At 43.5% G+C, this 121,896-nt stretch overlaps 2 protein-coding genes across 2 annotated transcripts; both read right to left on the bottom strand.

The window, feature by feature from the left end:
* Positions 1-860: 860 nt before the first annotated feature.
* On the bottom strand, positions 861-17,931 carry LRRN4 (leucine rich repeat neuronal 4). Its single transcript, XM_054998892.1, has 5 exons — positions 17,917-17,931; positions 10,661-11,381; positions 9,379-9,583; positions 5,528-5,665; positions 861-2,145 (listed from the first exon to the last, which is right to left on the bottom strand). The coding sequence occupies exons 2-5, from the start codon at positions 11,358-11,360 to the stop codon at positions 861-863; spliced, it is 2,328 nt and encodes a 775-aa protein (XP_054854867.1). The 5' UTR covers positions 11,361-11,381; positions 17,917-17,931.
* Positions 17,932-22,464: 4,533 nt separating this feature from the next.
* FERMT1 (FERM domain containing kindlin 1) lies at positions 22,465-68,292 on the bottom strand. Its single transcript, XM_054989018.1, has 14 exons — positions 68,097-68,292; positions 64,793-65,026; positions 56,034-56,174; positions 54,806-55,019; positions 51,786-51,888; positions 47,724-47,831; positions 43,925-44,053; positions 42,761-42,810; positions 39,577-39,701; positions 37,342-37,448; positions 35,454-35,675; positions 32,571-32,695; positions 30,050-30,191; positions 22,465-24,738 (listed from the first exon to the last, which is right to left on the bottom strand). Exons 1-14 carry the CDS (start codon positions 68,245-68,247, stop codon positions 24,565-24,567), a joined length of 2,025 nt encoding a protein of 674 aa, XP_054844993.1. The 5' UTR covers positions 68,248-68,292; the 3' UTR covers positions 22,465-24,564.
* Positions 68,293-121,896: the final 53,604 nt, after the last annotated feature.

Here is a 121,896-nt window from a genome sequence, read left to right as displayed (position 1 = left end):
TAGGGTTGTGGAACACCACCTGCTGGGTCAAAAGCCCCTCTAAAACCACCATTTCTTTTGCTGCCTTCTAGTACATGTGCATAGAGAGTGACAGCTACTGCTTCTCTTTGGACACATGTTTAGAGGAGCAGGATGGTGAAAGGAAGTTACTCAGCACTAGAGAGGATTCCTCTATGGCTCTGGCTTTTGACTAGTTCCTCACTACAGCATACTTTCTGGCTCTCAGCTTGCGATTCCTGACTCTGGCTCCCTTGATCTACTTCCCACAGTCCTATCCTTGACCCAATGAGATGATGACTTTGGCATCTCTTCCTGTCACGTGATTCCAATGTCACATGCTCGTAGCTCAGTGAGTCCCAGATCTGGAAATGTTAAGAGACCACTACCTTTTCGATCATGTTCTGGAGTGACACCTCAGCATGAGGCTGATGGAAAGGAAGATACTACTAGCCGCAACATTCACCTAGAAGAAGCTGATCTACTGCATAGTTTCACATTCCTTACTATGTTAAGGTTTAAAAACTAGAAGTAAAATTTATTTGGGGAGGGTTAAAAAGCATTGCTTTTTAAGTTTAAAAAGAAAAAAATCCCATATCCTACATCCCTCATGTATTTATCACACTTATAAAACACTAAAAAAATATGGAGAGGTAAAGAAAAATTTGAACCCAATAAGTTGAAGCCAAACCCAGGGTTGGATCCAAAAGTGCCCTTTCATGCACAGGAATCTTCTACAGATAGGGGAAGAGCGCTTTTTAATCCAACCCCTTCCCCCCATTTTTTTTTCATTTGAAAAACAGCAGAAGTCCATTAAAAAACAACTTTTAGCAACCATGATAACCCGATTCTGTTAATCTTTCCTATTTTGAGGAATTATCAAATGCGGGGTTTTTATAAGAAACTAGATGTGTGTTATACTGCTCAGCATAAGGTGCTTTGTGTTTCTTGCAGAGGCATCCCGACATGAGGATAGTAGCAATTAGCAGGAGTCCGCTTACCGCACTCAAGACGGCAAAGCTGGATTTGTAGTTGGACTTGGTAGTAAAGGCACCGCATGGTCCATCGTGCCCATTCCACCCTGTGGTCTGGCTTGACCCTGCTTTGTTGGAAGCAATTATGCATACCTGGTAGTTTGAACTAGGTCGGAGGTTGTACAAGGTGTACTCCCTGGCTGTGGGATAAATCTCTCCAGAAACGGTGTCATTATTCAAGCTCCCTTTAAGGCGGTAGGCAAGCTGGTAGAATCTCACATACGAACTTGGGGCACACCAGTGGATTTCTGCCGATGTGTCCCTTATTTCAGACACTTCACGGAGACTCGGTGGTTCTGGGATGGTGAAATCATCAGATATCCCTGGGCACAAGCAAGGAGACAACTCTTGGAGTTCTGAGCATGGCTTCTGGAGGTGTCTGCAAGGATCATAGGCACACGGGCCAATCGTCTGGACCTCGGATTCCTCTTGATGGTCTTCATAATCATAATGATCTACGTAATATATCGGAATGTTGGTGGATGCAGGGGTTGGAAGAGCGGGTGTCTTGGTGGGGCTTGGCAACAGTGGTTTGGTTGGAGCTGAACTTACTGTGTTTTGCGGGACAAACAAACCACTGGGGACGGGTGAAGAATCTGTTCTGATTGGTGCAGTTGTAGGACTGCTCAGAGAAGAGTAGTACAATGTTCCTTCTGGGCGGACAAGAGAATCTGCTGTTGTGGACTCATGACTCCTTGGAGACATTTCTGTTGTGTCCCCGACAGTCTGCCCAGTAGAAGTCTTTTCCTGAATTACTGAAGCAGAGGTCAGAGCTGCCATTGTAGGTGGACTATCCGTAATTTTAGACGCTGTTCCTTCTTTGTAGGCCAGCATGTCTGCCTGGGTTGAATCCTGCTTTGCTACGTCGCCCCAAGTCAACGTAATGCTCTGGGGGGCAACAGAACTGCTGTCCCATTCTTGGGGAAATGTAACAGCGTCTGGCAGTATTTTTGTGGTGAAACTAGAAGGTGTGCTGTAAAGTTTGCTTTGTGTGAGTTGCTGAGTTGAATCTGGGGTTTTTCTGGATTGGCACTCATCGTAGAGCTTTGACAGGGACATGGATCCAGATGCTACGTTGTCTTCTGGAGGCATGTAGCAAATAGTTTCCGATGGCCTAAGGTATAACAGCAGGGGTTGAGTTAGAAAAAGGAACCTTGGAGATAGAAATCAGATGGACATCACATAACTCAGATGGTGCATCTATGGCTTTTCTTGGCTATACATCCCAGCTAGACTACTGCAATGCACCCTGTGGGGCTGCCACATTTTATACTGGTTGAAGCTTCAGAATGGTCCTTAAGGCAGTCCCACATACATGCACATATGCCATCAAGTCACAACTGACTTACGGTGATCCAAGCAAGGGTCTTTCAAAGCAAGTGAGAAGCAAGAGGTGGTTTGCCAGTGCCTCCCCCTGCAAAGTCTTCCTTAGTGGTCCCTGATGCAAGTACTGACTCTGCTAAGCTTCCAAGATAGGACTATACCATGCCACCTTCCTTCCTTAAGATCTTGTTGGTCTAAGCTTTAGAAAGCTCACATCCTGAGGATCTTGGTGTAAGCTTCAGAGAGCTAACATCCAGAAGATCTTGTTGGTGTAAGCTTCAGAGAGCTCACATCCAGAAGATCTTGTTGGTGTAAGCTTCAGAGAGCACACATCCTGAAGATCTTGTTGGTGTAAGCTTCAGAGAGCTCACATCTTGAAGATCTTGTTGGTCTCTAAGGTGCCACTGGACTCAAATCCAGCTGTTCATCTATCAAGTCAAAAAAGGAAAAACAAAGTTGGGTATCATCAGCTCTGCTCTCCCAGTCACCAGACAACCACCTCTGGTGGCTTTATATAGATGTTGAATTGCATGGGAGACATGATACTTGCTGTGATGATGGAAGGAAACCTCCAACAACAGCAGTGACAAACCTCTGCATATCAGGGCTAGGAGGCAGGAGCAGGGGAGAGCCTTGGACTCTGTGGCCTGTTTGTTTTGTCCCCCAATGCAACGGATGCGCCACTGTGTGAAACAGGATGCTGGGCCAGATGGCCCATTGGTTCAGTCCAGCAGACTCCCCTTACGTTCTTATGATACTCCATAGCAGAGGTGGAGTGGTGGTTCAAAGTGCTGCCAAGTCACAGCCGACCTACAGTGACCCCATAGGATTTTCAAGGCAGGAGACAAATGGTTTGCCATTGCCTTCCTGGTGTTTCTTGTTGGTGTCTCATTGAAATACTTATCAGGGCTGACACTGCTCAGCTTTCAAGATCTGACGAGATCAGGCTAGCTTGGGCCATCCATGTCAGGGCACTCCATAGGACAGAAGCCACATGATTGAACAGCTGTTCCCCCAACCCCACCTACCGGTATCAGTTTGGCAGATGGGATCAGAATAACCAAAGCTCGGTACCTTTGAACCCTATCTGAGCAAGTCAAACCAGAAAGATACCAGGGCTTATGAAGGATCTAATACCCCTGAGAAGTCCAACAGTATCTACAGGAGGTATACTATTGTGTGCCAGAAATGCCATTCTGCTATTTGCACATTTTCATTATCTACACAAGAGAATCCCAAATGGGGACACTCTGAACTAAGCGGGGGAGAACTTCTACCTCCTAGAATTCAGTAAAAGAGTATCATACTTTAGCACAAAAAAAAAAAGTTTCAAAGAGACACTTGATGTTTGCCCCTCTGCCCAACAATGTCTTCCTTTCCAGACATGCAGGGGCTTGGCTTTAGCTCAAGTTCCAAGAGTTGTGCATTTTGCATAGCTGACTCTTTTGATATTTGAAGATCTCAGAAACAATCTCAGAAAGAAACAGGAAGCACCAAAGTGAAAAGGCACAACTCACATGCAGATTTGGCAGGACCAGTCTTGGTCACCATAAAACCTGGGAGTGGTTCGTTGATTGCATCAAGCAGTTGTCCCTCCTTAGAGGTTTATGCATACCCTACAACTTACTTTTCACTTCAATGATACCATCTGGCTGACGCATTCTGACGGAATCATTCAGGCTTTTGATTGGGGCCTGTTTTCATTGGTGGATCTGCATAGCAATGTAGCACACCTACTTTTGGAATGCTGAGCCCGCTGGGCATCTCTTTGGCTTGGATCCACCAGAGAACGGCCACATTCAAAAGGTGGTGGGGCGAGTCCCACTTCAGAGTGCAAACGGAGGCTCACGGAATGAAATATGCACTGTGCCCCACCCCACCCCCAAATCCCTATACACTGAAAACTAGGGCTGTATTCTGACATCATATGACACGAATATTAAGCGAAAGTTGTGCACAAACTAGGCTGGCTGCTGGAGATGCCCGGCTCATTCCATATTCCTGCTTCCTACCCTATTCTCATATGAAGGAGCCCTGGTTTAAAACAAAAACTCTGATTACCTGCGAGGTATGAACTTAGGCACATGGATTACTCCCCCAATCCAACCGGCATTCCAGGCTTTGAATTTGGTGTATGAGTGAAGAATAACTCCAGTGAATTCGCACACCTACACTTCTACAACATGGATAACTGGAGTGAGTTTATAAGTGGGATTCTCTACTCGGGAAGAGAGGAGCAAGTATGCCAACAAGGCCTATTTATGGACAATATCTGCTTATTGCTGGCTTAATGTGTCTGAATTCAGCTGAGATGGCAGGGGAAAGAGTTCCTGCCCAGCCTCTATTTCTTTCTGACCTGTCAGTTTTCTGCGTGGAGAAACACTGTCAGGTGAGCCCCCATCTGCAGTGGGAAGCGATACAGATACAGGATGACTTGGTTTAAGGAGAAAGAGCCCTGAGAGTTCTTCCTTCATCAGTATTTCAGTTAATTTGCAGCAACTTAAGCGGCATATCATTTTCATGAACGTCATAGTAGATGCCCAACCACGGCTGATGGACATGCCGCACTCACCCTGTGGTAAGTGGAAAAAGTGATAATGCTAGGAAAAGTTGAATGCAGTAGGAAAAGAGGAAGACCTAACATGAGATGCATTGACTCAATAAAGGAAGCCACGGCCTCCAGTTTGCAAGAACTGAGCAAGGCTGTTAAGGACAGGATGTTTTGGAGGTCATGAATTCATAGGGTCGCCATAAGTTAGCCCTCAAAAACTGAATCATGGACTTAGACATCGCCCGAATCTGGGGATTCTTTTTCCTTCTCTCTTTTGCAAGAACACATTGTCACATCTACCTGTATCCTACCGCTGCTGAGGAAAGTTTGGAGCCTTCCTTCATTCTAAGGTGCCTTCCTCCAAATTAAGTGGCTCTCTTTTTACGCTGGATTTAATTATTGACTGATAAGGATGTATTGTCATTGTTATGGTCTCTGACCACAAATAAATTCATTCATTCATTCAAGTGGCTCTCTTCCAACAGACTTTGCCTCAGACTTTGCTCCGTGGTAGGATACAGGCCATCAAAAACACCACCTAACCATATTGCAAACCAGCACTGAACAAGGAACCAGGGACTGGCGACAAGGAAATAGGTACCGTCTTGGTAACTCTCCTTACCTCTGCAGAACTATTCTTTTGGGCTCAGAGAGCAGCCAGGACATTTCACAATGGCACACCAGAGGGTTTCCATAGAGGCTGATGACCAGATTGTCCGATGAGCTAAGATTCCACGGATTTAAGGAGCTCAGGTTACAGCTAGAATAAGAGAAAGAAGGGAGATGTGAAGTTAACTAGTGTATGGTTTCTAGCTTTAACAGATTATTCTGCCCATTACATAGGGCTGGATCTTGCAGACCATTTCCACACGTTTAGGGAAGGAGGGAAGGGCTATTTTCACCAATTCTCCCCCTGTGCCCCCCCCCGCCCCCGGTCACAGAGCGGGAGGTGCCTTTCAGGCTCCGGTGGGAGGGGGAGGCAGAGATGGACATCTTTCAATCTGCTGATGGAATCTTTCAGTCAGCAGAGATTTGGGGTGGGGTTCATGCAATAACATATAGGTTTCTGCCAGCTCCATAGGCAAATTAAATGAGAAGCTGCCCCAATCTGAATCAGACCCTTGGTCTTACCATTAGCAGCTCTCCAGGGATCTCAGGGAAAAGGTCTTTTGTACTACCTGATCCTTTCAACTCAGTGGTGCTGGGGGATTGAACCTGGCACTTTTTGCATGCCAAGCAGATGCTCTGCCATTGAGCCACTGTCCTTCTCCTTGCAGGAGCTGTGTATGAATGCTGTATGAGAGGCTACCATTATAGATTAGATGGACAATAGAGAAGATCTAATTGGACAGTGTGCAAGTATTAAATCAATTTGACAAAACACACTTTGCTTTCATGTATTACATAATAGTCCCAGCTTACCAGGAAATAACAGACATTCTTAATTTCATTGCATTCTGTTAGGGTTTTAAGGTTCTATTATGTTCAGTAGGAATTTAAAGTTTTAATGTTATTTGATGTTTTAGTTATGTGTTGTAAACCTTTTTGTAGCATGGGGAAAGGCAGGATAGAAATGCTTTGATTTATATACCACCCTTCAGGACAACTTTACACCCACTCTGAGCGGTTTACAAAGTATGTTATTATCCCCACAACAATTACCCTGTGAGGTGGGTGGGGCTGAGAGAGCTCTGAGAGAGCTGTGACTGACCCAAGGTCACCCAGCTGGCTTCAAGCAGAGGAGAGAGGAATCAAACCCAATTCTCCAGATTAGAGTCCCGTCGCTCTTAATCACTACACCAAATCCTTGGGGCCATAACGGCATGCTGGTGAGAGTTCTGTGAATAAGCTCCCAAATGTGGGCCCCCCACTATTAAAAACCGGCCACATTTTGAATAAGGGCCACACCATGAGGAGGGGAGGTATTTAAACAGCCTGACAGGATCATTTTAAAACAGGAAATTTGTGATATAAAGCCCCCTCACCCTACAAATCTGCTCCAAATTGGGCCTTGCCAGCCTGCTTTTCATACAGAAAAAAATGCTTCAGAGCACGTACATATGAGTGCCATGTCTGTTTTGTACCCCAGCCTTCTCTTCTGCTGACATTGAAGGCTGAATATGACATGGCAGATCTGTGGCTGGATTGCCTGACATATTTATTAATATTAAAAACGAGTTCCCAGTTTTATTGGGGTCACGGGCACAGCAAGAAGAGGGTATGTACCTGTTTGTCCCAATACTGTTTACCCATTAGAACAGCTCCTCTGAGCAGCTATTAGTCCTGGTGTGGAAAAAGACAGATCCAATATGAGTGCCTGTCTTTTTAAAATTTCTCTTTTGGACCTAATGGCAGCGCAGAGGTGGGAATTTCTTCTGGGAAAAGTGTGTGAGGAAAAGCCTTTTTTTAAAAAGCCACTTTTGGTCCAAATCACACTCCTCCACTGAAGCTATTTGATATTAATAAATATGTCAAAAGTATGCCAGTCATATCTGCCAGACAACATACAGTTTAGTCCTGAACCATAAAGGGAGTCCATTCATTATTTAATAGAAAATAATTCCTTAAGGGTAGCAATGCATCTGACGAAGAGACCTGTGGTTCTTGAAAGCTTATGCTACAGTTAAGTTGCTTAGTCTTAAAGGTGATACGGGACTCTTCTATTTTGCTACTACAGACTAACACGGCTAACTCCTTTGGATCTAAGGAGTTTATCTCTTGCAGCAAAATTAAACAGGAATCCAGCATTTCCTTTAATACAACTTACTCTAGCAGGAATTTTCAGGGATCAGATCTCACTTCCATGGGAAATATATTCATGTTTCCAGTTAGGGTTGCCCCACTGCCTAAAGAAAAAAATGTCCTGTCCCTTTAATGAAAACTCGCCGTGATGTTAATTACCAGTTAATGTTATTTACTTCCATGCCATGAAAAGCTTCAGCTGCCCATTTGCACCCATCAAGACCGTGTTAAAGACACAGAACATATTTCTCCAGGCATACTTACAACCTCAAGCAACAGAAAGGGAGTAGATAGATGTTAAACTACCTTTCCTTTATAGTATCTCCAACCATTCTGTGGCTTGTAACCTTTATAAATATACCTCCTATGGATGTACATGGCAATGCACCTGAGGAAGTGAGCTCTGATTCATGGATGCGTATGCTGGAAAGTCGTTAAGGTGCAGTTTGAGATGAATGCTCTCATAACTGATAGTTATGGTACATAGAGCAGAACCACAAGTGACAAAAGGCACAGATCGGACACTTGTCTGCTTCCCTCAAGTTTTGATGGGAAATGTAGGCAGCTTGGTGGAATGTTGGACAAGTGACAGTTGAAAAGTCCATTGGACAGCAGTCAGAGAGCGAAGCTGCGAGACCAGGATGCCTACATTTCCCATCAAAACTTGAGGGAAGCTGACTAGTGTCCAACCTGTGCCTTTTGTCACTTGTGGTTCTGCTCATAGATGAATCATCCTTTATTAGGCTAATGGCTAAGACGACATTGATATTTCAATGGGAACTAAAGATAATAAAGGTTTCTGAGAGTTGGCATGTTCTTCTGAGGCTTTTTTCCTCAAAAAACAACAACGATGTACCTAGCAGAGTTGGTTGAAGGTGCAGCACCTTCAAGAAACAGGATGTCTCTGAAGTTGTGAGCCGTGGTTCTGCTGCCTTATTTCTATGTAGTACGTTTAAAAATTTTACTTTTATATTTACTTCATTTATACCCCACCTTTCTCACCAATGAAGACCCAAGGTGGCTTATATAACGTCGCCATATTATCCTCACAACAACCCTGTAAGGTAGGTTAGGCCGAGTGTCTGACTGGCCCAAGGTCACCCAGCAAGTTTACATGACCGAGGGGGGATTCAAATCTGTGTCCCCCAGATTCTCAGGGGCAGTCTTAGTCATTTTAGGGCCCTGGGCCAAAGTCTAGGGTTGGGCCCCAGAATCACTACCACCTTCCCCCAGGGGTGACCTTTGCTTCGTGTAAGGCAGGTCGGAGCTACCACTGCTGGAAGCTGACTGCTTGAGCCCCGATGAGGCAGGTGCAAGCAGCCACCAGAATCCAGTTGCCAAAGCCCTGGACAGGCAGACACAAACAGTGCTAGCCTGCTCTTTTTCTTCTTTCCCCCCATCTGAATGGGAAAAGGGGCTTTGAAAATCAGGAGCCCTTGTATGGAGTCCAGGTCAGTTGCCTTGGTTGACCATTGGCTAAAACTGCACCTGCAGATGCTCTTTTGACACTTTTAACCACTATACCACATCAGATCTTCTTCCAGGAAGCTCAGAGCAACATACACGATTCTCTGCTTCCCCATTTTATCCTCACAGCAACCCTGCGGCCTTTCCGCCTGAATCCTTACAACCTGCTTTTGTTTATGCTCATAAGAGAATTGGTGCACCACTGACAGCAGACCTTTTGATATAGATACAACCACGCTAATAAGCAAGCAGAGGAAAACTTACTTTTGGAACATGAGAAAAGCCACTTTGGGGGTCTGGCTGAAGGACTCCGTTTTCACCTGGCTGAGGACATAGGAATCTTGGCAGTTCAGTTCTTTCAGCTCTGGTGTGTACACAAAGACAGCCGCGTCGAGGCTTCGGAGGCGGCTCATTTTTGTCAGATGGAGGGATGTCAGTCTGGGCAGGTACCTGAGCCACTCTTGACGAACTATGGGAAAGAAGGAACGTTGAACAGACGTTGTGATATCCCAAAAGAGGAGACTTGAGAAGGGATTAACCTTAAGGAGTCATATGTACAACCTCTGCATCTCAGAGCCTTTTGGCAAGCAACTGGGCTATTGCCTGACAAAGCCAGCGGGTGTGCAAAATAACAATACTAATACTAAAAAAGGAACATATGAAACTTCTTTGTATTGTCAGATCACGGATCTTATGTAGCACAGCTTTGCTTACTCCATGTGCCTCTGTATAAAGCAAAAGCAATTTCTGTGGGGCTTTACATTTGTGCTACAACCCATACAAAGGTATTAAGTTTGGATACCTGCATCCAGGGCTTTTTTTCAGGGGGAACGGAGTTCCGGAACCTCTTGAAAATGGTCACATGGCTGGTGGCCCCGCCCCCTGATCTCCAGACAGAGGGGAGTTTAGATTGCCCTACGCGCCGCCAAGTGGCGCGGAGGGTAATCTCAACTCCTCTCTGTCTGGAGATCAGGGGGCGGGGCCACCAGCCATGTGACCATTTTCTCCAAGGGCAGCCCACTGAGTTCCGCCACCTCTTTTTCCAGAAAAAAAGCCCTGCCCACATCCTAGTGCAAGGGCTATAGATCTCAGACATCCACATTAAGTTTTGCATGGGATGTGGCTTGTGCAGAGTCCCACAGGGAAGCCATTTGTTTAATCTGGCCTCACATAAGATATGGTATGAACAAAAGCCCCACAGGCAAGGCCTCACCAGCTTCAAGTTTGTCTTCTGAAGTCCTGGTAGAAATCCCCAGTGATTAGGGTTGCCAGCCTCCAAGTAGTGGCTGGAGATCTCCTAAAATTACAACTGGTCTCCAGGCCACAGAGATCAGTTCACCTGGAGAAAATGGCTACTTTGGGGGGTGGACTCTATGGAATTATGCCATGCCAAGGTCCTTTTCCTCCACAAACCCCACTTTCTCCAGGTTTCACCCCCCAGATCTCCAGGAATTTCCCAACTTGGAGCTGGTGGCAACCCTACCAGTGACCCACCCCCTTCATTTGACTGTCCTTGGCTCTTCCCAACCCAAGTTTCAACACTTACTTCTCTCCAGGAAAGTTGCACTGAGGTCGAGTGTACGGAGAGAATTTCCCACCATCTCTGCAGTGTCTCCTTGCAACAGGCTCACTGCAAAGGCAGATTCCTGAATCCCACCGTTGCCACCTCGTCCCAGCGGAGTGGAAGAGAGATTCAGGAACTGCAGTTGAGGATAGCAGGAGAACGCGAAGGCTTGGATTTCTGCAATTGGATTCCCGGCAAGAGAGAGCTCCTTGAGGTCTCCCAAAGAGGAGGCATTGCAGGCTGGCACGGATGACAGCAAGTTGAAGCTCAGATCCAGGAACTGCAGTCTGCCCAGGCTTCCAGCTCCCCACGTCACTCGTTCGATCTTATTCTGTCTCAAGGAAAGGCTCTGCAGCTGAGGCAAGTAGGCCGCATCCTGGCCGTTGAATTCAGGCAAGAGGTTGCCGCTTAGATCCAGGTGTTCCAGAAGCTCAGGAAAGCATGAAGAGAAAGACGTCAGGTTTTTGTTTCTCAGGTGCAAGACAGTTGTTGACCTCTGATCACTCAGTTCCACACAGGATATGTTGCTGGAGAGGCTGCCGTTTTCCTCCTGAGGCTTCTGCTGCATGACCAACTGGAAAAGCGTATTCAGGTTTTCCTGAGTTGCAAGATACGTCTTCTCTGTGGGCCTGGCTGGCGTTTCCTTTACGAGCAGGAATAAGCAGGCCAGGAGGAAGAACATGGCTGCCCTTTGAAGTAGCTCCTAGTTCAACAAGAGGCCTGTTTTCAGAGAACAGAGGGAAAGCAAGACTGAATGCTGTGCTGCCCGCGTTCTCACAGCAAAAGAAAAATCTCACCCCCATGGTTCAAAGCATAACCAGACAAAGTCAGGACTGAATGGTCTCTGTGTGACCCCCCCTTCCCCTTCTGAAGGGAGAAGGCTGGAGTGGAGACCCCAGATGTGGAGACACCCTGGCTGTGAAACACCCCAGAAATTTGCTTGGCGCCTAATCATTTAAGCCCCAGGTGGAATCATGTTTTATTACCCTGGGGTTTTCACTAATAAATATAATGAACAGTGTCATGGTTTCATTTTTGTGTTGTTGGTTGGCCCTTGCTGATGGTTGGATTTCATTCTCTTGTATTTTGAAATCCCTGAATAATCTGGTCTCTGCATTTTAATGCTGGTTATTTGTACCTGCTGGGATATAGAGATTGTTATGTATGCTTTTAGTGTATTTTAGTAATTTCTCTTTTATAATTTTGGACCGCTCTTATGAAGAAATGGCAAACACATTAACTCAATAAAGAATCATTCAAAATATTGAAAGAAACAAAAAGCTCTCGCTGAAAGACCATTATTTTAAAACAATGTTTATACCCAGTTTTTCTCTCTGATGGGGACCCAAAGCTGTTTCCACTTTATCCTCACGACAGCCCAATGAAGAATGTTAGGCTGAGAGAGAGACAGAATGAGAATATCTCTGGCTAGGGTTGCCAGCCTCCAGGTAGTGGCTGGAGATCTGGAATTACAACTGGTCTCCAGGCCACAGAGATCAGTTCACCTGGAGAAAATGGCTACTTTGGGGGGTGGACTCCATGGAATTATGCCGTGCCAAGGTCCTTTCCCTCCTCAAACCCCACTTCTCCAGGTTTCTCCAGGTTTCACCCCCCAGATCTCCAGGAATTTCTCAATTTGGAGCTGGCAACCCTATCTCTGGCCCAAGTTAACCCAGTGCATTTCCGCAGCTGAAGTGGGGATTCAAACCTGGTTTTCCCTGACACTTTAACCACGCTTTATAAAAAGACCCCAAACTCAAACACAACCACCTGCTTGCCAACAGACAAATCACTCCTTCAATCTCCTATGTCAGACAGAAACAATGACCTCAAAGAATTGCTATGAGTACAAGAAAATGGTGACTGGGGGAAGGCGATAGACTGCACAACCAGCTGCAGCCCTCCTCCTGCTGAGCTCCAAGGGGCTTTTGTGCCCTGAGTGCTGTTTAGCACTGAGCTACTGTCTGTTACTCTACGACAAGACTAAGCACTGTTGGTGCTAATGGGTCCTGGCATGTGCTTTGCTTCCCCATGGAGCTCTTTAAGCCTGGTTCTGAGTTTCACTGTAATCCTTCGAGAATAGATCTCCTCTTCTCCCAAATAGCCAAATTCTGTAAATTTCTGTGGCATAGTGATTAGAGTGTCTGACTAGCATCTGGGAGACGCAGGTTCGAATCCCCGCTCTACCACAGAATTTTGATCTTGGGCCAGGCAGACTCAGCTTAACCTACCTCACATGACTGTTGTGAGGATAAAACGGAGGAAAGGAGAGCAATGTAATTCACCATTGGGCAGAAAGGCCGGGTATCAATGAAGTAAATAAAATAAATGCACACACTCCTTCCTCAAGGAATGGGGTGGGAGCGAGGTGGGAATTAAGGACAGATCAGCTTTTGACCTAGGTAGCTTCCCTCTACTAGAGTGAAGAAGTAACTAGAGGAGCTCAACCATGTCAGAGGTTAAGGCTCCAGCCACCTGCACCTGGCTTCTGCGTTGTTTTGCCACCCATTCACTCCAAAATGTTAGACATGCAATATCAACCCTCCTCGAGACCGCCTCTGTCATCACTCTCTTCAGCCCATTTGGATCAGTTTGTACTTACCCCCCGAGGTGCTACGGTCCAGGAGACGGGCCAAATCACTTGGCTTTATACAGTCCAGTGATTCAGAGCTGAAGCATGAACCCAGCTGTTCTCTTCCTTCTTGCCTCTCCCACCTGAGCCAGTTGGAAATGAAGGATTCCCCCCCAATGTCAGTTTGACCCAGTCTTTCTAGGGAAGGCTGTTCTCATCTCCGCTTCACACCCCTCCTTCTATGGCAGATAGGCAGATTTCACCCACTCCCCCCAACATATACATACAAATGTCTTGACAGTGCCTCCTGCATAGCAAGGAGGGCGGGGGGGGGGGGAACAGCCTCGCCTTTTTCTGTCTATTGGGGAAGGGAGGAGAGGTTTGCATTCTGTAAAGATGGAAGGTTAAAGGGGACTGCTTGTCTGCTGATAAGACAGCCTAAGTGATTTTTTTTTTAAAAAAAGACATGAGTGAAATCTCCCTCACAACTTGTCCTCTGGAAGTGTAAGAGGCAAAATACACACCCCCCCATATAAATCTCCACAAGGAAGGCTTGATCTTTGTTTTAATGAAAAGCTTTGGCAGAGAAGTAGCACTCTCTGTGTAAGAAAAAACAAACCTTGCCAGCTATGTTTCCTTGAAAAATTATACACACCTGTCCTGGGACTGATTTGTCTCTTTTTGCATCTGGTATGGTGGGGGAGCAGTTGGGGGGACAGTGGAAAATATGATGGGGGGGAAGGGATAAGAGCCCCTATATGCTGCTGCTATTGCACTCAAAATGAAGTGATTCCACTTTTGGCTTTCTTCCAAAGTCTAGAGGGCTTGCCCTGTTGGTCTACTGAAGGAAAATAAAACAGAAGTCCAGTAGCACCTTAAAGACTAACAAAATGCATATCAATAAATTTATACAAAGCTACTTTTCCTTAAGTGATGACATGATGAAATAAAAAAAGGAGCTACACAATTAAAAGAGTTTCTCTCCCATGTTTCTGTTTATATATTATATACTTTAGTTTTGGTTTTAACCAATTTTATGATGTATTTTTATATTGCTCTGTTTTTACTTGTTAGCCACCTTGGTGGAGGCCCTCATTGGGCAGAAGGGTGGGATATATATATCTTGTAATAAATATTCATATATTTAAATAAATCAATATCACCACTGGTTCTCACTGCCTTGCATTTTTATGTGACGTACTTTGGCTGTGGCAGGATGAAAGAGAAGAACTACTCCATCAAAACAATTCCCTCCTGAAGTTTTTTCCCCCTTTCTTCTTTATAGTATCAGAGGAGTTAACCGTGTTAATCTGTAGTTGCAAAATGGTAAAGAGGCCAGTAGCACCTTTAAGACTAACCATCTTTATTGTGGCATAAGCTTTCGAGAACCACAGCTCTCTTCGTCAGATGCGTCTGACGAAGAGAGCTGTGGTTCTCAAAAGCAATAAAGTTGGTTAGTCTTAAAGGTGCTATTGGACTCTACTTCTTTATAGCTTGCAATTGGTTGTTGAAAGAAAGAAAGATTTATATGAAGAACAACGTTGTTCAGATAGCATCATTCAAGGGGAACTGAGATGAGAGCTAGAATCTACGTGCCCGTCTACTAACATCATAATTGAGGCGGTGTTTCCCCCAGGACCTTAAAATGCATGCTCACCTTATCTTCAGACACTTCAAGCAAGCCTTGAGTCATTGCAGGCTTCAAAGAGATATAAAGCAGATTTCTTAATGGGGCTATTTGAAGCCATTGTAGGTTTTGTTCCCCTTTGCTGTAAACAGACCATCTTGTACTTTACATTGTGATTGCGGAATGGCTCTTTTTAAGCCCAAGAGCATCATTAAGTATTGCCCAATGAGTCTGGTGCAAAGGCTAGGTTCTACCTCTGAAAAGAGCCTGGGAAAACAAGGCCTGTGCTGGAAGAAGTTTCACACACAAGGCAACCCTAGAAAGGCACGCGTCAAGTTGCCATGCCTCATCAATGCTTGAATGAAGTCAGGTCAGGAGGACTGAAAACATGGCTTATACAGAGGTAGAAATTCAGTGACCTCTTAACAAGCTGGATACGTACTGTTGTTCATGTTGTTCTCTTGGTACTAGGGTTATCAATAGGCTTGCCAACGTCCAGGTGGCAGCTGGAGATCTCCTGGAATTTCAATGGATCTCCAGGCCACAGAGATCAGTTCCCCTGGAGAAAACGGCTGCTTTGGGGAGTGGACTCTATGGCATTATACCTTGCTGAGATCCCTCCCCCCTCCAAACCCCACCCTTTCCAGGCTCCACTCCCCGAATCTCCAGGAATTTCCTAACCAGGAACTGGCAACCCTCGTTACCAACCTCAGGGTGGGTCTTGGAGTTCTCCTGGAATTTCAATTATACCTCTGGTTTGCCTACTGGAGGTAGCTCTCTGGTCTTAAGCATGGAGGTGTCTTTCCCAATGCCTGCTGCTACCCAAGATTCGTCAATCAGAGATAGAAAGGTGTGATTTTAAGAAAATCGAATAAATTGTTATTTATTTATTATTATAAGCAACTGATATTGTTAAATACTCGATAGAACCTCAACACTTTGTGGTACCTCATCCCAACATTTTAATACTCACATGTTTTTAGTACCTACACACTCAGCCTCAACACAGCCATGTTTATTTTGTAATTTACACCTTTGATATAGTAAGCATTTACGGATTCTTCGGAATCTAAGAATCTCTGTATTTTCAGTGTTCCGTATGCATATGCCAGATGCATGTTGCTTTAATGGCAGGGAATTTTATGTATGAATCCATAGACAGCACATTACAGATAATTTTTTTTGACAAGTTACGACAACTTTTTTTTTAATGAAATTTTATTGGATGGGTTAACATACAATCAAATTAAAAGCAACTACATTTCTTTTCAGTTCCCATAAGTATATGTTCCCCACCCCCTCCCCTCCCCCTTTTCAATGTTGATTTCCAACAGCACTCCAACCCCCCGTTTTCTGATCATATTTCTACTCTATAATTATTAGTCTGTTACTACTGGTAAAGATCTAAAGTACATCTTATCTTATTTAATATACTTCAAAAGACCACAATTGTCCTTTAACATCCCATTTTCTTTCTAAGTACTTTCTCATTTTCTTCCAATCTTCAAAAAATCCCTTTGGATCTTGGTCTCTCAGTTTTCTCGTTAATTTGTCCATTTCAGCCATGTACAACAGTTTTGGTATCCATTCTTCAATTTCAGGTGTTTCTTCTCTCTTCCAGTATTGTGCATATAATATTCTTGCCGCTGTTATCATATAGTACAATAATATCCTATCATTTCTATTAACGTCTTCCAAATGTAAAGATAACAGCAACATTTCTGGATTTTTAACGACATTATACTGGAGTATTAAAGACATCTCGGCACATATTCTATCCCAAAATTCTCTAGCCTTGCCGCAAGTCCACCACATATGAAATAGGGAACCTTCATGCTCCTTACACTTCCAACACTTGTTAGACAGCTGTTTATTAGCTATGACTAATTTTTTCAGTGTTAAATACCATCTATATAACATTTTATAGCCATTCTCTTTAATACTGGTACATGTTGAAATTTTTAAGGTATTTTTCCACAATTGCTCCCATGCCTCCATCGTTATTTCATTATTACAATTTATCGCCCACTTTATCATTTGAACCTTGACTGCCTCGTCTTCTGTAAACCACTTTAATAACAGTTTATACATTTTAGAGATTGCTTTATTGTTATCCCCTAACAAAAGTTCTTCTAACTCTGAATTTTTAATTCTAAAACCTGTCTTCCTTTGATCTGAGTCAAATAAATCCTTAATCTGTCGATATTGTAGCCAGCCGTATTTGAATGGCAATTCCTCATTTGGTTTGAGTTTTAGCTCCTTATCTTCTGTTTCTGTTAAATCTTTAAAGGTAAGCCTTTCTTTTCCTTTGTATTCCATGTTCAGGAATACGACAACTTTTAACATCAATTGCAGTTGTATATACTAAGCTTCAGCCACCCAAGCAGGCCCTAAACAGGGGATTGTCTTTCTCCCAATGGGTAATTTTTCATGTTTCACAGAACTTGTAACAAAAGCAACTGTCTTTTAGTGCTTTCAAATAAATAACAGTCTAATCTGCAAAACAAACCGAAATATTTTAAGTGAATATAATTGGGTGACAGTCATCATAGCGATTTGCAATAACCAAATCAGGAAGACGGTTCACCTTATCAATAAAAAGTAATAATTCATGTTTTAAGATGATTAGTATGGCCCTAATGATAAGAGCAAAGAGCCAATTATAGCAGGGTCTCAGTTTTTTATTCTTTGGAAAATGTGGCTTTTCGTTTGAGCTTAGTCTCCAATGGTGTTTTGTAGCTTAAGCAAAAACATCTGTTTATGGGTAATACCTGGCCGACAGGCTATATGGGAACCCACTTTGGAGAAAGAGCTACGTATAACAAAATCAACAAGTTTAAGAGCAAGCTTCAAGCCCAGTAGCACCTTAAAGACAAAAAGATTTCCAGGGTATAAGCTTTTGAGAGTCTAAGTTCTCTTTTTCAGATACCTGTTGAAGGGAGCTTTGACTCTCAAAAGCTTATACCCTGGAAATCTTTTTATCTCTAAGGTGCTACTGGACTCAAATCTTGGTCTTCTGCTGCAGATCAACATAGCTACCCACCTAAAAATAAATCTCAGGGTCACATTACACCAATGAATCCCAAAAATATTTGGTGACTTCCCCCAATAATATTTATTTGATTTTTTAAAATACCGTTTCTCTTTGGCTAAAAACTCAAAGCAGTAATATGTCGCAGACAGAAGCATGCGTAACAAAAAAATCTGAGTGCATGGATTTGTGGGGAACATCATAGTGTGTAAGTGCTCAGCTAGGTGTTCAATTGTGTTCCCAGTTTGATGCTGGGATTCAGAAGAAAAAATGACTTCATACAGAGAGTGCTAAGATTACTACAATGAAAGATGATAATTGCTGCATGGAGGGTAGCAGTGGGGCCTAGATCATGCCTGGACGATCCACGCCCTATGCAAATCTCTCTCTCTTTACTGGAAACAACATTCAGCCTCTATGGATATTTGATTATAGCCCTGAAAGTATTTACAGTACTTCACCTGAAAAGTGTCAAAGAGAGACCCCAGCAAAGGAATTGCGAGTTTGGAATTCATATGCTGATTCAATGCTATTAGAGAGTCATTGTTCCACCTTATATGAACAGTATTCAAATTCATCCTATTTGACCATCCCTTTGAGAATAGTCTACACCCAAAGTAACACACTTATCTCTTGGAATGAGAAGGCTTGTGGCCTGGCTTTCTAATACCACCCCCCCCCCCCCCGCCCATACACCCTTTTTTCTGTTTGTTGTTTCATGTGCATTTATCTTTGACAATGCAATTTCAACCCTTCATGCATCTGATAATGCTTATGTTACACACACACAACCTGTCTTTAAGATACCACAGGACTCTTGTTATTTCAGCTGCAGCAGAATAACAGACTCGCCCACCCCTCTCAAATGTGTTTTTTAGTGTTGAGATTTCTGTGCTGTGAGATCCTAAGCTTGGTGAGTGGGCTGGAAGCAAGTGATCCTAAGATCTGGTTAGGGTTGCCAGCTCCAAGTTGGGAAATTCCTGGAGATCTGGGGGGCGAAACCTGGAGAAAGTGGGGTTTGGGGAGGGAAAGGATCTTGGCATGGCATAATTCCATACAGTCCACCCCCCAAAGTAGCCATTTTCTCCAGGTGAACTGCTATCTGTGGCCTGGAGACCAGTTATAATTCCAGGAGATCTCCAGCCACTACCTGGAGGCTGGCAACACTAGATCTGGTTATGATAAGGCCCTATCTCCATTTTCCCCACACTCTACTACAGTAAGATATATTTTACTTCTGGTTTATTCTCATTCAAAATGTACTATGAAAATGAACCAGCAACATCTTTATGCCACTTTGGGGAAGTGTAAGACAATCCCAGGTGTTCTGTAAAAAAAAAAAAAGCAAGAGTCCAGTAGCACCTATAAGATTAACAAAATTTGTGATAGGGTATAAGCTTTCGTGAGCCACAGCTCACTTCTTCAGGTGTTCTGGTAATGGAGTACCAAACCAGAAAACTGACAGTTACTTATTCCTACGGTACTTTCAATGTGCAAGCTATGCACTACTGAACTTAAGGGTATTTACATCTGAGTAAGTATGCACAGGATTGCACTCTCATTCTCTTATTGTCTGCTGGAGAATCACGAGTGAAACTGAATTGTGCAAAGGATTCCCAATCCAGATCGCAGCGTTTTCAAGGCAGCTGGTACCCCCGTGATCCAAACATTGGCCACAATCCAAAACTTAATTAGGTACGCTTAAGCCTGCTGAAGTCTGTGGCCTTAGGCATATCTGTCTATGGTGATCTATGTGTGTTGAAAGGAGGCCTTCTTTTACACGTCAGACAGGCACCTTAGGGAACTCTGAAGGGTGCAAAACTATCTTTCTTTGCTGTAGACTGGCTGTTCGGGGTGGAATGTTAGGACTGAAGGCTGAATTCCTTAATGACATTGGAAGATAAACAGCAGGAGGCATCCCAGGAGCCGACCGTACCAGGCTCTGAGTTACTTTCTGCCCACCCCCCCCCTCTCTCGCAAATGCCGAGGCGCCCCCTCCCCATGATTGCAAGGATTAAAATATCTTGCAAAGGATAATATTCTCTGCTACTAGTGATGCTTCAAGCCCCGGCGGAAACAGATCACCATGTGAGCAAAAGACTGGTTTGGAAGTGGTTAACATAAATAACAGTAAGACCAAAGGAAAAATAACATGGAGTCATTCCTTTGTTCCCCACGTCCAGAACACCAAAAAATGAGGAGGAAGGGGAGTTGGGACATCTGTAATGTTTATAATCTTTTAGCATTAGCTTTGCTGCAGAAGAAAGGAGACCCAGCTGTTCAAAACCTTTCAAAACAACAACAAACTGGATTCTCCAGAATTCCACGTTATGACGAACAACAAACTCATTGAGAGTGAGTTTGGTGTAGTGGTTAAAAGCGCGGGACTCTAATCTGGAGAGCCGGGTTTGATTCCCCACTCCTCCACTTGAAGCCAGCTGGGTGACCTTGGTCTAGTCACGGCTCTCTGGAGCTCTCTCAGCCCCACCCATCTCACAGGGTGTTTTGTTGTGGGGATAATAGTAACATACTTTGTAAACCGCTCTGAGTGGGCATTAAGGGCGGTATATAAATCGAATGTTATTATTATGTTGTTATTGTATATCTTTCATGCTGCTCCCTATAAAATGTCTGGCTGAGGAGAGGGAGGCTATCATATGCCAACTTGAATCAGCAAAAGTATAAATACACGCCTGATACGTTTAATATTTTAATTAAATTGGCTCTTAAGTGTCAGGTGCCCAAGTGTTTCCATAGGCCTTATATATGGTTGCTTGATATCCCATTCCCAGTGGAAAGGCTGTATCAGTTGAAATGGTTTTTGCACTTGGTAAACACATGACTACCTCATTTGTGACAGTAATAATGTTTCACCCAGTGACGGTAAGTAACTGATAGGCCTCTAATCAGCTGGAGGAATGACAATAATGTAGACATGGAAATGCGCAATCTCGAATTTCCTCACTGAGTATCTGAGAAGCGTTCAGTTCATTTTGGGGCAGGGGTGAAGGAAGCTGGCCGAAGCAGAGATCCGTGTGGTAAAACGGCATATCACCCAGCTGTCTTGTATTCATCCCGAAACATTTTATGCTTTCTTTGGGGGGGATGGTTTCTCAAGTTTGGAAACTGCTTCTTTTTAAGGAATAGCTAATATTTGTAGAGGAGTTGTAGTTTGTCACTAAGAGTAAAAACTTAAAATGCCTCAAATGCGGGTTTTTGGGGTTGTGAAGGCAACATACAGCTTTTATCCGTTTGGTCTCCCTGTCTTACTTTCCCTTTTACGTGCCAGGCCAAACATTTTTTTTACCCAGGATTTTATCTTTTTAATTTTTGGTGGTTGTTTTATGGTCTACCTTGAAGTCTATTTTATGCATCTTTTTTAGGCTTGAGGGCTATACTATAGGGAGGCGGTCTCAAAGAGATGTTTCACTAACATATAGAGACCATAGACTTCACTACTATATACTATCTGTTAACTTAAATCTGTTGCTTTCAGTATGTGCTACGTTATACTATGTTGCTTTAGATATGATCCTACTGGGTAGTTCTGTATTGTCGAATACCTGTCTTAGAATTGTTTTTGCTCTGTTTCAGCATTTCTTCAACTCTGTATCTTTTTTAGCTCATGTTATGTCTTTGTAAACTTGCATTTATTTATCCTATGGCATCGTTTATTGAAATGTCCTTGATACTGACTGAACTAATCTCACACTATGTAATCCGCCTTGAGTCTCCGTGAGAAAGGCAGACTATAAATGACATAGATAAAAAGTGCTTGAATCTCTGCTGTGCAATGGAAGCGCGCTGGGTGATCTTGGGCCAGTCACACTTTCTCAGCTTAACCTACCTTACAGGGGTGTTGTGAGGATAAAATGGAGGAGAGGTGAATGTAAGTCACTTTTGGTCCTGATTGGGAAGAATGCAGGGTATAAATGAATGGATAAAAATGCCTCTGTCTTATTTTTGATATTGATATGCAATTGCAAGATGCGTTTCCAGAACTTGAACCCTAATCCCAGAATTTTTTTGGAGCGGGGGAGCGGGAATGAAGACAGAGGCTTGACAGTGGTTAATCACTGGGGAGTAAGAGACATTCTGCACATGCTCAAAGGCATACATTCCTTCATGCAGCCAAGCTTCTGCAATTCCTGATTAAAACCGGACTGAAACTAGGAGATCATGTCTCTTATCCTGCGCTCTTTCTTGTAGTTTCACCCATTCCTGAAGCTACCTCCCCTCTGCAAACAGGCAGCCCCCAAGTAGTATGTATCTTATTCGGACTTTCTGCTCAGCACTCTCCCATGTCACGGCTGAGGAGAGCGCTTAGCAGAAAGTATGAATAAAGAGGAGAGGAAACAAAAAAGAGAGAGAACAATGAAAATAAAAAGATTAAGGAACAGGACATTCCTCCTAAGGAATCAAGTAAAAAACCACCAGTAAAGAAAGGGGCTACCTTTTTTTAAAAAAAATGGCACACACCTGCTCCTTTAGCTATGGCCTGGTTGACAGTTTTGAAACCCAGCTATCAAAAACACTGAAATGTTCAAAAAGCGAAATTGTTTAAAAAGATCTTTATTTATAAGCTCTTTCCTCCAAAAATGGATTATCAAAGGCACTCACAGTAATCAAAACACAATACAATTTATAATTCAACCCCAAAAAAGGTTCCTTGGGAAGGAGATTCTCATGTGGGTTAGATCCACTCATGATAGATCCTGCTGTTTCCGGCCTTCCCTTAGGAAGTATCAAACATAGTACAGAATTAAAGCCACAATCAAAGTCTGTACGCTCTCCCAACATAAGTAGTTAACTACATAACAACATGTAGGAGCACAGTTTAAATTCAAAATGTCTTTGAAATTGTGAAAAAACGGCTTAAAAATTGCATTGACTTTGCAAAACCACTGATGAAGATGAAATAAGAAATTCTAAGTTTGAGGAAAACTCTAAAAGCAACAATAACAAAAATAAAATAAACACTGCAGTTGTGCATTTATTTGGATATTTTTGCAAGAATAAAAAACATGCTTTTACTTATAAAAACATATATAACTTTACTCATCACACATTAACACATATGGCATTTTATTCTCACTGGCTTAGCACCTTTCTTCTCTGTGGATACCTCAGTTAAAATTGGTAACAGCAGACTTTAAAAAATCCAGCATAATATAGCATATGTAAAGAATTGACAATCTTAACATTTGTGGTACAAATATTACACACAAATTGTCATGTGAATTCTGCATGCTTCCTTGGAAGCAAATACCACGGATTTCAAGAAAATACATGTAGGACTGACGCCTTGCTCTACATTTTAGAGCAGGAACCGTATGGCAGTCAGAACCCGAAAGAACTCCCAGGGAGTTCTTTGCAAGAACAGGCAATTTTGGGGCTCCCCTTTCATTAACATCCCCCAACAACTGAGCCTCACAACGTTTCCAGGCTTGTGTTGCAGTGCTTCAGGTGCACGCAAAGGGCTCTTTGGATCACTAATGACATGGAATTCAGCAGTATCAAAAGACGGGGTGCAGGGGATGGATCCCAAACCCGTGAACGACTGCTAGTGATTTTCTGTAAGCATTTGTGCTCTTGTAATACTATAAATCAGGTCCCACAGCAAACCTCCTGCTCCCGCACAGGGAAGACACATTCTGTTTTGTGGATTTCAGAACTTCCGTATTCTGCTCATGGAAAGGCTGTTTTACACCACGTGTTGCATGAGAAAAGACTCCCACGGCCAACTCGTGCAACTTTTTGAACAAGCTTTTCTCATGGCACTAATTTTGGTGGAAAATGCAGCAAAGGCCTGAACTGGTTGGTCCCCCTCCACATTCCACTCCATACATGCCGCTATCTTGCAAAGGCATCTTGAAGGACTACGAGGGTTGCCAGGTCCTTTGACTCCGCTGGCGAGAGATTGGGAGCCTGGTACCTACCTTGCTGGGCCCCCGTTTTGTGCACGCGTGCAGTGCACATGCTCCTGGCTTGCATGATAATGTCACTTCTGGGAAGTGACATCATCACGCAGGGGGTCAAAGGGTGGCTGGGAGTGCTCCCACAGGCTGCACTGGCCCACTGCGTGCCAATTCAGTTTGAAACGGGCCCGCTGGGGGCACAATTTGGCTTGAAATGGGCCTGCTGCAGGGCACGTTTCGGCCCGGATCAGGCTGCTGTGGGTGCGGAAGTGTGCCCCCCTGCTGGCCAAGTAAGTGGGCATGGGGGAGGGAAGGGTGGGAGCAGGGGATCCCCTGCCCCAGGTGGGGGAATGGCACCCCTAAGGACGGCTGATAGGGTGGCAGGGACTCTCCAGTGCACAGTAGGGCACATGGAAAGGGGCAGCAAGGACGTAAAGAGCAACTTGTGCCTTATATATACATAGGATCAGGATCTTAATTGCTTTCCAAGCATCTTAATAAAATGGCAGAGAAACAGAACTGTGCACCCCCACCCCCAATAGTATTTTGTTGGAGTGAAATAGGTTTTAAGTATTTCAATTTAACTTGGCTACCCCTGAGTTAAATTATATGGAGGAGGAAAAAGATTTAAGACCAGAGCAGCCAAACACCCTGGCTCCTGTTCAAAAGAGATGTGTGTAGGAGACATTCTTGTTTTGTGGTTTTCTTGAGCGGACGTAACCCAGGTGTCGTTTCAACTCACTCCCACCCTCCCGTTAACTTATGGAACAAGTCTTCATCCAGCGTTTCATTCTGGTCTTTGGCCCGGGTTGACAGGAAGATATAGCCGCCGATGTATTCATGGACTACCTTGCAATCGGCGCTCAGGCAAGTGAAAGCAATCGACACGTTCTGATCAAATTCAATTGCAACCTGAAAGGGGGGAAATGAAAAAAAGAGCATCTCTCTATAACCATTGTTATCAGTTAACCTATAATGCAGCAGCACGGTCTCTTCTGCACCAAGGGAACTGCAATCACCCTTTAAGAACATAAGAAGAGTCCTGCTGGATTAGACCTGTGGGCCATCTGGTCCAATTTTCTGTTTCACACAGTGGCCAACTGGTTACTCTGTCTGGAAGGGCAACAGCAATGTATGGAGGCCTTCCCTTGAAGTTGCCTCCAGGCACTGGACTACTGAGGTTTACTGCCTCTGACTGTGGAGGTTCCCTTTAGTCACCACGGCTAGTAGCCACTGACAGGCTAATACTCCATGAATCTGTATAATCCTCTTTGCCTATGGCCCTCATTACACCCTCTGGCAGCAAATTCCACATTTTAATCAATTGTTGAGTAAAGAAGTACTTCCTTTGGTCCGTCTTGAATCTACTGCCCAGCAGCTTCATTGGATGACCCTGAGAGCCAAGCTACAAGTGACGCCTGACACAGGTTGGACACTTGTCAGCTTCCCTCAAGTTTTGATGGGAAATGTAGGCGTCCTGGTCTTGCAGCTTGGCTCTCCCGACTGCTGTCCAATGGACTTTTCAACTGTCACTTGTCCAACATTCCGCCAAGCTGCCTACATTTCCCATCAAAACTTGAGGGAAGCTGACAAGTGTCCAACCTGTGTCATTTGTCACTTGTAGTTTGGCTCAGTTCTAGTATGTTGGGAGAGGGAGAAAACGTTCTCTCTGTCCTTCTCCTCTTCCTCATTCATCTGTAACAAGAGACACACTGGACTCTAAAGCCTGAACTGTTATACAAGGGCTGTTTTCACACTGCTTACCGGCCACGGAACATTGCACCGAGCTCCTGGAACGACAGCGTCTTCCTGGCGCGATTTCGTGCCAGGAAGACGCTGTTGTTCTGGGAGCTCAGTGCGATGTTCCGTGGCCGGTAAGCAGTGTGAAAATGGCCCAGGAGACACTTGATGATTCATTGAAAACCAGCCTGAAAGGCACCAATATTAAAGAGAATGTCTACAAAATGATTTATCGTTGGTATATGACACCAAAGAAAATTGCGCTAGGGAATTTGAACACGTCTAATAAATGCTAGAAATGTAAAAAGCATGAGGGATCTTTGTATCATATGTGGTGGACTTGTGAGGTAGCTAGGCAGTACTGGGGGGAAATAATAAGAGTAATAAGCGAGATTTTACAATTTCAAATTAATAAGAACCCAGAACTCCTGCTACTGAACTTGGGAATGGAGGACATTCCAGCACAATATAGGACATTGCTATTTTACATGACAGCAGCGGCTAGACTTTTGTACGCGCAAAAGTGGAAAGTGCAAGAAGTGCCAACTATTGAGGACTGGATATATAAATTGCTGTACATGGCGGAAATGGACAAAATGACAAGGAAACTGAGAGACCTTGATCCAGGACAGTTCAACACGGATTGGGAGAAGCTGAAACAATATTTCGTGAAGAAATGGGAGGTGGGAGGGGAACTGTGGCTGTTTGAAAAATACTGAAATACAATAAAAGTAGAGGGAGGTGACTTTACCGGGGGGTGGAGAGGTAAATGAGAATTTCTAAGCAACTATTTTATTAGACTATTATATATAGCATTAAGTATTATAGGTGTTATTACAAGAATTATAATGATAGAAATTAACTAATTATAAGGATAGAAACTAATTAATTTCATTTCTGGCAATAATTGTATAATGGAGATAATTTTATAATTGCAATGAAGGAATTTAAGTAAGGTGGGAAAATATATATTAATGTATAGATCATGTATTAAATTGATTGAATTGGTTTGGAGGTATATATGGGTCAAATTGGTTGACTATTTTTGGTGGATAGTTGCATAATGAAAGAATAATATAATTATATAATTAAAACAGTATGAAGATAAGATATGTAGAAAAAGTAATATATAGAGTATAAGTTAAATTGGTTGACTTATATTGAATGTACTGTTTATAGAAGTATCTAAAATTATGCTAAATGAGGGATAAATTGTTTGTCCCATATTGAAGATGAGATTATAAGATAGAGTATAGAGTACCAAAATTAGCTAAATGATTATTATCAAAAGAAAATATGCCAAGAATGTATTATTTAGTTATGTATTATTTAGTTGTTAAAGTAAGTAGGAAGACAGAAGGAGCACTGTGTTATATAGATAAGCTTAGAAGAAAGTGAAAGTTTACGTTTGACAGATAGAATAAATTTAAAATGAGTAAGGGAAAAGGGACAAGGGGTTGGAAAACTGTTGGAAGTCAACAAAAGGGGGGGAAAGGGAGGGGGTTAGAATTGGAAAAATTAAAGGAAACTTATTGTAATGTACAATTTAATGATATCTAATCCAATAAAAATTAAAAAAAAAAAACCAGCCTGAAAGGCTACAATCAGAAGCAACTTATCAAAGGAAAGTTAAGGCTGCTTAACCCATTTCCTTCCTGTTACTTGTCTGGCCAAGATCCCATCCCCCCAGTGGCTTTCCTACCTGTGGTGGGGTGAGGAGATATACGGACTCCATAATAAAATTACAGGTCCCTTAGATCTTTCCCTCTGCAGAAAGAAAAGCAGCTGGCGGGCTGGATATTTTTAGCGGACAAGCGGCAGGAGAGAAACGATTAGGGCAGCAGCCACGCTCCTGTACCATTTCTCGACTCAAAGTGGCAGCTCTCTGGGGATGCTTTTCATTTTTAAGAGCGCGCACGCACGCGCACACATACCTGCTTTTTGTGAAGTTTTAACTGCTGTTTTGTTAGGGGAAACTCCCTTGAGAATTTTTTATTTAAAGGAAGAATGCAAATGTTGTAAGTAAATAAATCAATTTAATGAGACTGTTTATGAATCTTCTGGGAAACATAGAATTTGGTCTTGGCTGGAAGCCATAGCTTAGTTATACAGATGTGCACATCCAAAAACAGGTGCATCTGAGTTGGTTGTGCTACTTGGCGGGGAATAAAAAGCTCTTTGTACATACATGGGATTGCTTCATATGTTAATGGACTGGGGAATCTGCGCTCCAGCACATTGGTGGAGTGAGTATAGCCGCCATTAGGCCTGGAGAAAAATGTCCTCCTCCTTTTAACAGAAGCTTAATGAGATGTTATTTACCAGATGATGTTATTTACTTTCACGGAATGAAGAGCTTCAACTCCACCCGTTCAACTTCTATTAAAGAGACATTTTTCTCCAGATCTGTTGACAAGCTCAGTCCCATCTCTGTACAAAGGAAGTCAGACCCAAACTAAGGAGAAACAAGGCAGGTTGTACATATTTTTTTTAATATGCACAGATGATCAGGTTTGCCAGTGACTTTCTATGCACTGTGATGGCATACAGTTCATCCCAGGATTTTAATAATCTGTGCCTACCCACATGCACCCTGACCTGGGTCTCAGAAGCTAAGCCGGTCGGCCTTGTTTAGTAACTGGATGGGAGACCAGGGTAGCAGAGGCAGGCAATGGCAAACCACCTCTGCCATGAAACCCGCACCAGGGCACTCTCCACCACCAGCCACATGCAGGAGATTGCTGCACCCACCGATGTGCAAAACTGCCACCATCTTCCTTTCTGCCAAGCAATGTACAGGTTTTATAGGGGAGAAAAGTAACCCCAGCTGGATTATAATACAGAAGGCTCATATTCAAGGATTAGGCTTCCCAGTTGCCCGGTGGTGGCAGGCAATCTCCTGGGGGTTGCCCCATTGCCTGCTGATCGCTGGCAATCAGCGGGAGGTGGCAAGCCCCCTGGAGATCTCACGCCACCTGCAGGCAACCCAGGAAAGTGCGCACCAGGCACGTTCCCAAAGAGGCCAGAATTAGCCACATGTGAAGTGCGGGAGCACACCTTCTCTGTCTAGCCTACCTCACAGGGTGGTTGGGAAGAAAAAATGCAGAGAACTGAGTCTGCTGCCCTTTGAGAAAGGATGGGGTGAAAACATATATGGGACGTTTTAGTACTGGCTTAGAATATGGAATGCATAAAACTGAAGGAAGGGAAGGGATTCCCATCCACCCCCGAGGCAGGAAGTGACATCATCATGCAAGTACTGGGAGCACAAAAAAACTCCACCCACAAGGCACAAGGTAAGTGCCAGGTTCCCCCTCCCCCCGCCCCCCCCCCATCCTGCCGGGAGAGTATAGGGGAAACCTATCCAGGATATCAGCTTCTGAAATGTTAAGAGAGGCCCTGACTGGTTTATACCAAAGATCTATTTAGACTTGAGGGCCCCAACCTTTCTGAGCCTGTGGCACCTTTAGGATTCTGACACAGAGCAGTGGGTGCAACAATAAAATGGCTGCCACAGGAGGCAGAGCCAACCCAAAAATGTCAGGAAGCGAGGATATAAATAGTTCTAACAGTAACTTTTCAACATTTTAGGCAGAAGCTCTGTTTGACAGGATGCCTTTAAATCTGCATGGCTAATCAGAAGTCTTGCTGGGCAAAACCCCCTCCAAGCTCCATTTCTAAACGCACTCGCTGAGCTCAAGGAAAGGTGATGGCGAGTGCCACGGCGCCTAGGGGCACCACACTGAGGAGGCTTGACCTAGACTAGCACCCTGCTTCAACAGACCAGCCAGATGGTGCTAGGAAGCAGCAGAAAGACAGCACGGCCCTATCCCACTGCATCTCTCTCCCACAGGTAGAATTCAGATGGGCACAGCCTCCATGCAGGACCCATTTGAGTCTGAGGGCTCTGATCGGTCACCCTTTCCTACAAACAGTCCCTTTTAAAGACATCAAAGCCGGTTTCCATCACCGCATCTTGTGGCAGCAAATCCCCTAAATTATACACGGGGAGACAGAGGAAGGTCTTTTTGTGGACCCCCAATTGGATTGAAGCCCTGCCAGATCCCTTTCCTATGAATCTCGACTCCCCCTCCGTCCTAATCTCCGTCATCACTTACAGCAGTGAAGGCAGGAAAATCTAGAAGCCATGTTTGATATCGGGGGGCGGGGGGAGGACTTCGATTTTCAGGTCTTTCATAAAATTCACGTCTATTAAGGCCATTCAAATAAATCTGGCCAACATGTCCTGAACAGCATCCCAATCCAAAGGGCAGCTGGTGTTCGTAACAAAAGCGTATTAATATAAACATTTTTAGCTGGGCAGGGTTGAATGCTTTTACACCCGCAAGTGCATACAACAAACCAGGCCTATCACAAAACTCCAGTTGGGGCTGCGGGTTTACTATGATCTAATGAAGGCATTTCAGTCAAGTACGGCTGAGGGGAGAGACATCTGGGATTCAGGAAAATGCAAAAATCTCACCTGTCGTATCTCCCAGTTCACATTCCACTGTTTCATATTCGAGAATCTCCACGTTGTAATTGGATCCCCGGTGGCAGTATCGATCCGTATCAATCTGTTATAAGAGATTCCCAGAAGATCATCTTTCTTGCTTCCTTTAAATCTGGCCGGGGGAAGAGAGAGCGGACGATTAGCTAATTCTGTACACGTTTCTCAAAAAGTAGCTTCAGAGCAAAGGCATACCTGACAAGATAAAGAGTAACTTTCTCCATCAAGCCTAAGAAAAATGTTATGGCTCATGTAACTGGCACAAGAACTGGCATGGTGCGGCAGTTACACGGCTGGACCAAGGAGTCCCAGGTTCGAATCCCCACCTGCTATAAAAGTTAGGGCCAATCACCCTCACTCAGTGAGCCTCAACCCCAGAAGATGGGATAAAAATGCACCAAATAAATAACCACCTCCAGGAAGGCTCTCCTGCCCTGTTCCTTCAGAGAACACACAGATTCCCGATTTGGGATGCTGTGTGTTCTCTGAAGGAATAGGATTCCCGAGGCTGCATTGGCCATCAGAAGAGCACCACCCAGTGGCCAAAGCTTGCTTTACACACATGCTCGCTAACTGCTTATTTGTCAGTGAGTTGAAGGAACGTGCTGCCATCAGCAAGACGTCTTGCTGTTACTCCCTGGCTGAGTTTCTGAGCAGGCTAAATTCAGCCGGCAGTGATTTTCCAAACATCATTCATTTGACCAACCAAGATGCCACTGGGGTAGATTCTTCAGGATAATTATCCACTCCGTTTAAAGTATTTTTTTTAATTCCACCCAACTATTAGAAAACCATTTTCTGGGGTGTCTAATGAATAAGAAAGCGATGGTGATAACGTTACGCCCCAAAATTTAAAAGTAAATGTACAAATCATTTAAAAAAACCCATAGAAGTTGTGAGGATAAAACAGAGGAGGGGAGAATAGTATCGTAAGCTGCTTTGGGTCCCCAATGTCAGGGCCCAGTATGTCCAGGGGCCTGGATCCTGCAAACCACCTGTGGATTGCAGGATCTTCCGTGCTCTCCCCTTGAACACCTATGAAGCTGCCTGTTCAGGACTTGCCAGATAAGTCCCCCAAGCGCTTCACTTCAGACACTCATGTGCAAGAGTTAAAGTTGCTTTATTGGAGATATAATAGTATCAAGGTACTCAGACAGGGTCATTGGCAGAAGTGACGAAAGGTGAATGAGCAGCATTAAATATAGGGGAACGTTCCTGCCCCTGGGAATAGGAGACCATTAGGGTTTTGGCCGAAGGGTCTGGGGGGGAAGGAGGGAACAGGGAGGGATGAGTTCATCACAGTTCTCAGGGAGGACTGGCTCCAGCCGGCTCTCCAAGGCCACATTCTCAAGCCGGCTGGGAAAACGAAAGCAAAACACCTGCAAGATAAGCAACTCATAGCCAAGTAGCAATTAGGATCCCTCTACACATTCTCAGAGGATCAGGTCATTATGCATAGATCCAATCATGGCAGATATACAGGGGTGTATCTGACACTGCCTTATAATGTGTTGGTCCATCAAGGTCAGTATTGACTACTCAGACTGGCAGCTGCTCTCAGAGTCTGTCACCTCACCTGCTACCTGATCCTTTTAGCTGGAGATGCTGGGACTGAACTGGGACCTTCTGCATGCCAAACAGATGCTCTACCACTGAGCTGTGGCCCCTCTCCAGAGATAAGCATGGTTTGCCATTGCCTTCTTCTGCATAGCAAACCTGGGCTTGCTTAGGGGAATCCCATCCAAATACTAACCTTGGCTGATCCTGCTTAGCTTCTAGGCTTTGACCAGCTTGGGCTAATCTGAGCTATTTAGGGAGCCTTCCAGGAGCCCTTTCCAACTCTGGGAAAGTTTATTCCTGGAGTGGAGGGAGTTCACATGTGCTAACAGGCATGAAGTCCCTGCTGCTGCCGAGGGGAAGGGGAGAGAAGGGAATGAGATTCTGCCTAGTGTAGCAGTGGAACTCTACTCATGGAAAAGAAAGGAGAAACTCTGCCCCCTTCCCACTGTAGCCACCCAGCTCATGCAGCAGCTATTGACAGTTCCTCTTTGTCTCTTGGTGATAGTGACGTACGTAATAAAGACCAGCTAGATTTCCAGGGTATGAGCTTTTGAGAGTCAAAACTCATACTCTGGAAATCTTGTTTGTCTTTAAGGGGCTACTGGACCCCATTCTTGCTCTTCTACTGTAGACCAACACAGCTACCCACCTGAAACTAAGTATGTGACAAAGTAATTGTCTCAAAGGACTGTTAGGAGGAACTTCTGCTGTAGGTTATTCTAGTAGGGAAAAGGGGGCACACAGCCAGAGCAGACCATGCTTCAGTCACAGCGGTCAGAAATCCTGTTGCAAGCGCTGCACGCTTGGCTCAAAAAGCACCTCAACTGATCTTCTTGGCAAGATTGCGTCTTTCAGTCAAAACAAAAACAGAGAAAAGGTTCAGGAAACCACCTGTCCTTAAGAGATCAGGGCCCAGTGGCGGCGTTATATTTACCTCACAATGTAGTAGGACAAGCCAAACTCAGGGAGCGACTGCCATGCCTGGATAAACCGAAATTTGGTTTCCATCAGAGACAAGGGGGCAATGTTCTGGTGGGCTTCCAGAATGCGAGCTGCCAGCTTAAAAAAAAAAAGGAAGGGGGGAGAAAACGCAGTTTATTAAGGGGTGCGTGAGATTAAAGCACAGTATTAGATAGAGGGACACACATGTAGTCCAACAGGACAAAGGGGACTGCTGCAAACTAGTATCTGGGGACTCAGACTGCAAAACTTGTTCAAAACAGTTGAACTGGAGGGCAAGTTGTGCATTATGGGTTGCCTTCCTGTCTGGCATTCCTGTTTCTCAGGAATGTTCCCCCCCCCTGCGTAGAGCTGAGACCTCAGGGCCAAAAGGATTCTCTTGTGCCTTGGAGATCTGTGGGGCAGGAAGAAACAGGGCTGGGCTGGCCACTGGCAAGAGCAGCTTGTATCTGGCCACCTTGTGAATTTGTGACAGAGGTGAGCCGTAAATGGAGGATTCTCCTTGATCACAGTGGGTTCTCTTAGCCACCGTGCTAAAAAGCACCTCAATTTGAATGTGGATGAAACATCCCACTGAAGTCACTGAATGACTTCAGAGACTGCATCTTTTAGCAGCCCAGATCTCATGTGATATACAGAAACGTCACTTCAGATGGTTCTAGCATGAAACGCAGACTTGCCCCTATCAACACTGCCCTAACCCCTCCCCCAGTAACTTAAAAAAAAATACAGTCATGGCATTTCACTGCAGCTGTTTAGTAGTTAGAACTGCCAGTTTTTACTAGTTTCAGGTGGGCAGCCATGTTGGTCTGCAGCAGGGCTTTCCTTCTGGGAAAAGAGGTGGTGGAACTCAGTGGTAGAACTCAGGACCGCACAATGGCGTCACTTTGGGTCATCTGGAACAAGGGGGTAGTTTTTAAAAGTTTAAATCACCCTCGGTGAAAATGGTCACATGGCCGGTGGACCCGCCCCGATCTCCAGACAGAGGGGAGTTTAGATTGCCCAGCTGCTCCAGTGGCGCGGAGGGCAATCTAAACTCCCCTCTGTCTGGAGATCAGGGGGCGGGGCCATCAGTCATGTGACCATTTTCAAGAGGTGCCAGAACCCCGTCCCACCACTTTCCAGCTGAAAAAAAGCCTTGGTCTGCAGTAGATGAGCAAGTTGTGAATCCAGCAGCACCTTAAAGGCCAACAAGATTCCCAGGGAATAAGCTTTTGGGAGTCAAAGCTCTCTTCTTCAGATACGGGACTCAAATCTCGGTTTTCACTAGCTCACTTGACAATTAAAAAAAAAAAGAACTGCAGAAATATGCAGGTTTCTTTGAAATTCAAGGTGGGATCCTCTGCAGCCCTTTGTGATAATAGCAGCGTTTACTTGGAAGGTAAGTATTACAACATGAGGTGGAACTTGCTTTCTCATCCCATTAAACGGCGAGAGTTGAACCAGTTCATCTTCTTAGCAGCTACTGCTACTAATATATCTATGGTTGTTCTCAGAGCTTCTGTACTAGGATTTCTACAACAGACCATCCTAAATAGTGAAACCACAAGCTTGTGATTATTATTACCTACTATTATTATTACTTCATCATCATCCCTTGCCCCGCTACTAGTCAACCCATTTTACAAAATGGAAATTACAAGCTGAAAACTATTTGCACAGAGACCATACAAGGTCTACCTTCTTGAACATGAATTTACCCTTACATTTAGATAATCTGGAGAGGCCCTACTCCTCATTTCCTTGCTGCAAGAAATTCAGCAGATGATTATGCGTGACAGGGCCTTCTTAGTGATGGCACCAAGATCACAAACCTCCATCGCTCATGAAGCATTTTTTCCCTCGTCCCTTTCAATTTTTGTGGCCAAACTACATGTGATACTAAGAGTCCTGTGACTGGAAAACCAAATGTCACTTTGGCCCTAGAAGGCAGTACAGGGTGGGGGGGGGGAATCTGGATTGGGGACAAGAGCGGTTCATTCTTTGCCTTCTACACTGTTTTTCTGATCTCAGATGGCACCCACCCCCTGGCTACTTTAAGCCCCAGTAGAGAAAAAGACAGGCGCAATATGGGTACCTGTCTTTCCCCCCACTCCTGGTGGAGCCTAAAATAATCTAGGCAATGGAGATTTCAGACAGAGGCAACAGAGAGGTAAAGAGTTAATCCCTCTTTCCCCCTTTAAGTCACCTCAATCCAATTCCCCCCATCAAGGTGGTCTAGGGTGAAATTAGACATCATGCAACACTTTGAAGGTGGATTTATCCAAGTTTCTTTCAATAGGCTTTTGGTTTAAGTGCAGGCTGACTTAGACGGTGGTACATCTAATGGTTGGGTCCTTTCTCGTTATCTCTTCCCTGCTGATTGTCTGGTTAAGTGTCTTTTAGTGCAACCCTAAAGACACTCTCCTGGGAATAAACTCTGTTGAACTGACCGGAGTAGGACTCTGAGCAGACCTCTTTAAGATGGCGCTATTTATGATTACTATCTTTATGTCGTTGCTTGGTTTATCCAGGTGGTCTAGAGTGAAATTAGTGAGGTGACTTAAAGGGGGAAAGAGGGATTTATCACCATCATCGAAGGAAGCCATTGTACAGGTGGGGTCTTTTTAATCAAAAAAGTAGGGGCACAAAAGGGTGGGACCCCTGAACTCAAGTTCTTCAGATCCAATTCCAACCCCAGGCTATTGTTATGTAGAGTCCTCGGTGCAGATCTCTCAGATCAAAATCTCACTAAGGAAAGAGAACCAGAGATGGAAGGTTTGAGAAGCAAAACAAAATTGATGGGGGTGGGGGGAACAGAAGACTTTTCTCTACCTTCTCTATCCCATGCATAATCTTGTAAACTTCTACCCGTTACCTGTTTGGGCTTGTATTTCTTCGTGTATCGTGGCGAGACAAAGCACTCTGGTTTCATATCCATGCTCTCTGGCTCAGAAAACGCTTGGTGGGCAGCAGTCCTGCTTTTCATTTTCAAGAATGACAGAATGTTATGGACTTCAAGATGGTAGGAACTGTCAGCCATGGTCTTCCCTTTGGACGCCAAGGTGCAAGCGGCCATCCATCTTGCATACTGATTTTCCTGCAACACAAGCAGTGGAGCTTCATGATAAAGTCCAGCAAACCACATATATTTTCAGTAGTACTTGTCAGGTCTGATTGTGCCCATTCATCCCTGCCACTGTTAAGTTTGTGATCCTGAGTCATTTCAGTCTTAGAACTGATCTCATGTTGTAACTGATAAGTTTATTCCTTTGCTTTCAATAACTACGTTTGTTTTATCCCAGCAGATGGTAAGGCGGACATTCCTTTCCTTGGATATTGGTTAATCTGACCTTGAGTGTCTGGAGTGTTGTGTTGCTCAGTGTCTTGTCTGGCTAGTGTGTGAATTTTGGAAATGTTTCCCAGGCTGCTTCGATACCTGTGGTTGGGGGGGGGGGGCAGGAGACTGGATTAGTATATTATACTGTAACCGCCTGAAGCTTTATTCCTTTCAATGTGAAGTCAACAGGCTCAACTGCTTTTTAATTCATGTACTCCTATGGACCTGTGTATGTGTACAAGATTGAACTCCTGAATAAAGATCATTTAGCTAAGAACATGTGTTGCACTCCAGGGATCTATCTGCCACAACCTGACATCCATAGTCTGACATTACTGAGCTTCTTCAGTTAGCTTAGGCCCTCATTCTGAAAGGACCAGAGAGAGATTGGGCTTCCCCAATGTGCACGAGTTTATGTTTATTGTTATAAGATGTTATCCTCCTCTGGTGTCCTCCTCAACCCAATACTCTATGCACCTGAACGTATGAGTAGCTAGTGAAGATACTGCATGTAATAGAGGAATTGCCAATGATCCATTCAACAGTAAATCCAAGGTAACCCAAACACCCCTTTATAAGAAACATGAAGTCTTGTGGGAATCTTAGACCAGGTGGAACAACCGGTTGAGAACAAACAATTAAGGAAGAAGTGTGATTTTTTAATTAGAACTACATTTTTATAGCTTTTGCATTCACACTTTTCCTTTTATTGTTTGTTCTAAACCTTTTGTTCTACTTCATCTGTTATTCAGACTGGGTTTTCTTTCCCCTCTTTCTTTGCCATTGGTATCTTAAAGACAAATGTGTTATTGGGGGCCTGACCTTCCATGGCTCAGATCCGAAATAGCTGGTGTAAGACTAACAATGTGGAACGTATTTGCACAACGTCTCTACACAAAAATAACCCCTGAACAGGCTGACATAACCTGCAAAGGCAAACCCTATAAATGTGTCAAACAACCATTATTTATTTATTTACTTCATTGATACCCTGCCTTTCCCCTCAATGGGGATCCCAAGCGGCTTACATTATTGTCCTCTCCGCCATTTTATCCCTACAACAACTCTGTGAGGTAGGTTGGACTGAGGGAGAGCGACTGGCCCAAATTTGCCCAGTGAGCTTCCGTGGCAGAGTGAGGATTCGAACCTGGGGTTTTCCAGATCCTAGTACAACACACTGCACACTACATCACACTGGCTCTCAATCATGCACTTGAAAGTTTTTGTTGTTCTCTTATTGTCTGAGTTATAGACAGTTCTTGTTTCTGTGCTCAGGTATTACATTCAACTGGCAATGTTTATGCTCTGTATAGCGTCGCAAGCTTTATGAAGCCCCCAGCCCTTCATTGGACTTCCCAGCACTACCACAACCGAGCCCCAGACATCAAGCCCTCCTATAGGATGGGGTGGCTGTTTCACTACTCACGTTATCACATCTCAAGTGTACTTCATTCATTCCATCAGCCACAGGGATGAGTAACTTAATTCCGTATTTCTTCCCTGATACGCTTACATCTGGCACAATTTCACACCCTGAATGACAGACACACGAGAAGTCATAGAAGTTTTCAAGAGTGAGCTGCAAGAATGACCTGAAGTCTTGGAAAGTTTAACTGTTAATCAACAGAACTTTTTAATAAATTAATAATAATAATCAGGGTTTTTTTCAGGGGGAACGCGGTGGAATGGAGTTCTGGCACCTCTTGAAAATACTCAACAATACTGCTTGAAAATAATATTACATCAAAGAATCCCATGTGTTTCTTTCTCATTTCCCTTTTGAGAGTTCCGTCACCTCTTTTCCCAGAAACGCCCCCCCCCGATAATAATATTTGATTTATATACCACCCTTCAGGATGACTTAACACCCACTCAGAGTGGTTTACAAAGTATATTATTATTATCCCCCCCAAAACAAACACGCTGTGAGGTGGGTGGGGCTGAGAGAGCTCTGAGAGAGCTGTGACTGACCCAAGGTCACCCTGCTGGCTTCAAGTGGAGGAGTGGGGAATCAAACACAGTTCTCCAGATTAGAGTCCAGCACTCTTAACCACTACACCAAAGTAGCTCTCAAATTCTGTTGTAAACTGCCTTGAGCACTAGACCGGGTGAAGGAGCAGTAGTACAGAAGACAGTATAGACAGTATAGAAGATAGTATAGACAGACAGACTGACTAGAAGAAGATAAGAAAAAAAGACTAGCATATAAAAAGGAAACAAGAACATTTTTAATGTGAACTGTTTTATTGATAGAAGGGCACTGAAGAAATTTCATCTCATATCTAATTTGCCAAAATCCCTCTACATGGTAAATATGTATGTATGTAAAATGTCCTTAAGTTGCAGTCAACTTATGTCAACCCCATAGAGTTTTCAAGACAAGTCAAGCAAAGGTGGTTTGCTATTGCCTCTCTCTGTGTAGCCGCCCTGGACTTCCTCAGTGGTCCCCCATCCAGGTACTAACCAGGGCCCACCCTGCTTAGCCTATGAGATCTGATTAGAATGGGCTAGCCTGGGCCATCCAGGTCAGGACACAATAAATACAGCAATGTACAAAATCCAATACTATGCTGAAGAAGTGAATTATTATTATTTCATTTATAACATGGATTTGAACTCAGGCCTCCCAGACCCTAGTGTAACTGCTATGCAATGTTGGCCATTAGACTGTAGGCCAGAGTGAATAACACCCTAGGACCACACAGCCACAGGGATGACCAGCCCCATTGTCCACTCTCGTGCCTGACTATACAGACTTGGCCATATCTACTTATTTCATGTCAAGCATACAACATTGGCTGGGGCCTCACACTGTCTCTCCGCTTGTGACCATGTGCTGTGCTGGCCCATTCCTCAAGCACAAGGTGCTTTGCAGCCACGCGAGATGTTCTTGCATTGGCAGAAACACATCTCGTGGTGACGCTTGTGCCACCAGAAACCGCTTTGTGCAACAGCAACATGCCGATGCCAGAGAAACACACCAGTATGGGCACTGACTCACTGTTGTAATACCATTCATCACTTACTATGTGTTAGCTAGTGCTTCATGCATTAGCTACAACTTACAAAACGACAGGCTCAGTCAAAACATTGGATAAAAGTGGAACCACATTGGCCTGGTTCAGATACAACAACAAACAACGGTTTGTAGCTACATGAATGAGCTGGGGTGGGTGGGTGGGAAGTGTCCACAGGCTCACACCCTCCCACTCCTCACATACATCCATCTAATTAGCCATATCTGCTTTTGCAGCAATCTAGAGTTACCCTCTATGTCTGGCTATGGTTTGAGCTCTTCTTGCCAACCAGTATCAAATAGACTATCCGGAATCCTGATTTGCAAGAAAAGCACGAGCCACAGTTTTCCAGTCTGGATGTAATGGCCAACTGTGATTTGCTGCAAATCCAGAAATCACTAATTATCTTGCTACATGGCAAAGAGATGTGAGAAGAGGGAGTGAGACCATGTGAGCGCAAAGATGCTCCAGGTCTATTCGTGTAGTGGCATACCGTGGTTTGGTGTTGAAGATGAACCATGCCTGGTATTCATGGTTATGCCACAAGCAGAAATCTGCAAGGCGCACTGTGCTACGGATCTCTATCTGGCAGCTAACAAAAGCAGCTTGGCTTTATAAATGAAATATGAAAAGTCAACCCTTACCTCTTAGGTTCAGTTTCTCAATGGGTTCTCCATGTTCAGCTTCCTTATTTTTAAAGTAAGATAAGGATGTGTCCTTGAAGACAAACCAATATTCCTTGAACGCTTTCAGCGTCAGCTTTTTCGATCTGCAAGTAAACAATACCTGAATCCGTTCTAATGAGAGTTCCTCCTCTTGCTTACCAGAAAAGTTCCCTTGGGTGCAATTCACTTCTTGAATTAAACAGATTTGTGGAGGAGGTTAGTTTCCGTTGCTTTACTAGGAGAAGCAAACATGCTTATAGTGTGGGGGGGAACTCAAAATATTCTTAAAGCAGATGAATTATATCACAATAACATCCTTGGGGCAACAACAGGCTCACATTGCGGATTAAGGGCAGGCTGTCCCACTGGGCCACACAGGCAACTGCTGAGGTTGGCTGAAGTTTCCTAAACACTTGTCCAGATCTCAGTTTTCTCTGCTCCCAGTTTGGTATCTGGACATTAAGAGCAAAGCTACAAGTGACGCCTGACACAGGTTGGACACTTGTCAGCTTCCCTCAAGTTTTGATGGGAAATGTAGGCATCCTGGTCTTGCAGCTGTAATGGAGAGCTAAGCTGTAAAACCAGGGCACCTACATTTCCCATCAAAACTTGAGGGAAGCTGACAAGTGTCCAACTTGTGTCAGGCATCACTTGTAGCTTGGCTCTGAGGAATGGATTGCTGGCCAAGCAGCTTGCCACTGTAAATAAAGCAGCTATATAATGGAGGCTTATCTAAATGGTTAGAAAGCTTAGATTATCAACACGTGCAAATGACAATAATACAATTGACATTTTGTCTGCCACCGTCCTACAATCTGTATTCATTTAATAATTACATGTACCATCACGTAGACAGAATCGGCAGGTAGCCACGTTGGAATGCTGGGGGAAGGAATTTTAAAACTTTATTATAGCCCACCTTTCTTGCTAGGACAGTGTAAGACAATGAAATCGAATAGCATGAGACACCTAAAAGCCAATGCAATGGGACTAAGATCACAAAAACTAGAAAGAATGCCCCATAAAAATCAGCAATGGTATTACAAACAGTGCAAACATATGGCATTAGTAAAGCAGAAAACAATGCAATAAAAGGAAGAGAATATATACAACAAACAGTGGAGCAGAATACGATCCAGTTTCCCTTAAAAATAACCCTCCGTTTTATTCTACTACAGCATTATTCCCGGCAAAGAAATAGTATTATAAATAGCAATAGTAGAGTTGAACCTGATTCGGAATTCAACTGGAAGCCAGTGCAGCTGGCGCAGGACAGGTGTGATGTGTGACTGGTAAGGTATACCAGTCAGGACCTGCGCCGCCACATTCTGGACCAGTTCTAGTTTCTGGATCAGGCCCAGGGGTAGCCCAGCGTAGAGTGAGTTACAGTAATCTAGCCTGGAGGTGACCATTGCATGGATCACTGTAGCCAGGTCCTGGGGCGTCAGGTAGGGGGCAGATCGCCTGATCTGACGAAGATGGAAAAATGCAGACTTGGCAACCGCCGTGACCTAAATGTGCACTTAAATTTCTATGGTAAATGTACTGGCTAAGTGCTGTAATAAAAGAATCTAACCGCCGTGACCTGGGCCTTCATCGATAGGGAGGCATCCAGGAGCACACCCAGACTCTTTACCACTGGCAAAGTTGCCAGTGGTGTCCCAACCAGGGCAGGGACCTGGATCCCAACATCTGGCCACCCCTGTCCCAGCTGCAGGACCTCCATCTTCACTGGTGTCATGGACCAACCTGGCCCAGCGGAGCAGAGAGACTCAGAGGACTTCTGAGGAAGAGGCAGCTGGTGAACCTGACCCAGATCCACAGCCAGTGGCAGAGGCACTGCAGGAGGAGGCAGGCCCTGAAGGCTCAGATACTGATCCACAGCCAGGTCCCAGCACATCGGTTCCTCAGCTTCCCAGCCCTGGGCTGGCAACAGAAAGCCAGGGGCAGACCAGCTCTCCCCCTTCCTCACCAGAGCCTCGGGAGCGCTGCCAGAGGAGGGCTAGAAGAGCCCTCCAAGCCCGAAGGCGCAGTGCCAGGCTAGCAGCACAGCACCGGCCCAGCATCGTTAGTGATGATGAGTGCTCGCAGGAGCAGGACTGAGACAGCCGGCAGGTGCTTGCTATAGCACAGGCAGCTGAGCACTGTGAGGGTTAAAAGAGGGAGTGGCTGCGTGGAAGCAACGAGTCCGCTTACTACTGACCTTGCCGCTGTGTTTTGAACTGATTTGCTTGTCCCTGACCTTGGCCTGTTCCTGTGGATGTGTTTCTGGAAGCCCCCTTTGGACTTGAAGCTGTGAGTGTGCCCAATTGGTGCCTGAACCTTGGAACTGGGTGCTGTCCTGCTCAGACAACTTGGGAGTTTCCCCTTGCCTGCTGCCAGTGTGAGTCTGCATCGGGACAACTGGGTTCAATTTCAGCCTGCTCTGTTTCAACCATGCTGTCACAGCCTCCAAAGCTCTGGCCAGATTGTCTGGGGCCGTGTCTGGCTGGCTGTCCATCAACAGAAAAAGCTGGGTGTCATCTGCGTATTGATGACAACCCAGCCCAAACCTCTGCACCAACTGGGTGAGGGGGTGCATATAGATATTAAATAACATCGGGGAGAGTATTGCCCCTTGAGGAACCCTGCACACCAAAGGGTGACGGGGTGATACATCTCCCCCGAGCGCCACCCTCTGTCCTTGACCCTGGAGAAAGGAGAAATTTGATACTATAAAAGCAATTCAGCTTTAACAGGAATACAAAATTTCTGCAGCATTTTAATATGGGCATGTTAGATGCCAGTGGTCCCTTATACAATTCCTAACGAGAGTTACACCCTTCCCAAACCATCCAAGTCAATGGGCTTAGAAGGGTACAGAGCTCTGCTTAAGAAAGCACAGTTGCTACTCAACAAAGCCTGATCAAATACAGTGGTGGGAAGTGCTGTCAAGTCTGGCAACTCCATAGGGTTTTAAAGCAAAAGACATTCCAAGGTGGTTTGCCATTGCCTGCCTCTGTGTAAGTGACCTTGGACTTCCTTGGTGGTCTCCTATCAAAATAGGTCTGCTTAGCTTCCAAGATCTACAAGATCAGGCTAGCCATCCAGGTCAGGGCCAAATAAATCTCAAAGACATCTTAATCACACTTCTTTGCTAATGGCTTAATTTATTTTGACTCACCTAAATAACTTGAGGTTATCTGCAAGTTTCGGTATGTCTGTGATGTCCTCCTGTGAACAACCAAAGAATATTTTTAGTACAATACACTCCTTAGGTACCACACATCATCTCATTGGTCCATGTTATGCTTGCTGTCGTTTGCCTCCTGCTTCATAATATTGTTTTAAAACCCCAGCTCAGTCACAGGCAAATTTAGATGAGAATTTATCCAAATTAACACAGGTCCCCAATTAGTGGGAAAGATAGAATATTGAAAAGATGATCTTTTTTGGAGTAGAGCGAGTGGATACAAATTTTGTCTTTCTAAAAACCCCAGCTGAGTAAAGTGTGCAATCAATCCAGTGCGGTATAGTAGTTACAGTATCAGACTAGGGACTGGTAGACTCCAGGCTCAAATCCCCACTTAGCCATGGAAAGGCTGTGGCTCAGTGGGGAAAAGCTGGGGCTCAGCGGTACGATATCTGCTTTGCATGCAGAAGGTTCCAAGTTCAATCCCCTACATCTCCAGTTAAAGGACCTGGCAGTAGACGATGTGAAAGACCTGAGACTCTGGAGAGCCACTGCCACTGACTTTGGGGACTGATTCAGAATCAGGCAGCTTCCTATGTTCATGTGAAGGTTGCTGGGTGATGTTGAGCCAGTCACACACTCTCAGCCGTAACCTACCTTACAGGGTTGTTGTGAGCATAAAAATGGAGGACAGGAGAACAGTGTAAGCCACTTTGGGTCCCCGTTAGGGAAAAAGACAAGGCATAAATATGAATGAACGAATGAATCGTTGGCTTCGAATCACCGGTGCATTTCTATGGATGGAATGATTTTTGCCTACAGAGCACACCTTTTTACCTCCCCTCTCCTGCTGGAGCCCAATACTCTGCATAGCACATTTTTAGCTGCAGCAGCAGGGGTGGGGAAGGCAAGAAATTCAAGCGCGTGGTTGGAAATTATCCTGAACACGACAACTTTCTGGTGGATCAAAGCCAATCATTTCAACAGAATATCTGCGCCCACAGGGGAGAGGAAATGTGATGAAGAAACTCTCCTGGAGTGTTTACCTGCTGGGGATTGTTTGTGACATCATTAGAAAACCCCCAAAGTTCTCTCTTCTATGCCCACCCTCTTGTCTTGATTTTTTTAACCCACAGACTTGGAGGCATGACATACCAAAATATTCTCTGTTTTCCCACCCTCTAGAGTTACTTCAAGATTCAAAAGAGCAGCCTCCACTTCATCCGTTTCAGCTTCAGTTGTGAAATCTTGCAGCCCTGATAATGACAGCTTGCTGATGTGATACTAAGAATGGAGATAAAAACACAGAGAGGGACCTCATGGAGTTCATTTCCTTCATAATGCAGGATGAATTTGTCATAAGTTACCAGTAACACATTTACAAAGTAATCCTATCATCTTAATTTACCCCCTTCCCCTTCAGTGTCTCCCTTTTCTCCAGTTTTCATCATCATCATCATCATCATCATCATCATCATCATCATCATCATCATCATCATCATCATCAGTTTTTAATGTCTTAAGGAAAACAGGGGCAAGGATGATTGGACTCCCAGGGATAACCCTGGGAGATAGGCAAACATAGCAGTTAAAGTGTTCCTGATTAGAGAGGGGCACGAACCAAAATACGAACCAAAGTTTGTCATGAACCAAGCTGGTTCATGGTTTGTGAACCAGTGGTTCGTCAGAGCCCATTTCTGACGAACCGCCACGAACTTTAGGGCAGTTTGTTTGGTTCATTTTTTTGTTTGTCACGGCAGACAGCCTGGCGCCAATCAATCAGTTTCCTAGGCAACGGAGGTTGGGCTTTCTGCAGACTTTAAGCTGACTCGGAAGTGACCTTCTGCTGACCCAGAAGTGGTGATTTGCTGGCCCAGAAGTGATGTTTTCACGAACCAAAATGAACTGGTTCATGAACTGGGGCAGGTTCGTGAAAGTTCGTGGTTCATGGTTCATGAAACGTGACAAACCACGAACCACATGATTCATTTTTTTTTCTGGTTCGTGCCCATCTCTATTCCTGATTTGCCAAGAAGCTGTAAACTTACCCAATCAAAATCACTGGAAAAAAGAGGTGCAAGTCTAAAGAGACAGAGCTTGAGTGGTGAGCTTGCCACGAATCTGCACACACCCATGTTTTGGGCCAGATGGCTGTTTGACTGTCCTCAGAAAATCAAGCTCAGGAGCCACGGGCTCTTACTTTTTCTACCAGAAACCAGCTGACCAGAATGCTGATTAGCTAGTCCTTGGATCTCAAAGTCACTTGCCTCCTTGACCAGGACAGTGTTTTGTTTCTTAAAGTGTACACACATGTGCATGTATGCGCTCCCTTTAACTAGAGTCCTGGATGGGGGAGTCAAAAACCTGCCTGAAGCATGGAAGGAGGGGCAAAGAGAGAGGGGGGAAATTAACACTCCATTTGCAGCCATTTGTGTACCTTGGAGAAGTGAAGATGAGACTTAATGTTGCAAGACATTCCAACACAGAAAATAACACACACATTCCGCACACGTTGGATAATGCACTTCCAATCCTCTTTATAGATCATTTGGAATGGATTTTTTTCGTGTGCGGAACAAAAAATCCACTTCAAACGATTGATAAAGTGCATTGAAAGTGCATTATCCAACGTGTGCAGAATCAGTCACTGTCTTCTGTAGGTAGGTACGTCTACACACAATTAAAAGATAAGTAGGGCCATGGTAGAGAACCTGGCTGGATTTTGGGTAAGAAATTTGTGGATTTTGTATGTTTCAGGGAAAGAGTGTGTGAAATTTGAAGTGGGGTGGGGATAGAGCCTGCTAGCTCAGGACCTGGATTTCAGGAACTATCTTCGGCATGATTTTTTTTTAAGGGTCTCACATCTAATGGTGTCTGGCAAACCACTTCAGATGGATAATTCGGAGAACTGCTGTAGATACGGAGGCCAGAGAGGAGGGGAAAATTGCCAAATAAATTAGCAATAAGAGGGTCCCATCCCTGAGCGTATATAAAGTGCCATCAAGTTGCAGCTAACTTATGGCAACCCCACAGGGTTTTCAAGGCACAAAACAAACAGAGGCGGTTTTCTGCTGCCTGCCGCTGTGTAGCTACCCTGGACTTTCTTGGTGGTCTCCAGTCCAAATGCCAACCAGGGCCAACCCTACTTAGCTTGCAAGAAGATCAGGCTAGCTTGGGCCAGGGCATTTCTGAGAACTGGAGGAATATGGGTGACATTGCTGCACATAGAATCATAGAGTTGGAAGGAGCCTTACATCTAGTCCAACCCCCTGCCCAATGCATAAACAGCCTAAAGCATCCCAACAAGTATTTGTCCAGCTGCTCCTTGAATCTAGGCCGCTCTCTTATGAATGTATCACTCTTGTTTTGTTTTGAAACGAGATCACCTAGGTGATGCCCTCGCCCACATTCTGGAGACCCTGGCCTGCTGCCTGCACATACCACAACCACCATCCTTCTGAATGTGATCAGGGAGTTCCGCAGCACAACCCACAATTCAAATACCAAACTGTGAAAATCGGCTCACTATGAGTCTCTCTGCACAAGATATCTTACACGAGTAGGATCAAGTGAAATACTTGTTCTCCTATTGTGGATTCATATGCACTTGAATACACTTGAGTACACTTGAATATAAGACCACACAGAAAGTAAGTCACTGGAGTGTCCCTGTGTAAGATTTCTTGTGTAGAAAGACTAAGTTGCAACACTGAGTTGGTTCAAATAAAAGAGAGAATGCTACTGCTGCTGTTTGGATATCTTTTTTCTAGTGGACCAACATGCCTATCAGCATTTTGGTCAACTTGGTACGAAGTCGAGGCCTGCATGTACAAAAGGCCTGGAAATCTTACACAGAGAAAATTTAGATTCCCGGTACATAATGAGACCAAGGAGCTATTTTTCAAAGTGGAAATTGCCGGATTGGCTTGGTAGCAGCAAGACGGTCATGCTTCTCACACCTTGTGCCCTGGGGAGCAACTCTGGGAAAAAGATATTCAGCTGGATGCTTTGGCAAAAAAGAAAAAAAAATCAAGCAGAAACAAATGGCTTTCCTTTTTCCTTTAAAACATGAGGCAAAGCATGGAGCCTGGTTTTGCATTGCACTGGAAAATTAAATCCCTTCACCCTTTCTTGCATGATCCAGAGGCAAATTGAGGCTGCAAAAGCCCGCACTTCGCCTTTTGTGGATGGAACAAGAAAGATGAACTTTATCTCATCTGTCGAGTCCTAAGAATATACTGTATTTGTTGACCTGAATATTGTTGATGTATCTACCTCTATGGTTTTCACTAAAGAAGAAGGTTCCTTTAACAGCTGTGGAATATTTCCCGAACAGGCAGGAAAAATTGGGGTGGAGTCACAGATGAGTGCTGTGCAGCTATATGAAAAAGAGGACTCTGGACGGGCAGGAACCAACAGGGGCAGACAGACTGGGAGCGGAGAGTGGCTAGCTGCAGTCAGTTGGTCCAGCATAGGTGGGGGCTACACAAGTGGTTCTCTAAGTATCAAATGCAGGAGTCTGGGATCTGCTGCCTGCTGTAAGGGTGACAATTTGCATCCAGTATCATAGCTTGTAAATAATGTAGATACTGCAAAGTCTTTGTAAGTCTCTCATCCAAAGAAAATAAGCTCCATACTGTGGCCCCTACAACTTCCAACAGCCTTGGAAACTGACCACTCCCCCTCCAAGTACTGTGCAATTCAGTTTTAGCAGTTTTAACCATCATGTGCCGTACAGGATTGGGGCATCTGTTAATAATTTACATGGGTTAATCACAGCAAATCAGCAAATTGCTATTGAAAGTGGAGTGTGTGTTTGCACACGCGCGCATGCATGTATAAGAAAGAGAGAACACGGCTCACAAAAAAAATCAATACATGCCCCCTTCATCCTTCTTGGCTGGCGCCTGCCCTGAAAAAAACTGGTTTTGCAACTTAAGGCTCAAGTACATACCTGCAATGCAGCAAAGATGAAGGTTTCTTCCTCCGTGCAGTCAATTTCTTCCAGCAGAATAGCCCACCGGGCTTGTTCGTACAGCTGGTTGATACGAATCGCATCATACTGGCAAAAGAAGTGCAGCACTGAGAAGCAAGTCCTAAACGAGGGGCTAAGACTTCAAGCAAGCACGCCCCCAAGTTAATGCTCTACATGCTAGTATTTGGTATAAGGCATTCAGACCCCTCCCCCCTTCATGCCTGTCAAATGTTTTTGTCTCTTGGGCAATCCTATACATATGCATTTGAGTGTGAGCTCCACTCAACGAATTGTAAACATGCCCTAAGGTCCTGCTTTCAGCTGAGTAGTCTGGGAAGCAGGCACTCAGCAGCATAGTGCAGGAATGCAGGTCTCTGCAAGAGGGCTCACCCAAGGGTAGTGGGTTCTTTCAGCTGATTGTTCACAGCCAGGTACCCATTGATCTCCTCGTTCTATGCAACACTCAAAATCACAGCCCATCTTCCTGCTTAGGGGTATCTCCACTGCCTGTGCCCCTGCACTAACACCACGTTTATTAAAATATTTATACCCTGAATTTCTCCTCATGGCTAAGGCAGCTTGTAATTCTATATTAAAATAATGCATAATAAAACAATCTCCCCCACCCATGAAAAATGCCTGCAGCCCAAGCCCCATTAAGAGCACTAGCAAATAAAACAACTTAACAGCTCCTCCTCCTCAGAGCTTCTAAGGCATAACCTGTCCTCCCCTCCTCAGTCTGTTCCACAAAGTGGAAGCTGTTACTGAAAAGGACTGGGCTTTAATACACACCAGGCAGGTTACGTTAAACCAGGGTACAGACAAAAGGTGGCAACCAGAAGACCATAATTGGTGCATAAGGACATATGGAGAGAGGTAGTTCTTCAGATAAATGTAGGGTTGCCAGCCTCCAGGTGGTGGCTGGAGATCTCCTGGAATTACAAGTGATCTCCAGGCCAAAGAGATCAGTTCCCCTATAGAAAATGACTCTATTGCATTATATCCCACTGAGGCCCCTCCCCTCCCCAAACCCCGCCCTCTCTAGGCTCCACCCCCCCCAAAATCTGGATTACTGCATTCTGAACTAGTTGCAGTTACAGTGAAATATTCAGAGTGTTTACCCTGCTGAACTCACTATGGCTTACTCCCTAGCAGAAGTGTGCTTAGGGGATTGCATCTGCAGCCAATCATACTCTATTGTACGCCCCAAAGCAGATGAATATCGTAACTTCTGTGTTTCTATTGGGGTTAGGTGTGTTAGTTTGCAGTCGCAAAATAGTAAAGAGTCCAGTAGCACCTTTAAGACCAGCCAACTTGATTGTAGCATAAGCTTTCGGGAACCACAGCTCGCCCTCCATGCATCTGACGAAGAGAGCTGTGGTTCTCGAAGGCTTATGCTACAATCAAGTTGGTTAGTCTTAAAGGTGCTACTAGACTCTTTTACCATTTTGTGTTTCTATTCACATTCTTGAACTCTCGTGGCTTCTGAGCTACAGTTCTGCCACAGTTCTGGGCAGCGTGTAACCTGTGGCTAGAGCCACATGACAAGCTGAATGTCCCTATGGTCTCATAGCCCCAGAAAGTTATGGGTAACGTGCCTGACTGGAGAAATGATCAGCTCCTGTGTCTATAGTGATGCTGTGGAAACAAAAGGCTTTAATTCTTCACTCCTGTGCCAATTCACTGATTTAAATGGTTCTCTTTCCATAGCGTTTCCCCTTTGCAATGGAAAAAGACAGGTATCCATGATCATATCTGTCTTTTTTCTGCCACAGGATTAATAGCAGCTGTAAGTCTGTGCGCATATTGCGAGATTAAATTAACACAGTGGAAAGGTTTAAGTCCCCCTTGCCCCTGGCATCACTGCTCCAAGGACCTCCCTGCCACTAACCGTAGAGAGGAGGGGAAAGACCAGGAGATTGGATGAAGATCTTCCATATCATGTTGTCTATCCCTGTCTTGCAACAACTCAGCTCAGAAAGGGCTGAATTATAGCAATCGTGCCCAGTGAGTCTCAGATTAAAGAATATATTAGTAGGAGAAGCTATGAATCCTTCTTGTCTCCAAGTGGAATGCATTGCAGAATTTTAACACGCTGGTTTGGAAACTTGGGCACACGTTAGGGCAAGAGTTACAGGAGCAATTTTTGCTGCTTATCTGCATAAAGATTGGCGCTCTGATTGCGGCTTCCTAATTTTGGCTTCAGGACAGCAGTTGCCTGTCTTCCTGGCAGAAAAAAAAATGCATTTTTGTTTTTCGACTTCCATTTCTTCAGTTTAATCTGCAAACAGCTCCATTCAAGTGCCAACCCTAAAACAATTGCAGGAATTACATCCTTGATATGTTGATCTTCCACAAAATTGCTCTATGAAATTTCATTCTGGGTTAATCCTTCTGCCAGAAATGGAAGTCAAAAGTCTGGCACAGACTGATAAGAATGATAAACGCTGGAGAGGTGAAATATTGGAGAAATAAAATAATATCCAGACATGGCCGAAAGATTCTTTTTCAAAGGGTTTAGCTCTCAGTTCAAGAAGTTACATGCAAGAGTGAGCCCGCTTGTAGGGAGAGCAGAATATAAACTGAATAAAAAATAAAATTAGCTTTTTATCCTTTACAGTGTGATTCTAAGCAACGTTGTAGCCTTCAAAGTCCATTTGAACTCAATGGACTTAGGAGGGTGTATCTCTGCTTAGGATCAGTCTTAGATCCAGAGGAGTTAGCCATGTTAGTCTGTTGTTGCAAAATAATAAAGAGACCAGTAGCACTTTTAAGACTAATCAACTTTATTGTAGCATAAGCTTTCGAGAACCACAGCTCTCTTCGTTAGATGCATTGTCAGCTTTCGAGAGCCACAGCTCTCTTCGTCAGATGCATTGTCAGCTTTTGAGAGCCACAGCTCTCTTCGTCAGATGAATTGTCAGCTTTCGAGAAGCACAGCTCTCTTCGTCAGATGCATTGTCAGCTTTTGAGAGCCACAGCTCTCTTCGTCAGATGCATTGTCAGCTTTCGAGAAGCACAGCTCTCTTCGTCAGATGCATTATCAGCTTTTGAGAGCCACAGCTCTCTTCGTCAGATGAAATGTCAGCTTTTGAGAAGCACAGCTCTCTTCGTCAGATGCATTGTCTGCTTTTGAGAGCCACAGCTCTCTTCGTCAGATGCAGGAACGAAGATACAGATGCAGATACCCTCCATGCATCTGACGAAGAGAGCTGTGCTTCTCGAAAGCTTATGCTACAATAAATTTGCTTAGTCTTAAAGGTGCTACTGGAGTCTTCATTATCAGTCTTGTTACTGAGATGCAGACATCTGGTATTATTCACGTAGAGCTCCCAAGCTTATAGCTAGACAACTAAAAACAAGTCATTGGAAGATTAGTAAAGCCTTGCCCTCAAAGGAACAAAGAATGGATTTTCTGAGAACAAGAAACAAAGAATGTTGACCCAAAATAAATTTTCAGGTGAAATGTAATGCTTTTTTCCTTCTGAAGAAGTGAGCTGTGACTCACGAAAGCTCATACCATACCACAAATTTTGTTAGTCTTCTAGGTGCTACTGGACTCTTGCTCTTTTCTACTGCTACAGACAGACTAACATGGCTACCCATCTTCATCTTTTTCCTTCTGTTTTGTGATCCGGCATCGAAAGCCATGGGTTCAATCCAACCAACTTTCCTGCTGGTGAAAAAAGAAGGAGCGGTCCCCTCTGGCAACCCGCAAAGAAGTTATATTGAGAATCATGAGACCTGCATGTACAAAATGGAAAGAGCTGGATGGACCCCAACACTACAGATGTACTTCCTTTAATCTGAATGTTTGTTTTCTTCCTTAGGCAAACTTGGCCCATGAGTTGACTTCTTTTACTTAACATATCTCAACAGAACTGAGATGGAACGATAATACACAGATGGTTCAAAACACTCTTGGATAGTTTGCCAAGATTTAGATAAGGTAAACACGCCTAGAGAAGCCCCGAACACTGCTTTTTGTCTGACAAGCTAAAAATTATGATAAACTACGAGAGCAAGTCTGGAGTTTCTTACTTTTGCATTCAAATCAAAGAACGAATAGTATTTAAAGCGTAGCAGAAGCTGGTCGTCCTCCTGAACCCCTTGTTCCATAAGTGATCGAGATGAATCTAACCATCTGGAAGAAGAAGGAAAAACACATGTGCAAAATGAATGCTACCCAGCTGAGCTGGAAGGAAAGTTTCTTAATTTGCAACCCAGCAAGAAGCCAAGACATAGTATTCGCACACAAGAAGTTAATGACCACGAAGTTTTTCACTTCTTCTCAGACTAGGCATATACATGGCACACAGGATATGGAGCGGGTGTAGAGTGGCTCCTTCATCTCGCACAGCTGTTGCCGTCTACAAAATGTACGGCCAAATTTCACTGCATCGTAATAAGATTATAGTTTTGCACATGGAAACACTTGGGCCAACTGGCACGCGATAAATTTCATGAATCGTTCTGATAAAGGATCTTTTAAATGTATTTTAAATATTTCTGACATAGGATATTTTCACTAGTTCTTTTAAAAGTATTTTTAGGGTTGCAATGGGGAAGGTGAGCGGGGACTCGTGATACCAGAGTGCTGAAATGCCCATATGAGACACCGATGGCCACAGAGAACGCTGCTGAGTGATTCTGGAAGCTTCCCTCACTGAGGAAAGCCTCACCCAAGGCTGCAAGTCTTGGCTACATTTTACACATTTCTTTTTTTTTCCAGCCTGGAACTTGAGGGCTGTCAAAAGACAGCCAATCAATTTTTTACATTGTTTTACTTTTCTCAAAAAAATTCTCAAAAGCCCTGGCTCAATATGATACATTTCTTATATTCTATTTTTCCATCCTGGAACTCAAGGGTTGCCGGGAGGTTGCCCCTTCAGGCACCGGCAGCAGCTAGACCTGCTTAACATTGCCAAGAGACCATTTCATCAGGAGTCTTCCGACCTTCCTCTGGAACTTAAATCCTTAGTCCTTAAATCTTAGGTTCTGCCAAAAACTATGCTTCATTGCAATTGCTCAAATTTTCCTTTATTGGCTTCTTATGAGGTTATCCTCATGTCTCTTCCTTCTCTCTGTTGATCTCTTCCTCTGCTGATGAAATCTTTACTTATTTATTTATTTGATTTTTATACTGCTTCTCTTCGGTGAAGAGCTTGAAGTGGTTCGTGTCAATAATCAATTTGTATCGGTAAAAATCAACCAAACATGCAGCGTAATACAAAATACAGAAAACCACACTAGTCCTTACCCTACACTATAAAACCTTACAGATGAATGTAAGTATTACAGGTAATTACAGTACCCAGCAAGTCAACTATGCCTCACAGTAAAGAAGTGTTAAGGGCCCAAATCCCTTAATGTCCTTGAGGAAAGGATAATTCTCCCCTTGCTTTAAATACCAAAGTTAAGGGATATGTACACTGACAGCACTGTATTGATAACAGCAGCCATTTTTTGAAAGCAAATTTGTCTTTCCTAATGTGGAAAGCAGCCCTAAGCAGACCCTCATGCTAGGATCTGGAACAAAAGACATCTGCTGTGTTTATTTTATTTTTATTTATTTTACTTCATTTTACTTCACCTTTTTCCCCAATGGGGACCCAAAGCAGCTTACATCATTCTCTTCGCCTCTATTTTTCCTCACAACAACCCTGTGAGGTAGGTTAGGCTGAGAGTATGTGACCGGCCCAAGACCACCCAGTAAGCTTCCATGGCAGAGCAAGGAATCGAACTTGGGTTGCTCAGATGCTAGTCTGTCACTCTAACCATCACTGTGAGTTACCTCAGGCCAGGAACTCTCTCTCAGTCTAGCCTACTTCAAAGGTTTGTTGTTGTGAGGATAAAATGGAACAGGGGAGAATGTCATTGTAGTTGCTGTGGATTTTCCAGGCTGTATAGCCATGGTCTTGGCATTGTAGTTCCTGGCGTTTCGCCAGCAGCTGTGGCTGGCATCTTCAGAGGTGTAGCACCAAAAGACAGAGATCTGTCTGTGTCACAGTGTGGAAAAGATGCTGGCAGGTCATTTATATCTGCTCAGGAGGGGTGGAGTTGAGCTGAGTCATCCTGTAAGAGTTTCCCAGGGTGTGAAATGCTAATGGAGGGAGGCTTCACTGTATCCTGAGGAGGTTCTTACAACAGATGCTACGTTCAACAAAAGACAGTAGAGACCCCCTCACTTTTGCAGGAGTATACCGTATACCCTGCAGCTGTGGACAAGTTTACATCGGGACCACAAAGCGTAGCATCCAGACAAGAATAAAAGAACATGAAAGACACCGCAGACTTGGCCATCCTGAAAAATCAGCAGTGGCTGAACATAGCTTAACTCAAACAGGACACAGTATCCTATTCCAGGACACTAAAATACTGGACAACACTTCCAACTACTTCGTCAGACTGCACAGGGAAGCCATTGAAATTCACAAGCACAAGCAAAACTTCAACAGGAAAGAAGAGACTTTAAGAATGAATAGAACATGGTTTCCAGTCCTGAAAAACACCAGGCTAACAAAACACTCTATACCCGACAATAGCCCTGCAGAGAAGATTAGCACATCAAGCACCAATCCATATGCAAAAGAACCTCCTCAGGATACAGTGAAGCCTCCCGCCATTAGCATTCCACACCCTGGGAAACTCTTACAGGATGACTCAGCTCAACTCCACCCCTCCTGAGTAGATATAAATGATCTGCCAACATCTTTTCCACCCTGTGACTGAGAGATCTCTGTCTTTTGGTGCTACACCTCTGAAGATGCCAGCCACAGCTGCTGGCGAAACGTCAGGAACTACAATGCCAAGACCACGGCTATACAGCCCGGAAAATCCACAACAACCATCGTTCTCCAGCCGTGAAAGCCTTTGACAATATAATGTCATTGTAAGTCACTTTGGGTCTTCCCACTGGGAAGAAAAGCAGGGTATAAATATCTAAATAAATAATCTATTTTATGGCAGTCTGAAGAGACATGGATTTGAAAATATCTTCTACCATCATCCACCCTCTTCAGAACGGGCTAATCCACATGCTCAATAGAAGCATCTCTTACCCTGCGCTGAGTTTCGCTTTGTCGACTAAAGTTCGGGGCTGGTACAGTTCAGCAAGCATTTCTGATGTACAACTGGGTTGGCTGGAAGCAAGGTTGTTCCAATTCTGTCTGGCCAGTGGGCTGTCACCGAACCACGCCACTGTTGAAGAGTCAGGCGTGCCACTGGTAGGACTGTAAATGGGAGTCATGGTCTTGCTGTATAAGCCGGGACTTGCTGAAATATTAGACAGGAAGCAAACCAGTCAGTCTGTGACAGAACACAATATCAAAACTGTACAAACATTTTCTATAAAGAGGCAGAACCTAATTGTTACAAGATCATATAACGCTTAACTGAATCTATACAGTCATCGAAGCACTCCATGGTCATATTCAAGTTCAGTTTACCTCAGCATCTCAGTAGTAAAACAACAGGCCGAGGATTCCCTGATCATAGCTCAAACGGGCTAGGGACATACCAAACTATATTGGACATGAGAATTCTGTTTCTCATTTTTTCCTAATGCCTTGGAGATCAGGGAAGGAATGCTTCACCTTTTCCTCCAATGTCTCTTCCACTATTTAAACAGACCCCCTGAAGCTGCAGTCATCTTTGTGGGGAGAAAAAGACAGGTTCAGGACTGCATGAGGAGTCGATAATTAGCTTTTGAAAAGCACACAAGGGATTCTAACCATCGACAGAACTCTCTCATGGGGTGCAGTTGGTCCTTTGCCACTGCACTACTTCTAATTCTCTTTTATAGCAAGGGGATCTAGCAACAAAAATGCAAAGCTATTAAGTTTGGAAAGAAAGACAAATTATGGAACAAGGAAAATCCACATAACGCTGTACAAGAAAAAGCTGTGTGAATTAAAGAAAAAGCTGGCTTGGAGCACAATATCGCTCCACATTTCCCTAGAAGGCCTACATCTTTTTAGGTATTTATTTATTTATTTAATTCGATTTATATTCCGCCGTCCCCGCAATAGCAGGCTCAGGGCAGATTACATACAATATAAAACATGAAGATATATACATATATAGATATACACACTTTAAAACTGAAATAAAATCACATAAATATTATAAATATTTAAAAGAGTGCGGCAGCACTTCTCAAAAAAGAAACCACCATCCAGTCCTCTCCGCTGCTGCAAACAGCAAAGAAATGTTTAAACTTTCTTGTTCATTTTTTTTTTTTTAAAAAGAGGTTTAAGATCAACTCAGTAATACCTTTCAAACTCTTACCTGGCAACCCTAGACTCCCTGGGGAGTGGGGAAAATTTAAAATATCTTCTATGACTGGTTCTTTGTTCTTGTCTTTCTTCTTTTTCTTTTTCGTATCTTCCGATCGCCTCAGCAGAGAAAGTTCTTCTGCCCGCCTAATTCCTGCGATAGAATTTTAGATCTTTAAAAAACGAACAGGCTAAAGAGATCGATGGATTATCTTAACTGAAACACTTTTGCTCTTATAAATACAAATCTTTCAGAAACCGCTACAGTCCCTCTTGCATGATTTTTTTTGTTGCAAAAAAACCACAGATCTTACTCAAAGATGCTGGCCATTTCCAGACACATTGAATAATGCACTTTCAATGCACTTTCACGATCCTTTTGAAGTGGATTTTTTGTTCCACACATGGAAAATCAGTTTCACATGTTCACTAAAGAGTATTGAAAGTGGATTATCCAACGTGTGTGGAAGCAGCCGCTGTCAGCTTATAAAGACATAGCTACCTTCCAAACCATAACCAACTTGACAAACGCAGCCTACCTGGGTTTTTTTTTTTCCTGGGAAAAGAGGTGGCGGAACTCTCAAGAGGGAAATGAGGAACAAACACATGGGATTCTTTGAAATAATATTATTTTCAAGCACTATTGCCGAGTATTTTTAAGAGGTGCCGGAACTCCGTTCCACCATGTTCCCCCTGAAAAAAAGCCCTGCAGCCTACAATTCTTGATAGCTTTCCACATGAAAACACTCCAGGACACAGGATACATGTGAAGAATAAACACTTGTAAAGCTGGGCGTGGTGGCGCGCGCCTGTAATCCCAGTCTAACCACGGGAGGCTGAGGCCGGTGGATCACTTGAGCTCGGGAGTTCGGGACTGCAGTCACCATATAACGTCGGAAGATGACTGTATCTCTGAGCTGAAAGGGTCCAGGAGAGGTGGCCCGGCTCATAATTGCAGAGCACGAAAAGCTCCAAGGATAATAAGGATCGCACTATGAATTCACTTGTAAAGTTTAGAACCCGTACTCCTTACAACTAATCTCAACAAGAAGCTGGTCAACTTACTCCTCCGAGCAAAAGTTTTCCTCAGTAGAGCAAAACATGTGAGACCGTGGATTGTCGTGGAACATGTTCAGAAATAGTTACGCCTTCCAGTATCATGACACCATGGTCAAATTTGATTTGCAGTAGGAGATATGCATATTTAAACCCACATATGCCTCACTCATGTTGGCAGTAGGTGGTGGGGCTACAGTATAACAATGTGGGAGGGGGAGAGGGGTGCAGAACCCTTCCCCCCATATAGTTTACCTTCCTGGTTGTCCCTCACTTTAGCATGGGCTCAAAAAAGAAAAGGGAGTGTGGTTGGGAAAAAAAACCCTTGGGGAGAACAGCTGGAAGGAGCTGTACTACAGGATTGTTCCCTTCTGCGCCTCACTTGCACACTCCTTTAGTATTTGAAGAAGTGAGCTGTGATTCATGAAAGCTTACACCCTACCACAAATTTTGTGAGTCTTATAGCTGCTACTGGACTCTTGCACTTTTCTACTGCTACAGACAGACAAACACGGCTACTCATCTTGGTCTGATTCCTTTAGTTAAGTTGTAGTCTTCTCCCCACTTCCTTCTACGAGATTGCAGTAGGTCTAGATTTAAGTATACTTATATCAACTTCTGTCATACCTAGCCCAGCCACTGGCCCTCATGCAAAGTCACCAATAAATTTGAAGCAATGACTGTGTGATTGATCACACCTTACCTTTAACAACAACAACAACAACAACAACATTCAATTTATATATCACCCTTCAGGACAACTCAACACCCACTCAGAGCAGTTTACAAAGTGTGTTGTTATTATCCCACAACAATCACCCTGTGAGGTAGGTGGGGCTGAGAGAGCTCTGAGAGAGCTGTGACTGACCCAAGGTCACCCAGCTGGCTTCAAGCAGAGGAGTGGGGAATCAAACCCAGTTCTCCAGATCAGAGTCCTGCTACTTTTAACCACTACACCAAACTGGCCTTGAGGGTTGTCTGTCTGAGTTGTCATCAATACTAACAGTAATACCTTGTCACTTCTTTCCCCATTACGTTCTACCATTCTCTTTGCTTGTTTGACTCCTACTACACACAGGGCCCCCTGACCTCTATAGCCCATCTCAGAAGTTAGAACAATGTATAAAAGGTTCCTCCACCCTACACAAAACTACCTGAGCAGAACAAACTGTATGTGAAGGAAATTAATAATAGTAAATATCCAATCAGATATATGAAACTACTAAATTATAATGTATTTAAATACAATGAAAATGGAAAGTCACAAAAACCAATCAAAAACATGTCCAAAGCATACGCTCACACAAATAAAGCTGTTCCAAAAAGCCAAGAAGTCAAAAGTGGAGCATGATCCAGCAGAAACGAGTCAAGGAATAAACAGCACAGTGAGAGAAAGTCTCAGTCAATATAAGTCAACACAAATAGGTCCTTCAGATTTACTCAATCCCAAAAATAAATCATCAATGAAACGACAGTAATAAACAAAAGAACCAAAGAAGGGGTTAACCATAGGATTATATAGCTGGAGAACAGCTGAAACAGGAAATAATCAGTTCTAGGACTGACATGAAGCACAGGCAGTATATAGGTGTACAAATTTTAAAGCAACGGATAATATGCAAGGCAACATAGTGGTGAAGTCTATGGTCCCTAACTTATTTGCAAAGCATCTGTGACCCCCTCCCTATAATAACAGCCCTCCTCTCTGAGTAAAAAGCCTTTTTGAATAATTCAGTTTTGCATAGTTTGTGGAAAGCCAGGAGAGTGGGGGCTCTCCTAACCTCCTCAGGCAGGCCGTTCCACAGGGTAGGGGCCACCACAGAGAAAGACTGTATACGGGCTGCTGTTGATTTCACCCATGTGCAGGCTGGCACTGGCAAACCACCTCTAAATATCTCTTGCCTTGAAAATGTTATGGGATTGCCAGACGTCAGCTGTGACTTGACAGCACCTTACACACACACACACAGGGGTGATACTTTAGCTCATGTATGTGATTAAAGTGCATGATCCAATGTCTAAGAAATGAATCTCTATTATTTCCTTGGTACACAATTAAATTGATTCTGTTGTTGCAAGAGTACTGAAAATGAGACGTGCAAATACCAGTGAGCAAGACAGGTATTTCATACTGTTCCTTGCAAAAGACAAACATAGAAAACAATGATTGTATTCTGTTAGTTAAATCACACAGACCTAGACAAGCTGGACTAATCTATCCACTCTGTAACTATTATTTGCGATTACAAATACTATGAATCTATTTCCAATTGAGCAATTCTGAGGTTATTGCCAAAGCAACCAGGGCATTCAGATATATGATGGTTGCTGTGGATTTTCCGGACTGTATAGCCGTGGTCTTGGCATTGTAGTTCCTGACGTTTTGCCAACAGCTGTGGCTGGCATCTTCAGAGGTGTAGCACCAAAAGACAGAGATTTCTGTGTCACAGTGTGGAAAAGATGTTGGCAGATCATTTATATCTACTCAGGAGGGTTGGGGTTGGGCTGAGTCATCCTGTAAGAGTTTCCCAGGGTGTGGAATGCTAATGGCGGGAGGCTTCACTGTATCCTGAGGAGGTTCTTTTGCATATGAATTGGTGCTTGATGTGCTAATCTTCTCTGCAGGGCTATTGTCGGGTATAGAGTGTTTTGTTAGCCTGGTGTTTTTTTAGCCTGGTGTTTTTCAGGACTGGAAATCATGGTCTATTCATTCTTAAAGTCTCTTCTTTCCTGTTGAAATTGTGCTTATGCTTGTGAATTTCAATGGCTTCCCTGTGCAGTCTGACAAAGTAGTTGGAAGTATTGTCAAGTATTACAGTGAAGCCTCCCTCCATTAGCATTCCACACCCTGGGAAACTCTTACATGATGACTCAGCCCAACCCCAACCCTCCTGAGTAGATATAAATGACCTGCCAACATCTTTTCCACACTGTGGCACTGAGAGATCTCTGTCTTTTGGTGCTACATCTCTGAAGATGCCAGTCACAGCTGCTGGCGAAACGTCAGGAACTACAATGCCAAGACCACAGCTATACAGCCCAGAAAATCCACAACAACCATCATTCACCGGCCGTGAAAGCCTTCGACAATACATTCAGATATACTAGGAATGTACACCCTAAACTGCACAGCTGTTAACATGGCTTCCGGTTTCAAATTTCATGCTTGGAAAGTAACTGCATTCATTTGTATGCTATTAGAAATTGGAGGTTATCCAACTAGACGTGTTTTGAAATGGATGACCTTAGAATATCCTGTTGAGTTGATTTGGCAGACCAACGAATAATGTCATAAATTGAGTATTGGAGTCAGTGTGGTTTAGTGGTTAGGGCTGCAGACTAGGATCTGGAAGATCCAGGTTCAAATCTTCACCCTGTCATGGAAGCTTTCTGGATGACCTTGGGCCAATCATACACTCTCAGCCTAACCTACCTCACCGGGATGTTGTGAGGATTAACTGAAGGAGAGAACAAAGTAAGCCAATTTGGGTCACCCTTGGGGAAAAAGATGGGGAACAAATGAAGCAAATAAATCGATGTCATCACCACTGCGCCATTTCAGAACCACTCCAAATTTTTAAAAGATAGATTCCCCTGTAAAGGTCCATCCTTTACAATGAGTTGTTTCCTCATGCCCTTAAAGGGACGGCCCACTCACTGACTGCTGGCGGCTTTCCCCCAGAAATCCAGACATCTCTGTTCACAAAATGGTTGCGGGCTGTTTGGCTTCCATTTTTTTCAGTGCCTTTTCTGGGAGTGAACTTTTCATGGCCGAAAAAAACAAACAGAAGCCAAACAGCCTGCAACTGTTTTGCAAATGGAGATGTCACCAGAGTGACAAATAATAATAAATAATAATAACATTCGATTTATACACCGCCCTTCAGGACAACTTAATGCCCACTCAGAGCGGTTTACAAAGTGTTATTATTACTCCCACAACAATCACCCTGTGAGGTGGGTGGGGCTGAGAGAGCGCCAGAGAACTGTGACTCGCCCAAGGTCACCCAGCTGGCTTCATGGAGGAGTGGGGAATCAAACCCGGCTCTCCAGATTAGAGTCCCGTGCTCTTAACCACTACACCAAAGTGGCTACACCAAAGGGACAAAGGGGGCTGTCCCTTTAAAAGCATGTGGAAACGGCCAATGGATTCCTCTCAAACCATCCACATGATAGGTGAGTCTGCCTATCCACTCAGGGCCAAGCTACAAGTGATGAATGACACTTGAACGGCAAGTGAACAGACTCATATGCATTCCTCCCTGTTCACTTGCACTCCACTTGTGCTCCACTTGATCACTACATGATGAAGTGGAGTGCAAGTGAACAGGGAGGAATGCACGTGAGTCTGTTCACTTGCCGTTCAAGTGTCATTCATCACTTGTAGCTTGGCTCTCAGATCACCCACCAATACCCTGCTTGAGAGAGGGAGCCTCTTTTACACTTTTTGCACAGGCTAATAATTTTTTCATGGTGTTTTGTGCTGAGTTTGGTCAAATGTCTCTTGAAACTAGGGCATGATGGTTTGCTTTAAAGCTACGGATTAAATTGTTCTTTAGTACAGAGGGATACTCAGCTCTTTTGAATCAATATTCTTATAGGTCTCTCTGGAAAAAAACTATTAGTGAGAAATTGCTGCCTATTGCTTTATCATTGTTATGATTAGAGAACTTGAGAAATTGGAGGCTCTAACCATAATAGAGAGTAGAATCATAGAATCATAGAGTTTGAAGGGGCCATACAGACCATCTAGTCCAACCCCCTGCCCAGTGCAGGATCAGCCTAAAGCATCCCTGACAAGTATTCATCCAGCCTCTTCTTGAAAACTGCCAGTGAAGGGGAGCTCACCACCTCCCTAGGCAGCTGATTCCACTTTTGAACTACTCTGACCATGAAAAAGTTTTTCCTAATATCCAGCCGGTACCTTTGCGCATGTAGTTTTAGCCCATTGCTTCATGTCCTGTGTTGTTGGGATTGTCCCTTTTATGAGGATCTTCTATTGTGTTACATTACTCCTCTTTTAATTGACTGACTTGGACTATCTGAGGGCCAAGCTACAAGTGACGAATGACACAGGTTGGACACTTGTCAGCTTCCCTCAAGTTTTGATGGGAAATGTAGGTCTTGCAGCTTGGCTCTCCGACTGCTGTCCAATGGATTTTTCATCTGTCACTTGTCCAACATTCTGCCGAGCTGACTACATTTCCCATCAAAACTTGAGGGAAGCTGACAAGCGCCCAACCTGTGTCATCTGTCACTTGTAGCTTGGGGTAATGCCCTTTTAATTAAATGATAGGGATTCTAAAGTTACACTGGCAATTGCAAAATGTGTATCTGCCCTTATATTCCTTAAGTAATAGGTTGAAACAACTCTACTGCTCAAGATCTTATGTATCAAGCAGCTTCTAAGGGAAGGAAAATAAAACTTTTTAACATGAACGTGCGATTTCACATGTGTTGGTGATAAACTCTGCTCAGGAAAAAAAGGACGGAATTTTATGGCCAACCTTGGCCATAAAAATAATGACCTTGATTATACTTATCTAACTTGCTGGGTAAACAGCCTTATCTTACCTCCTTTAAAGCTGCAAAATCGCTGGAATATAAAACATTGGCATTCACACTAGCTCCATGTTTGGATATACAAAAGCATAAGAGAGCAGGGAAACAATTGTCTGATACATATCCATCCCTTTTCTAATGGGTCATCCCCATTAGAAAAGTGATGACCTGAGGCACATTCTTAGGCCCTGCTATATGGGATGCTGGATCACGTGATCTGTCAACAGCTGCCAATCCCCCTGGCTTTCTGCCCCTCACAGCAGTCTTTTCTGACCATAAAACTTACTCTCAGGATTGTGGAACCCATGTGAAGTAACAGCCACATGAGTACAGAGGCTGCAGTGGGGAAGGAGTGAAAATGCATTCATCCAGTAGTGGAGCGTCAGTCATGGAAGGGGAATAGGGAGCAGTTTAGCCCTTTCCTCCTCTCTGCTGCGGCCTCCTGACCCACGTGGTTATTATTCCACGTGGGTCCCGTAACCCCAGGAATAAACTTCCCTAGAGGGCAGAAAGAACTACTGGAAGGAAGGGAAAGCCTTATCCTGGATCCAACTCTATGATATATAATTTTGCCCTAAAATGAAGCTGTGGGAACTTCAATAAAGATCAGAAGCGCAATGACAGGAAATTGTTTTAAAATCTTTTCTCCATATTGTTTCCCTCATAGAAAATGCCTCCCCAGGCTGATTTAAGCTCCACTAGTGAAACAAAGACAGGAACCTATATTGCACTCATTTTTTCACTACTAGCAGCCATGGGTCAGAGCTTTTCTGATGGGAAAACAGCATGGGGGAGAGAGTGAGTTGCCCTCTACTTCCCCAACACCAGGGCTCGTTTCGAGGGGGAACGCACAGGAACACAGTTCCGGCAGTTCCCCAAAGAAGTCACATGTCAGGTGGCCTTGCCCACCTGACTCTTGGCCATTTTGGGCCCGTTTCAGCCTGGATTGAGGCCGAAACGGTCCGGATCGGGCCTCTGACGGGTGGTGGATCACTCTCCTGTTCAGCAGCAGCCCAATCCTGGCCCTTTTGGGTCCCTTTTCGGCCATTTTTCAGCCCCTTTTTGTTATTTTGGGCCCAATTTCAGTCCCGAATGGTCAGGATTAGGTCCCAAACAGCCAGGATAGGTGATGTTAGGGGGTGTGGCATATGCAAATCAGTTATGCTAATGACACATTCCCAGTGCTGTCAAGGGGTGTGGCATATGCTAATGAGTTCCTCCAGCTCTTTTTCTACGAAATGACCCCTGCCCAACACTATGGCCCCGATCCATATCAGTTCCGCCCCATAATGACTTTTCAGCACCAAATCACATGTCTCAAGTTCTAATAGTTGAGCTCCAAAGTTATATGTAGTTTGGACCCAAATGCACAACAATGCCTCTCCCAAGCGGTCACTTGTCAGTGATCCACCAGCAAGGGACTGAAGTGTATTTTGCAAAAAATATTTAGTAATCTCAGTAATGTCTAAGAGGTATAATATATTTCCTTATGTGCAAAACCTTCAAAATTCCAATAAAAACTATCTGCAAAGGGAATTCACTCTGAAGATTGTAGCAACATATTTCAACTTCGTTTCATTTTTTCATTCAAAAATGCATATATTTGCGGTGTCTGATGCAATTAGGAGAAAACATGTATGCAAATGTGCACAGGAAAGAGACCTGGAAAAGGACAGCAAAGATGCGAGCTCCAAAACAATATTACCTTTAATTTGCAAGCTTTCCCCCTATAGCTACAAAAACTAGAAATTTGCAGGTGGGTACCACAGCAGGAGAGTAAGAACAGGGGGTTGGTTTTTAAACCAACAGATATCCTCTGGATTTTTACAGAGCTTCCAGTTTCTGTGCTAGAAAAACCACATCCTGTAATTCATCGTTGTACAAACTCCTAGCCACACCCAACGCATAACCAATTTACAATATCTTTCAGGACTGACTCTTTGCTACAGCACAACCACAACAAGGAAAACTACCGCTATCAGTGGATTACATTGCTTTTTTGCTACCCTACGCCCTCAAACTCACTGGTTAAGGATTCTCGAGTGCTAGCATTGGACTTGCACATGGACGATTTCCTAGCTTTTCACCACAGCAATTCCTAGCCCAGCAGCGAACTACCAAACCGCTGCACTTCGGTAACTCCGCTGCACTTACCAAGAGCCTTGCAGATGTCACTGACTACCTTGAACACCACCGAAGAGAAGCTGACGTTCAGCCTCACCATTTTCATGCTCGGCAAGCGAAGGCGCAGCATTTTGTGCTGAAGGGTGAACAAGAGCTTGGCATCTGCTTGTACTCCATATTTATCCAGCGTCCAGTGGGTTTTGAGAAGCCAGCACTGCCTCTGCTCCCACCAAAGGGCATAGTCGGACCAATCCTGCGAGATCTCTGGGGGGGAGACATGACAACAAGCCAAACATGAGCACCAAGAAGTTAGGAAAACAGAGCTGTGATAAATCTTTCTTTTGAACACACCAATGAATGAGAACCAACATGGTGTAACGCAGGGCTTTTTTTCAGCGGGAACATGATGGAACAGAGTTCCGGAACCTCTTGAAAATGGTCACATGGCTGGTGGCCCCGCCCCCTGCTCTCCAGACAGAGGGGAGTTTAGATTGCTGGCACTGAGGGCCATCTAAACTCCCCTCTGTCTGGAGATCAGGGGGCGGGGCCACCAGCCATGTGACCATTTTCTCCAAAGGCAATCCACTGAGTTCCACCACCTCTTTTCCGAGAAAAAAAGCCCTGGTGTAACGGTTAGAGTGTTTGACTAGGGTCTGGGAGAACCCGGTTCGAATCTCCATTGTGCCAGAGAAGCTTGCTGGGTGACCTTGGGTTAGTTACACTCTCTCACCCTAACCTACCTCACATGGTTGTTGTGAACGTGAAGATAAAATGGAGGAGAGGAGAATAATATAAGCCATCTTGGGTCCCCACTGAGGAGAAAGGTGGGGTAGAAATGAAGTAAATAAATAAATAAATACAGAATGTGAGTAACATATTTCAACAAGTGCATCAAACGTTTCCACGTGCAGGGCGGGCAGGCTCCAGGTCAGGGCTGCGTGCGGCAAGTCATTCTAGGTTTCCTTTCGAGATATTTTTGCTTCTTTTACAGAATGCAACCCTTGGGGCTGTGATTTATAAAAGGAGGGAGGGGAAAGAGGGCACCCCCTCCCCGATTTACTTCCACTGGAATTATCTATTCATTTTGTCCCCCTAGTAGCGGATAAAAGCAGCGCAAGGAGGGAAGTCTTCAACAGGAAATTGGCACGATGGGAAAAGGTGGAAAGGTCCCTCGCTCCGCACACTCGTTTTCTCCATGAAATCACAGTCCCGCCGGATGTCTTTGGTAAAAGGAAAAAGAAGTCTACAAAAGAATCAGAGAACGACACAAGTCATTCTGTTCTCTGGCTGCATCTCCTCAGCGCTGGATACTGCTCTCCTTCGGCACTGTAGCTGCCATTGGTAACTGGATTTTCCTGTGCGGATAAGAGTACCCAGTTGCAGAGGATTTGCTTAATGCCACGCTAGTGCAAAATCCAATAAATTGTGGATGTGGCTTCACTGCAAAGGCTAAAAGGGATGAAAGCACTTCGTCAGCCCCCACCCTGCCCCATCTTTTATTTAATTTTCCTAATCTGAGCTCTCCTTTAGCAACTAAGGAAACAGATTACTGTTGTGAGGATAAAATAGAGAACAGGGAGAATGAGGTTGTAAGATGCTTTAAGTCCCTAAAAGCAGGGAATAAGCATCTAATAAACACATTCATTTTGGGCAGTTTCACAAAGCCTCCAGATTTGCCATTTTTTCCTTGTCTACTTTACAGTAATTAAGACGGAAATTCTTTCCTTGTTGCTGTTTTCCAAAAACATCCATCATTGGTTTGAAGTTTGGTTCCTTACACATGAAAACAATGGCACCGTGACCCAGTACAAAACAACTCTGGGCATGAGTCCTCCATATTAAAGTTCTTATCCTATTTGATCTTTATAAACAGCTGTGTATGTAAAAAGGGAGCCAGTTTGGTGTAGTGGTTAAGAGCAGCAGGACTCTAATATGGAGAACAGGGTTTGATTCCCCACTCCTTCGCCTGAAGCCTGCTGGGTGATCTTGGGTCAGTCACAGCTCTCTCAGAGCTCTCTTAGCCCCACCCATCTCACAGGGTGACTGTTGTGGGGATAATAATAGCATACTTTGTAAACCACTCTGAGTGGGCATTAAGTTGTCCCAAAGGGCAGTATATAAATCAAATGTTGTTGTTGTTGTTAACATGGCTTCCCCATTTGTAAAAACACTGAATACTTATTTTTCTGAATAAATTACAAAAGGAGTATGAATTAGGGTGGTCCAAACTTTGTGGGGAGCATCTTACCCCAGTTTCTTAATCTTTATTTCTCCTGGTGGCATCCCACTTTGGAGCAGATAGCAGTAAATTCAGGGAAACAGCCTAGGTCTTCTTGCCAGGCAAAGTCACTTGAATCTGGGGATACTGGAGAGCCAGTTTGGTGTAGTGGTTAAGAGCGGCAGGACTCTAATATGGAGAACCGGGTTTGATTCCCCACTCCTCCACTTGAAGCCAGGTGGGAGACCTTGGGCTAGTCACGGCTCTCTCAGAGCTCTCTCAGCCCCACCCACCTCACAGGGTGTTTTGTTGCGAGGATAATAATAACATACTTTGTAAACCGCTCTTAGTGGGTGTTGTCCTGAAGGGCAGTATATAAATCGAACGTGTTGTTACTATTACTATTACTATTACTATTACTATTACTATTACTATTACTATTACTATTACTATTACTATTACTATTACTATTACTATTACTATTACTATTACTATTACTATTACTATTACTATTATATACACTGAGTAGATTCAAACAATATTGAACATTCTTCCTCACTGCCCCTTAAACCTAAAACTGCCTCACAAATCCCTTTTCAAACCCTACCCTTTCCAGGAAGCCACACAACCTCCCCCTTCCCTGCTAAAAGTAAGCCCACGCACCTATGATAGGAAGGTATATTCTCCTCTCCCACAACCTGTTCCTTCTCCTATGTCATATATTAATATATGTCATATATTAAGTTCCTCAGGGCAGGGACCTGCCTTCTGGTCCTTTGTAAAGCATCTACAGTGATAAATAATACAATTAACCAGGAATGGTTTCAGATTCAGTGAATTGTTCTGCTATGGCGGTCTTTAGGTACTAGATCTGAAAAATGCGGCCTTGGGGTTAGAGAGTCAGATCGGGATCTGGAAGACCCCGGCTCGCATCTCCATTCTACCACGGAATCCTGCTTGGGTAACCTTGGGCTTCCCTCTAGCTTACCTCAGAGAGTTGTTGTGAGGATAAAATGGAGGCGAGGAAAGCAATGTAAGCCATTTTGGGTCCCCAGTGGGGAGAAAGGCGAGGTGTGTATACATAAATAAACAAGTAAAAATCACACATGTACTTACTGATTTGTTCTACAAGCTTGAGCATCACTCCACCAATATGGAGATCCCCCGAAACGCGAAGCGTGCTCTCTTTCTGCTCTCCTTCATACTGATGGTCAATAGTAACAAGGAGTTCCCAGGAATTGGGACCATATTCGCTGGATGAAATCATGGCGTTATGGAAAACTCCACAGCCTCAAAACGGTAGGAAAGCCAACATCTGTTCAAAAGCAACACAATACAATTTCCATATATCAGATACTTGGGTACAACCAGGGCTCATTTTGAGAGGGAACGCGCAGGAACGCAGTTCTGGCAGTTCCCCAAAGAGGTCACATGACAGGTGGCCCTGCCCACCTGACTCTCAGACATTTTGGACCCATTTTGGCCTGGATTGGGGCTGAAACGGCCCAGATTGGGCCTCTGATGGGTGGTGGATCACTCTCCTGCTCAGCAGCGGCCCAATCCTGACCATTTTGGGCCCCTTTTCAGCCATTTTCAGCCCCATTTTGACATTTTGGGCCCAATTTCGGGCCTGAATGGCCAGGATTGGGTCCAAAACAGCCAGGATAGGTGATGTCAGGGGGTGTGGCATATGCAAATCAGTTATGCTAATGATACACTTCCGGTACTGTCAAGGGGGTGGTGGCATATGCTAATGAGTTATGCTAATAAGTTATGCTAATAAGTTCCTCCAGCTCTTTTACTACGAAATGACCCCTGGGTACAACTATCCTAGTGTGTAAGATATCACCCAGGTCGTTACCAAGTTAAAAAAAAATGGCAGATAACCTAGCCAGTTTATTAGGGGGAAAAGCCAAAGGTAACAATAAGGTAGCATTTTTTTCTTAGTGCAAAGTAAAAAGTAAGCAAGAATTGAGCAAGTTTCTGAATTCATTAGAACACAAAGTTGAATGTTAAAGGGAAAAATTGGGGAAAAGGGGGGAAAGGATATTATTTGGTACAATGAAAATGTCACAGGCAGCAAGTTTGCAAGTGTTAAGAGAGGATGGAGGAGGTGTGAGGTGGTCTTAATACCTCTGCATTTTGCTTAGAGCAAAAAGATCTTAAATTGCTTGAACAGCTTCAGAAACAGAAAGCAATAGCTGCTATCTTTAGAAAATGTAAAAGCCTGCAGTTACTTGATTCTGTCTCTATCATAACTAATCATGGAAGGAATTTGCCTCCATTCAAACTGCAAATTGTAAGCAGCATCTAGAACACCAGGGAAAAAAATTATAGTTTTTTTTTTTAATCAAAAGTTTTCAGTTGAATTGCGAACACTTGGCCCATGTGCAATCTCTCACTGCCACTCCAGAACAGTAACTTGTACACTGTTCAGGTCACCCAAAACAAAGGTTTTACTTTTCCAATGGCCCTCATGCACTTGATTTTGTAAAGCTACCCTTTTCAATAATGCGCACTGTGCTCTTGACCTTGAGACGTAAATGACTTTACCAGCTATGTTCTGAGCATGTGATTACTGGCTAGCTGCCTAGCACCACAATGAACGACTCATGCTAATCGCTGCACAGATGCAGAAGCACCGTCTACACATAAGCTCATTTTAAACTGCAAGTGTGTTACCAATTCAAGAGTACCAGGTATCAACTTGAGAGGGCAAAACATGCATTACGGAAGAGGTATGTTGAATTTTCAAGCACACTGTTTGCAAGAATAGTAGCATTATGGCTGAAGAGACTAATGCTACAAATACATAATAGTAACAACAACAACAACAACATTTGATTTATATACCGCCCTTCAGGATGACTTGATGCCCCTTCAGAGCGGTTTACAAAGTATGCCATTATTATCCCCAGAAAAACAATCATCCTGTGAGGTGGGTGGGGCTGAGAGAGCTCCTAGAAGCTGTGACTGACCCAAGGTCACCCAGCTGGGAATCAAACCTGGTTCTCCAGATTAGAAAAGAAGAGCCCTACTGGATCAGACCAGTGGTCCATCCAGACCAGCATCCTATCTCACGCTGTGGCCAACTGGTTACTCTAGAGAGTCAATTGCAGGGCAAAGAGGTAGAGGCTTTCTCTCAACGTTGCCTTCTGGCACTGGCATTAAGAGGTATACTGCCTTGGAATGCAGATCCACCACTGTGCAATTGAAAGTTAGAAAGGTATAACTTTGCTTAGGACCACACTGGGAGTTCTGTTACATTCAAGACAACGACCACATTGTTTGGTTAAGTTTCAGTGGATGTCCTGAGTCCCAACTTGGATACCGTATCCCTGCTCTAGAGAACATGGAACAGAGATTTTCAGAGATTGGTTTTCAATATGAAAATGTTTGGTGCGCTGTGTTAACTAGCGTCAGGCCCTCTTAAGCAGGGAAAGGCAAGATGAAAACATTTTAAATTGACAAATTTTAGAAATAAGATCGAGAATCGTAGCTGGGTTAGTCTGTCTGTAGCAGCGGAAAAGAGCAAGAGGACAATGGTACATATAAGACTAATGAAATTTGTGGTACGGTATGAGCTTCTGTGAGTTCACAAAGAAGTTCTGAAGAAGCCAGCTGTGACTCAAAAAAGCTCATACCCTACCACAAATTTTGTTAGTCTTATAGGTGCTACTGGACTCTTGCTCTTTTCTACTGCTTTAGAAATAAGGAACATAATAAGGAGTTGGATCCAGTGACCTATCAGCCAATGTTGTTCCCATATGAAGATATTTCTCTTGTTCTCCTCCCCACAGCAATCCTTTTGGATCCCTGGGAAGTTGATGCTTGTGGTCACAGGAGCAGTGTGGACTAATGCCACATGAGTTGAGGGGCTGCCATGTGGATGAGAAAGGGGATAAAATGGTCCTTCCTGAGGACAGAGAGATTTCAATTTCTCCCCCCTCCTCACTGCAGCCATCCAACCTGCATGGCAATTTCCCCAGGGTCAGAAAGGACTGCTTGGGGAAAAGGAAACAATCCTTGTGCCCATAGACCATTGGATCCAACCCAGTACACTGTATTCTCATAAAGCTTTTGGTGTTCAGTGAGCTTTAGCCATATGACCAGAGTTATCCTTACAACAGCCCTGTTAGGTAGGCCAGTAATAATACCTCCATATTGCAGACATGGGACAGAGGACAAGAACAGCTTGCCTGAGGTCACCTAGTCAATCTGTGGCAGGGGTGAGATTTGAAATGGGAATTTCCTACAGTAGTCTTGCAGCAACCGTACCGCACCAGTTCCTTCTTCTGGTGGCGAACGGTACCCATGACATGCATTTATAGTAAACTGTGCACACAGATGGAGTGGAATCATGGCTGCCTCTACACAGAGAAGTTATGCTGAATGTGTACATCGCTCTCCTACATGCCTATAGGTTTTTTCTCAAGTTATGCTGATGGCAGGAACAGTGAGCCATGAGTCTTCCTACATGTATGTTCACTATACATAATGAAACATATCTACTTTATTATTATTATAATTCAAGGCATTTGTTTTTAGAAAGAGCACCTTCTTTCTTTGGGGCTGGGGAAAGTCTTAAAGAGACACCCTGAGAAACCATAAACAGAAATACACGGATTCTCCCCACCCTCCGTTTCTCATACACCCGTCACCAAACCCTCTCTTCCATCTTGCAAGACACAGTCAGACAGCACTAATTCCATTCCTGGAAGCTCTAGAAAACAGTACCTTCTTGGAACAACGAAAACAAAAAGGACAGCTCTCAACAGTTAGTTCAGCCCAACCAAACCATCACCTCATTCATTCCAAAAATGTCTTCTTCCTATTATGGATTATACAAGCTACTGCCTTTTAAAAAGAATGTTTGGTTCAGAATTCAACGGCTACTATTTGTGGTGTGTTTTAAAAAATGTCCAGCGGTGTAATTCTGTGCAGTTACAGCGCATGTAGAGCAGTGTAACTCTGCATAGGAGATTGGAAGGAAAATTTGGCTCACTCTAGAAATGCTCTCGAGTGAATCCAGTAGCACCTATAAAACTAACAAAATTTGCGGTAGGGTATGAGCTTTCATGAATCACAGTTCACGAAAGCCCATACCCTAGTCCTACTCTAGCCTCCCAACAGCTCCAACACAAACATACATTGATTTTTTAAAAAGAATTCTAGCAAAGACCTCTTAATATTCATCAGTGGACCCTTTGCTCCAATAGCCAGCTATTCTCTGGCACTGAGGTCAGCAACCTTTTATGTCAAAATTCAGAGCAAGAGATCAACAACAGGCCAGTATAAGAAAGCCCACGTACATATCTGAAGATATACAACTTTCACATTACTGATAATTGAAATGTTGACAAAAACCCATGACATTTCCGCAGCCTGAACACTGGTTGTTGCGAGTCCAGCCAGAAATGTTAAATGGTCTCTTAGAAAGCAGCCTACACAAGATCTCATATATTGCAATCCTTAGCAGAGTTACTCCAGTCTCTGCTAATTTCAATGGGTTTAGACTGGAATAACTCTGTTTAGGATTGTACTAAGAGATAAATATACACAATGAGCATTATGTGCTCTTGTTTTAGCACACTGGCATAAATCTATGAATGGTTCACACTTGGATTAGTGGCCAGTGTACACCTCAATTTTTCCCTTTCCTGTAAAGCATCTTCAAGAATCTCTTTAGTCTCATTAAAAAAAGAAAATATTTGCTTGCCATTCCCTTCCCATGCTGGTTATTCTAGCATCCCTTCCAACATCCCTTAACAGAAAGATTTCATTTCCTGTCTTAGAAAGCCGTAGTTGGTTTAGTACTGAGCCACTGTCAGCTCTGAAATCACAGGTCGCCGATCCCTCCTCTATGGTTGCGAACCTCCAGGTGGGACTTGGCGATCTCCTGGAATTACAACTGCTCTCCAGACTCCAAAGAGGAGGAAATGACTGCTCTGGATGGTGGAGTTTATGGCATTCTACCCTCTCCAAACCTGGTCTTCTGCAGGCTCCACCTCCCAAATCTCCACGGATTTCCCAACCTGGAGATGGCAACTCTAAACCAACTGCTCCTCAGGGACAGTAGAAAAGAACAAGAGTCCAGTAGCACCTATCAAACTAACAAAATCTGTGGTAGGGTATGAGCTTTCGTGAGTCACAGCTCACAGATAGAAGAAGCGAGCTGTGACGCACGAAAACACTGCCACAAACTTTGTTAGTCTTATAGGTGCTACTGGACTCTTCCTCTTTTCTACTGCTACAGGCAGACTAACAAGGCTAGGCTAGACTCCTCAGGGAGTCTCTCTCACCCCCAGCTTTCCTTTCTCTCTCCAGGGCTGCCTTTGCAGGCTTCCTTTGACAAGGGAAGGGGGGCAAAAACGGGAGCCATTTCTCCTCACAACACTCACCTGGTCCTCCTGAGCCTTCCGCCTCCCAGGGGAGCTGCTGCCTGCAGGTCGCGGCAGCCCCAAGCGAGGCAGCGCCTTTCCCTTAGCCCGCCCGCCCGCCGCACCTCCTCAGGTGGGGCCGCCTCCTCGAACGCCGCCAGGGCGAGAGGCCCCCGCAGGCAGGCAGGCAGGCAGGCAGGCAGGCGCGCCTTCTGCGCCAGGCGAGCCCGGCTGCGGCCGGAGAGATTCCTCGGTCCCGCCCTGTCTGGCCCCAGGAGGCAGGCCAGTTCCGACAAGCCGGCGAACCGGCGGCAGGAATTGCCAGAGACGCCTCCTCGGGAGGGGATGGACGCGTTTGTCGGCCCGCCGCTCCAGGGCGCGCTTCTCAGGAAGGCAGCAGTCCAGCGGCACTGACTCCCTAGTAAAGAAAGGAAGGATTTCTTTAGATGTAGCTTTGGGTGGCTGCGTTGGTCTGCAGTATTAGAGCAAGATTTGGAGGGATGGCGGCCTCCAGGTGGTAGCTGGAGATCTCCCGGAATTACACTTCATCTCCAGGCAACAGAGACCAGTCCCCCTGGAGAAAATGGCTGCTTTGAAGGGTGAACTCTATGGCATTATACCCCACTGAGGCCTCTTCACTCCCCAAGTCCCACCCTCTCCAGGCTCCACCCCCCACCCCAAATCTCCAGGAATTTCCCAACTTGGACTTGGCAACCCTAGGGGCACTTTCAAGGTGCAGTGGTTAAGAGCAGCAGGAATCTAATCTGGAGAGCCAGGTTTGATTCTCCACTCCTCTGCTTGAAGCCAGCTGGGTGACCTTGGGTCAGTCACAGCTCTCTCAGCCGTACCCACCTCACAGGGTGATTGTGGTAAGGATAATAATAACACACTTTGTAAACTGTTCTAAGTTGTCCGGAAGGGTGGTATATAAATAGAATGTTGTTGTTGTTGTTATTTCCAGGATAGGAGCTTTCCAGAGGCAAAGCTCCCTTCTTCAGATACATTTATAGCGCCATATCCCCTATTTTTCTCCCAATGAGGACCCAGAACCTCTTACAACATGCTTCCCTCCTTCTCTATTTTTTTCCTCACAACAGCCCTGTGAGGTAGGTGAGGCTGTGTGTGTGTGTTACTGGCTCAAGGTCATCCCAGCAAGCTTCCATGGGGATTCGAACTTGGCTTTCCCAGATGCTGGTCCAACATTCTAATCACTCTACCAGGCGGGACTACAGTCTGAGGTCCAGGTGTGCAGCCTGCCCTCAGTAGGAAAAATACCACTCCTCAAACATATTTCAGGTCTGGAAGATGGAGTGGGAGGCCAAAGCCCTTCCTCCTCCTGTGGCACGGTTCTGATCTAAATCGGCGCCTGGTGCACTTGGGAAATTAGTTCCTACCAACTGTCCATGAGAGGAACCGTCCGGTTGGGGCACGGCAAAACATGGTCTAGTTGGTCCTTAGCATGGCATGGGTTTATTTAGTTCAGAGCCCACCTCATCAAATGCGTGACTGGTTATCCAGAATTCAATCATGGTCTCTCAGTCTCTCTCCCACATACACAGAAAATATTTGTGAAGCACTGTTATTGTTACTTAAATGTATACATGTCAAATGGCCATGAAATGTGAAAGGTAATTATAGGTCTGTGACCTTTCTCTGCAAAGCTCAAATGTACACAAGACAAAGAGCAAATTCCAGAGGGGTAGAGGCCCTATTAAGTCTGTTGCAAAGTCAGTTTTACCTGATTTATTGTGGCATAAACTTTTATGGATTAAAGCCGACATGAGTTATTGATTTAGTGCATTTTTTAACCAACCCTTCTGACTGTCTCAGTGTAACCTAGGAAGTTTCCTGGCAAGTGGAGATTTGAATGCAGGTCTTCCTGATGCCAGGTCAACATACTGATCACTACACCACATCAGCAAAAGGGACATGAAGTGTTACTCTCAGTTGGCTGATATACACATGCACATTAGGGAACAGAGAGGAAAAGTGTAGATTATTTTTCTTAATTATTGAAACACATTCTTCGTTTTGCTGCCAAATTGCAAGGCATTTGTCACTAGCAATTAATGGCAGCAAGCATAACGTTTTTATGCAAAGCTCAAAAATGTAAAAGCTAAAATAATAGCATTTTAGAGACTAGCAAAATTGATAGCGGCTTTTGTGTCAGAGCTCCCTTCAAATGCATGAAGTATAGGCAGATGAGTTCATATTAAAGGTTGTAAACAACAGAAAGGTGCATCTGGATGTGTATGTGTGTTACTCTGGCTGCTTTCACACACTTTGGATAATGTACTTTCAATGCACTTTCAGTGTATTTTAGTGATTATTTGCAAGTGAATGTTCCTGTTTTACACAGGAAATTCTACTTGTGAATGATTGCTAAAGTGCATTGTGTGTGTGTGAAAGCAACAAAAGAGAGGTCCAAAGGGGTAGCCGTGTTAGTCCGTGGAAGCAAAATAATACAGGAGTCCAGTGGCACCTTGAAGACTAACAACAAACTTCATTCATTCATTCATTCATTCATTCATTCATTCATTCATTCATTCATTCATTCATTCATTCATAGTCTGCCTTTCTCATTGAGACCCAAGGCAGATTACACAGTGCAAGTGAAATACAATATAATCAACAGGTAGGACATTCATTGAGCAAAATACTAAAATGAACAACAGTTAGGACATTGGCATTAAAATCAATAGGCTTGGACTGGAGTAACTCTGTTGAGAATTTCATTGTCGGGGGCGTGGCGTCGATCTCCAAGTAGATGGACGCACACTGAAGGAGCTCCGACTCCCCCCAACCTGGAACTAAGCTAAACAAAGCGATTTTTGTGATAAGAGCAAGGAATGAAGAGGAAAGGATCAAGGGGGAAAAAAGTCTCCAACCAGAACAGTCAAAAGCCCACAGATCTGCTCTCTTGAAGCAGACTCCATCGTGCAGCAAAGCCGCAGCTTCGAAGAAGGTAAGATGGCCAATGGAGCTTCAAAAGCTGACACAGCAGTAAATAATCAATCTCTACCCCTAGAGCTGCAGTTTACGAAGTTACAACAGGCTTTGGCAAAACAGATGTCTGATTTAATTCAGCCTCTATCAAATCAACTAACTGAAATAAAGCTTGAAATAACCAAAACAAATGCAAAAGGTGATAATGCATTAGACATGGCAATTATATCGCAGTGGGACATTCGCGACTTACAAGAGTCCTCTGACTCATTTCACACAAGAATAACTAACCTAGAAGTGGCTTTGAGGAAAAAGAATTTAAAACTGAGAGGGGTAGATGAATCCCAATTGAAGAAAGTAATTCCTACTTTAACAGGCTGGGTGGCAAAACAATTGAACTTGCAGAACACTGAGAAGCCACTGATTGTGAAAGCTTTTCGCATCGGATCTGAGAAAATAGCTAAAGCAAAGAGCACACCAAGAGATATAGAGACAGAAGATCTCAATATCAAAAGGCAACTCGTAGAACTGGCCAGAGCACATGGTCCGCTACTCCTAAATGATATGCCAGTATATATTTTCTCTGACCTGCCTAATGAAGTGTTACTTAAAAGAAAGGAACTGAGATCTGCAACTCTGGCATTAAGAAAAGCCAATATCCGTTATAAATGGCTGAATTACATCAAGCTTTCAGTAATCCACAATGGAAAACAGATAGTGGCCTTAGATCCAGAAGAAGCAGAGCACCTCTTACAGACCTTAGAGCTGGAATCCCCGATGGAGAACAACAAACCAAGCTATAAAAGAAAACTCTTGATGTCACCTTCAGAGCGAAAAGGGAGTAAAATCCCGGTTAAAAACATTTAATCAACATTCATTACTATTGTGGAAGGGTAACGTTAATCCTTGCTAAAAAACAAAAAATGGCAATTATATCCGGGGCGGGGGGGGGGGGGAGTATGGTTTAGTTCCTCTGGTGTTGCTCCTTTCTTTAGTTGCCGTTTCTTAGGATTAGGTATTTTACCTATTGCTAGTGTATGAAATAATACACTAGCCCAAGAGAACATTATTTAGATACTTTTTTGATATTTTTAGTTTTGTTAAGTGATATTTCATATTTACACAGGTATATATACATAAATATACATATTGTTTTGAGTGCTATAAATATAGACATTAATAGATTAAGAAGAGTAGTTAGGAATAATAATTAAAAGTATTGCCTAATTAGCTGTTGAATTAATAGGTTAGTTATAAGGTATAGAAGATTATAGTAACGGGACTGGAAATACTGAAACAAAGTTTTAACTGTCTTTTAGGAGTCTATTAATTAGCTGTTAAGTAGAGTATAATTTGGAAAACATATATAAAAAAAAAGGAGAAAAGAGAATTTCATTGTCAAAGATACAATGGGATATGGTAGCAGAAGATCTGAAAACAAGCATAAAGCCAAACACAGATATGAAATCTTTCTGAAACAAAGCCTAACTAATTAACATGACACGTTTAGCAACATGGAAGTTCCCTAGGAGGTGCATATCTACATCAGCAGACAGTACCCAATAGCATAGTCCACAGTTCCTGTCCTTACCAAGGCATCTCTCTGAGCTATTTGTTATGACACAGCCCTACAATTTGCTAGAAAGCCCCCATGAATAATTCAGTTTTGCATAGTTTATAAAAGCCAGGAGAGTGAGAACTTTCCTGACATCCTCAGGCAAGCCATTCATGAGTTTTCATGAGTCACAGCACACTTCTTCAGATGTGAATGGAAACAAGATTAAAACCAGTTCCAACTGGCCTGTCTTTGTTTTTTTTTTAAAGTTTTTATTTTTTAATTACTAACAATACAAAGGAAAGAAGGGGGGCAGAGGGAAGGAAAGAAAAAAAACACATAACAGCACTAACACTACATCTACAAATAATGCTTTCCCTTCATACTGCCATTGTTTAAAATTAAAACTTTGTAAAATACTGTTAGATTGGTAGACCTTGCAAAATACAGATTATAATCAAGATTAGGTCTTCCTCCCCCCCCCCTCCGGGCCTCGGACGCAGTTCTCTCTGAACAGCTGCAGTCGCCGCGCTCGTTCCTTCCTCCCCTCCCCCTTCAGATTTGGAACCCTTCTCTTCTTGCTGCAAATCCTGCTGGAACTCTGGATGCTGACCCTCAAAGTCCCTTAGTTGATCTTCTGATATTATCTTGTAAGCTTGATCTTTGTAATTAAACCAGATACCTTCCGGAACTAACCATTTGAACTTTATTTCACGTTTCCTCAAAAGAGCCACAAACCCTTTGTATTTAAATCTTCTTTTCCGAGCTAAAAATGGAACGTCCTTAAATATTTTAACCTTATTACCCAGAAAGTCCAGATCCACATTGTATGTATTATATAGGATAGTGTCCCGAATCCTCTTAGATGAGAAGTCAATGATGATCTCGCGAGGCAGCTGACGCTTCGTTGCATATTTTGAAGAAGCCCGAGTGACTTCCAAAATGGCGCTTTTTAACTCTTCTTTAGTTGCCCTCTTCTTTAGTTGCCCTCGCCAAAAGTTCCGAGACCAGATCCCGCAAATTCTCATTTTCCTCCTCTTTCATGTTCTGGAGACGCAAAATTGTCTGTGCTCGTTCCACTTGTAGCTCGATCAGCTGGTTCTCCACCAGCTTTAATTCTTTGTTTGTTGCCCTCACGAGTAATGCATTTTCCCGAGCAGACTTCTCTGCCCCCCCCGCTGTTTCCTTAATGGTTTTCACTTCACTTTCAATTAAGCCGACCCTTTGATCCGTTTCATTTAGCTTGTCAACAAAGGGCTTTATGGCTTCAGTCACCGACCGCTTCACCAAGTCCTTGAGAGATTCCCCTTTACCCTGCAGTGCAGCCGAGATTGACTTGCCCAAAGCGGGACTCTGCTTTTTCGTCGCCATTTTAGCGGGGGGGGGACCGCTGATCAAGTTCTGAAACTCAGTGAGGGGGAAGAAACCCGAGCCTTCTTAGCTTCAGATCCCACCAATCCTTCACGTACGCTTGTAATACAGAAGGGATTCGCTTACTTACAGGCTTTCGCCTAGTTCTGCTCTTTGCCGTTCTCCATGGCCCGGCTGCACGCGATGTGCTGCGCAAGTCTGCCGGCCTCCGTTGGAGCAAACGGGCAATTTACCCCCTGCATCGCATTCAGGGGGTTCTTCCCGCGGCGCCCCGGACCATCACTCCCTCACTGGGAGTCCTGGGGGTTAACCCTCGTGGGTCAACCGCCCGGTCAGGCTGCTCAGATGTTTCCTCCCGGACCTGCGGAGAGGAGCGTCTGACATGGCCGGGAAAACGAAACCGAATCTCCCAACTGGCCTGTCTTTGTAACATCTCTTTCTCCCTCCCTCTTTCGGTTGTTTGCAGCCTTGATTATATATAAATACACAGGCCTTATGGATTCATGCTTCAATGCATCTGATGAAGTGAGTTATTGACTAGAGATGGGCATGAACTGGGGAAAAAAAACGAACCGCACGGTTTGTGGTTCATCACATTTCATGAACCATGAACTTTCACGAACCTGCCCTGGTTCATGAACTGGTTCGTTTTGGTTTGTGAAAATGACTTCCGGGCCAGCAAATCAGCACTTCCGGGCCAGCAGAAGGTCTGCAGGATGTCTATCCCCTGTTGCCTAGGTAACTGATTGATTGGCGCCAGGCTGTCTGCAGTGATGAACCAAAAAACGAACCAAACGAACCAGCCTAAAGTTTGTGGTGGTTTGTCAGAAATGGGCTCTGACGAACTGCTGGTTCATGAACCGGCCTGGTTTGTGCTGAATTTTGGTTCATATTTTGGTTCGTGCCCATCTCTACGGTTGACTCCCAAAAGATTATGCTGCATCAGTTTTGTTACTGTCTCCATTGCCACTAGACTCTTTTGTAAATTTTCTTGTTACAGACTCACAGGGCTACCCAACATTGCAAAGGTGCAGAATTTGGGGTGACACAACATTCCTAGCTCTGCTAATTTAACTCCTGCAGCAGGAGAGAGAAATTCAGTTTCTGTTAAGACCTAAATAAGTACTATGACCCTATCATAAAAGGCCCTACTTGATAGCTCTTAGGGCCAAACTATGATGTGTTTTTAAAACTTCAGGTTCCTTGGACCTGATTCCCTTTCCTAGCAACTGTGGGGAATGTCATTTAAAAAGGGCAAATACAGTCCCTTTCCAGAACATTTTAGGTCATAAAAATAATGCTGGGAGGGGAATGAAAGCCTCTTCTCCATACATGCTGCAGTCACAATCTAAATCGGACATCATACATGCAGGAGTTCTGGAGAACCTGCAATTCACATGTGACTGTTACACAGGATACAGGGTCGGGATCCCTGGATCCAATGTATGTACTCCTAAATGTGTGGATCAATTGCTAGATTGATTCCTCCTCACAATGCCTCTCAAATCCATCCATTTTTCTCCTTCCCACTGGCACTGGCATGAGGGCTCTGCCAATGCAGCCCACCCCACCTAAATTTATTTTGCACTGGAATTTTTGGTTTGGATCCCATCTCATCCCACAGATGTTAACTCATCTATGGATTGCTCAGAAACTCTGAGATAATAACCCTCCAGGCATGATTTGTTTGGGAGGATTTCAAAACAACACACTGCATACCCTTTATGTCTTTCATGCCTGAACTTGCAAAGCAGATTATACTAAAACAGATACACAACCAATCAAAACTCAGAGGCCTTTGCCAGGTCATATGAACTCCTTTCCCATACCAGTGAGTAATGTAACAAGATTTTTGTGGCAGGTTAGGTTTACTACACAGGATTCAGGGAGATCACTAATGCACGGAAACATATCACAACAATGTGGAGTTTCCCCTGAAATGTCTGTGTTAGTGATTCAGATCAATGTCTTGGCTTTTAAAAACAAAAAGTACAATCTGAGCCCCATTAGATGGCATTGCAATAATTTGCGAGACTCAGATTTCAAATCCATAAAGCCTTCAGCCATCCTGGAATGGTGGCTAGGGAGGGAATTTTTTTTTTCTCAAGAAAGGGATGTTGAATGCTGAATCCAAAACCTTTTGGTGAAGTTGGGGAAAGCAGTGGGTAAAGATGACCCTCATTCAGCTGCAAGAAGAATATCCTCTTGCATCAAAAAAGATCTAATCACAGAGCAGAATATGTGGAGTAGGACCTTTCCTCTTCTTTTGCAGTCACCTGAACTCCCCCAAATTTTGTTCCCGGAGGTCAGCATATCCAGAGGTGCAGAACAGAGCAAAGTGGAAGACTGAAGTGGCAGGCTGGAGGTGGGTGGATAATCCATGATAATCTCTTACCTCCCTTCTGAAGATTTCATACTTTCCATTTTTGGAAATTCGTTGTGGGATACCGGTCAGGAAATCCAAAATTGTACAGATGAACTGATTGGTGCAGTGTGGCATTAACTTCAGCATAATTAATTGTACACATATGTACACCTGCTCCCCATGGAAACATGCTGCCTTCAGATGTGTGCGCGCGCATAATACATCATTATCTTTCCTCTGATTGCAGCTAGCTTAAGTCCTTAAATGCTTCACTGGAGCTGACATCAGCTTCCGCGATAAGCGTTGCTTCTCAGAGCAACATGCTGCTGCATGCTGAATAGCAGCTGCACAAAACTGTGAAGCTAGCCAGAGCTGGAATGCAGAGAAGGGGCCACTGTAGCTGTGTGAGAGAGAATCAGGCAAGAAAGTTGCAAAGACTGAGAAGTCAAGGAACGTTCACTTGAGCCACTTGCATATCGCTATCTGGAGTAGATAGCAAAATCAAAAAGAGTCCAGTAGCACCTTTAAGACTAACCAATTTTATTGTAGCATAAGCTTTCGAGAATCACAGTTCTCTTCGTCAGATGCATGGAGGGCCAACAGAAACTGGATTTTGCTACTACAGACTAACACGGCAAACTCCTTTGAACCTTTACACAAGCAAACTGATCCCCACATCAAAAGGAGCTGTCTGCATCTCCACATCAAAGGAGTTGTTTACATCCCTCCTCTCCTCTTCCCCTCCCCTCTCCTCCTCTATATTTGATCAGTTTCTGTTGGCCCTCCATGCATCTGACGAAGAGAACTGTGATTCTCGAAAGCTTATGCTACAATAAAATTGGTTAGTCTTAAAGGTGCTACTGGACTCTTTTTGATTTTGCTACTACAGACTAACACGGCTAACTCCTCTGGAGTAGATAGCTCTCTGAAAGTCTCCGTTGCCCAGGTACATCCAGAATGGCTAAGATCAGGGGTCTGCAATCAAAGGCTCCAGAGTAGGGTTGCCAGCTCCATGTTGGGAAATTCCTGGAGATCTGGAGGGAGAAACCTGGAGAAAGTGGGGTTTGGGGAGGGAAAGGACCTTGGCACGGCATAATTCCATAGAGTCCACCCCTCCCCCTGAAGTAGCCATTATCTCCAAGTGAACTGATCTCTGTGGCCTGGAGACCAGGGCTGAATCCACATGTCTCAAGTTTGCCGCTATTTTCCCACCATTTATGCGCTTCTCAGAGGGCTGTTCACATGCTTTCACCTCAATCCCGCCATTCTTTCGCATCTGTTGCGCTGCGCCTCAGACGAGTTTGTCATGCTTTCCAATGCTTCTCTTGCGCAGTTCTCACCATGGATGTGAACAAATAGAAGGGGTTCCCAAAGAGACCGCCCCCTCTTAACCCCCCCCACTTCCTTGTTTCTTGCCTTTCCGAAACACCGTCCCTCTTTGCGAAGCAATTCTTATGGTCCCAACTCTGTCCGAGGCATGCTTGCACCCCCGTCCAGTTTATTTATTTTTTTAAAGGGTGCTTTCCTAGCGTTACTGCGCAATCCCATTTCAATTCCCAAGCAGTTTGGGAAGTGCCATTGTTAAAAGCCCATGGAGGCATCAAAGGGAGGGGGTGTCATTTTTATTACAGTGAATAATGTTTTACTGCTGAAGGACAGCCTAGGTAATTTCTGATAAGCGTACTGTGGCTGCAAAGGTTGACTCCAGTTGTTTTTTTTTTAATTTAAAATTATCAGTATAGTGAAAAATCACTATCCTATAAATATAGTTGAGCGGTAACACAGTAGTCTGTGGTAATTGGCCATGCGAACACCTGTGTCCCACCAATGTCCGCAGTCTTTTTCAGTGACCCATTGTGCTCCTGGGGCTCTGTGACCAACAGAAAATGCTACTTTGGTCTCGGTTGTCTATGAATCAAATGTATTTGCAATACAGCGGAAGATCGATATAGTGGAAATCTCTCATTAAATTAAAAAAAAGAGTCATGTCATTGGCGACAGTGGATCTAGACCCGCCCCTTATCCCGCTTTTCTCCCAGGGATGTGAACGAAGCATAGTGTGACGCTGACTCAGTAAGAAAGGGAATGTGAACACAGCCGGGGACGTTGCGGGACAGAATCCAGCGCAATAAATGCACAGGAAAACCGGAAGGTAGGGAAGTGTGGATTTGGCCCAGTTGTAATTCCGGGAGATCTCCAGCCACTACCGGAAGGCTACAAAAAGAGAGAGAATCACGGAAGAACGAACCCGGCAAAAAACACTCTGTGAGCTTTTTTTGCTGGGTACTACCTGGAGGCTGGCAACCCTACTACAGAGCCAAATGTGCCATAGTATGGAATGAAATATGGCTCCTTTAAGCAGGAAATGAAATCTTTCAGCTACGATGTATAAGAGAAGCAGCTAGAATTCTGCACTAACCAGTGTGTTACAGGGCTGACTGGCAAAGGCTTTTAGAGGACTGAAGGGCTTCATTGAGGCACTTTACAGAAAAAGGAGAAAATAGAAGGGTACAGTTGTTAGTAATCTAAGTGTAAACCATGCACAGATTTATACCAGTGCACTGAAATGATTGCTCATGGTGCTCCTGTGTATATTTTTTACTTATTGTGAGACCTCCTGTGTGCCTCAGTCATAAAGGACTTGCAACAAAGAGTGCTTGGACTGTGGAGACTTACGGCTATAATCAATGTGTCAGTTATCAGTAATGTTAAGCTGTATGTTTTCAGTAATGCAAATGGACTTGCTTGTACTGGCAACCCTATTCTGGAAGCTGATCTTCTTCCAATCTACCACACACGAGGAAGGACGAGGGCAGGCAGCAAGGACGGGGGCTCAATGCTACAGCAGCTGAGAGGCTGAAAGTGCCACCGTCAGGCATGGCTCCCAGAAGAGGGGCAATCCTTGCCTCCTGGAGAGAAGGTGGGTGGCAGCTGCTTCTCCTTGGGATGCGTGGGCCTTGGCAGCAGCCTATACTGATACCTGGTGCTGGCCGTGTTAACAGTTCAGCCCTAAGAACATAATAATAGCCAGGGCTTTTTTTCTCGGAAAAGAGGTGGTGGAACTCAGGACTGCACAGTGACGTCACTTTGGGTCAGCTGGAACAAGGGGGGAGTTTTTTAAAGTTTAAATTGCCCTCGGCGAAAATGGTCACATGGCCGGTGGCCCCGCCCCCTGATCTCCAGACAGAGGGGAGTTTAGATTGCCCTCCACGCCGCTGGCACAGAGGGCAATCTAAACTCCCGTCTGTCTGGAGATCAGGGGGCGGGGCCACCGGCCATGTGACCACTTTTAAGAGGTGCCGGAACTCCGTTCCACCTCGTTCCTGCTGAAAAAAAGCCCTGATAATAGCCACGCTGGATCCAACCAGTGGTCCAGCATCCTGTCTCACAGAGTGGCCAAATGGTTACTCTTGAGGGCCAACAACAGGGTACTGAGACCTTCCCCTAATATTGCTTCCTGGCACTGGTATTCAGAGGTTTAATGACCCTGAATGTGGATGTTCCCTTTAGTCACCAGGGCTAGTAGATCTCTCCTCCATGAATCTTGTCTTTATCCTATTCTGTCCAGCTTCTACAGTTAGGTGTGCTCCTCACCCAGTCTTAGCGGATTTATTATTTTTTTGGTTTGTTGGTTTGTTTGGATCTTACTTTATCTGTAAACCCACAAGAGCCAGGCCTCTCTACTAACTCATTTGTTCAACAATCACATCCCCTTCTGGTCCCTTTCACAAGGACTCACACCTGAAGGATTCATAACAGGCCTCTCTCCCCTACAACTCCTCCTTCCTCATGTTCAGTGAAATCCTAAGATAAGTTACTCCAGTCTTAAGTTCATTGACTTCAATGGGCTTAGACTGGAGTAACTCTGCTTAGGATTTCACTATTTGTAACTTTGGGTATAAAGATGTCTGTAAAACGATTAGGCACTCTTGTGCATCTGATGAAGTGAAGTTTGACTTATGAAAGCTTATGCTAAAAAGAAACCATACCCACATTGTTGGCCTTTAGTGTTACTGGACTTGTCTTTTATTTAGCTGCTTTGTTCTTCATTAATCTTCACAGTTTTGTCTGTAAGATTTTAGAAACAAATTTATCTTGACAGTGTGAGAGAAAGTCCAGGTTGCCAGCTAGACAGCCTCTTTCCTCCTCCTTTCCATGATGTCACAATGTTGGAGTTTTTGTATCCGTGGAAATGGAGAGATGATCAGGACAGAGTCACCAGTGGTTGCATTGTGACCAAATCCACTGAGCTTGTGGCAGGATTTTGCAGATTGACATCAGACTGGACTGAGATTTGAACTGGTTGCAGAGGATCAGTGACATCAGGATAGCCACACAGAAATGAGTCTTGATTCAATTCGCGCAGAACTCGCGCGAGAAAACGCGATATTCCGCATTTCCCCCGGCACGATCCACAACATTGCGGCATGGAGCGGCTTCAGGTAAGCCATCTGGAAATGGCCTAGGTTTGTGGAAACCTGGGTAGGCTTACATACCCACTTAGCCATACAGCTTCATTGATTGTCATGTGCCAGTTATGCTCTCTCAGCCTAATCTACCTCCAGGGCTATTTTGAGGATAAAATGGATGTGGAGCCAACCTTGAGATCCTTGGACAAAAAGTGAGGTAAAAACCTAATCAAAATAAGAAAAGCCAATACCTTAAGTTTGTGGTAAGAGAGAGCCCTCAAACAAAACCTGACAAGGGAGAAGGTAGAGAACAAGTGAGTTGATGATGTTAATTTCTACAAAACTAAAATTTTCATTGGAGATGAATGAATTGGCAAATGTATGATGTGAGCCCCTTTGGGTCCCCAATGAGGAGAAAGAGAGGGTGTAAATGAAGTAAAATAAAAATAAATTTATGAGACTTGTATTGTGCTGCCTCCCTAGCTTCCCTAGTGTTCCCGAAATATTTTCCCTGTCAGCAAAGGCTCTTCCCTTAGTTTAACCCCTAGTGCAGGAAGGCTTATTTATATCTGGTGGAATGAATGTTCACACGGAGGAGGCTGTAGGTTAAAAAGGATCATAGACTTCTCTCAGACTACAGCACTTCACAACTTCTCTCCTTCAGAACAACTCTTTCTCACGTGCTTCACTCCAACCCCCAGTTACTATCCAGTCATATCACACTTCACTCACCCATCCTGCCCCTCTTTTTTTCCTTAGAGGACAGCATTTTAAAGCATAGCATACATTCAAAACCCCATATTAATTAGAAAAAAAATCTAAAAACCACATGAAAATATTTACCTGACTTAACATTACAGTGACTATTAGGAAACAAGTAGTGTGGTATGGCTAAGAACAGATGAACTGATATCATTGGCGATCTAATGACAGTATTTACCCCAAAGGAAGGCAATCTTCAATGTAGATGCTCCCCCTAAGAAAAAGTTATATACAAAAGGTTTTTTAAAATTAATGTACACAACTGTAACTTGTATGTCAATTTAAGACACCCCCCCTTTTTTTCTTGATGGCACATGTTGTGAGGAAAAAACTTAGTCTTCCTTTTAGCTATACTTATTTACAGTAGGACAGAATCCAAAATGGTTTAATTTATTTACTTCATTTATATCCTAGTTTTCTCCCCCTCTAGGGACCCAAAGTGGCTCACAACATGGTTGGCACAGCGTGGTTTGAACTGTAGCTGAGCTATAAATAAGGCTTCCACACACTTATAGTAGTAAAAGTGTATGTACAGTTTATTTTACAGTGACTTATATACAAGACTTTGTTCTCAGTGTCAAAGTGCTTCGCCAAGCACTTACTGGAACAAGCTCCACACTTACACCAGACACAGCTGGCTTATATACATCTATAGCACCCCCCAGTGTCCAATCCCAGCACATCAGGTGAGGTGACTAAGCTGTTTCTTCACTCTTGCATCGTCCAAGGACCTGTCAAATAGATCTATTACATCAGTTATGACAGACAGACCTAAACAGCAAGATGCACACATGCTTCTTGGCTCATTATGTCAACAGACATTTCCCCATTTTATCCTCACAAACAGCTCTGTGAGGTAAGTTAGGCTGAGTATGTATCACTGGCCCAAGCTCACCCAGTGAGTTGTCATGGCAGAGTGGGGATTTGAACCTGGGTCCCTCAGATCCTAATCTAACACTTTAACCTCTACGCCATGCTGGATATAAATCACGTAGAGTGAGCTCACATCAGTGGGCCCAATTGCCATTAATCTTTCACAGAGATATCTTGATTTCAGACAGCACAGCTAACAATGCGCTGCTCTCCTGTTCTTCCCTCCCCTGTTTTCCCTATCGCACTCCTGGTTTTTCTAGAAGCAAAATTTGTTGCTTTTTTCTTTGGTTGCTTTTTTCTTTGGTCTTTCTGCTACCATTATGTAATCAGCACTATTTCTTTCTTATCTTACTTGCAGTTGGCCACTTAACAGCAGTGTAGTCACGTGGTGTCCTGAAATAATAGCGCAATTCAGCTCACATTTTTTTTTTAAAAAACCCAACATCATAGACTCACAGCACTGCTGACTTTGATGAACAATGCGAGGGGGTGAAGTTGTGAGGTGAACTGAACCACTCCCTGTGTACACAAAGAAAATACGGGAGGTGAATTATTTCATTGGCACAATATCCACCAATGCCTGGATCCTCCATTGTAATTCCACATGCAGCTAATTTTAGAACAGCACTGACTGGTTGACGGAGTATGGCCTAAATGTGGAGCCAAACATAGAGCTGGGGTGGCAGATTCCAATCTCCCCCCGCCCCCATCACTTCCAGCTTACTAAAGAAGGTGGCTCTATATCCAGTCCTCTGTGTGTGTGTTATGTGCCACCAAGTCGCTTCTGGTGAATGAATGAAAGACCTCCAAAAGGTCCTATCATTAACAGCCTTGCTCAGATCTTGCAAACTGGAGGCTGTGGCATCCCTTATGGAGTCAAGTCAACTCATTGTGGGTCTTCCTCTTTTCCTACTGCCTTCGTCTTCTCCTAGCATTATTGTCTTGTCTCCTCATGATGTGACCAACATACAATAGCCAGGCTCGATCTGATCTAGCACCTGCTTATTTGTCTTTTTGGCCATCCATGTCATCTGTAAAACTATCCCCCAGCATCACATTTCAAAAGAATCAATTTCCTCTTGTTGGCTTTCTTCACTGTCCAGCTTTCACATACATACTGTAGAAAACCATGGTGTGGATTATCTTGATTTTCTTCCCTAGTGACACATCTTTATCCTTAAGGATCTTTTCTAGTTCCCTCATGGCTGCTCTTCCAAGTTTCATTCTCCTTCTGATTCCTTGATTGCAGCCTCCGTTTTGGTAGATGATTGAGCCAAGGAATAGAAAATCTTAAACCATTTCAATTTCTTCAATGTCAGCCTTAAAATTGTGTAATTCTTCAGTAGTCATTACTTTGGACTTCTTGATGTTCAGGTGTTATCTTGCTTTGGTATTTTTTCCTTTAACCTTCTCAGTAGTCATTTCAAGTCTTCACTATTTTCTGCCAGTGTATCTAACCTTAAGAGTCTCAAAAGAAGGGACGTTAGTCATCACAGTGAAGTCTGTTGGGTATTATTCACTCCTTCAGGCAAGTGGGGCAATTCACAGGTTTTCCGCTGGATTGCATTTGAGTGACTCCTATGGCAAGACTTCTGTTTATGTTTGAAGTTTGGAAAAGTACCATGTGTTTTTCTTCAAATGTGCTGTTTATAATTTATTTATTAATTAAAACATTTTAACCCTACCATTTCTTGTGGTTCAAGGTGGCTTACAATAATAGGGGAAGAGGTGGTCGGCAGGACTGCCTCTCCCCATATGAACCCCAGAGGACTCTATTCCAGTGAAACATCTGTTAAAGTTCTCTGGCCCCGGGGAGGCCTGCCTGGCATCGACCAGGGCCAGGGCTTTTTCAGGGCCAGGGCTGGTCCAATGAGACCAGGGCCCGGCGGGATTTGTTATCTTTCCGCCGGGCCTGTAAGACAGAGCTGTTCCGCCAGGCATATGGTTGATGCGAGGTGGTGCCCCCTGGCCGGGCTGATTACAGCACATGCCCTCCCTACTAGTGACACCCTCAATCTCTCACGTATTTCCCTGCCAAAATGCTCTGGAGATGGCTAAAAAGGAGATTGGCTAGATCATAGTGCCGCTGTGTTTATATATATGTATTTTAATTATGGCTATTTAAATGTTTTATGGTTTTAAATCGTATAAATTGTGAAATGTAATTTTAAATTTTAGTTGTAATCCACCCTGAGCCTGCTGATGTGGGGAGGGCGGAATATAAATCAAATATAAACGAACGAACGAACGAATGAACAAATGAATGAATGAATGAATGCATTTAAAAACGAGCAAGATTCTGGTCCAGTAGCATCTTAAAGAACAACTAGATTTCAGTGGTATGAGCTTTCGAGAATCAGAAGGAGTTCTTGAACGCTCATACACTCTGACTCTCAAAAGCTCATACCCTGGAAATCTAGTTAGTCTTTCAGATGCTGCCGGACCCCCTGCGATTTAAAAAATACAGTTAAAATTAATGTAATATAACGACCCCCCCCAATCCCTCCCCCTTAAAAGATGCCTACCATTCAACCCCCCTCAAAGGCCCTGGCAAACTTCACTTCCTAAAGTTCTCCAAGGTGGGCGCTCCCCTCGTTTCTCCAGGGAGTCCATTCTACAGAGCAGGAGCCATGATGGAAAAGTTCTGGGCTTGGTTGGTGCCAGATGGACCACTCTAAGTGGTGAAATAGCCAACAAATGGCTGCCTGAAGACCATCGCTGGTGCACAGGGTCATATGGAAGGAGACAGTCCTTCAGATATGTGGGTCCCAGGTCATGAGGGGCTTTAAAGGTTTGTACATGGAATAGATTATGTTGGTCTATTAGAACATTCAAAAGCTGTGATGCATATTTTTATTATGACCAACCAAAATAACAGCATGCAGTGGGAAAACTTTCAAGATCTCTAGAACTATCCAATCTGATGAGTTAGGGAGAATGTGACAGCTTGCATGTTGTGTTGGTTGATCTTAATGAAAGACATTATCAGAGCAATCCTAAACAAAGTTACCCTCTTCTAAGCCTTCTAATTTCAATGAATTGTGAAGAGTGTAGCTCTCTTTATAATTATACTGTTTTCTTTACAAATTATACCTGGAATTTTTGAGCATCCACATTGCTGTTGTTTTACTTTTATAACACTGCTACAAGTGTCCTTTCTCATTGCAAACTATAATGCTCAAACTGTTTCTAATTATAAAAGATGTAGTCTATGGTCAACAAGGTGAGAAGTATGAGCCTTTTTGCAGTGCAGTAGGGAGAGGAACGGTAAGTGAAAAATGGAAAACTGTGTTACTGCAATATGACCAGCAGATGTCACTCTAACTCCTCTGGATCTATGACTTTCCATTGTCATTCAATTATGCCCCTCAGCAAAAATTTTGACAATTGATTTAGGTCGATTTACGCATGCATTTTCCATTCCTTAATTACTCCCAGCTCAGTGTGTGAACTTATTCCTTTGAAAAGCAAAGCGTTCAATATAATGGAAAAACGCATCTTAACCTACGTAAATCACTAGGTACTGTGTGCACCGTCTGATAAACCAGATAGCTCTTAGAGCTTCTACAGTCTAAATCTCTCAGCGGTTCATTATTCACTGGTACACTAGTTTATGGCTGTAGCATATCTACAACTTGTGGTATAGTTAGCTTCCCCTGCCACTGTCTTTTCTCTTATCTTAGAATGTCACTTCTTTGAATGGACTGACCATTTATTCATAGGTAATGTGCAAAATGCAATTGAACTCAGGAAACTGCATTGGAGAGAAGTGCATACAGTAAGTCTCTCATTTGGTTGAGTAGATGATGCTATCTTTATTAAATGTGAAGAGATCAGAGGATCAGGAAATGTTTGCAGAACTTCAGTTTGTGACTTCTGCCAGATGACGGGGGTTCTTTGGCATTTTCAGAGCAATCCCAAGCAGAGTAACACCAGTCTAAGCTCATTGAAATCAATGGGTTTGGACTGGAGTGACTCTGCTAATTATTGCACTGTCTGTGATAAGGGACCTGTTAGAAATTTCCTTTTTTCAAGAAATAATTATTGTTAAGTCATGCATGTAGCTGAGGGTTTTTTAAAAGATATACTCGATGGCATATTCAGATCATCTTAAGAGTTTTGTGCTTTGCTGTTCTTCATTACGAACATGGACATACAAAGATGCCTTCAAGACATGGTTTTGTTCAGACAAAGCTATTAAAAAAGAAAGTTCTTTATCCATAGTCCACGTACATTGCAGGGAACATGGTTCCAACGTAAGCCTAGTGGGTTTTTTGAGCAATTGTGCTGCAAGACTTCATTTGTTATTTAGCACTTGAACTATTTTTTTTGGCCCCATGGATAGTAACTGTTATAGGTGTGACAGCTGTGATGCACCTTCAGGGATAAATAAATTACATTAGTTTCTAAGCAAAAGATGGGGGAAAGGCCCAGACTAAAGCACCCTGTTCTCTAATAGTAGAAGATATTTAAGGCAAGAACTCCGCTTGTCAGAATTAGAACACACAAGTGGGGACTCGTGACGTGAGACTCACAGAGAGGGAATCCCATCTTTCTCCTTGCTTGCATACTGGGACATTCACACCAGGCTGCCTGCCTGCTCGCAGAGTGCTGATGCTCCCCTTCTGCAGATTTAGGCTATGAGACCTGCTGGGTTCTTGTATGGCATGGAGGCAGATGGCTGGGCCTGCTGGGGCCCGCCTCTAAATGCACAGCCACCATGCAGGAGCCCCTCCCTGTGCCCAGGCAGAACTCGGGAAGGATGTTGGGGCTGAAGCCATCCCTGTCCTGCCCTGGTGGTTTTGCTGCACCTCTGGCCTGCACCACCATCCAGGCACTCAGCTGAACACTCCTTTGTCAGCTGATGCTCACGGTAGCTCTCCAGGCATGCTGCTGCCTCCTGCTTTGGCAAATGAGCATGGCAAGGGGGCTCAGCCAGGCGCCTTCTGAGGATGAGTTTGCAGTGCACATGCCGGAGTTGTAGACTGCAGTCTGTTCAGTGGCAAGCCTCAGAACAGCCTGGAGATGTAGAGTTCATGTTGTTGCACATAGACTTGTATATGGGAGTTTCTTTCATTTGTATTATTATTAAATCCCAAAGGGACTGTTTCATTATTGGGTTGTTTTGTATGGTTTGTTCCATTATTGTTATTTTGTTTTTATAATTCTATTTTATTATCATTTCTCATTGATTTCAATGGACCCCCCCCTTCTCGGTTCTGTACCTTCCTGGTTTTCTATCAGAACTGGACATATCTCAAGAGGATTGCAGTACTCAGCTAGGACATCTACATTGCCAAGTATCAGACAGGTAGAATAAAGAGTTCCCCTTTTTTGAGGCTATGAAAGGTGCCCATGTTTAACGTTAAAGTCAGTGGGAGAATTGATAGGAAACAGTAACATATAGAGCAGCTTGAGGAATTGGCACTGCAGTCTGTTACCTTCAAGAATGGTAACAGGAGCTTGCAGAGCGGATTTCCGGTGCTGGTAGACTGCTACTACTGCTGGCTGCTGCTGCTTTATCAAAATCATGCTTTCCTTCTCTCTGCCAGATCTGCTTCCACCATGCAGTACATTCTTCCCACCAAAGCCAGAAGATCCCTGCCAGTCATGATGTTTTATGTTTGTGCACACATTGTCAGATAAGATATTGTAATGTGTGTATGAAATTTATGTGATTTTATTACTGTACTGTGTGTAATAAAATAAATAAATAAAAGTGTTGTATTTGGGTTACACTTGGGATACCCAGACATGCATAAGTTACACAAGACAGACAAATTCCAAATTAATTGTAATTTCCAAAGAACCACAGCAGTTTCAGTGCAGGGAAGGGGGGCACAGTTAAATATCAAAAGGGTTTGGTAGAAGAAGAAAGGAAAAATTTGAATGATCCCTTTACTGTGATGGAAGTAGCAGAAGCAATACAGAAACAAAATAACGCAAGAACTCTGGATCCGGATGGATTACCAGCAGAGTACTATAAAGCATTAGAAGAGATTGTGATCATGCCATACAAAAATATGATTACTATAGTGTGGAAGAAACAACACTACCAGAATCATGGATTTCGTTGATACATAAGGAAGGAACAGAACCGAAAGAAATAAAAAATTATAGACCGATCTCTCTGCTGAACTGTGATTATAAAATATTTGCCACAATATTGGCTACAAGGGTGAAAAAAATACTACTGGATAAAATACATCAAGACCAGACAGGTTTTCTTCCGAAAAGACAATTGAGGAATAATATTAGAATTGCACTAAACTTGCCAGAATATTATGAGGTGCATCCAGAAAAACAGATGGCGATGATATTCTTAGATGCTGAAAAAGCATTTGACAACGTTAATTGGAATTTCTTTATCGAACAAATGAAAGAAATGGACTTTGGAATGAAATTCATAAAAGCAATTGAAGCTATATATAAGAAGCAGAAAGCAAAAATACTTCTGAATGATGATATGACAGGATCAATTTCAATAGAAAAGGGAACGAGACAAGGTTGTCCACTCTCACCGTTAGTATTTATTTTAATGCAAGAAACATTGGCAAGATCTGTAAAGAAATACCCTATAATAAAGGGAGCAACGATTAGAGGACATAAATACAAATTACAAGCATTTGCAGACGATCTACTATTTATACTAGAAGAACTGTTAGAATCAATAGAACAACTAATAAAACAAATAGAAGACCACTGAGCGATGGCGGGAATGAAGATTAACTATCAAAAAACAAAAATGATAACCAAAAATATGACTACTCAACAAAAAACAGAGTTAACTAGAATATCTGGGGATATATTTGACAGCAAGATGTAGCTCACTAATGAAAGATAACTATGTGAAGTCATTACAGGAAATAAAAGGAGACCTGGACAGATGGAAAGGACTACAACTGTCACTATTAGGAAGGATTGCAACTATCAAAATGAATATACTGCCATGCGTAATATTTTTGTATCAAACCATCCCTATATGTATTAGTAAATCATATTTTGAAGAACTAAATAAAAACTTGAGTAAGTTCATTTGGCAAGGGAAAAAACCAAGAATTAAATTAAAAGTACTCCAAGGACTGAAAGAAAATGCAGGCTTCACGTTACCAGATTGGGAAAAATATTATCAAGCGTGCGGTCTAGTGTGGATGAGAGATTGGATTTTATTGGAAAATTCAAGACTACTAGCCCTTGAAGGTCATGATTTACAGCTGGGATGGCATGCATTTATATGGTATGGGAAGACAGTCAGACGTAAGTATTTTCAGGGGTCATTTTGTAGAAAAAGAGCTGGAGGAACTCATTAGCATAACTCGTTAGCATAACTCGTTAGCATAACATTAGCATATGCCATGCCCCTTGACATCACCGGAAGCGTGTCATTAGCATAACTGATTTGCATATATCACATCCCCTGATATCACCTATCCCAGCTGTTATGGACCCAATCCTGGCCATTCAGGGCTGAAATTGGGCCCGAAATGGAAAAATGGGCAGAAAATGGCCAAAAAGGGGCCCAAAATGGTCACGATTGGGCCTCTGCTGAGTGGGAGAGTGATCCACCACCTGTCAGAGGCCCAATCTGGGCCATTTCGGCCCCAATCCAGGCTGAAACGGGCCCCAAATGGCTGAGAGTCAGGTAGGCAGGGCCACCTGACATGTGACCTCTTTGGGGAACTACTGGAACTGCGTTCCTGTGCGTTCCCCCTCAAAATGAGCCCTGAGTATTTTAAAAGCCACCTGATAAGGAAATCTCTTATGACAATATGGGAAAAAATTGCACCACAAATATATGAGAAGACCCCTCAATGGGTCTCCCCATTAGAAGCATTCACCCAACCAAATATATGTTCGGCAAGTAAAATTATTAGATATAAAGAGTTGATAAAGGACTATTAAAAACAAAAGAATTACAAAACCAAGATATTCATTTAGATTGGTGGTCAAGAGTTCAGATTGAATCTAGATATAACAAAGATAAAAAAATGGGGGGCTTTTATCTAGAACAAAAAGAGTTTGAAAAATTGTTATGTGATTCAGATGAAAAGTTGATAAAAATGTATATCTTCCTAATAGAAATGAAAGAAAATGAAGGGGTGGAGAAATGTAAAAAAATATGGATACAGAACTTAGGTAATGATATTGACCAAGTACAGCGGAATAAGATACGGAAAGTGAATGTCAAAATAACTAAATCTGCTGTGTTTAAAGAGAATTTATATAAGATGTTCCATAGATGGTATAGCCAGATACACTGGCTAAAATGGTTAAAAATATATCAAATAAGTGTTGGAAATGTAAAGAAGGTATAGGGACATTTTTCCACATGTGGTGGTCCTGCAAAGAAGTGCATAGATATTGGATAATGGTATATAAGCTATTACAAAGTATCTTACAGATATCAATTCCTTTGAAAGCAGAAATTTTTTTATTAAAAGGTATGCCGGATATAAAGAGAGAGCAAGAACACTTGGTAATCCATATAGTAACAGCGGCTAGAATCTTACTAGCAACCTATTGGAAACAACAAAGAATCCTTCAGCAAGAAGAATTAATAACAAAAGTAATGGAGACGGCAGAAATTGATAAATTAATATTGCTAATAAAAGGGCAAATGGAAGAAGACATCTCAGTACCCTGGGATCCATTCTACAAATGGATGGCAAATAATTACAATGTGTAAACATAAATATGATACTAAGACTAACTGTATAATGACATAATAGAACTCACAATTAAAGATGTAACAAGATGAAATATAAGAGCTAAAGAAATAGACAACAGATATCAACAAGTAAAATGATAATTGTCTCATGTCTGTATATGTATGTGTGAAAATAATAAAAAATATTTTTTTAAAAGGGTTTGGTAGGAGAAGGACACTGAGGCAACATACAATCACAACAAGTCACACACTAAAACAAAGAACTAATGAGACAAATAAGACTCGGGAGGGGGGGTTAAATGAAAAAAATTGGTTTCCAAACAGCCAGAAGTGGTAGGCGGAAGCCAGAAGGCAAGGCGCAAATCAAATAATAAGGCAGGGAAGAAGGTGTGGGGAAGCAAGCCCAAGTAAAAATAATAAAATGCTTCAGAAATAATTAGAGAACACACACAAAACAAACTGTATTCAAAAAGAAAACTAACAAATATGAAAGAAACAATTTAGTATATAAGACTACATTGTACGTTAGCACAAGAAAACTTGCAAATGATCTCTCTTCTTCTGATTTGCTTCCCTACAAACAGGCAATCTTTATTTGATTCAAAGTCCCATCCCATATGCTTCAGGATTGGACTTTCACAGATGTTTGATCTTGGTGGCTAAAGTCTGCAATCAATCAAGAAAACCCAGAGGCTCTCTCTCTCTCCTTCCCCATAAGGCACACAGCTTTGTACACCCTTATTAGGGAAGCACAGCAGAGACCAGAAACAGAAACTCCTTTCTGTAATAACAAAACTCCTAAACGAAAGGAAAGAAAGTCATGGGTTTCTTTCATTAAAGGCTGTTTAGATATGGGCTTTGTTTCATTTTTATATCAATTACTATAATTGCAAAACATCCCATTTTTGCAATTATTGTTGTTAATAAGAAAAGAGATGCACCTGGTAAAGATGCCACAAATCCAACCTCATACCAATCCATCATGCTACTCAACCAAGACACAAAAATATTTACAGCAATTCTAATAACAAGATTGATTAAATTAATTTCTAATTATATTAACCCAGATAAATCAGGGTTTATAGCTAAAAAGCAAATGACAGACAACATTAGGAAAACATGAGATAATTGGACTTCCGGTTTGGGATTTATGGAGGTCTGACGCAGCTCCAACTGCGGAGCTGACCGGACTGCCGTTTTAACCGGCCGGCGGGGGCAAAATAGCCCGCGGCCGACTGCTCTCAGGCGGAGAGCAGGCAAAGAACGCTCAAGACCTCAGGGCGCGTTGATCTCGGGCGAGGGGGGCTCTACGCGACGGGCCCCCTCACGACCCTTGAGGTCCCACCCTGTGACAGGTCGGCAAAGATCTCTGCGGCAGTTTCGGGGCCAATGCGGTTGGCATAAGACCTACGTACCCAAGCTTCAACAGGGGAAAGAGGAGTGGAGGAGAAACGAAGATTGAAACAGTGATTACAACCCACGGAAAGTGAATGGGAAGGTAAAGATCACTATCTCCTGATACGGGACAGATTGTTAAAAGTAAAGAAGATTAAAAGTTGATTTTAAAACTGCAACAGGCTAATTATAACGGGGAGAAGACTCGGCAAGAGTCGAAATAGAAAAAAGACTAAGTTTAAAGAAGTTATTAAAGAATTAGGACTATTGTTTTGAATACTTGCGGTTATGGAGCTGTGAGAAAATTCTGCCATCGCGAGAGCTACTGCGGGAAGTTGGGAAACAGGAAGTACGTAATAACAATAGAGTTGCTGGAGAGAAGCGGCCCCTGCCAGAGGGCAGGAAGAAGGGAATCGCCATCTTTGAAAGGGGAAAAGCCGCGGCTTCAGCGGAAGAGGAAGTAAGCCATTTTGAATTACAAAAACCATAGAAGAACCATAGAGAAAAGACGCCCGACATTTTGGATTCTTTAAAAGTTTTTTCTTTGCAAAAAAGACTGGGACATTTAAATCAAAAAATAAAAAGACGCTTAATTTCACGCCACGGAGTTAAGGAAGAGGGCGGACTTGTGGGAGCGAGCCAAGGCAAGCCCCACGATGTCGAAAAAAGAGTGGCAATCAGCAATAGAGAATCTAGATAAAAAACTCTTAGAAGTGATCAAAGAGCTTAAGGACATTAAACCGGAGCTGATTAAAGAGGTTAAACAGACAGTGAAAAGTGAGCTGTCAGAAGTAAAGAAAGGTATGGAAATAATGCAAAATGAACTGCAAGGAACACAGCAGAGAGTTAAAGCAGTAGAAGGCGCGGTGGAGAATTTAACTGACACGCAACAAACAGAGATGAGGCTGATGAAGGGGAGAATGGCGGTTGCGGAAAGCAAACACATGGAGAAGCAGCTAAGATTTCGCGGTTTGCCAGAAGTGGAAGGAAAAACAGCGCAAGAACAGATGACGGAGGTGTTAGCTGAATACCTGGGGAAGGAGGAGGAGGAAGTTGTGGCTATCCTGGACGTGGCATATCGTGTAAATTCAAGAATTGCGACCCAGAGGAAACTACCAAGAGATGTGATTGTGCAATTTACGACCCGAAATATGAAAGAGAAGATTGTGACTAAACAGTTTCAAGACCCATTGGAGATTGACGGCAAGACGATTATTATTATGAAGGAAATACCCAGATCGGTGTTATTGGACCGGAAAAAATATAAGGCGCTAACTCAGATTTTGAAGGACATGAAAATCAGGTACAGATGGGAACTACCAGAAGGAGTGTCCTTTGAATTTGGAGGGGCCAAAAGACGCATCAGATCGGAACGAGAGATGGAGCGATTTATAAGAGACAATGAAAAGGACTTACCAGCAACAAGATTATGAGTATGGAGTGTAAAGTTATATCTTGGAACGTAAATGGACTTAATTCACCGAATAAGAGAAAAAGCATCTTTCACTGGCTATTAAAACAAAAATGTGATATTGTTTGTTTGCAAGAGACCCATATTCGAAAACAAGATGTAAAGTACTTAAAATCAAAAAAATTGGGCAATGATTTTGCAGCGGCCTCCAATAAGAAAAAAAGAGGGGTAGTGCTTTATATTAAAGAGGAGCTGCAGCCAAAGTTTGTAATGAAAGATGTGGAAGCCAGATTTATAGCAGTGGAATGCGTATGGAATTTAAAGAGAGTGCTGGTAGTTGGAATTTATGCACCTAATGGAGCAAAAGAAAGCTTCTTTGAGGACTTAAGGAAGCAATTAGATGAACTTTCATATGATCAGATAATACTTGCTGGAGACTTCAATGGAGTGACAAATCTGGATTTAGACAAAAAATCATCAACTGCACAAAAGAAAAGAGGATTGCTACCAAAGTTGTTTTTTGAATTGATACAACAGGAAACCTTAGAAGATGTATGGAGAAGACAAAACCTGAAAAGCAGACAATTTACGTTCTACTCCGCAAGACACTTTACACTATCGAGAATTGATATGATCTGGGCCTCAAAAGACTTAGCGTTATGGACTAAGGAAGTGGAAATAATGCCGATGGTAGGCTCGGATCATAATCCAATTATGTGGAAATTGGGGAGAAGGAGCAAAAGGAAAGGATGGAGAATAAATGAGGACTTACTTCAAGAGGGAGAGAATATGGAGATGCTGAGAAGAGAGACAAAATTCTTCATACAATACAACATGAATAAAGAAGTACCAACCAACAAGGTTTGGGACACCTACAAGGCGGTAATTAGGGGCATACTAATGGATTTAAATGGAAGAGCCAGAAAAAAGAAAGAGGAGAAGAGACAGGAGATTATGGAAAGCCAAAGCCAAAGAAATACAGTTAAAGAAGAGACCAGGGAAAAAGAAAATTTACTAGGACATTAAAATATTACAAGAACAGTTGACAGCAATGAATAATAAAGAATTGGAGTGGAATCTCAAAAGACTGAATCAAAAAGGATTTGAAGGTGCAAACAAACCTGGGAAATATTTGGCATGGCAATTGAAAAAGAGAAAAGAAAAGAAAATAATAAACAAAATATGTGAAGATAACAAAACGTATTTGGAACAGACATCCATTAGTAGAGCCTTCTATAAATTTTATGCTAAATTGTATAATAAGAAAGAGGTCAATAAAGAATCAATAGCGACATATTTGGAGAAAATGAAGCTCCCAGTAATCTCGGAAGCGTGGAGAGATAGACTGAACAATGAAGTAACGGATGAGGAAATAAAAATGGCAATACAATCAACAAATTTGGGAAAGGCACCAGGGCCAGATGGACTTACAGCTAAATTTTATAAGACAATGGCCAATGAACTGGTACCATTCCTAAAAGAAGTGATCAATGGAGTATTAAAGGATCAGCGGATTCCAGATACCTGGAAGGAAGCCAACATTTCACTGATCCCCAAAGAGGGCCAAGATCTAACTAATGTGAAAAACTACAGGCCTATATCCTTACTTAACAAAGATTATAAAATTTTTGCGAAGATACTGGCAGAAAGAGTGAAGGGGTGGCTTTCGGAAATTATTGAGGAGGAACAAGCAGGTTTTTTACCTGGCAGACAAATTAGAGACAATTTAAGGACAGTGATCAATGCTATTGAGTATTATGATAAGCGTTGTGACAAAGAGGTTGGTTTCTTCTTTGTTGATGCAGAAAAAGCGTTTGACAATTTGAACTGGGACTTTATGTTTGCCACTATGGAAAAGCTACAAATGGGAGAAAAATTCATAAGAGCAGTTAAAGAAATTTACAGAGACCAGAATGCAGCAATTGTGGTGAACGATGAGACTACCAAGAAACTGACTATAAGTAAAGGAACAAGACAAGGTTGCCCGTTGTCTCCGCTGTTATTCATCTTGGTACTGGAGATACTGATGATACAAATACGACAAGATGAAGAAATACGCGGAATAAAAATAAAGGACTTTTCTTATAAAGTTAGAGCATTTGCGGATGACATAATGTTAATTGTGGAAGATCCAACGGAGAATATGCCAAAAGTGATAGAGAAGATCAAAGAGTTCGGAAATTTGGCAGGGTTTTATATTAACAAAAAGAAGTCAAAGATATTATGTAAAAATATGACTAAGCAAAAACAACAGCTGTTAATGGAAATAACGGACTGTGAAGTAACAACCAAGGTGAAATATTTGGGAATTGAACTGACTGCAAAGAATATAGATCTATTCAAAAATAACTATGAAAAATTATGGACTCAGATTGAGCAAGATTTGATCAAATGGAATAGATTGAATTTGTCATGGTTGGGAAGGATTGCAGCAGTTAAGATGAATGTGTTACCAAGAGTAATGTTTTTGTTACAGACAATACCAATTATCCGAGACTCTAAGCAGTTTGAAAAATGGCAGAGGAAAATATCAGATTTTGTTTGGGCAGGCAAGAAGCCTCGAGTGAAAATGAAAGTTTTACAAGATGCAAAGCAAAGAGGCGGAATGCAACTGCCCAATTTAAGACTTTACTATGACGCAATTTGCCTAGTGTGGCTGAAAGATTGGATGACGTTGAAGAATAAGAAATTATTGGCCCTAGAGGGATATAAAAAAATATTCGGATGGCATGCATACCTATGGTACGACAAAGTAAAAGTGAACTCTATGTTCCTACATCATTACATACGGAAAAGCCTATATGCAACCTGGAAGAAGTATAGAGACTTCCTACAAGAAGGAACCCCCATGTGGGTAGTTCCGTATGAAGTAATAGATCCGAGAGCTGTCTATACTGAGCAACAGTGTTTAACATATAAGGAGATAACCCAAATAGAATCTTCCAAACTTAAAATAAAGACACAGGACGAGTTATCACCCAACTATGATTGGTTCCAGTATAGGCAGATCAGAGATCTCTACAACTCGGACTGTGCAAAGGGAGGCATAAGAACAGAGAATTCGGAACTAGAGCAGACACTTTTAAAAGAGGATAAGAAGGAAATTTCCAAGGTATACCAAGTACTGTTGAAATGGTATACTGAAGATGAAATAGTTAAAGTACAAATGGTGAAGTGGGCCATAAACTTTAATAAAGAAATAACAATGGAGGCATGGGAACACTTGTGGAAAAACACAATGAAGATTACAACGTGTACTAATATTAAAGAGAACATTTACAAAATGATCTATCGTTGGTACATGACACCAAAGAAGATTGCGCTAGGGAATCTGAACACTTCTAATAAATGCTGGAAATGTAAAAAACATGAGGGCTCTCTGTATCATATGTGGTGGACGTGTGAGGTAGCCAGGCAGTACTGGGGAGAAATAATAAAAGTAATAAGTGAGATTCTACAATTTCAAATTAATAAGAACCCAGAACTCCTGCTACTGAACCTGGGAATGGAGAACATTCCAGCCCAATATAGAACACTGTTATTTTACATGACAGCAGCGGCCAGACTTTTGTATGCGCAAAAATGGAAAATACAAGAAGTGCCAACTATTGAGGATTGGACTTACAAATTGCTGTATATGGCCGAAATGGACAAAATGACAAGAAAACTGAGAAATCTGGACCCAGGACAGTTCAACACAGACTGGGAGAAGTTGAAGCAATATGTGCTGAAGAAATGGGAGGTGGGAAGAGAACTGTGGCAGTTTGAGAACTACTGAAATATGATAAAATGTAGAGGGGGGTGACTTTACCGGAGGGTAGAGAGAGAAATGAAAATGTCTAAGCAGCTATTTTGTTAGAGTGTTATATATAGAAAAATATATAGAAAATGGATAGAAAATAATTAACTATAAGGACCGACTAATTAACATTGTTTCTGGTATAAACGTGTAACATGTTAAACTGAATGAGCCTACCTGAAGAAATACATGGATTAAATTGATTGATAACCTTTGAGGATAGTTATACAAAGTAATATACGGAATATAAGTTAAATTGGTTGACTTATATAAATGCATGGGTTATAGGGTTTATATGGTATATGGTTTATAGAAATATTTGAAACCAGGAAACTATGAAATTATGTTAAGAAGCGACAAATTGTTTGTCTAATATGGAAGAAGGGACTCCAAGATAAGGTATAGAGTAATAAAAAATAGTTAAAGAATTATTGCTTAGATCAAAGGGAAAGTATATGTTTGTTAGATAGATGAATTTAAAATGAGTAAGAGAAAAGGGACAAAGGGTTGGAAAACTGTTGGAAGTCAAAAGAAAAGGGGGGAAAGGGAGGGGGTTAGAAATTGGGAAACGGGAATTGATTGCAATGTGAAATTATTCTAATTCCAATAAAAATTTTATTAAAAAAAAAAAGGAAAACATGAGATAATTAAGCATAGTAAAAAAACCAAAATCACTTCACACATATTAGCCTTATATATTGAAAAAGCTTTTGATAGTGTAGAAATAGGTTATTTAAAATGTTGATTACAAAACATAAGCTTTGGTCCAATTTTTTTGGAGCAGTCCACTTATTCTATGCCTCGCCCACCACACAAATCAAAATCAATGGACTTAAGTCAGGGAAAATTAAATTGGTAAGAGGTATGAGACAAGGATGCCCGTTATCTCCACAGTTATTTGCAATTGCAATTGAACTCTTTGCTAATTATATCAGGGAATGCTCGTTCATAAAAGGTATAAATATAGGGAGAAAATAGTATAAAATATCATTATTTACGGATGATATGGTTCTATATATATCTGAACCTAAAACCTCTTTAACAGCCCTGAATGAGGCTTCTAGTAAATTTGCCAAAGTGTCAGGCATTAGTATAAACAACAAGAAGACTGAACTATATTCTATATTAGTGCCAACAGATCTAGCTGGATTCATTAATAGCTATTACCCATTTAAATGAATAAAACAGTATTGGCAATATCGGGGAGTCAAAATTTCAATCAGTTTAGAGAATCTACAGAAGGACAACTTCACAGAGCTAAATTGCTCACTAGATTCATTATTTGAAAACTGGAATAAAATCCAACTCACACTACTTGAAAGAATAAACTTAATCAGGTCCTAGGTGTTCCCTAATTTTTTGTAATTATTTAGTGCCCTCCTAATAATAGATGCAGAGGAGTTAGCCGTGTTAGTCTGTAGTAGCAAAATCAAAAAGAGTCCAGTAGCACCTTTAAGACTAACCAACTTTATTGTAGCATAAGCTTTCAAGAATCACAGTTCTCTTCGTCAGATGCATGGAGGGCAAGAAGAAACTGGAGAGATATATATGTGGAGAGGGGAGGGAGGAGTAGATGCAAACAGTAGCTTCTGATATGGAGATCAGTTTGCTTCTGTTAAGGAAGTCAGTTACTTCTGATAATGAGATAACCATTCATAGTCTCTATTCAATCCCAGCCTGACTGAGTTAAATAATAATAATCTCAGGGGAAAAAAACCATTTTAAATCTGGCAAACTAAAATCAGTAGATTTATCTGGAACAACAAAAAGTCTAGGATTTTCTTTGAAACCCCAAAAAGTTTAGCAAATATGGGAGGCCTAGATGTACCAGACCTCAAAACCTACTATGAAACAATTTACCTCAAAAATATCATAGTGATGATGACTAATTCTGTAAAATCTGATTGGAAAGACATAGAGCCAAGCTACAAGTGACGCCTGACACAGGTTGGACACTTGTCAGCTTCCCTCAAGTTTTGATGGGAAATGTAGGCATCCTGGTCTTGCAGTTGTAATGGCGAGCCAAGCTGTAAAACCAGGACACCTACATTTCCCATCAAAACTTGAGGGAAGCTGACAAGTGTCCAACCTGTGTCAGGCGTCACTTGTAGCTTGGCTCATAGAATCAATATCTACAGAAGGGAAATCCCTTCAAGAAAGCATTTGGAACAAAAAGACAGAAAGAGCACAGCCTGTTACACAACTAACCAGTTCCTTAATAGTGATATTAAAATTTGGGATGCCAACAGGTCCAGACTAGTTCCACCTATTTCCCAGGTTTCACCCTTTGTGGGGCAAAAGTGGTTTAGGCCAGCAGAAGCCCGAACTCATTCAATTGGTGGAGGCAGAACAACAAAATAACAATTAGAGATTTGACTACAAAAGGCCTAATACATGAAAAAGCACATTTGGAAAATAACTTCAAATTCTATGGTTTGAATACCTGCAAGAAAAATACCTTACAGAAAACCAACAGGTTAAAGAAATTCTAAAAAAAAACATTTACAGACTTTGAAAGATTGATAAGATGGAACATGGGTTGTCATAAGGACTGATATCTAAAATATACTGCATTCTATTGAAAGTGAAACAGGAAAACAAATTTTTTTCTTACCAAAGAATTTCGCAGAAAGAGTGCAACATCGACCAATCAGAGGATAACTGGAAAAAGATGTGGCACTCTCATAACTTTACATCCAAGATTATCAGTATCAAAATGCAAACAGTCAAAATTCTTATGCACTGTTAAATTACATCATATAAGCAAAACAAGCTCTCCTGAATGTTGGAAGCAATGTGGTGAAGTAGGAACTTTTACGCACTGCTGGTGGTATTGTAAACAAATAAGAAACTTCTGGGAGAATGTAATCAAAACAATAGATCAGCTTCATGATCTCATGTGACTACTTTCAGCCAGGAATCCCAAAGAGCTCAGCCAGTATTTCTACACCACAGAAGATTAGCTGATCAGAAAGGATCCAGCTTTTCTTCTTCTTGCTGAAATTCCTGATTATGAGTTTTATTTTGCAAACAGCATGTGCTGTAGTGCCTTACAAAGCAGCTGTGCTGTTGCTGCCTGCACCAGGAAAACCAAAAGTGTTTCTATATATGAACTGTTGTCAGTTATATTCTGGATGGCAGAGATCCAAGGAACCACAAAGCTAATTCTGCTTGCCCAAGGAATATAGTAGCACCTTTAAGACCAACAACATTTTTTCAACTTTTGTGATCCAACGCTCATATAATCAGATACCTCTTGCCTCTTATTATGCAAAAGATGGAAGAACAGGAGCAAGAAATGACAGCTTGGTACCTGCAAACCACCAGCAGAAGCACTGATGGACAGGGATTTCCCCTGGCCTCTCCCCAGCAGAGTAATTTCTGACCCTGGGAGAATTTCGAATCAAATACCTTTATTGGCATAACGGCACATACATATGCACAGCCAGCAAGGAGACAAAAAGAAACATCCATTACCCCATCCCTCTCCTCTTCGATGCACAACAAAGAAATTTAGCCACAGACTCAATGATCTCATGGTTATGTGTGGGTAGTAAAAGGCGAGTCTTACTGTCGTCAGATTGACCTTCATGATTTTGAAGCAAAGGTTCTAGATAAATGGTGCGAATATCACAATACAATAAGCAGTACAGGAGAACATGTTCAGTACTTTCTATATCCCTCAAGCCACAGGCACAATACCTACTGGAGTAAGGAATTTTCTTAAACCTCCCATACAGTACTGCAGCCCTGGGAAAATTTATATCTGGGGTCGAGGGACTTGCTTGTACTAAAGCTACACAGGTTGGGTGGCTGTAGTAGGGAGGGGGGAAGAAAATGAGATCACACTTTTGCCTCTTGTGAGAGCAGAGCTCCGCTTATGGAAGAGAAAGAGTGTTTTTAACCCTTATCTGCCCCCACTGCAGCTATTACTACACAAAAGTCCCTCAACCTCAGGAATAAACTATCCCAGTATTGGAAATCAAAAAGAGTCCAGTAGCACCTTTAAGACTAACCAACTTTATTGTAGCATAAGCTTTCGAGAATCACAGTTCTCTTCGTCAGATGCATGGAGGGCAAGAAGAAACTGGTCAAATATATAGGTGGAGAGGGGAGGGAGGAGTAGATGCATACAGTAGCTTCTGATATGGAGATCAGTTTGCTTCTGTTAAGGAAGACAGTTACTTCTGATAATGAGATAACCATTCATAGTCTCTATTCAATCCCAGCCTGACTGAGTCAAATTTACATATGAATTCCAATTCACCAGCTTCCCGTTGGATTTTGTTTTTGAAAGGTTTCTGTTGAACTACAGTGACCTTTAAGTCCTTGATGGAATGTCCTGGTAGATTGAAGTGTTCTCCCACTGGTTTCTGGATGTTGCCATTTTTAATGTCAGATTTGTGTCCATTTATTCTTTTGTGCAGAGGTTGGGTGGTTTTTCCAATGTACAGAGCAGATGGACATTGTTGGCACATGAGGGCATATATCATGTTGGAGGATGAGCAGTTGTAAGAGCCAGAGAGTGTAGTTGACGCCATTGGGTCCTGTAATTGTATTTCCTGAGTAGATATAAGGGCAGAGCTGGCATCTGGGTCTGTTGCAGGGCCTGGTACCTGTGTTGGTGACTCTGCTAGTCGATTCATGATTGTAAGTGAGAAGTCGTTTCAGGTTGGGGGGGCTGTCTGTAGGCAAGGAGAGGTCTTCCACCCAGGGCTTCTGAGAGAGAGGCATCATTTTCCAGGATGGGTTGTAGATCACTGATGATACGTTGGAAGGGTTTGCGCTGGGAACTATAGGTGACAACCAGTGGTGTTCTGTTGTTAGTTCCTTTAGGTTTGTCGTGGAGCAGGCTGTTTCTGGGTACTAGTCTGGCCCTGTCGATTTGTTTCCTCACTTCATTTGGTGGGTACTGTAGTCCCAAAAATGCTTGTTGTTAATCTCTTAAGTGGGAGTCCTGATCAAGAGCATTGGAGCAGATACGATTGTAACGATTGCAAATCTCTTAAGTGGGAGTCCTGATCAAGAGCATTGGAGCACGTACGATTGTTGGTGGGGACGCCCACCAACTCCTCTTCCATCAGTAGTACAACCTCTAGGAGAGATGGCGCCATCCCTCCCCACTCTTTGGCCCACACATGCTTATTGAACTGGTCCCCGCTGAAGATTATCATCCATTCCGACCATTTGATGTAAGGGTTGTGGTCACAGAGCCAACGACTGCCCAGTATTAATGGATATTTGGCTACATGGCTGACAATGTAGGGTCGAGCTTCCCAATGGTCCCCCATTCCAGTCGGCACGGGTTCCATTTCATAGGGGGCAGGGCTCATGCTGGATCCATCCATTTGTTCAAAAACTATCGGGTCCTCCAGCTCATGGGTTTCTACCCCGAGCCCACGTACTAATGCAGGAGATATAATGTCACAGGAGCACCCTGAATCAATTAGAGCTTGAACTCTTAAGTGAGTTCCTTTCTTGGGATTAACCAAGGTAACTGGCATAAATAGTATGGCCCCTTTTCCCCTCCTATGAGAGGGTTTTGTTGTTGTTGTGACCTGCCGTTGGGGCCCTTTTATGGCAGATCTTCCTCATTTCCCAACTGCATGGACATCTCACCTTCTTGAGGTTGAAGAGCACTCTCACCTGGTAGTTCCTTGGCTTCCAGCCTGGTGTCTTGTCTTCCCTGTCGTGGAAGGGGCTTACACTCAGTCTTGGTGGTTCGAGGGGCAGGCATTGGCCGCGGAGCCGCTTGTTCCAAAGGGGCTCTAAGAGGGCATTGGGCTGCGAAGTGCCCACTACTCTCACACTGTAAACAGAGGCCTTGCTGCCAGCGGGTGTCTCTTGTTCCTCGGCCTATCCCCGTTCCCCCAGGGGTTCCTCTGCCTCTTCCCGGGGCGCTCGGCACTCTCCTTGCACTGGCAAGTTGGTGTTGTTTTACGAGGCGGACTACTTGGGTGTGATTTTCCACTTCACACGCTAGTTGGATCCATCCTAAGAGCGTGGCTGGGTCATCTTGCATCAAGGCTCTGTCCAGGAGCTCCAGATTTAATCCATTTTGGAATAGTTCAATTTTAACTTCCTCATGATAGGTTGGGCATTTGGTTGCCAACTGGCCGAATTTATCCGTGTATTCTCATACGGGTTTCGAGCCTTGCCTAATGGCTCGTAGCTCAGTGCAAGCCCTCTCGCTTTCCATTAGGTCCTCATATTGGGCTCTCAATGCCACTATAAAGGCTTGTAAATCCAAAAGTTCAGGTGCCTCTGTGTCATGCAGGGTTACATACCATTCCGCCACCACTCCTTCCAGTCAAGATCCCAAATAGATGACATGGCTTTGCTCCGAGGGGAAAAGATGCCGCCACTCATTAAAAAATTGCAGGGCTTGCACAATGAAAAATCCCAGCTTTCGTGGCTCGCTATCAAATGTAGCTTCCAGCTTGATCCATCCCATGGGCAATCCCACCCCCTGGCTCTGACATCTGGTTGCACTCCAACTGGGACGGGGGGCAGCATTGGTTGAGGGGGAGGTATGGGGCCCATGCAGTCTCGCTGGGCCTGTCCGGGAGGTGTGCAATAAGGTGCAGTCTGGATTCATGGTGCTGGTGGGGTGCCGGGAGCCGGGCGGATGGGAGGAGATGGGATGCACAGGAGGCACGGCCGCTCCATCTCGCTGATCCCTTGGTGGGCCAGTGTAAGGCACTGACGGCGCTGCCGGTAGTCCCGATCTGGGCCCTTCCACTCTCCTCCTGGACTGTGCCAGTGCAATCAGGGCCTGCTGGCCAGCTGCCGCTGTTTGGGTGCCCACTGGCACAAGCGGCGGCAGTGGCGGTAAGACTGCTGGTGGTTCCGGCTGACGAGGTCCCGCAGGTTGGGCTAGCATGATCTCCATCAGCTGGGCCACTTGAGCTAACTCTCTCTTCATGGCTTCCACTTGGGCTTCCAGAGCGGCAGAGCGGGCCGCCACATTAGGAGTGCCCACCTGCCTTCCCTCACTTGGGTTCCTAGATGCTGGTATAGCAGCCCAGCGGAGTCCCTCCTCCCAAGCTTTTTGCATAATCCACGCACGATTCCAGTCCTCTGTTGAGAAATCAAGCTCCATCCCTGCGCCCAAATCTTGTGTAGTTCCCACAGGGTCGGTTGGGACCCCAGAATCCTAGGGGGTGCCTGCTCCTACAAGAGTTCTGGACGCATCTTGATAGTCGCTGGAGCTCGATGATGTAGACTCGAGGGAGCTCTCTATGAGACCTCCAATTTGTACATCCTGGAGCGCTGACTGCACTGCTCCTCCTGCAATTAAAGGGCCTGCTTGGATGTCTTGGTGGGCTCCTCCAGCCTCCAGGGGTATTAAGGGGTGCTGTATTCCAGAAACACTGTCCGCCCAACCCTTAGTGAGGCCCGATACTGCTAACAGATCATAGTGCATAACTTGGACTTGTTCCATGAGGATATCCAAACGGTCCTCTGACGGGTGTTGACCCGCTTCCAGAGCAGTGGTGTCTGTAAGTCCCATCTCCACATGTTCCCAACGTTGGAGTTCTTGCGGTGAGACCCACTGTACATTGTAAGAAGGGGGCTTCCTCCCCCTCTCACTTTCGAGCAGTCCCTGCTCCTCCACATAGCATCTGGCTGAATCGTCCCAGCAGTAATCTGGAGCCACGCTGAGCATTTCCGGGGGAATTACTGCCATGGAAGTTTGCAGCGTCTCCCAAGCATAACCTCCTCCAGTACTCCTTCCCCGAGTCTCTAGGAGAGAGGTGAGGGTCGATGCTGCTGCTCAGTCCCATCCCGGCCGAGTAGCATGTAACGAGTAGCGAGTCCCTCTACGCCACTCTTTCTCCTCTCTTGATCGGGGGCTCATTGTCTTGGTGTAGGTATGGAAGTCCATGTCAGATGGGAAGCTCCACTTCAGGGAATTTCTCCCAGGTCAGCCCACGACCTGTCTCCAGGCGGTGCCGGAGGTGGTTGGTTAGAACAGCGTTTTTCAACCACTGTGCCGCGGCACACTAGTGTGCCGTGAGACATTGTCTGGTGTGCCGTGGGAAAAATTCTAATTTCATCCGTAACATGCGGCTTCGGCTCACAAATAGACCAATCATTAGATTCAAATAGACAGGAGGAGACATCACAGTAGATCGCCGATGCGCAGAAGAGCGCCGATGGATCTGGACTCTGGAGGATTATCGCGGACGCAGCACAGAAGAGCACTGAGTGATGGATCTGGAGGAGACATGAGCAGAAGAGCGCTGACTGATGGATCTGGAGGAGACATGAGCAGAAGAGCGCTGAGTGTGACGGACAGCGGCTATCTGGAGGAGACAAGCGCAGTAAGTACTGAGTGACAGTGAGACAGGAGCAGATACTGCAGTGATGGACAAGTTTTTGAAAAGGAAAGAACTGGACTCTGAACAAAATTCGGAGCAAGATGAGAGCCCAAGTATGAGTGGGGATCAAAAGAAAGCAAAGATGGTTAGCTCAAGCAAATTCTCTGGCACAAGGCAATATAGCGAAAACTATATTTCATTTGGATTTACTTTCACCGGAGATGCAAAGAAACCAACTCCACGGTGCGTGGTGTGTGGTGAAAAGCTATCTAACAGTGCTATGGTCCCAAGTAAACTTAAACGCCATCTCCAAACGAAACACCCTTCGCTTCAAAACAAGAATGCGGACTTTTTTGTTCGCCTGCGTGAAAACATGGAGAAACCGGCAACTTTCATGAGAAAAACCACAAAGGTAAATGAAAGAGCTCTTAAAGCTAGCTATCAAGTTGCTGAACTTATAGCCAAGTCAAAAAAGTCGCACACTGTGGCAGAGAAATTAATACTTCCCGCCTGCAAAGCTATTGTAGAGGAGATGCTCGGACCTGAAGCAGCTAAGGAAATAGCCAAAGTCCCTCTCTCAGACAACACAATTTCCAGACGTATTAATGACATGTCTGCAGACATCGAAAGTGTGGTTTTGGAAAAGATCCGTATCAGTGAGAAATTTGCATTGCAACTTGACGAGTCTACTGATATCAGTGGACATGCTCAACTCTTGGCCAATGTGCGTTTTGTGGATGGTGATGCAATTAGAGAAAACTTCTTTTTTTGCAAGGCATTGCCAGAAAAAACAACAGGAGAAGAAATTTTTCGGGTCACATCAGAATACCTTGAACAAGGAGGACTTAAGTGGGAAAACTGCTCAAGTGTCTGCACCGATGGAGCTGCAGCCATGGTCGGGCCACCAAAGGCTTTGTGAGCAGAGTGAAGGAAAGAAATCCAGATGTGATTGTTACGCATTGTTTTTTACACCGTGAGGCCCTCGTAGCCAAGACTTTACCAGCAGACCTAGTTCCTGTGTTGGATGATGTTGTGCGCGTGGTAAACTTTGTAAAGTCACGACCCGTGAAAAGTCGCATGTTTACAGCTTTGTGTGAGGAGATGGGAGCGAAGCATAAAACCTTGCTGTTTCATATGGAGGTCCGGTGGTTGTCGCATGGCAAGGTCTTGGTTCGTGTGTATGAGCTGCGGGAGGAAGTTAAAGTGTTTCTGACAAATGAGAGGTCAGATTACGCAAAGCTGCTTGCAAGTGATGAGTGGTGTGCAAGGCTGGCATACCTGGCAGATATTTTTCATCATCTGAATGAACTGAACACACGAATGCAAGGCCGAAATGAAAACCTGCTTACAAGTACAGATAAAATAAATGGATTCCGTTCAAAGGTGCAACTCTGGCATCAATACGTGGAAAGTGGCAATCTTGAAATGTTCACACTCACCAAGCAATGGCAAGGTGTTCACACTGCTGCACTGTGTGAGATAATAGTTAAACATTTAAAAACTCTTGAGGAGAAGTTGTCATTTTATTTCTCTTCAGTCTCCACTGAATGCCTTTACTGGGTTAGGGACCCCTATAGCTCAGCATCAGTTGGTGGAAAGGACATGACTTTACAGGAGCAGGAGGAACTAACTGAACTGAGACAAAATCGTGGTTTCAAGCTAAGATTTGCTGATCTACCTTTGGACAGTTTTTGGTTGGATACTGCCAAGGAGTTCCCCGTTCTGGCAAACAAAGCTATTTTGACATTGCTCCCATTTTCCACTACATATCTGTGTGAGATGAGCTTTTCAAGCCTGATTGCTATGAAAACTAAAGACAGAGAGAGACTGAGAGCTGTTGACGAAGAGCTATGTGTGTGTCTTTCTTCGATTCCTGCCAGAATATCATCTTTGTGTTCAGCCAAACAGGCCCAGGTTTCGCACTGAATAAGTAATCAGAAAATTTCTTTGTGTTTATTTGATTTCTTTTGTGTTCATTTTGATAATAAGTAAACAGAAATATGAACAATTATAAAATAAAGTATTATTATTTCATAATAAAGTAATTATAAAATAATTTCTTTGTGTTTATTTGATTCCTATTCAAGAGAATTACTTTATATATAGTCAATATAGGCACAGAGTTAAATTTTTTTAACATTTTCTAATGGTGGTGTGCCTCGTGATTTTTTACATGAAAAAAGTGTGCCTTTGCACAAAAAAGGTTGAAAAACACTGGGTTAGAAGATCCCTCCACCACTTCTCCCGGTCCAGACGGTTCCAACAGGGTATATCCGGTAACCATCTCTCCAGGGTGTGGGATTATGAGGGAAAAGAAGGATTCTCAACAATATGTCAGTCTATGGAAAGCAGGATACTCTGCTCTCATCTCCCACCCCTTGCAACAAGAAATCCAAGGTCTCTTGAGTCAAAGGTTCTTTATTGAGAGATTATATATTCAGAAAGTGCAAGTGTCCATAGGTTATCCAAAGGCTAAAGCAAGCTTCTGGCTGTACATAGATCTCTTGTTGAAAATGACGTATTAGGGGCTTGTTACAGTATATCAAACCCTCTAAACCATCCCCCACCCTCGGTGTCTACCCAGCTGGTACAGAAGGTGGAAAAGTGAAAGGAGCTGTCCCAAGGCCGCTGTGATGAGCCATCTCAGATAAGGCTGTCTCGGGAACCAAGCTGCTCCTGCTAACACACACACACAGGAAATATTACTGGAAAAGTACAGCAAGCGAAAACAATATGGAAGGACTGTGGGCAGCAGACCTGACAGGAGAAGATTCTTGCACCCATGCATTGCGGGATCCAACTTGATATCTTCAGCTAAAACTGAGGAAGATTCTTCCACACTTGTCAATGGGACCCTTTAGGCCTGCAGATCATTATACACAGTGGAGGTGTCTGCTTCTTCGTTTAGCATAGGAGCAGCAGAATGTCCGTCTCTTACCACATTTGAGCAATAAAAGACAGCAAGATGGGCACTAGAGAACAAGCAGATTTTCAGTGTTTTAATGTTACTAGAATAAACAATAAAATCATTGCCACAAGTTCTAATCCAAATTAGAAAATTTATGATGTCAGTCTTGGAAGAGAATTTATGTGTAGCTTCCATAATGGAATCCAAGATGGCGATTGTGAATTCATATGTGGGTCAATATTCTAGTCCTCATTAAAGCTACCAAATTAATTGCAAACACAAAACCAGTATTGATTGTAAGGAAATTAATGATAACATTTTCAATACTGTAGCTATGTTAGATTAAAAGATTTTACAATGTTAGTACTTATTAGATACTCAAAGGTCTGCACAGGTGTCAGGCTATGGATGACAGGCTATGGCAGATAGATCCCTGTACTATTGCAGCAAGAAATCCAGGCTCTTGGTTAAATGGCTCTATTCAGAAATCAGATCATTTCCACAGATATGTCCATAGAATTATTCAGAAGCAAGGTACATCTAAGCAGTAAAAACAGGTTGACAGGAATGGTAACCTGTGGGAAAATCCTTCCTCTTAACGCACACGTTTGCTTCCTCCCCCTCCCAACCATAAAACAGGACTTTTGGCGCAAACTCGTCCTGAGACCGTCTCACATATTTGTACTATCAAGTCGAGACACTGAGAAAGCAAGAGATCAAAGTTGAGACATAGCAGTGCATGGGAGTAAGCAGTATACAAGGTCAGAAGCACTGAAAGTTTCTACAGTCCGTTAGAGGCACCTGCAGCTTCAATAAGCCTGTGAAAGGAAACAGTTACGGCATTGGCAATATGACATCAAGTTATAGCATGAAACATTGGTTCAGAAACAACAGGTCAGCATTAAGAAGTGGCATAGATGGGGCACAGACATGACAACAGGAGGGAAAGGGCATGGTATAGTCCAACCTTATCAGATATCAGTACTTGCATAGGGGACCACCAAAGGAAGACTCTGCAGAGGGAGGCAATTGCAAATCACCTCTGCTTCCCACTTGCCTTGAAGGCTCCTTGCTGGGGTCTCCATAAGTTGATTGCAACTTGAAGGCACGTACATAAAGTCTGCACAACTGCTACTTCAGATTATCTCAGCATGATAACCTCTTACAGAAACTTCTGATAAGTGACTCGCTCTTAAACAAAGGTTATAATGAGTCTGATAGCACCATAGAGTCCAGTGAAGGACCACTTAATCTAAAAGGTGCATCAGAAATCATGAAGTAGGTTTGCTGTCAATGATTAAGTCAAAGAACACTAGCCAGATAGCTGCTGGATTCAACACTTATAATGGAACAAGAGAAGCAGCCTTAGTAACAGCAAGCAGAGGACATAGCGAAAACTCACAGCTAAGAGATTTAAAGAAACACGTACTGAATATAAAGAAATCCTTTCTGTTTATAAACCTTATGAAGTGACACAGTGCAATTGATTAGCTTAGTACAAAAATAGATTCTCAGATAGTACATAAATTATCATTGGCCATTTTCACACTACTTACCTGCTCCCAGAACGTTGCGAAACAACGTGCAAAAAACGTGGAAGATAGTGTCTTCTCGCGCGAGTTTTGTGCACTGTCGCGTGTGTTTATCACGCGTGTTGTGAACACGTGATAAATACAACAACTAAAATTGACATTGCTTTGTAATATAGGGTGTTGTATTGTACCCCCTTTTGTTGAATCTCCTTGAGCCTTAGTGCTTTGTCTTGTCCATCAGATGTAAATACGGCCAGGTCTGAAATGCAGTAGAGAGGGCAGTCCCTCCTCTCCCATTCCAGGAACTGATAAGAGTCAAGACTTGTTGTGGAATGGGAAGGAAGATGGAAGTACTGAGGGAAAGTGCCAGCTCTTCCTGGACGTACTGACCAGGGAACAGGCAGCCAAGAAGCTCGCTGGAGACAGCAAGGTGAGGATGAAGGAAACAGCTTCAAGCCTAGACAGAGAGGCATCCAGCATCAAGGCAGAGCCAAAGGGGCGAGAAGGAGGCCAGGGGTCTGCAGTTACCCAGAACTGCTAACCATGTACAGTGGAGAGCCAGACAGGATCCCAAACCTTCAAAGGAATATTTAGCTTAAATATATTCACTGATCTAAATAAGGATGTTCACTTGCCACATGGCTGATGATAAGAGATGATTGGGAACCTGGCGGTCTGGAGATCCACATCGTTCTGAGTCTCTTTTCTACCCCATAGATGAGACAGGTGCTATCCTGTGCTTGACTTATACAACCACACAATGAATGCATTTCTCAAAATATACCCCATCAATTGAAATGTTATTTTTTTTTGCATTTTCATAGCGTAGCAGGGCTATTTTATTTTCAGCCCGTTGGTTGCAATATTCTCCCCAGATTCTCTGCTCTTCGTCCAGCAGTCTTCCAATTTCAAGAGGGCAAAATGTTTGCCAAATGCTGGTAATGTTAAGCAGAGTGCACAACAGCGCAGCAGAACTGTGTTATCTGCTTAGGAAAGAAAGTTCACACGCAGCCTCTGTTTATCTTTAGTCAATAAATTTGAGTCTTTTATTATAAGGAACTCCATTCAGGCTAGAATAGAGATAGCATTCTAAACTAGTTGGCTAAAGAAGGATGGAGAGAGATATAGGAGACGACATCTTGCTCTCACACTGCTAAGATGGAGAAGATAGAGGGAAGGTGTCAGCGGAAAGGAAGATTCTCTGAGAGCCAAACTAAAAGTGACGTCTTACACAGGTTGGACACTAGTCGGCTTCCCTCAAGTTTTGATGGGAAATGTAGGCATCCTGGTCTTGCAGCTGTAATGGAGAGCTAAGCTGTAAAACCAGGGCGCCTACATTTCCCATCAAAACTTGAGGGAAGCCGACTAGTGTCCAACCTGTGTAAGACGTCACTTGTAGTTTGGCTCTGAGAGTAGCAATCTACACATCAAAGGGACAGCACCGTAGCAGTGGAAAAAGGGATACACAGGGTCCTGACCTATCTATCTCTCTGGCTGTATAGCCCCTCTGAAGTCTGAGGGCCAAGCTACAAGTGATGAATTACACTTGAATGGCAAGTGAACTGACTCACGTATATTCCTCCCTGTTCACTTGCGCTCCACTTGCCCTCCACTCGATTGAGTGGAGGGCAAGTGGAGCGCAAGTGAACAGGGAGGAATACACGTGAGTCTGTTCACTTGCCATTCAAGTGTAATTCTCACCTGTAGCTTGGCCCTCAGACTAAGAAACATCTCACAGGCCTTCACTTCTAGCAGGGAAACATAAATGCTAGAGATGATTGATCACTTACCGGTTCAGCTAATTCCTTGCTCACCAGTCGTAGGCAAGGAGCCCTTTGTATAGCAAGCAGTTTGGATGCATTTGAAAAAAATTCAGATTCGTTTCACACGATTACTTTCTTTGTTGAAAAACATAGTACCAGTTGTCAACCTAACGTCTTGCCAAGGTCATCATTAAAAAATAACAGAAAGAACTGATATTATACCATTACACTATTTCTAGCATTAGGCAGTAATCCTTGCGGCATGGTGTAATAGCACTAGTCACCTCACATGAAGAAATTTTTTTGGAGATATATGTCACCAATGTAAGTAAACAGAAGAAGTGCCATTAGGTCACCAATTATAGACTGCAATCATCACATTCTTCAGTATAGTAAGGAAACTGAAATAGAGCATTCACCAATATATTCTAGGATGAGGTCCCATCACCAATTACAGTCCTTTTTCTCAGCAAACAGGAACTCTTCTCACATCTGTTCAAGGGTGCTGAACAAGATAAGTTCACCTGACAATCCCGTTTGTGTTGAAGTTCTCAGCATCTCTAACATGCATGACGTCCCCCACCCCCACCAGCTGAATGATTTCTCTTTGACACAACCACCTGCACGTTCATTTGCTGCGTGGTGCAATGCTTGATCCAAAGTTATGACTTCCTGTTGTGGACCACTAGGCTAATTTGCAAGAAGTGAACAGCAAGATTTGAGTCCAGTGGCACCATAGAGACCAACAAGATTTGCAGAGTGTAAGCTTTCAAGAGTCAGAGAGCTCCCTTCTTCAGAGCACCCTTCTTCGGGTATCTGAAGAAGGGAACCCTGACTCTCGAAAGCTTACTTTCAGAAATTTTTGTTGGTCTCTCAGGTGCCACTGGACTCCAGTCCTGCTGATCGACTGCAGACCAACATGGCTACCCACCTAAAATTATCATGCAGGGTGTGAGTTGTGTAACTGTGGTACTACCACAGAAAAGGCCCTGCCCTTCTTGGCTGTCCAATATATTGAAGAGAGCATACATGGCACAATGTCTGAGATAGATCTTAACATTCGGCCACGTTCATATAAAAAAAAAAAGCTGGTGCTGAATTTATCCAGGTCCCAGCCAATTTAGGTCTTTAAGCCTCAGAACTTTGAATTATATTTGGAAATAAGCGGGTGTATTGCATTTGGCTGATTCAAATGAAATCGCTTGACTTGAGTCCCGTTCATGGGCTTGTTAATCTGCTTTGGCTTCTGAAGGTAAACAATTTCTTTTAAAGGTTTCAAACACCTTAAGGATATAATCCTGTTCTCCCACAGTTAATGAAGCCTTAATCCAGGTTTTCCGAAACCTGCTTTGATCCATTTTTTGTTGCACTTTATCCTTAAGGAGTGCGAAACCTTTAAAAAGTCCATTTGCCTTCAGGAGCCAAAGTGGGATTAAAGAGCCTGTACGAAAAGGACCTTGGCCTCTTAGTCTTAGCATGTTTCTGGAAGAACATACATAGGCTGCAGTGAACGGCTGGAGCAAATGAGTGGCTTGATGCCGTAGAGATTTCTTCACCCGAACGTTCAAAAAGCGTTGCCTTATCAGCTTTTACTTTGCATGACTTTCTCAACAATCTCTCAATATGCTCTTTGTGTAAAACAGCAAGCATGATGTTAACTGAGGCTTTTGGAAAGTTGCCACGCAAGATCAGCACAATGTGCTAAGAGTCTTGGAAACATTGCCATAACAAGTGTTGAATTCAGCAACAGTTTTACATTGGGCCGCTTTCTCATTTATGCGTGCAATCCCAGCAGGTCTACTTTGTTGACTGCCAACCAGTATCTTACTGTTTTTTAGGCACCAGGTCAAAGTGTAATTTTTACTCCAGCTCTTAATTAGCAGTTTTATTCTTCAGGCTTTTTAATGGCTTGCTTCTGGTCTGAGGTGTGTAGTATGGGTAGTTTTATGCTGTTTGTGTCCCATGGCTTGTTTCAATGGCTTGTTGTTTATATTAATATATCTGATTCTTAACCTGACTCCATCTGCGGATACTTAAATCCATGGATTGGGGCTGGGTGGAAAAAAGGGAAGATTTTCCCACAAACTTTTGGCATTCCCCAGGTTTGCAAAAAATCTAAAACCTTACCCAAAATGTGTGGTTTTTAACCCTCCTCCCAAAGAACCTCTCTGCATTTGTGCAGAACAACTGGGCCGTTTCCACATGGCTTACCTCTGCCCGTAACGACCTGGTAGCTCGCACAAAAAACGCAGAAGATCGCATTTTCTTGCGCGAGTTTTGTGCGACATGATGTCTCGCAAATCTCGCACGAGAAAACGCGATCTTCCGCATTTTTTGTGCGATCTACCGGGTCATTATGGGCAGAGGTAAGCCGTGTGGAAACGGCCCTGCTGTCAACCTCGCCTTTCCTCTGCAGCCTCTAAGGGAGTGAGGCAGCGACATTGAGGTGGGGGAGAAGCACCTACTTAAGCCCCACCTTCACTGCCTGTACTCACCTGCCTCTGAGGAGGTGAGTCATTGGGACTGTGCATGGGGGAGCTGACGGTGGCACTGCTAGCTAGGGAGGAGGAGTGGCTGCAACAAGCCCTGACATTGCTGCTTCTTCTCTCCAGCCTTTCAGCCAGTGAGGCAGCAGCGCTGTGGGCGGGGGAGCCAGTGCTGCTGTCACTGCAAGTGAAAGAAAAGGAACTGCTGCTGCCACAAGCTTTGCCATGGTCTTTTTTCCTTACCAGCCTCAGATGTGGTGGCACTGCAGGCAGGGGAGGAGGAGCTGGTGGCATGGCAGGAAGGAGGAATCGCCACCTGCCATGCCACCAGAAGAGGACCTGTCCCTGCTATAGGACCTTCCTCCATCTCCCATCAAGGGCCGTTTCCACACAGCTTACCTTATTCTGCAAAATAGCGCAATCTCGCACGAAATCTCGCGTGATAACAGCATCTTCTCACGAGATTTCGCACGAGATTTTGCTATTTTGCAGAATTTTGCAGAATAAGGTAAGCCGTGTGGAAACGGCCAGTGTACCTATTGTATCCCCTTTGTTGCAGCTGCATGAGGGAGATAGCAGCAGCCATGCCAGCAGGTGGGATCCAAGTAAGTGATGGGATGCGAGAGAAAGAAAGAGTGATGGGGTGGGGGAGGTTGAGAGAGAGAAAGAGAGTGATGGGGTGGGGGACAGAGAAAGAGAGTGTGCTAAGGTGCAGAGGCAGAAACAGAATGACTAGGCCAATCATCTCCAAAGCTCAGCTTCATAATTGGATCCTGTCCTGGAATTTAAATCACCTGCTAAAATCAGGTGATTCTGGTCAAGATTATATTGTTCCAATTTATCCCAGTTTCTTGGGTTATTTGAGCTGGAGATGTGTGTACAAAGTGCTGTTGTCATAGCTGAACGACCCTGTGGGGTTTTCAAGGCCAGAGACATTTAGAGGTGGTTTGCCATTGCCATTCACTGTTTAACAACCGTAGACTTCTTTGGTGATCTCCCATCAGAGCACTAACCAGGGCTGAGCCTGCTTAGCTTCTGAGATCTGATCAGATTAGGCTAGCCTGAGCCAACCAGATCAGGGCAATTTTTAGATTAGATGCGAATAATATAGGCTATCTTTTGAAGTATCCCTAAAGACAATCTTGAAGCTTTATTAATCCAAAATTTGGTTGCCCAACATTTTGCTGAATGGGAGCAGGAGAAAGTATAATAAAACCTTGGCTGAAGGAATGGATTGGGAAACTGAGATTTGTTTTGTATTATTAAGTTAATACATTTGTTTCATTCAAAGAGTGCAAAGAATCTGAATAAATGAGAAAAGGCATTTCACTATATGGACAGCTATGTGAGCGCAATGATATAATTCTAGCTTGTACTTCCTGATTATTTGGGGACTGCCATCTGAGTTTTATTATTATATGAACTGAGTGTTATCATTGTATGAATCTGCATTTTATATATCTTTTAAAGTATTTTCAACTGTTGTTACTCCACTCTGAGCCTGTCATGAGAAGAGTGGACTAAAATTTAATAAATAAATGACTGAAATGAATTTTTACGTATTCCAGTTTTGTATACAAAGTAGAGATGGGCAGGAAACGAACCATGGAACAAAATTCCATACAGAATGGCCGGTTCATTTGCACCTAAACGCGTTCCATGGGAACGCGTTTTCCAAAACAAACAAAATTTTCCAGCTGTTCCGTGACTGGTTTGGAGTTTCACAGACCCCGTGCCAGTTTCAGCCCTTTGGCTGAACCCAGCGCGGGGTCTGTGAAACTGACAGCCCCTTTCTCCTGCCACTTTGGCAGCAGGAGAAAGAGGCTGTCAGCTTCACAGACCCCGCGCTGGGTTCAGCTGATGTGTTGAAACTGGTGTGGGGTCTCTGAAACTGACAGCCTCTTTTCCTGCTGCCTGGGCTGTCAGTTGCACAGACAGTTAACTATCAGTCCTTGTCCCCTTGTAGGGA

Source organism: Eublepharis macularius, chromosome 1 (assembly GCF_028583425.1).
Source record: "Eublepharis macularius isolate TG4126 chromosome 1, MPM_Emac_v1.0, whole genome shotgun sequence".
NCBI lineage: Eukaryota > Metazoa > Chordata > Lepidosauria > Squamata > Eublepharidae > Eublepharis > Eublepharis macularius.
Note: the sequence above shows the minus strand (reverse complement) of the source record. Positions and strands in the feature narration are given on the sequence as shown.

Coding starts and splice junctions, on each gene's coding strand:
- FERMT1 (XM_054989018.1), bottom strand. CDS start 68,247: ATGATTTCATCCAGCGAATATGGTCCCAATTCCTGGGAACTCCTTGTT. Junction 47,832..51,785: donor TCTTTGATTTGAATGCAAAA/GTAAGAAACTCC, acceptor TTCTTTTGCCAG/TATGATGCGATTCGTATCAA. Junction 32,696..35,453: donor AGAAATACAAGCCCAAACAG/GTAACGGGTAGA, acceptor TTTTTTTTTAAG/CTGGCAGCTCGCATTCTGGA.
- LRRN4 (XM_054998892.1), bottom strand. CDS start 11,360: ATGTTCTTCCTCCTGGCCTGCTTATTCCTGCTCGTAAAGGAAACGCCA. Junction 5,666..9,378: donor GCTTTTCTCATGTTCCAAAA/GTAAGTTTTCCT, acceptor CTCTTATTCTAG/CTGTAACCTGAGCTCCTTAA. Junction 2,146..5,527: donor AAAAGAATAGTTCTGCAGAG/GTAAGGAGAGTT, acceptor GTTATACCTTAG/GCCATCGGAAACTATTTGCT.